General features: G+C 41.8%; 6 protein-coding genes and 1 long non-coding RNA gene across 17 annotated transcripts; 3 read left to right on the top strand and 4 right to left on the bottom strand.

The window, feature by feature from the left end:
- Positions 1-1,188: 1,188 nt before the first annotated feature.
- LOC147252288 (uncharacterized) lies at positions 1,189-5,607 on the bottom strand. The gene is made up of 3 exons (XR_015118745.1): positions 5,004-5,607; positions 4,401-4,618; positions 1,189-2,984 (listed from the first exon to the last, which is right to left on the bottom strand). It is a non-coding gene; the product is annotated as an uncharacterized LOC147252288 (long non-coding RNA).
- On the top strand, positions 4,853-20,636 carry glra2 (glycine receptor, alpha 2). 2 transcript variants are annotated; one of them, XM_086220550.1, is made up of 9 exons: positions 4,853-5,560; positions 6,070-6,191; positions 7,834-7,901; positions 10,294-10,517; positions 11,879-11,961; positions 12,053-12,190; positions 13,739-13,953; positions 17,872-18,021; positions 19,035-20,636. In XM_086220550.1, the coding sequence occupies exons 1-9, from the start codon at positions 5,439-5,441 to the stop codon at positions 19,305-19,307; spliced, it is 1,395 nt and encodes a 464-aa protein (XP_086076676.1). In that variant the 5' UTR covers positions 4,853-5,438; the 3' UTR covers positions 19,308-20,636. The 2 variants fall into 2 exon arrangements, with proteins under 2 accessions (XP_086076676.1, XP_086076677.1); XM_086220551.1 differs by lacking the exon at positions 7,834-7,901 and adding an exon at positions 7,702-7,769.
- Positions 18,630-33,646, bottom strand: fancb (FA complementation group B). 7 transcript variants are annotated; one of them, XM_086220542.1, is made up of 10 exons: positions 32,419-33,646; positions 31,598-31,749; positions 31,409-31,498; positions 30,572-30,700; positions 29,117-29,295; positions 27,310-27,731; positions 26,991-27,231; positions 25,686-26,148; positions 25,394-25,537; positions 18,630-19,267 (listed from the first exon to the last, which is right to left on the bottom strand). In XM_086220542.1, the coding sequence occupies exons 1-8, from the start codon at positions 33,293-33,295 to the stop codon at positions 25,737-25,739; spliced, it is 2,502 nt and encodes an 833-aa protein (XP_086076668.1). In that variant the 5' UTR covers positions 33,296-33,646; the 3' UTR covers positions 18,630-19,267; positions 25,394-25,537; positions 25,686-25,736. The 7 variants fall into 7 exon arrangements, with proteins under 7 accessions (XP_086076668.1, XP_086076665.1, XP_086076669.1 ...); XM_086220541.1 differs by lacking the exon at positions 18,630-19,267 and adding exons at positions 19,895-21,367; positions 23,410-23,516 and having other exon boundaries at positions 25,394-26,148; XM_086220539.1 differs by having other exon boundaries at positions 25,394-26,148.
- Positions 33,498-52,003, top strand: mospd2 (motile sperm domain containing 2). 2 transcript variants are annotated; one of them, XM_086220548.1, is made up of 16 exons: positions 33,498-33,863; positions 33,948-34,005; positions 34,330-34,488; positions 35,693-35,779; positions 35,911-36,065; positions 37,313-37,373; positions 37,574-37,612; positions 37,726-37,850; positions 38,632-38,805; positions 42,527-42,645; positions 47,820-47,913; positions 48,264-48,360; positions 48,767-48,884; positions 49,002-49,104; positions 49,565-49,606; positions 51,440-52,003. In XM_086220548.1, exons 1-16 carry the CDS (start codon positions 33,831-33,833, stop codon positions 51,590-51,592), a joined length of 1,617 nt encoding a protein of 538 aa, XP_086076674.1. In that variant the 5' UTR covers positions 33,498-33,830; the 3' UTR covers positions 51,593-52,003. The 2 variants fall into 2 exon arrangements, with proteins under 2 accessions (XP_086076674.1, XP_086076675.1); XM_086220549.1 differs by lacking the exon at positions 49,565-49,606 and having other exon boundaries at positions 33,500-33,863.
- A 3,671-nt stretch (positions 52,004-55,674) lies between these two features.
- On the bottom strand, positions 55,675-59,686 carry LOC147252284 (ankyrin repeat and SOCS box protein 9-like). The gene is made up of 7 exons (XM_086221279.1): positions 59,406-59,686; positions 59,243-59,322; positions 58,971-59,078; positions 57,992-58,142; positions 57,630-57,764; positions 56,739-56,930; positions 55,675-56,645 (listed from the first exon to the last, which is right to left on the bottom strand). The coding sequence occupies exons 1-7, from the start codon at positions 59,485-59,487 to the stop codon at positions 56,494-56,496; spliced, it is 900 nt and encodes a 299-aa protein (XP_086077405.1). The 5' UTR covers positions 59,488-59,686; the 3' UTR covers positions 55,675-56,493.
- A 3,828-nt stretch (positions 59,687-63,514) lies between these two features.
- Positions 63,515-73,788, top strand: gpr143 (G protein-coupled receptor 143). The gene is made up of 9 exons (XM_086221278.1): positions 63,515-64,442; positions 65,578-65,687; positions 65,881-65,975; positions 66,879-66,971; positions 67,180-67,289; positions 67,369-67,477; positions 71,091-71,208; positions 71,286-71,541; positions 73,095-73,788. Exons 1-9 carry the CDS (start codon positions 64,187-64,189, stop codon positions 73,196-73,198), a joined length of 1,251 nt encoding a protein of 416 aa, XP_086077404.1. The 5' UTR covers positions 63,515-64,186; the 3' UTR covers positions 73,199-73,788.
- A 1,284-nt stretch (positions 73,789-75,072) lies between these two features.
- tbl1x (transducin beta like 1 X-linked) lies at positions 75,073-102,772 on the bottom strand. Of its 3 annotated transcripts, none has more exons than XR_015118744.1 (16): positions 102,006-102,772; positions 84,812-84,917; positions 84,042-84,187; positions 82,800-83,019; positions 81,012-81,144; positions 80,693-80,834; positions 80,551-80,614; positions 80,333-80,430; positions 80,103-80,163; positions 79,868-79,989; positions 79,709-79,783; positions 78,989-79,116; positions 77,643-77,808; positions 77,440-77,541; positions 76,935-77,314; positions 75,073-76,222 (listed from the first exon to the last, which is right to left on the bottom strand). XR_015118744.1 is itself a non-coding variant. In XM_086220530.1 (16 exons), exons 3-16 carry the CDS (start codon positions 84,867-84,869, stop codon positions 77,288-77,290), a joined length of 1,542 nt encoding a protein of 513 aa, XP_086076656.1. In that variant the 5' UTR covers positions 84,870-84,917; positions 102,006-102,347; positions 102,658-102,760; the 3' UTR covers positions 75,078-77,287. The 3 variants fall into 3 exon arrangements, 2 of the variants coding, with proteins under 2 accessions (XP_086076656.1, XP_086076655.1); XM_086220530.1 differs by having other exon boundaries at positions 75,078-77,314; positions 102,006-102,347; positions 102,658-102,760; XM_086220529.1 differs by having other exon boundaries at positions 75,078-77,314.
- Between the last annotated feature and the right edge of the window lie 4,838 nt (positions 102,773-107,610).

Genomic DNA, 107,610 nt, shown 5'->3' with positions numbered 1-107,610 from the left:
CCACACACATACAGGATCATTGATAGACATTAATTTGATTGATCTATTTTCATACAGGAAAAAAAATCAATGCAAAATGCTTCTCAGCAGCACCATGTGACCTCTGATTCAATGAGGCGTTCAATATAGTCATTTTTAAACGCTCTCTGTTCATTTTTAACACACTTCAATGGAGTATCTATCATTTTAATTGTCCAGAGGACCATGCTGTAGCCCGTTGAGGAATACAAACCAGACCAGCTGCAACAGCTGCTACGATAGCATAACATATTGGTGTATTTCAGGCCTTGGTTTTGAGGTTTGTGTGTTTATATGTAAACAAGTCCATGAATGTGTGTGTTTGTGTGGGGGGGGGGGGGTGTAAAGACAGGGTTAGGATAAATTTTTATGTCCCTATAAAACAAAATCAGTTTGCTGTCCTGCCCTGTGATGGACTGGCGACCCGTCCAGGGTGAACCCCACCTCTCGCCTGAAAGCCACTGGGATAGGCTCCAGCCCCCCCTGCGACCCATAACAGGATAAGCGGAAGAAAATGGATGGATGGATGGATGGAGATTACCGTTCTTTGAAAGTCTAAAACCATAAAAGAATATACAGTATATTTAAATCAAAAATATAAAGTACTGTCTTGTTGGGACAGTGACTTTGAGATTAGTACTGTCGCCTCACATCAAGATTTTGGAGATCCTGTCTGTGAACTTCCATGTTCTTTCTGTGTCTATGTGGTGCTCTGCCACCACATGGGGTCAGGTAAAGACAGAAGTGAGAATAGCTCAAGTGGTATCTTGGAAACTAATCTTATTCATTATTTCTGAACAGCATCAGGAGCACGAACTAGTCGGTCAATGAATTCCAGAGAGCAAGCATCTCTCGTCTGGTTCTGATAGCATCCTGCCGTGTCAGACTCAAACCCCAGCACAACATTACCTCTGACAAGAGGGTAATGTTTTCACTCTCAGCAGGATCAGGTAAAAACTGTTGGGCTGATGTTCCCCAAACATGGTGGAGGGATGAGAACGACCCATTACATTTGGGGAACATTAGTCACGGCGCCACCTGGTGGCAACAGGAAATAAGACTCAGACTTTGCTGTGAGTCATCCAGGTCTGTCTAAAATACGGCCAGAAACACTCCAATGTTAAATCGTTACATCTTATATCAAACCAGCGATAATGTTTGACAGTTTAAACTACAGGAAACATGATGAGAAGGAGAAAAGGTAAAAAAAGACATTGATGCTTGATAAGAAAGAAGAGTGTTTCTCTGGGCTGCCAGTGAGTCTTGGCGCTTCAAGTACAACACACAGACACATGCTAAAAATATAGTTATTTCCTTGGAGGTGGTTTCCAGATTTAAATATTGTAAGAAAACCCTTAAAACCCCCTCAGCGTAGTAAACCTCTCCCTTCTATAGACCTGCTTTCATGTGCATGTGACAGTCAGTCAGTGTAACATGTTCTTCCATTTGACAGGCTGCATGATAATCACTTTTATGAAGCCATGTTTGTGCCAGCACATCATATTCTCTTCTTACAGTGAGCCCTGAAGTTCCCTGTTTCTTCTGACAGACTTGGCAAGACATTCCAACCAGCTTCATTAGACCATATTCCCCACTTAAATGAATTTCCAACCAAAACTGTCACACTGGGTTGGAATACCAACATTAATATTCTACTCAAGCCCTCTGTATATAAGAGATTAATTTCCCCATAAATATCTAAAAAAGCCTGGGAATAAGCTTCGCCGCTGCCAGTCTAATTGCTCTCTTAACGTACTTCTGAGCACCACTGAAAGGAAAAACTGATGTAAACTAGTTAGGAGACTGAAATTGCATTCGATCTTTAATCTATTCTTGTACCATTTTGACAGCTGCAGAACTCCAGTGACAACGCTCGCCGAGACAAGCCTGCGAGCTAGAAACAGATAAATTGTGAGCCAATGTCAACATGGAGCAGACACTGGCTGGCTGGCTGGCTGGCGAGGGAAAACTGTGCTTTAGATTTGGACCACTGCACAGAAACTGAAACTCAAGGGGGGAGCATGATGACATGCAGATCTGAGTGAAAACATGTCCGGCTGCAACCACTATACCTTGCTTGAAGCGTGATTGCTTAACAAACACAGTCATTAGCATTCGATATGATGCGGCAGCCTTGTTACTCAGCTGCTGGGAGAGAGAGAGAGAGAGAGAGAGAGAGAGAGAGAGAGAGAGAGAGAGAGAGAGAGAGAGAGAGAGAGAGAGAGGTAATAGAGTGACTGTGGAGCATGCATGAGGGTCTAGACTGGGGATCAGCAGGGTTTCAGTGCTCACTGATGGAGAAAGGCTCTGTGGCTGTCAGGTTCCTCCCACTGATGAAGGAGAGCTGTGATTGACAGATGAGTTTTAGAGGAGCCCACCCCTGCTCTGAGGTTGGGCCTGAGGGATGACAGGAGGAGCAGCATCCCGGTGCCTGATCATTCAACCATGGCTCGCTCCATAGCTCCTAACTAAGAGAGAAATATTTTAAACATTTCTGTCTGCATGTGCCTGTAATTTTTTTCTGCACCACATATGAGCCTCAAAATAGCTTGCTTCTGCAATGACAGAGAGATTATGATAATTGTGTTGTGGCACAAGAGAATTTACAAATCCTCCCCTCTCTTCAAGAATCTACTCATTAAATCCTGCTTCCTCCGGCATGTTAGAAGCGTTTCGATGCCTCATCGTAACAGCTCCCATCGCAAGTTCCTTCTCCGTATCCTTACAAAGCCCGGGGATCAGCTCCATGGGTTGAATTATGGAGTGAAAAAGTCATTAGGTGGAATAAAGATACAAGGAATCGATGGAGCAATGGATTCGTTGCAGCTCCCAATTGTCTCCAGTCCAGTGAACGTGAGCATCGGAGTGGTGCATGTTGTTTCCAGGTGAGCTCTCCAGCTGCTCCATAACGCCTCAGCAACTGAAGGGGATCGATGACAACGGCGGATGCTTTCAAGCACATTTTCCTGACCAAAAAAAAGAGGGAAAAGTTGCATCAGTGTACACAAACACTGGGGTTATGAATGTTGAATGATGGCGGAAGGCTGAGATGAGAATGTAGACTATTGATTTGAAATGTCTTAAAGTTATAAATTGCGCTGAAAATCCTTTTAGACGACAATAAACCCTAATTCCCTACAGACTAGCAGACTAGAGACCAATCTTGGTTTCGTGTGGGCAGCTTTCAAATAGTCCAGAGCCTGCAATTTTAATGGCTGTGCAGAAAGAGTTGGATAAATGAGACAGACAGTTCTTGTCCAAAGGATTGTTCTGTTTTATTCTCTCCTCTCACAGACAAAGAGAGAAACGCTCTCTCTCTCTCTCTCTCTCTCTCTCTCTCTCTCTCTCTCTCTCTCTCTCTCTCCTTAATGACATGCAGATTTAACTTTTTCTCCTTTAATTATATGACCCACCTGGCCCAACGCTTCCCCTTATGGAAACTAATGGCCATTTTTGCCATTTTAATGGCAAATGAAGCTCCGGTCGGTTGTCATTACGCAGACAAGCCAACCGCAGCTGTGCAGGAGATGGGGAAAAAATGACAGGGTAAAATCTGGCCCTTACAACACATTCATTAAAGCGTCTGTAAATGTTACATTACAGTCACCTATAAATCTGGAGGATGCGATGCTCATCGTGACACATACATAATGCAAGACACATTCGTTTGTTTCCTTTCGCTGATCAAAAAGCAAAATGAACATACAGTAGATGGTGAATATTTCATCCAGGACATTCAGAATTCATCAACACAGAACAGGCCAAGACCTCCGATGACACACAAATGTTGAGTCCCCAGACCAGAGCAAGCCGCACATCCCTAACCGTGAGATACAATGTGACACTTGTAATTTGGAGCTCAGCATTAAAAGAGGAGAAGAACACAATGCCTCATCCTCAGGCTGTGAAAGGCCAAGATGATGCGGAAACTGGTCAGTAACCAAGTGTCAGGCTAAAGAGTAATGGCCCCGAGCGTGTCACAGCATTGAGGCGTGTGATACGCTGGGAGTAAACTTACAACACCATGCGTGTAGTTGGCTTGATGTGAATGAAATACTTTTTTTTAATTTAAGTTTGAATAGCTGTTTCCTCCACAGCACATGCCAGTGAACTCATGTGGAATGAGTCATTCCTGCCTGTGGTCCATGAGGCCTCGCAGCCCACTCACAACCACAACCTCATACTGTCAGGTTCACATGCAGCCACACTATCTATACCAGCATCTCTCTCTCTCTCTCTCTCTCTCTCTCTCTCTCTCTCTCGCTCTCTCTCTCTCTCTCTCTCTCTCTCTCTCTCTCTCACACACACACACACACACACACACATATTGAATAATAATAACTGGATATTTGCTGTGCCATGATAAGCCTCTGTTCTCCCACCCCTGGGCTGTATCCAGCTGATAGTACACTTCCTGCCGTCTCCGTCTGTGTCTGTCAGTCAGCTCTCCTCCGTCTCGCTCAGGGAGGCCAACCTTTCAGCATTTCCAATGATGTGCCTCGGAAATCTGTTTCCAGGGTAACGGGGCACCACATATTTTCCCACCGGCTTCTCGCTGGTGCATCCTTTGTTTACATTTGTCATATGTGCGTGGAGGTTGCTGCTCCAAATATACAAGGATGTGGTAAAAAAAAAAAAAAAAAAAAGGGAGAGAGAGAGAGAGAGAGAGAAGGGATGATGCGTAAATGTTAGCGAAACCCCCGGAAATGTAATATTCTCTTCATCTACATTATGACTCTCTTCTGACTTCGGGAGAAATGCGTCCATGAATTTTCATCAGAGGTTGTAGATTTATATGAGAGCTTCACAATTTTATGCACATAGCCGAAACACTCCGGTGGAAACCACATAGAAGCCGGTTGATGCGCAGCTGCGCGCAAAGGAAGTCTCCCAATCAAGCTGCTCGTAGTATTTAAAACGGAAACATTTCGTTATGTAACACACATTGATAGCCGTATTTCATTTAGTTTCCATTGATTGCCTACCTCATTTGTTCGACTTATTGAAAACCAACGCACGTCCACCACTTTTAAGCTGTGCGCTTGCGCGCAAAGGAAATGAGAGCTGTCCAAGTGCTGAAATGAGAAAAGGCGTTCCTCTAACACTCCTCAACAGAGGAAGGTCCTCCACCTGCGAAAGATTTCACTTCACCAGTAAAAGCACGGACTGTCGGGTTTTGTGTCCAGGGGAAGCTTGGAAAATTGAACCCGAGCGAGGAGGACGCTTCCAGGGGATGCGAGTTTCCCCTCCTTCGTCTCATGGTTCTTCACACCTCCTCTTCCACAGATCTGTTTCTAGGAGTTTCGTGAAACTCAACTATGGTCTGCGGCCGCGTTAAGGAATGTCTCCTCTGTGTTGGTGTGACGCGAGACTCGGTCGGAAGGAAAGCGGCATCTCTATTTGGATTATGTGTTTGACTAATGTCAACATATGGGAGAAATCAAAAAAGTGAGCACATGAGAACACCGCCCGGAATGAATCGCTCCTTCGTTCAGGTTTTGGGAGCTTTACTGACATATTTCATGGAGGCAAACAACTTCAGGTAGGTCGATTTACTTCCCGTCATCGCATTTCTTAAATTGAAAAAAAAAAAAAAAAAAAACACCATTCCGCCCCTCCACCTTCATATCCGTGAATAAATTCGTGTAACTGATTAAACGGACTTTCGGTGCACAGACCAAGTTAGTCAATACCTGAGTGGTGCTTTCATGGTGTTGACTGCAGTTACGCAGATGTAACACTTTTATATTCCTAAATATTCCTTGAAATTCATACGAGGATTTTTGGCTTGTGAGCTTTTTTTTTTTTTTTTTTCCCCAGTGGCATCCAAATGTTTTCTCCTGCTGTCACGTCTGTGCAGAAACATCCCGTGATGTGACACGCAGTTACAGAAAACCACAATCCAAAATATCACGCAAGAATTGGCACGTTTGAGCCTGTTTTCTCTGCTCCTCCGCGCACCTGCATCGCTCTCACCTGCAAGGCGTCAAACAGGCTTAAACTCCCGTGTTTTGTTTTTTTTAACCTTCTCTTTGACTTGTGTGTTTTCAGAGTTGCGGATGCCAAGGAGCACGATTCCAGATCTTCCTCCAGCATGTCTCCATCAGACTTTTTGGATTCCCTCATGGGTCGAACGTCAGGGTATGATGCTCGAATAAGACCGAATTTTAAAGGTTTGTGTGTCAATAGATATTTGTCTTTTCCTCACTCATCACTGCACTCTCGCACATCCACACAGATATTTGTAATGTAATGCACATAATCCAGTATCCTCACTTGTAAAAAATAGTGTAAACACACCACTTTGACATTATCTGGAGATCCAGTGCTGCCAATATACTGAACTGATGTCCTTTGATAAGAAAGATCACTTCAGTTGAGTGCAAATAAATCATGAACTAACCTCTGCACGCTTGTTTTAAGATGATGTCAGATAATCCGTGTCACAATGACATAATAAACTATAAAATATCTGAGACAATCCTGAAGTCTAATCAGAGCTCGGAGCAGACCGGGGATGCCACCATGACAGGTCCAAATGATGGATAGTACCCCTGTGGCGAGGATGCATGCTACCGACTTCCTGTAATGTTGTTGTGTTGTGATGGCGTGGACACACAGACACACAGAGACACACAGACACACACACACACACACACACACACACACACACACACACACACACACACACACACACACACACACAGCATCTGTCACTGGGATGGAGCTGCATAAGGAGAGGCCGGCCTGCTGGGGCTCAGGTCCACTCCAAGCTGGGTCAGGTAGGGAGGGATGTGTTAGAGGTTCCAGTTGTTGAGGGTAGCAGCAGGTCCAGAAACACATGGCACCAATCTTCTCTCTTACCATCTGGGACAGTTGTTGACAAGAAGTGAACTTAATCAGAACATTTTTATAGGCCAGAAAGACAGATTAGAATGTTTGTCCTCTATTTTATTTCAGGTCGCATACAGAGTTGCCTTTAAATTATACAACACCATCTACTTGTCACTTTCAATCCAGCACCTTATGCTACAAAAAATAAACTCTTTTGCATGAACCTGCTGCACTAACAGATCATTTCGCTCGTGAACCTGCGAGTCGTACTTTGAAGAGTGCTGAATTTCTGAAGGATGACCTAGATTTCCTTGCTGAGTTTATTTTTCTGCTTCTGCTGTTAAATGTAGCTACCTGGCGACAAACTGAGGCAAATAATAATACCAGCTCCGATGCAATATTGATGAGGAAAAGCTCAGGGAAAGGGTACTGGGAAGGACTTACCACATAGAAGAGAGGAGAGGGAAAAATTGCAATGATTTTAAACCTGCCAAAGAGATTTTACTCATTAGAGGATCACTGTGATGGCCAGAAAATGCTCTGATTTGAACTAGCAATAGCTGGTGTTTGCACGAGTGTGTTCTTGTGTGCATGTATCCTCTGTTTACCCTTCAAAATTAAGGGGGGGTGGGCAAAGTTAACCCAAAAAGACACCAGTGCACAAGACATTATTACATAAGAGCTATAACATCCGTTTAGTTTACATGGGTCCCTGCATGCATGTGATCCTTGAGTCTAACAACGCACGTGGACACAAAACACTGAGTCTTCACGCCACCGTAAAGCAGCTGATTCGACGGTTTACGGCTTTTTTTCCCCCTCTCATGTCATTGTCATTCCATTTCACAGGTCCGCCTGTAAACGTAACATGCAATATTTTTATCAACAGTTTCGGCTCTGTCACAGAGACAACCATGGTGAGTCCTCAGGCACCTCTGTTTGATTTCTCGACAATGTGTTATCTGTCCCCTCAACCTGCAGGTCCACCAGTAAATGTTAGCTGCAACATATTTATCAACAGCTTTGGTTCTATAGCAGAGACGACGATGGTGAGTTGAGCTTTCGTGCTCCACCCCACCCATCCCTCTCCATCCCACTTTGACCCTCCCCTGCTCTGGAGTTAAGATCGAATCATCCCATCTTCTTACTTTGCCATGCTTATTGATGTATTCATTAAAAAGGCTTTGTTTTTTGCCATCAAGGAGGCGATTGGCGGATCCAAGCGGTGCACAAAGTAGAGCAGGGTATCAATAGTTCTATGGCTCTAGAGGAACTGTTTCAGTAGAGTACCAAAAGATGTTTGGTCATTCAGTACCTGGGAAGTAAACCTCGAAAAAGTTCAGCCCTGCTTATATGACAGGTTTTCAACACGATCTGGTGACACAAACAGCCGCACAATAGTGTTACACCCTGTTACTTGCTCCCTCCACCTCTGTATTCGGATTTCACTCAGCTGTTAATGACCTCATATTTTACTGTGGTCATAACAACTACAGCCATCGGACCGCTCGTTCTTTTAGGGATGACAAGCAGATTTGAGTAGAAAAAAAAAAACAGTTTGCTGAAACATGAATCTGAAGATCAACTAATGCAATTTAAAGGTATCTTTTAATGTGCCGCAAAGTTTAAGGGCTGCTGTCTGTGAGTGTGTCCCATTTTCACTTGTGTTTACTGTGTTATGAAGGCTCTTAGCGGCATTAGCAGTGGCTAAAAATGCTGTGACGCAGCCATTGTTAAATTACTGGGCAATTTTCCAACGATTTTGCATTTATCCCTATCAAATTAACTTCAAATAGAATGAAATGAAATCGGGAAAAAAAAAAAAGAAAAAAAAGAAAGTGAAACTTTTAGTAAATGTGTTCATATGTTCATGTCATAAAACAGTTTTGAGTTTGGGGAACTGTCAGAGAGCTGAAAACTAAAACCAAACATTGGAAACCTAATTTGAAACTCCGTTTTCATCTTGATAAAAAGGATCTTTAAGTGTGGGATCAAAGTCAAACAAAGGTAGCGCTGATTGATTCTCAGGCTCGTTAGTAAGATGCTCTCTGGCTACCCAAACAATTACTCTCTGCTCTCATGACGTCCAACCTGATCATGCACACGACAAACACAGAGTAGTAAATCATCTCAAGCGAAGCCAGTAACTGTGTGTGTGGGGGGGGGGGGGGGTTGGGGGTTGGGGGGGGGAGGCGGTTGGAGCTTTCAAAGAAGCCGATTCTCAAAATGTGACAACATCCAACTGCCAGCAGAATAAAAATATGAAACCTGCGAGGCTGCGCAGAAACTCATCATCAAAGGATTCATAATGAGTGATAATAACTACTTAGATCATGAATGGAGGGTGTTAATTTGTGCAGGAGCTGGAGTTCATGAGATTGCCAGAGAATTATACGGCTTTAGACACAGAAAGGAAAATATTTGGAACCGCCAATACGCTGATGAAATGTCAAACAACATGAGGGCTTGTCATCATCGTGACATGTCGGTTGCTCTGAGCAACTGAGCTTTGTGACTCTTAGTTTCCTCATAACTGCATCTTTATCTTTAATAATTCAGCTCCTATTATGTCCCTCGTGTTAGGATTGATGAGACAGCTTTTGCAGGTTCAGGAGATGGAACTGATGTAAGCAATGTGTTGCTGGATGATACTGGTCAGACATTCTTCCCAGAAGCCAAAGATGAGGCATTTCCAGATATATGATTTTTATTATACAAAGAATAACCATATGTGAATCTTGGCGAAATGGAAATGCAAAGAAATTAATAACCTGTATACATTGGGTCAATGTTTAAAGCAAAAAAAAATGTAAGAATTCACATACAAAGAGTGAACTGTTAAACTTATATCCCAGCTGATTGACCCTGTATATAAAAGATTATTCTGTAGAATTTCATAATATACAATATGTCAATCAGATACATTTAGTTGTGAATATATATCGTAATTTTAAAATGTAACTAATGATAACTTGCTTACTTATTATAAATAAAAGCCTCGGTGTGCAGTACTTCAACATACCACCAGGGGGCTGCAGCCCCCTCTTTGGGGAACACTTGAATTGATTTTTGTCGGATTAAAACTCATATTCACTCTTCATCCATGTTCACATTTGTCAAGTGCTCTTGTGTAAATATATGTACTTCTTAAGTTTACATTGATTTTGACATCATTTTTGCGATGAGTTGAATATTTTTGGGCAAAAAGAACAAAAGTCTGATTTGATGGCTTGATGCTTGGTTGCTTTATTTCTCCTTCTATATCATTGGAATTATATTACCATAATACATGCACCAATGCAATTTTTCAAAAGGCGTCATTAAAAAAAAAGTAGCTCTCTTCCAAACTGATGCAAATGTCTGATCTTCTGTCACCAGAATGCTGTCTCATAACCTCAGATCACTTGAAAAAATATGCAAAGCCGCTTGTCTTCTCTGCAGGATTACAGAGTGAACATCTTCCTGCGGCAGAAGTGGAATGACCCGAGGCTGGCATACAGCAAGTACCCAGATTCCTCCCTTGACCTGGACCCCTCCATGTTGGACTCCATATGGAAGCCAGATCTCTTCTTTGCCAATGAAAAGGGAGCCAACTTCCATGATGTCACCACAGACAACAAGCTGCTGCGCATCTTCAAGGATGGCAACGTCCTCTACAGTATCAGGTGAAGTGTTACACAAAAGCAACACTGATCAAAATTAACAAATAATTGCAGTTGCATAAGGTAGAGCTGGGAGATATGGAGGGAAAACTAGAAGAACTAGATATTCAGGAGCCCCCCCCCCCAATTGATGTATATCCCAATATCTCCCGGTCTTTCACAAAACTTTTCTTAAAAAATGATAAACAAGAAGAGCCCATTTTTACATTCATGAATAATCCTGAATATTTCGAGGCCTAAATAAAATCCAATGTGTTCCACCTGTGAGTCATGACTGAGTCTTTGGGAATAAATCTGCTTAGATTTGTACATCTAAATCGATGACCAACGTGATATCCCCATTCTTGAAGTAGGAAAATATCATTGAAGGTAATCACTGGTATTCCTTCCTTCCTAAGTTAACGTGGACTGGGTGAAAATGTGCAAGTAAAGTATTTCCTGCCAGTAATCTAAAATCCAGTGTAAAAATGCCATTGGTTTTTGGTTAAGGGGACTCATACGATGCTAACTTCCTGTTTGGCCTACAAAAATCCTCCCTGCAGCAGTCTGACGTTGAATCGAGAGTAACTGGACTTGTCTGATCCGGTTATAGCTGAGGAATCTATAGTCAGTGAAAAATTTGACTGCAGAATATCACCACAGGACATGTTCTCTTATTGCTTCTCTTATATTTCCTCTGGAACATCAAAGTCTGTCAATCCAAAGCAGGGAGTGTTAAATGGATTTTATCTCATTATGATCACTCCTTTGAAATGGCAGGATTCACAGAACTGCAGTACATCCCCATTTACCATGAGGATGTTTAATAAAGGCATTGGAGGAGATCAAGGTACATCTCAGCAGCATTGTTAAGATATCAGTGATTAAAAATGATCTGACTGTACACATTTTTTTTTGGGACTCTTTAAAACTGGCGTTATGAAACACTTCAAAACACGGACACCGGTCAGTCCCTAAATTGTACAAAACTCAGAATGAGGTATGAGAATATGTTTCATATCATTTCAATACAAAAGAGAGTTCCATTCTCCCCGCAGTGATGCGAGAAAAAAGCAGAGAACGTTTCAGTCCATTAAGGAAGCAGCTCAGGGCTTGAGTGGTGCTCAGGTGTGGAGGCAGACCAGGTCAACGGAGCCATGAAAGGTGGTTAGCTGCTCGCCGCATTCATGGGAAAAACGACAGAGGGAGTCGACCGCCGACCACGAGGCATCACAGAGACAATAAGTCGCAGTAATGAAAGTGTGATGGGAACCTGCTGAAGGGAATCGTGTCACACAAAACCAGCACTGACTGCAAATATACTGCAATTTAAAAGTATATTTTCTCTGAATCAAATGTATATTCATTGGTGTCCCACATTGTAGGTTGACCCTCATTCTGTCCTGCCCGATGGATCTGAAGAACTTCCCCATGGATGTCCAAACTTGCATCATGCAGCTGGAAAGTTGTATGTGTTGACTTTGCTGACGGTTTGCCTCATTTCTTTTTTGTTTGTGGTGCATTTATCTGAGTTGGATGCGTTCATGCTTTATTTCCAGTTGGCTACACCATGAACGACCTGATCTTTGAGTGGATGAAGAACGATGCGGTGCAGGTGTCTGAAGGGCTCACGCTGCCTCAGTTCATCATGCGGGAGGAGAAGGAGCTGGGCTACTGTACCAAACACTATAACACCGGTCGGTGGGCACAAACAACGTACCGACGCTGCTTGCAAACATATTCTTTGCTTTAATTAAAGTACAGACAGTTGCGCAATAAATGACACAGGTAAATGTAGAAGTATGGATTCTTCACCGTAGTAGAGTAAAAACAATCCAGTCTTGCGGCCTTTTGTGATGGATAGATTAATTAACAATATGACGCCATCATAAATATGACCTGATTTACGTGATATGTTCAAGACTAGCCCCAACCCCAACCCCAACCCCAACCCCAACCCCAACCCCAACCCTAACCTTTAATGGAACTGACCGAATGTGTTGCAACAAAAGCCTACAAACATAAAAAGGGACTATATAAAAAAAATAAAACAGTTATGTGATATATTGACCAACTTTACAGCGAGTCGTGATCTCATCACGTAAATCAGGTCATATTTGTGACGGCATCACGTTGTTAATTAATCTATCAGATCCTGATGCCATCACGAAAGGCCGTGAGACTCTGTGAAGTAAAAGAGTACAGGCTCTGAAATCCACTCAGAGTCTAAGCATCGATACCTCATGTCATTACCTCTGCGATTAGAAAGACCAGTTTTCAATGTCAGCAACAGTATTTTCTGTTCAACAAAAGAACACACTTCAGATCTAATGAAACTCAACTCAACTAAATGTGAAATAACTGGGCTGCTCTGAAAATGTGTGGAGTAAAAAGTAAAGATATTTGGGTTAAAAGGGAGTAGGGAGCTGTTAGAAAAATGCCACTAAAGTACCTGGATGCTGCTCTTAAAACCAGCATTCTTTTCCCATCCTCAGAGCCTGACAAGAAGAGAAATACCCTTTTCTCCTCTGTATGTGCATGACAGTGCTGGGGCCGTGGAGACCAGCTAGTTAGCTTAGTGTAATGAATGTTAGCGGATGGCAAATGTTAGCGTACCTCCATTAAAAGTCATCAAATACACATTACTCCAAAAAAAAAAGAAAAAGTGTTTGCCTGTATGAATCTAACCAGGGTTGTGGATGACATCAGCAATGAGATCATTTAAAATTGTGAGAAATCGTAATTACAGTACAGACTAATAGACCGAACTACTTTTTCTGACTGAGCGCAGTGATTTCATACAGCTCATCAGCAACAACAACAACAACAACAATAACATCAACAATGACAACAACGACTACCAAACAAAACATCTGTTAGACGAGAAGAGCGACTGTTGCTACTGATCACGACTGAGTTTGTAAGAGAAGAGGAGGATGATAACCTCTGGACAAACCAAGATCCCAACTAAGATCTTCTTCACTGCGTTTGACTTAAGAATGCTAACGCCTCCCATCCACTACCATTCGCTGTGTTCAGCCAACCAGCAGTCAGCTTGTCTCTGTGGGTCTCAGCTTCCCTCACACAAAGGCGAGAAGGGTACCCATCATCTTGTCTGATTCTGGGGAGAATGAAAAATGAGTGAATTTCACAAAAAGTTGCCATGTTCCTTCAAGTACAGTAAGAAAGAATTAAGCATTTGTCACATTTCCACAACTGTGTTTATTTTTCTCTTTGACACACAGGTAAATTCACCTGCATTGAGGTTAAATTCCACCTGGAACGCCAAATGGGTTACTACCTTATCCAGATGTACATTCCCTCCCTCCTCATCGTCATCCTCTCGTGGGTGTCGTTTTGGATCAATATGGACGCCGCTCCTGCCAGAGTGGCCCTGGGTATCACCACTGTGCTCACCATGACCACCCAGAGCTCTGGCTCCAGAGCTTCTCTTCCAAAGGTAAACAAGCTCAGAGCTTTGACACAGAATTGACCAGACTGAGGACCAAGTGCACTTTGATCATTTCAAATCCAAGCACATTTCAACCCCCAGCAGTTGAACAGCCTGCAAAAAGACATGCGCCAAGAATTGGATGCGTTTGTGAAGAATTATTTAGAATTCGATAAGGTTGGAGCTTAAAAATTACAATGGATAACATTTACACCTCCGGGTCAGTAGGTGTTGCTCTCACTTTTGCTGCACTAATCTCTTTTACTGGTTACCAGGTTGACATCACTAACCACTTAGGGTCAAAGCTGAAATTGTGGGAATGAGATAGACAGCGTATCAGGCGCACATTCTTTCGTGACGTTGTTACACGCTAAGAGTAACAGCATGAACCTGTCGTGATAGCAATGTGTTTATGCTTTTGGCTCAGAGATATTTCACAGTATGAATGTCTGAAATGTTCACAGTGATGAAGGAAATGAATCCTGTCAAAACTCTGCAGAAACCAAAGGATGAGTGGAATTGAAATACGCTGAAATCATGGCTGATTGGTCTTTATTTGGTGTTTGGTCAAGAGTCGGTGTCCAGGAACATGAACACTGACTTCTTTGTTGTCTTTATTTCATTACGCTGTAAAGTTGAATGACTCGATCCATGTCGGGCCGGATCACGCTGAGAAATGAAGTTGAACAGAATTTCTTTTATTTTCAGCTAGAGGAGCACTCAGTAGAGTGAATGCATCTGATAGCTTTGTTCAAATTTGGCCGCCAGGACGCAAGGATGAAAATTTATTGGTGGTCAAAGGTCAAGATCACTTTAACAGGAACACTTTCTCGGGCCATGTACCTGTAATGCGGTATTCTTAGTTTGCTTGCCCTAAAATAAGGCTTTTCAACCGTGATTCGGCTATTTTTAGTTGAGGCTTGTGTAGCTGAGCATTAGAATATGTAACGTTTCCACTCACCAAACACAAAGGAAGTTTTAGAATTGTGAAGGTGAGGAGAAAGTCAGCCCGCAGTGAGAGAGCACTTGAAGGTGGTTTAACCTGTAAGTAGAAGGATAAATCTCAAATACAAAAACTCAGTTTGTGTCTGATGTTCATCTCGTGAGAGAGGAGGCTCCTGGATTCCTATTATGAGCATGCAGAGGAAAATCTGTGCAGCCCAGGCCAGATATGACCTGGAGGAAGTACACAGTGGTCACATGACACACAGATGACATCTCCCAAAAAGTTGCAATGCTAATACTATGAAATATTTTAGTAAAAGCTCAGCTCAACATTGAAAGGTGAAAGTCTGGGGAGTCTAATATGCTTCAGCACAGGCTGGTGGTGTCATGATTTTGGGTTCCACGGCCGTCCCTTTCTCATTAAAGTGTTATCTTGGGAATAATTTGACTGAACTTCTTCAGATTTGGTCCAAAAAGGGACTCGAGGATGACCTGAAAATTTTTTTGACGGTCAAAGGTCAAGGTCACCGTGACAAGACATAGAACTGCGACGTGCTTTTTTAGTGTATGAATACTTCAGAGCAAAATCCTTTGTTTTTTTTTTATTATCTACTATATAAATCTTTTTTTTCTTTTTTCAATAGCTTCCACGTCATGAGACTCAGGGACTCTGACTCAGTAGCAGCCATTAATGTTATACTGTAAATATATCTTTTTATTGCGTGTTATTGCCTCTAATATTTTATATAATTTTTTTAGTGCAAATTCATTGTGTCCCCTTTTGCTACAAGGTTCGGTGTTTTGTCACTTTTCAGTAGTTTTCATTTCAAGGGACCTGGTGATTTGATATGAATATCAACTTTAAGTCCAGTCAGAAAATATAGGACACGCCTCTTTTTATTGCAATTTAGTTATTATTGGTATGTTTTATATCAATAATTTTACTTTTTTTCATATACTGTATGTCTCATTCACTTTCTCAGAATAAAAAGAGATGATGACTTTGACCATTCAATAGATCTGAATGGATTCTTTGTTATACAATCTCACATTGTTACAATGTGACTCTCTGAAATGAAAAAGGAATTACCTCATGATCACATCAATTTTGTTTTCAAACCCCAGTCAGTCCCAGGCCCAGGCCAAGGCCCAGGCCCAGGCCCAGGCCCAGGCCCAGTCTGAGCATAATTTCAAGCTATAAATTAACAAGCATCACTTTTTTTTAATAATACCTAAATTTGGCTTGTTTTGCTGAACTTTGACTAAGATCTGTAAATGTTCTTAACAATATTCAGTTAATATAAAGCAGAAGACCCAAAGACAAAACAATCTATCTACAACTTTTATCCGTTATCTCTAATGACAGCCTTTAAGAGTCTAATATGGGCTTTGTCAGCAGGATTCTGCAAAAGTACCAGTCTTATTTTCATAAAACTGTGTAGAGGGGTTGCTCAGGGGCCAGAGGAAGACGCCTTTAGAGTTTGAAGCAAATCCTGACATTTTTATGTAGGCGGTAGTGCCACTCCAGTGAAATAGGATTAAAAAATGTAAAGTGAATCTGGCTAAAGAGTAAACGTATACACCACTCCCCCACAGTGCCTCCAGTTGGATCTCCATCATGTCATAATGGATGGAAACTTCAGCAGAGACCTTAAACGCTGCTGCTACGTTTGCTCGATGAAGTCAGAGAACCATGTGACTTCTCTCAGTTTTTAATTATGTTATATTAGGTTTTTTTATATATATATATTTCATATGATTTTAAACCTAAAAATTGATGCACGAGACAAAGAACAAACACTCGAACACACACAAACCACTCAGAGGTGACTAGTCGACTGAAATAGGGGTTAATTAGCTTTTTTAGTGGGTTTACCAGATTTAATATAAGCCCCATGTACGTGCAGTTGGAAAGAGTTTAACAACTATTTAGAAATAGCTGAAGTGGGTTTATGCGGTGCTGCATTATTACATTACAAAGACGAAGGACCCATCAATAGTCCGTGTAAATATACTGTGCAGACAGAGGAAGAGTCTTATGGGATACAAAAGAGGAAAAATCATCTTTTATCTGACAGCTTTAAGTGCCCAGCAGTCATGTTCACGTATTTGTTTTGTCAAAGTTATTATTTCACTGGAAAAACCTGACTTTGGAGATGATTAAGCACACGTGTGCAAGGCCTGTTACCCTGAGGGATGCACACATTACCCATAGAAGCGTTGGCAGTAGCTTCTACTGAATGATAATAGATCGGCATTCGCATGTTGTGAAGGCTTTGTCGATGCACAGGGAGTTGGTTGTTCTTGATCAATCGCTATAGGGTCTCTAACCGTGTCTGAGCTTCTAACATGAAAGACACATATGGCGATAAATATTTAAAGAGAGGCTTTTGAGAGCCCACCTATTCAAGAATACACTAACTCAATATGCTTTAAGTGCCCTCAGAAAGCTGAGCTGTTGTGTTCCACATGCTAATCAGCTGTCACAGAGAGACGAGGTCACGCTGACGATGAGCGGTGAAAAGCTTTCATCTTCATCCTCACTTTTTCAAAAGAAAAAAAGATCAAGTGCGAACTAATATCTGTCGCTAATATAAGTTCTTCTTTCATTTGTTATTAAAGCAGTCATTATTCCCCAAACATCCCCTCTGTAATTGCGAGTGTCCAGTAGTTAAAGTTTACAGAAATAATGAGCTGAATAAAAGGAAAAAGTAGATCAGTCCAACCGTGTAGGAAGTTTTCAAACCAGCCCATTTATATTCTTAAGTGTGTGTGTGTGTGTGTGTGTATACACATATACATGGACATACATACATACACATTTACACACACAAACATATATACACACATATATACACGCACTATATATGTATGTGTGTGTATATATACACACACATACATATAATATATATTCACATAATACATATATTTATATGCATGATTGGAAGATCTAACAGAGCAAATATTTTCTCCTTTTTACAGGTCTCCTATGTGAAAGCCATTGATATCTGGATGGCTGTGTGTCTGCTCTTCGTATTTGCTGCATTGCTAGAATATGCTGGGGTTAATTTTGTTTCCCGGCAACAGAAAGATTTCCTTCGCTTAAGACGAAGACAAAGGAGGAATCACAAGGTAAAGTTGATCTCTAGAAAGCCAAATTATTTAGTCGCATCAGTAGCGGTGACATCTGGGACGGCACCATTATCATTAGATCCTACAATTCTACAGTTCTACAATTTCATTTTGCAGACCCTTTTGTCCAGAGCGACGTACAACACAAGCAAGAATTTAAGACTGTAAGGAAAGCTTTAGTAAGAACGACAGTGCATCGTTTGATTGGCTGCAGGTGCTGCCTAGCACCCCCCCCCCCCCCCCCCCCCCAACTGGTGACCATGTCCAAGTATCCTTGAGCAAGATACTGGACCCCTAATTGCTCCTGATGGCCCTGAGACAGACTGGTGACCTGTCCAAGCTGAACCCCGCCTCTCACCCAGTGTCAGCTGGGATAGGCTCCAGCCCCTGGGACCCTTACCAGATAAGCGGCATAGAAAATGGATGGATGGATGGATGGATAGATGGATGGATGGATGGATGGAAGTTGGAACTGATATTCCATTCTATCATTATACCAACAAAAACCTCCATAGTGTATGAAACCAATAGAACCCAACCCTAATCTCACACCTAATAAATTAATTATTTTTTATGTTTTGGGAAATCCTGATATACTGTGTGGATATCAATACCAGTGCTAAATATGATATATTAGCTAATAGCCGATACCAATGGATTTGTTTATGTTGTTTTGTTGATCTTTATTCCTCTTTTGTTCCAGGAAACAAATCATCGTAAAAATGTTTCGACAATTTTATAGCGTTTAAGTTATTTCTCACTGTAGGTTTAATTCTTCACATTTCTCAAAGATGAATACAATCTTTCATTTTGACACATGTATTATGAATTCCATATGTGCAGATCGACGTATGTTGTCAACGCTATTAGATGATATGGCACGCGAAAAAATCGATGCATCTGAATAAATCACGTGATGATGTCAAGTCAAGCAGATGTGCAGCTTTAGAGAGAGAGAGAGAGAGAGAGAAAAAAAAAACAAGTCCGTTCATTTTGCCACGTGTTGTTTTCAGGATGATGAAGGCCGTTTTAATTTTGCTGGCTACAATATGAGTCAGTGTCTGCCAACGAAGGATGGCTCAGCTGTGAAGAACGCCGCTCCAGCTCCGAACCTCCAACCGTCAGTCCCAAAAGACATAGACACCCCCAGGAAGAAGTTTGTGGACAGAGCCAAGAGGATAGACACCATCTCCAGGGCCGCCTTCCCCCTGGCCTTCCTTATCTTCAACGTCTTCTACTGGGTCACCTATAAGATCATCAGGCATGAGGACATCCATAAAAAGTAGAGGCTTTGACCCTCCCCGTGTAACATTATACTTCTCATTTCTCAGATTGAGAAATGCACTGAGAGGTGCAGGGTTGGTGGTGTTCTTTCAGGGATCAATGGGTACAATGTCCATGCATCATACAGTAACGCTCATGTTCTGATCTAGTGAACTACGCTTGAGACACAGATGCTTTTTTTTTTGGTGTTCAGCTGCATAATATTTTCTGACTAACAAAAAAAAAAGAAAAAAAGGTTTTAACTCAAGGCTCAGTAACATTCTGGAGAAGACGGACCAAATGTTTTCGAAATTTGCCTTGTCGTCTGTACAACCAGGAACAAAGAAGCATTCCACGGATTTGTAATTGTATGGTAGCTTAGTAAGACTTTTTTGGTCATTGCAAAAAAAAAAAAAAAAAAAAAAAAAAAAGTATTTCTATCAAGGATGTTTTGTATTGTAAGATCGTCATGTCACTCTGTTTCACACAAAACAAAGCAGCTAGCATCAAAAATACACAAAGCAGAAATGTCACAGATGCATCCTTCAAACATTAGGCAGCAGCACGCTCTGGATTGGATTCCGCATTTTTATGAAATAACTGAGGCCTTAAAGATTACGATGAGACGAAGTGCTACGCTTCTATTATTTCAAGGATCTCCTCATTATTTAGCGGTCTGTCAGCGGTTTGAGATTTTCTACCTGCTTCCAAAGGTACTTCATGTTGATTCCTTTAATTGTATTATAAATTGACTTCACGAGGTCACGTAAATCAGCGTGATGTGATACGGACTAAATTTCTTTAGTAAATCATCAAATAAACTGCCATGCGTTTTACAGGCTTGATTCATTATTCTGACGGGTGTACAGGCGAGCCTTCAAACTGTGAACATGCACGGCATTACTGTGTTGTCATATCCACACAAATTAATTTATATTCCAGCTAAATACTCTTAGCTATGGTTTTAGACTTTGAGACTATGTTTTTGTAGCTTTAGTCTGATGAACTATTTACTGTAATGGAGGAAAGCTTCTGTTTCTAAAAACAAGTATATCTTTCTGTAAATTCCTTCCACCTCTGTTGTGGACTGTGACCGTTCACTTGCTGTGTTGTTGCTGGATGGAGACATGAGTCTATCAGCGGCTTCAAGGACTGCAGGACATTCGTGGTGAAGAGCAGCTAGCAGTTCTTGCACTAATGTGGTGAAGAGCTTCTTTGTAGAATGCTGTTCCTGACAAAGGTTGTTTACTGGCCTGTACATCAATAAAATTGACTGGGTACCATATTGACTTCATTTCCACTTCTCCTGTTTTGTGTGACTTCCACTTTACCTAGAATCAAAGTGGCCATAGAGAGAGACATTTTGTTTTCAAAGAAGTTGTTCCCATGCTTTGATGAACTAGTGCCCACCAAATAAAACTCATTCCCACGTTTTGATTAAATTGGGTCCCGAGACAATAAGCAGTGCTTTATTTAATTTGTGGCCATAGTATGTAAGTCATTAGCCCGATTTATTAGCGACAACAAGATAACTTGTTCCCACACTTTAATCAATTTGTCGTCCCAACATAGAGATGATTCTCTCTATTTGAGTAATTTGAATTTAATGAATTCAACTTGTTCCTATGCTTTTATTGTTTGTGGTCACAAGATGTAACTAATTCTCTTATTCCCTTAATTCCTCATGAGATAGAATTTGTTGCCACGATGTGATGAGTTAGAAGCCATAAGATATTAAATTGTTCTTATGTTTTGATTTATTTGTGGCCTCTTATCAAAGTGTGGAAACAACTTATGGACAAAAAATAATGTTTTTTTGTTTTTTTTTTATTACTTCTCACAACCCTTAAAAACTGAAAATAGGGCACAGACGCACACAAATGCATTTTGTGCCCAAAGTAGCCCACAGACCAGATCAACAGAAACATAAAACAGTCTCCTCAACTCGTAAATCAGGGTGATGACCAGCCGGGTGGCTGGGGGTGATCCAGATATGATCTGACATTGGGCTTCCATGAATGCATGAAAATGTTCTTCAACACGGGTGTGTGTGGTGATTCCATGAGTTGGGGCTCACCTAAACCTAACAATTCAAGAGAAAGGTGTGTTAGATATATGTGCAGGCTAATAATCAGGTTAGTATTGGATAACTAATATCCACTAAGAGCCTGGAATGACCACAGCTCTTCCTGTACAGACTGATATGTGATGATTATATTATCCTGGTAACAATGTTATTCATTAACACACCGTGACCAGTAAACTGTATTTGAGATAAACGCGTCGCCTGCGGTAGGTTTACTGAAGCTGCATGAGTCATCCAACTATCTTTTATGCCCAAAACACAGGGATTATAAACTAATCAATAATACTAATCCTCACATAGGAATTTCATCAATTTCACCCACACAGCCACACATCACCATCTACTGTTATTGTTGTTTCAATATGCAATCAAATTCTAGCACGATGGTGTATGAAGGAAAATGATGTGCAGCTTATAATTGCGTTTCAGACTGAAACAACTTTCTGTCGTTAATTAAGGTTTAGGGAGGGCTGCGCTGTGAGGTCTGAGAGAGGCATGAGATGAGGGTTGCCATGGCAACTGCACAGCAATCAAGAAGGCTACTATGAGAGAAAAGTGGGGAAATGTGATAGTTTTTAACAGTGTTACATTATTATTGCCTGCACGCCTGAACATGTACACTGCAATAAATCAAAAAACCTATTTCTAAATTGTTTTTTTTTTGATGGGGTTTAAAGTGATACCCTACGACTGCACTGTCATCCTTCGGTTCCTTTTTTGTTAAAGCTATTGTGTGTAACATGCATCACAAATGAGCTGCATTAAAACTGTGGTTAAATTGTTCTGGGAAACACACAACACTGTTTCGTTATCAAAATTTGACCTTTTTGATCGAAAAACACTTGGAAAGTCCAGAGGATCCACATGATTCAGCAGAGCTTTAAGAAACCCTTTGCTTATCATGGCAGATGATCCAGTCTCTATGAATTGTCAGATACACACTCAAGACTGTTTACTCGATGAGGTTTTAAGGGAGAAGGAGGTATGATGTTACTGAATGCTTCAGAACCCAAGATGGAAGGTGGTTTGATGAGCGTTAGACAGCCTACACCTTTACTGTTCACGCTCTTGATTCAAGTTATCAAACTGGCACATCATAGATGAATCATGGTCATGTGTCAACCGTATCTGAGTAGTATTCCCCGCAGGGCTTTCGTATTCTTGTGTACTTAGTTATATAATAAGCTAAAGGTGCAACCTAGAACTCATGACTTACATTTGGCGCCTCCAACAAAATTGAAACAAAAGACTTTTTAATGTAAATATTAAAATCGAATGTGTCCAACTTCTTCGTGTTGGATGTGTTTAGTGATCCGGTGTAATAGTGTAAGTGGCAGCGAGCTGCAACACCGTATATATAACCAATGACCTCCCCGCTTGTTTGACCTTCTGAGTTCCAGAGTCCGGTGACAGTGACAGCCTGTGACCCCATCTGATCAATAAATTGAGTGCAAGCAAAGATCAGGCAGTGCGCTCATCAAACAGCATCAATATTAATGGTTGTCTCAACTCGATTTTATCATTGGACCAAACTGAGCTTTAAATGTACAAAAATGAGTAAAACCGCCAAAGTTAAAGCTACATTTTATAGATTTTTGAGCATCAGTGGCCTCTGCTGTATACTGTTGCATTCAAATTCAAAAATAAGTGGACTACTGCACGATTGTAACAAATTACGAAATGAAAAAGCGGATTTTGAGTGTCCAAGATTATAAAAAAATAAGCCCAAAGCGCATGTATTAAGTGACTGTTACCCTGACTGAAAGCTGAAATGCACGGCGTCCATCCTACCTGTGCAAGTCAACATAAAATCATTCTAATCAGTTGGAACTGCAACATTGGCCCAATTAGTTTTCCTCATTCTGCAATGATACAGATTCGTTTTTTGCTGTGGGGCGGACAGGACTACTTAAATCTAACTTCAATTCCGCCTGTTGACATTGTGCATCCCATGTATATCAGACATAATAAGGGTTTCATTTATCTCCTCTCAGCTTCCTCCATATTTATGCCCTGTACAGTTCTATAAAGAGAATTACCAGCTAGTTGTCAGTGCCTGAGAGCAGCAGAGTGCACCTAGCAGGAGGTCAGTGCCTGGTCACCCTGCTTCGTGCTGGAGGAGGCGTCACAAAGATGTACAGTTTTCCTAATTCACAAATCAGTATACCGTCAAATTGATGTTGAAATGACATTGTTGATGTTTAAGCTAAAAAAAGCTGAGGCATGACACTTACTCTCTAACAAATTATTAAGAGAATGAATTAAATTTACAGATTCATAAACAAACCTAAAGGACGGAATTAATATTTTGTGAAAAAACTTATTGCTGATACGTGGATGAAAACATCATCTCTAAAACAATATCTATTTGGTTCATGTGAAGCTAAAACTAGTAGCCAGGTAGCTTAGCTTCGCAAAAACACAGAGACAAGGGGAAACTGCGAGCCTGGCTGTGTTTGACACTATAACACACAATCTCTCATTTCTATCGCCTTGAAGAATGTTTGTAAAACGGGAGCTTATGTACCATGTACTATTTCTTCACTGTCCCCCATGCTCAGTTTTTATGCTAAGCTAACTGGCTACAAGACAGCAAGTTAGTGTGCCAAATGATTCTTTTGATTGCAAGTTCTTTTCAGCAGTAATATTTGCAAACATAGAAATCTGCTATATTGGATTCTGATCAGATAACACAGCTTTAAAAAAAAAAAATGCTGTGTATTTATTTTCACCTCCAGGTTTACAATGTTTCCTATCAGCAGCAATATTTACACACCTCCTCGTGCCCCGTTCAGACGGAGGGATTTCAGCACAGCCTCGGTCCACCACTCAGACTTAACAGAAGAGGCGAAACCGGGATGACTAACCAATATATTCAACTCTGGGTGACAGTCTGAGATTTAGAAGAACACCGATACCACAGAATTTTCCTTTTGTCATGGTGATCTACCTCCCTCTGACCACTTAACTGCCGTTACTTAATGTACTTCACAATTCAGCTGCGTCACCAGAAGAGACAGAGGTGTTTGTCTCACAGCCAAGAAGGTGGGATGGTGCGAGAGGGATTAAAGGGAAGTGTTGATGTGCGATGGACTTGAATGGTGACAGAAATCAGGGTTCAGACAGTGTGTGTCTGGCAGCCTGTTGGGCCAAAGCTTGTGAAGTTTTCCAAATATATTTCTTAAGACAAATGTGAATCTTTTGCCACACAATCACTTAAGTAAATATTAATTTGGACCAATTATTCGCAAGCTACATATCTTGAACAATCTGACATTCATGTATTTTTTTAACACCTCAGCAACAGATGCGACTCCTCAGAAGTGTTACCGGTACTCTGGTTTACTGCAGTGCTGCTGAGGCCATTTTCAAACTAGAAAACAGACACTTGAAGGGAATGTCGTGCGAAGGTTATGAAACGGATGAAAACCTTTTCATGCATCCTAAAAATTGGCACAAAACTTTCAAATAAGCCCACAGCCACTTAGGAGTCAAGAATTGTATACGATGTCACACCAGTTGTGTGCTTGTCATGCAGGATCTTAGAAAAGATGTTACTGCATGTCACTGGAAAAAGACGACGGAACTACAATTGGGGGAAATTTGATTTTCATGGGAGTGGCTGCTGAGGCAGAACGTCCCGTTGAAGCTGTGGCTGACCTTTAGGAAGATACATTAAAGGTGCGAAACAGTGGGAGTTCATCTCTCCTCAAAAGCTGTGACCCTCCAAAAAAAACAAAAAAAATAAATAAAAAAACAAAATGAAATGCACGTCCGCAATTTCTCATTCCCCACTGGGCTGAAAAAAAAAAAAAACACCTCCCCAAACATTTTCACCGCTGGTCAAGCTGCTACAGCCCTCGTGTGTCCAGCAAAGACTTGGTGGTATTAAGTAGCGTTTGATGTTCTCTGCGCAAGACTGACATTTTAGCGAACACCGCTGACAGCATGTGCAGTATAATAGGGGAAGCAGCACCCGAGGACTTTTCACAGGAAAGTAACTGAACCATGAGGGAGACGTACCACTAAAAGCTTTCAGTCAACTACAGCAGCTGTAGAACTCCTCACTCTCCCATCAACTGTTGTCTTTATTCATAACGGCGTCAAGATGAGAGAAGCACCTCCTGCTGCATAGCAAACAGCAGCTGCAGACTTGAAGGGGAGATTCTGGAGACAGAGCGAAACGGGACATGAACAGAAGACTAAGTAGTGCTAGATGAAACCTGTGGAACCAGACAGTCTGCAAAGAACAGGTGGAGCGTGTGCTGTCAAACTAGGGGCAGCAAAAACACTCATTACATTCATTTCTACGTACTTTGTTCATCCAGGTAACAGATTTTGCAACCGAGTAAACACGTGCAGCATTTCAGCTGAGCAAAGACCTCTGCGTCTCTACAAGAGCTGCCAAGTCCCCATCGAGCTGGACTTCGCTCAGCCTTTGGATCAGTTTGCGATATCTCCCTGCATCCAAAAGTGGTCTTAAACTCCTTCTACTCCGCTCCACGTCCCGCTGCCACACTTCTCTACACCTCTGGAGCCCCTCCAGAGAACCTGGCTGCAGGGTTTCCTCAGGGCCTGGGCTCAAACTCCCCTTATCTTCCTGCTCTCCACATAGCAGTGATGTCACAAGCTCTTGGAGGGAAACCACCTCTTTTTCCAAAGCCAGAGAAAATGTTTGAAGTTCTCCCCGTTCGCTTGGACCTTTTACAGGCTTGATGGAGCAGGAAACGGGTAGGTAGTCCAACAGGGAGTCCAGCAGCTGGAGCATCTGTAACTGGCTGCAAAGGAACAGTCAGCATTTGAGTATAATTACATGCTGTAAAATGATTCTAATGTTTTCTTTCTTGTTGGTCATTTGCAGGTGTTTAAGTGGGCCTGCTTGCCAGATTATCTTTCCTTTGATATAAAGTGGAATCAGTGTTTCTGTGAACAGTGGAAAAGGTCAATGGAAATGGAAATCCCTCAATTATGCAAAAAAAAAAAAAAAAAAGTTTTTAAGCTCTCTTGAGAAGGGTTTTGCCATTTCTGATGGAAAGCCCCTCTGGAATTTCTGATCTTTAGGATGCAGCGTACCCTGAACTCACATGACTGGTCAGCTTTTTCTATTGCCACAGTCTTCATGGATATTCCCAAACTTTGTCTGACTCTCCGAACAGCGTGACACATAGCAAAGGCAAGCTGGAACAAAAAATGTTAACATGCCAAACTGAAAGTAATTCATCTTGGCTGGAGATGGCTTAGATTAGATGACTCTTCCTTTACTCTCTGTTAAACCAAGGGTGAAGTTGTGGATACTGCCATCTTCTGATGAAAATACACACCGCCTAGTCAACGATTCACTCCAAACCCAGTTGATTGAAACAGACCTAATCAGCATTTTTTGTAAACATTTTGAGGCTTTGCTTAAAAATTCATGCATGACACTGGGCCAACTTTGAATTGAAAACCGAGCCCTTTTTGACCTCTCTTTGTTCTTTTGAATTAAATTCTTCGACACTGTCTTGTAGTTTGAATACATCTATGACGCAGCAACATCTTTTCTTTTGTAACTACCACTGTGGTCATTTTCTTTAGGATCTGGTACCATGAGAGACAGAGATCAGTAATACAGCCATCTTACCTGGAGTGGACAGACAGTTCCCCCTGGAACGGGGTTATCTGATGCCAGTGCAGCAGCATGACAGCAGATGGTCCTGAAGAATTTAACAGCAGATACTGAGGGCTGACTTCTATCCTCATGCAACCTTCTCTTTTATGAATCCAACCATTTATATCACCCAGGCTGTGATCAGGAGAGTCTATGTGGAAGACCCATTGATCCAGCATGGCAAACAGGCTCAGCAAGTCCTCCTCAACCTCATCTGAGCACAAAAAAAGACGATAATTAAAAATCAATCAAAATCAACGTCTTGAGTTCTGAGAACGTTGACCCACTCTACCTGTTTTCAGCTCAGGGTTTTTCAACAGTTGGGCAGTGAAATCTCCACAGATATCTAAAGTGACTTCACCACAGCACCGGACAACCGGTGTTGGGTTGCTCACGAGGGCAAAAGCATCTTTTCTCTGGACATAATGGAGCATGACACGGCACTTGACACAGCCAGAGTTCAACAGAGGTGTCAGCCTGGTCACAGCAGTCACAGCCAGTCTACATGTGTTGAGATCATGTGGTCTACCGGCGATGCGCTGCTTGCTTCTTTTGGCTGCCGGCTCTGAGAATGGGGAGGCTGAGGAGGACGATGATGATGAGGAAGGGCTGGGCGCAGGGAGCCAGAACACTTGGCTCTGGGTCTGGATGACTGCAGGCGTTGAGCTCTGGCCCGTCTCTGTCAGGATGGATAAGCTCACACTGGCCGATGGTCTGGAACAAAAATAACACATCACTAACAATCAGGTATCACACGTTCAGTAGGTAATCAGGCTGGATCTCAAATACCAAACACCAGATCGTGCATGTGTGTGTGTGTGTGTGTGTGTGTGTGTGTGTGTGTACTGATTAACAGCACTATCTTCAGGTGGGGAAATGACATCAGCTCTCAAAAGTGCACCAATCACAAGAGCAACATGCAGGCGCTTGTTTCAATCATACTCTAAATTGAGCATTTAAAAAAAAAAAAAAAAAAAACACAGTACAGATGGATGGAGAAAGCAGATAGTTTCTTGTTACCACAGAAGGATGGTCATCGCAACGTTGTTGCCATGGCGACCAGCTGGACAACCTGAATCTGGCTCAGTAAAGTTCACATGGAGATAAAAGCCATCAAAAAAGGGACATTAAACTTACTAAACTATAAAGGAATCTATGAAAATCGTATTAATATTACCTGCCGGCTAGAGAGGAGTGCTTCTGACTTGTCAAACTTACTAATGCCTGTAATAGTAAATTCATTTAGCTCTGATGCAATATTTGGACAGTTCTCTCTTTGGGACTCCTTTTTTTTTCAACCCTAATAATATATATTTTCTCTTTCCCCCTCTATTATTATCATTGGTGGGTTTGGGGAGATATGGATTTTTTTGAGAAGTTTAATTAAAAGAAAAGCAACGTTTGCATTCTTCTCCCTATAAGACCTGATACGACATTCACATCATCTGTTGGATTTTAAAAGACATTAAATGAACAGCAGGGAAAAGCCCATTCTTTTTTTTTTAACAAAGAAGTCTATGTTCAAAGTTTTTTAAGCCTTTGCAGCGGCGACAGACGCAGGCTGGTGATGGCGTGTTTACGGGTCGTTTGTCCATCCGTCCCTATATGGTTGCTGCAAACATCCACAGGGACTCAAGATTGAAATGACAGGATTTAGGCAGTCAAAGGTCTCTGTAGCTCCTTCCACAGAGACTCCACGTTAGTGCCCCAGCACCAGTCCCAGTCCCAGCTACATGTTTACTCCACAGTGACAGGGTTCTGAATAAGTTACTCGGCTGTCCCCTTCACGCAACTGTTGCAATGGCGCTGCTGCTACACTGGCTGGTGGATCAGAGGCGCAACAATCTGTTCCTCTATTCTGTCTTCTACACAGACGGCGAGGAGTAACGGCTCCTAATATTCCTTTTAGTTGACAAAGAGGCCATATTTTTTTCTAACTATTTTTTTGGTTCAAGTGGATAAAACGTGCTGGATCTTCACACATTCCCCTCATCGCTGATAAGACACTTTAAGCATGTGTTTATATGATGTCAATGTTATATATATGCTTCACTAAGAAGCTATACAACTCACTTCAATGAAAATAAAATTGTGTTTACACTGAGCTGTCAGTTGTTAGTATCACTCCCACAACCATTCGGTCCCCAGCGATACGATGCCACAGCTTGTCAGCTTGAGGTTTTGAAGACACTGCTGGCACATCTCGGGTCTCGTCATCGCAGGCTTCATCCTTTGACTCATCATCATCATCACAGTCCCAGAGAGCAACAAGGCCTTCCTGGACAGAATGAACAAGGACTGTAATCAGCAATGACAAGTGTGTGACAGCATTAGCAGCAGCAGCAGGTTGTGTTAGACCTTGAATTTCAACAAAGGCGTAGAAGTGGTGGTCTATGATCAGGAAATTATAATACAAGTGTTGAAGTGACTTTTCATTCTGTAAAAATGCTTTTTGCCTGTCAAAAAAAAAAAAGGCTGATTAGTACCACAGACAGTTTTAAGAGCGCGATTCTAGCAGGTGCAGCAGGTTTGGTCGTAGCTGTTGCGGTAAACGGAGCACAAGAGGCATTTAAAAAATGTAAGAGCACCAGTTGAAGACGAGGGGGGAAAATTGCTGGTGTTTGTTTTTACTGCCTACATTTTATCTTGCTTCCTTAATGCCTGTGGCAGCTTTATAAACACTGGCTGTCACAGCTTCATGTCAGATGTCATTTCAGATATGACAGCGTGGCAGCATGAGTGACGAGTGCCGCAGCACATCGAACTAACTGGGGGAGGAGCGGGCGACTTGGAATAATACACCCACTGCCTTTAAGTTAATAAGTTGTATACAGAAACATACTGCCACCTGAGGAAGCACAACAAAAACCCTCTGAATTTAAATACATTTTAATTCAGAGGGTTTTTGTTGTGCTTCCTCAGGTGGCAGTATGTTTCTGTATACAACTTATTAACTTAAAGGCAGTGGGTGTATTATTCCAAGTTAATAAGTTGTAAACAGAAACATACTGCCACCTGAGGAAGAACAACAAAACCCTCTGAATTTTAATACATTTGAATGAAAAAAGGGCCCTTTTTCAGAAATATAAGATAATTGTGTTATCAATTTGGAAAAAAAACTAAAAATTCCTGCTCTGTCAGTTTGTTGAGAACGTCTTCGTCGATGAATGAAAAGTTCGTCATTATTTCAGATGAGCTGGGCCAGAATTCAATTTCTTTTCCCCTGAATAAAAACATCTCATGAATTCAAATTATTTTTTTATTCTCATTTGAATGTAATACACAGGCCTAGTTGTATAGCTTTAAATTCAAATTAAGAAGTTTTATCCAGTTATACATATACACACACACACATATATACATACATATATATATATACACATATATACATATACATATACATATATATACACATATATATATACACATATATATGTGTGTATGTATAACTGGATAAAACTTCGTAATTTGAATTTAAAGATTATATATATATATATATATATATATATATATATATATATATATATTTTTAACGTGATTGTATACCGCCGTACCTGCTCATGCTGGGTCATAACTGGCTCTCGCTCCGAGACCACATCCGTCAGGACTCCTATTGACTGCTGCAGAACTCTTTCCTTCACCCTCACTTCTTGTTGAAGCCCTTGAAGCACGGTCAATCCACTCTAAACGAAAGAGCAATCAACTAAGAGTATAAATAATAAATTGAACCTATGCTGACAGCAAACTTGGCTCCCTTTCCAGAAGTCAATCCACAGAAGGTCCGTCATCATTGCAGATCATTGATTATGCTGGTATTATAGCATTATTGCTGCTTTTTTTTCTTCTGCTGATCTCAATAGGTTTTATTGATTTTCATTACAAAGGTAGGCAGTGTCTTCTTGTTGTAACTCTTAAAATATCTAAAACAAAAATCTCAACGGTAAACTTTTTGAAAAAACAATTTTGAAACAGCAATACCGCTTCAAAACATACCAAAAAAAAAAATACAATTATAAAAAAAACAAACTTTTTCCTTGATTACGACTAGAGAACAATTATTAGTTTTATACGCCTAAATGCTCTGAAGTGGTCGCTCCTGGAAATATACAGAACTACTAACATTAATGTAGTTATTCAAGTAAGGAAATCACACATCACTTGGAATGAAAATGTCTAGAATTTACTTAAAGTACCCCAAATAGTAGAAAATGATATTTCTGTGTAAACAAAATAAATTATTTTGAGTAATGTCATGAGAATAGCAGTTCATGAAAACACAAATCGGATGTGCAAGTATTCGGTGAATTATTTGACATGAGCTGGATAAAGTCGGCATGGAAGCTTTCATAAAAGTACTGCAACTGCAGGGATGCAATGCGACCAACGTTCACCTGTAATCTGGATTCCAGAGCTCGAATGGTGAGGAGGTAGTTGTCCGGAGGTGGAGGAGACGTCTTTGGTGCTCCCTCCTGCTGGCCCTGCTAAAATGTAGTTTAAAACAATTTTAGTTATCTAGAGAAATACACGCACTTGTAAAGGGGAAAACATTTACACGTTGAGACGGAGGAAGTTTCGTTTACAGAAAATGAAATGCCACAGAGGTCGGTGAGGATGAAATTCTCCAGTGGTTGTCCTGTTACACCTTCATCCTGAAAAATCAGCAGCATCTGGTCTGTTCCGCACCCCAGGAAGTTGTCCACGTGGACGGAGCTGACACCGGACCACTGGGAGGCTACCTGGACGTGACAACAGCAAATTCTGTCATAATTATATTAGATTTTAAAAAGAGCAATTGTTCCATAGTAGGGTTGCACCGCTATGTTGTTTCCAAGCTTCTCAAAACAAACGCTTCTCCAATGCCATGATTCTCAACTTTTTTGACCTGCGACACTCCAGAATAACCAGGTTGGCTTTCGCAATCCCTGGTCCTCTGATGGTAATGTTTTTTGCCCACACTCAGAAGGACAATTTCCATTCTGGCTTTAATGATTTTAAATTATGTAAAATACTGCACCATCACATGCAATGTTTGTACTTCAGGCCCAAGGGATCAATTATGGCAAGAAATAAATCAATATCATCACTCAATGAAATCTATGCCAAGACAACTGGTACAGATGGTAGAGAAAAGTCTAAAAATGGGACCCCCATGGAGGTCCCAGCCTCTCGGTTGAGAACCATTGATTTATTCCATCTCCTTTCCTTGTTTGTTTTTAAACAAGAAAGGTTCTATTGTTTGTTCAACTAAAAAGTCCCTGTGTTTACACTCCTTTAACGGATGACAAGCATGAATTAAAAAAAAAAAAGTAATACCATATACTTTGATATTATCAGACAATTACACAACCATGAAACTCTCATACCGTTTCAACCCCAGCAAATTGATCGTTTGAAATTTTACATGCCTGAAATGTGTCCTTCCACACGGCACAAACATTCCCCTGCTGAAAAGTTACGACAAAGAGGACTCCATTTCGTCCGGTGTGGACAAGCTGGACATCTTCAGGCAGCTCAAACGGAAGCCGACACACGTCTTTAACAACGCCATTCTCAAAATAAACAAGTTGTTGACTGGATGTTACTGCAACCACAGCAGACGTCAGCTCACCCTCCACGTATTCAGCAGAGAGTACCAGGATGTGCTTAGTGATGGAAATGTAGGGGCGAGGTAAAATCAGAGCTCCATCAAATGTTTGTCCATTCCCAATAAAATAGCCCAGGGTGTTGTTATTGGAGTTCTGCTCTGACATGCTTTGCAGTCCAATTACAAATACTTGTCTTTTGCAGAGAGGAAGTTCTCCAACAATACAGTGGGACAACTGGAAGGGTACTTGTCTGACCTCTGCAGCCTGCAATGATGTGAAGAACACACTCCCAGCATGATCCCACAGCACCGAGGGGCCCCGGAGGATGGACACATTTCCTCCAAGGTGATAAGGCAGATTCCACTCGAAACAGTGCTCCAGTCGGTTTGAGCTATCCAGTGTCAGGAGACTGTAGTGGAAACCTTTCTCATCCTTATTTGACACTAAAACACAGGCTACGTCAGACCTCTCGCGAGCGTGTACGGCACATTGACATTTTTCAACCTCCACGCGCGCTGCTCTCCTCCTGCTGATGACAGCTGCCCCGTCAGCTGCCTGCAGGAATTTGTTACGCTGCGGTTTAAACGAAAAGCTACGAAATGTCAGCTCAATCCTCTCGTCGTTTCTGGAAGACGAGGCGTTAAACAAGTTTAAATTCCCAGAGAATGACAGTTTCGAGCCCAATCTCTCCATGATGCTGGATTTCCTCCCCTTGTCATCAACACAGACGATGTCAGGACTTGTGAGCCGTCACTTCCACGACAACAGCGTACCGGTTACTCAAATATACCCGTGATTAGCAGCTACTCACACGTGCCCTGATAACTTTTACATGGTTTCACGGCAACTTTACTCGAAGCAGCGCGCCAAACGCTTCCTGTCAGCCGAAGTGCATTGTGGGAGTTGAGTTTGTAAACAGCGCCGAGTTGAGAAGGGTGAGCTAATGCGTGTAGCTCACAAGACCTCCTTAACCCTAACCGGCCGTGGGATTGATTACACGGGCCTCTAATGTTATTCCGTTTACAGTCCAACCCAATTCTCCCTCTTGCCATTCCAAACAAACAACAAAGGGAAGAGGTGTGGCCACGACTTGAGCCAAAATGGCAACAGCCGGATGTCAGTTTCGCAGTCGGCACTGATTCATCCAGCTCAACGGAGGCTAGCCTAACGAGCTAGCTCAAGTAGGAACTGCTAGTGAGGAAGAAAGGCAACCCGAGGACAGTTGAATATGGCTGAACTTGAACAACACGAAGGAGCCCAGGTAACGTTAACAACTCCTACGTGACACTGCGCTCGTTTGTCTCGCAAATATGCGTCATTTGACACAGTGACTCTGTTGTGACAGGATATCGAGAAAAAAATTGAAGAGACGAGACTGAGATTCAAGAATGAATTCCTCCAAGGTAACACTTGTCGCGGTTCAGCTGACGTTTACTTGCAGCTTGACTCGTCTGTAATTTAACTTTTAGGTAAATTAAATGTTGAATGCTGAAATATTATAGTCTAACTGTCCAATTATAGTCTCTTTTGTGATGGTAATAACACCGTGACCTACCGCCTAGATAAGCTCCAGCAGATAACCAGCTAATGTTAGCTATTGCTAGTACATGCAGTAACTTTACAGGAAGGCATCCTGTTGATATCTGATATTCAGAAAAATTCTATTATCGGTGTCCTTACTAATATTTGTTTATCCTAAAATTGTGGTCTGTGCGTCTTGCTTACAGATTCACCAGAAAATAAATATGACTCCAGAGATTTGGAGAGACTTCAGACTGATGATGCCCTGGTGGAGGGCTACCTGATGTGGAGAATTTATGTTATTGATGACGCCTTGAAAATGATAGATGAGAGTTTTCAGTGGAGGAAAGAATACTGCGTGAATGGTAAGAAAAAATAAGGGCAACTTCCAGGGTCACTTAAGTCAGGAACTGTCATTGAATTTAAAAAAAAAAATTCCAGCCTGGAAAAGTTTGTGAAAAATGCATCAAGCCAATAAAATCTGGGGAAAATCCTGGAAATTATTTCAGTAATATCTTTATTTTCAAATCGTAGTCGCTCGGTTAAGATTGACCAAGAAAAATGTCTTGGTTGATACTACTTTACTTTTATACACAATTTTGAATCAAACCATGTATCTTATCACTTATTTTAGTTAAATAGTACTTCCTAAATCTTAATGATTTGACTATACTATTAATTATTAAACAAGACTTTTTTGAAACCTTTTGTTTAACTAAATAGTATGAGCAAAAAATGAATAACCAACTCTAACTATAAATAACTAAAATCAAACAATCAACTTTAAATGTCCCTGTGATGGACTGGCGACCTGTCCAGGTTGAACCCTGCCTCTCACCCAATGTCAGCTGGGATGGGCTCCAGGCCCCCTTTTCCACCTCCTGCGACCCTTAACGAATAAGAGGTATAGAAAATGGATGGATGGATGGAACTTTAAATGTTAGATAACAGTATTCTTCAGTTTTAAATCAGCAGGCATAATTTGATATAATAAAGAGCTGAAGTTCAGTACAGCCGTTCACATCCTCTTATGATCCTGCCCATCAGTGGTTCTTTTCCAGACAGACAGAGGGTCATTGTGTGTTAAACACCATCGCCCGATGAATAGGCAGCCCAAGAACAATCGCCACTGTCTCTGTATTCACGGGAATTTTATCAAATTGCTTGTTGTAGGTCTGTAAACAGGAAAATTCAATTTATCAGTTGTTGTTTTTAGGAAATGTGATTTAATCGAGATAAAAATCTCTAAGGATCCCAGGCTATGTCGCCTAATCACCTAGATCATATCAACTACTTGTTTCTAACTCCTTCTGATCATGCTTGTGGAAATGCTACTTTCTGTAAAAACAAGCAGGCTGAGGGTCACCTGTAATTCACCGAATATCTGTTGCTGTAAACCAGTTGTGATATTTTGGGCTTTTGATGATTCATCTTCAGCAACTGAGTCATCTGGTTTTGCCAAATGAAATGATGATGATGATATATTTTCAAATGGTGCTCATGCATGTAGTTAGAGTCGAATAAAAATCTCTGTAATCTAATAATGTCTGTCTGCTTTTATTTGTTCAGATCTCACCGAGAACTCCATTCCCAGGTGGATGTTTGAGACGGGTGCGGTCTTCCTCCACGGCTACGACAAGGAGGGCAACAAGCTCTGTATGTACATGATAACACTAATCTTCACTACTCATGTTTTTTTTGTTGTTGTTTTAGATCTTCAGGGTGTGAACTTCACCAAGAATCTACACAAACACGTACCCTAAATCCCGTCTGTCCATTGTGTTTAGTCTGGTTCAAAGTGAAGCTGCATGTGAAGGATGCAAAAACAACCATGGACAAGAAGAAGTATGTTGCTTTCTGGCTGGAACGTTACGCAAAGAAAGAGCCTGGGATGCCACTGACCGTCTTGTTTGACATGACTGAGTCTGGCCTCGGAAATATAGTAAGTCCATGGTGTTTTTTTAAATTTTTTTATGATGTCTTGTCATTCACTTTCTGTTAAATATGTGCATTATTATAGAGAAGGAGACGCGTCGTTACTGAGTCCTTGAAATACTGTCCTCCTATTTTTTGCTGTGGTCTTGCAGGGGCTGACACTCTTCAATGGTTTTTCTCTTTGGAGATTAAAGTAACCTTTAAATCCCATTGGTCAACTCGAGTGGAGTGTCTAATCCGTAGACTCAGTGTGTCACAGGCATGAGCTTCTTGATGGAGCACTCTGTCAGCAAGTCTGTTCCACCAGCTCGGCTGTTACCTGAAGAAATGAATCAGATACAAACAAACTAACACAGGCAGGGGGACAGAAAGGAACAACAGCTACGACAAGAAGAGTATCAAATGAGTAAATTAGGGGACTAGAAAACAGCCTGATTGGGGCTTGTTGAACCACAGCACGAGCAGGAGCAGGGCTGGTCAGTATGATCTCATTAAGGCTCCAGAGTGAGTCTCCTGCATAGCAATGAGGTTTCCAGCCAATTATGGAGCCTAGCCAAGATAGACGGGCTGGATCTATGCATAAATCCCCTGTTTGCCTTTTGATTGTCACTGACATAGAGCACCAAGATCAACATCTATCATCGACTCCTTCTGAAAAGGTTGTTAAAGTGTTGTTTACCTTCTCATGGAACCCCAGAGTGGCCATAGGGAAAGACAATTATATAAGATATAACTTTTGCCCACGATTGAGTAATTTTGAGAATTAAAAAATTATGTGTTGCCAGAATTGATCGAATAGCTTTGATAAAATTAATCTACAGCTTGCGAACTGGAAATAGATTATATCTCTCTATAGCCATATTTTTTTCTCGGTATGGCCACTAAGTAGTTATATCTTCTATATGAGAGCTATGATTTGATTTGAAAGTACCTAAATCAGTGTTTTCATGTTGATAAAATGCAAGTTAAATCACTTTTGTCATTTCGCAACACCCGAAGGACAGTGAGGTCTCATCTTTTGTCAGATGGTAGATAATGTGTCATTGTTTAAAAGAATGTAATGTGTGAAGTGGAGGAGAATTGTTGGGATCATCCAGAGGAGCTTGTAATGTGTTCTCTGTGTTAAGTCGGTCCCTGCAGGTTTAGGGGCGGTTGAACGTGAACAGTCTTCCTTTTAAAAACATTTCAAGTGCTTTTTGTTGTTTAAGCTGCCTGACACTTGTCATTCATTGTATTTTTCTATTTCTTTTATAGGACATGGACTTTGTGAAGTACATCATTAATTGCTTCAAAATATATTATCCAAAGTTTTTATGTAAGTAACACGCAGGCAGGCAGGCAGAAGAGTGTATTTGCAAAAAACTTTAAAGAGTCTTAAAATTGATATCATATCATCGTTATCATTATTATTTTATTACTCTTCTAATGTCGAGCTGGATTAGCACATGTTACAGCCACTCATTCATTTCCATCCACACTCATGTCAAACAACCTTCTCCTTTCATACCATTGCAGCCAAAATGATCATCGTGGATATGCCTTGGATCATGAATGGTGAGTCTCAGTCCATCACAGTCCTCGACATGTTTACTCCCGCCAGTAACACCACAGTGATGATCTCATCCTGACATCCTCAGCATAAAACATATCTTGTCTCTTCCCTCCAGCGGCGTGGAAGATCGTGAAGTCATGGTTGGGTCCGGAGGCCATCAGCAAGCTCAAGTTTGCATCCAGATCTGATGTCCAGAATTACATCGGCCTGGAGTACTTGCCATCTCACATGGGTGGGACGGTATGTTGTCTGTTTGTAGATGTAAAACTCCAAATTAGCAAAGCAGCTTTACATTTTGAACTAATTTATTGCTGTCAGATGGAAACGATGCAGGATCCAGGATTCAGTTGCATTCATCTTTCAGGGGGATCTTGATCTTGAATTCTGTTGCTGGATCATATTAAATCTTCTTTAAAAAGTAACTTCTATTTAGGAAAGACTGCTAGTCTAAGTTTTGGTGTAGCACAATAACATCTCATATTTTAAGTTCTTGATTTTTTTATCAAATGAAGTACAGATATCAACCTTGGGCGTAGTGAGATAGTAAATATGGTGCATAGTTCTTGGTTGACTCTCCATACTAATAAGTGCAGACCATAACGACCATCAGTTCATTATATTTATTTATTTAAAATGCATATAAGACTAGCAGTTGAGGTGCTCTTACACTGTGAAACATCACGATTAGCTTCATTATAGAGAAACAAGCAATGCCAATGTTCTGCCACCAAGCATATGAATGTCTATAGCATTGTGGTGTTCTGCAATAGAGGCATGACATTTGAACACAACAGCGTGTGTGTCGAGAGTGAGGTGTTCTTCCCTGCTGGCTGTCTCTTTCCACAGACGGTAACTCAGTGCTGTGTCTACTTCTGCTGCCGGCTCAGTGATGGAACATTCTGTCCCCTTATTCCAAAGTGAAATCTCCCTTCTTCAACAGGCCGTGTAAAAGCAGCTGTGGACTACCTGGACTTAAATGTATGTACACGTTTTAAAAACCATACTTTCTTTGATATTCCAGGACCAGTTCAAGTACAGCTATCCTCCTCTTCCTGATGATGACTTCCAAACTCCCATCTGTGACAACGGACCCATTGTCAGTGAGGATGAGACGGAGAGTAAAGAGGGTGAATCTGAGGGCAAAGATGCCCTTGAGTCCAGCTTCAACTCTGAAGTTGCTGTAAAGCCCAAAAAGGTACATTTTATCTTTCAGAACAGATACACACTTAAAAAAGAAAAGAAAAGGCATCGTACACAGGTTTGCGTCTTGTGTCCTGTGTAAATACCTTCTTATTATAGATTTGTAAGTGAAAAATGAGTGTAGAATTGGTAAATTAGTGTGATTTGAGAATTGTAGGTATAGGAACAAATAGTCGGACCAGTATTATTAGCTTCTCATGTTTGATGTCCAGTCTCAGCTAATTCTGGATCATTTCAGCGAGGGGTGTCCATCTCCTCTGGGTGTGACGCTCTGCTCTGACTCAAATTGGTCAGACATTGCTCTTGTTTCTACTCTAACGCACTCACTTGCTCCAAGTTGAGCCCAGGATAACAGCATGTAATCAGACTGCTCTGTGCAGACAACTGTGAATTATGGAGCAAGTAATGCCCTGATTTGGTCGGCGTTAAGCTCTCGCTCATTGTCTCTGTGAAGGTGACTTCGAATGTCTTTGGGTGCAATTAAATCTTTCCGACAAAACTCATGCATCAAAGCTCGCGCTCTGCTTCCTCATCATCTTGGAGACCCTTTTTGTCTACAGAAGATTCCCACTCTTTAACTTGTCTTCAACTTCCATCAGCCTGCTCCTTCTGGCAGCTCCAAAGGCACCCAGGTAACAGACTGGACTGCAGTGTCTGACCTCACCTCCAGAATTGATTTATCTTCTTCTCTAGCTAGCTGTACCCAAAGAAAGCCTACGTTTACATCTTTTAGGTGCCTGTTCATTTACTTGGGTGGGTTTTTTTTGTTTTTGTTTTTTTAAGACTTCCTGTTAACAGATCTTTTATGATGTGTCAACCTACATCCAATTCAGGGACACAACTGCCTCTTCAGGACTGTCATTCGAGATCTGGGTAGCTCGCTGCCTATAGAACACTGAAATTGTATCTTGAAAGATACAGTGGTGCTTCTGCATCACCCAAACTATATCCTGCTAAGCTTCAACAAACAAACAGTCCTCCCATTGTTGCTCAACACAGCGTTGGTCACGCACAGTAGATTTAGATTTACAGAGCGGAGATATGCAAATCAGCGGTTGGCCTCAATAATCATTTCCAGAAGCAAGTGTTGATAGTCTAACTGGAGGAGATAAAGTGGAATCAGCTCTTTCTGACATATTTTAGTATGCCTTTGCATCGCCGGGTGCTCATTATTTGTGTAGTAGAAACCAGAAATGCTGAACGATCATAGCTAGCCAAGGCACAAAAGCCCAGTAAGATCGGACTAGATACAGAAATGCTCGGGTCAACGATGTGGGAAAGAGGGAGTTACATTTTTCAGGAAATGTGAAAAATAGAGTCGCACCGAGATATAAGAAAAGACTGATCAAATATTTCAGCGATTGTCTGGTGTTCGGTAAAATTTCACTCAGCTAATGTGTGATACTTTTAGGGGAGTATTGCATATGGAGTCAAAATTTAAAACAGAAATATCAGTTAGTTACTTAACAGGCTATGTAACAATTACAACACGGACCTGGACATTTAACAAGTCTCAATCTTTGCTCCGGAGGGTGTTTTCCTGTATAAGGTTCAGTGTCGTCAGGTAGATGAGACCAGCAGCAGGTTCATGGTGAAGATACTCTTGATTTCCATCCAATCATTCAAAAATTAGAGCACAGCATTTACAGGCTCTTAGTTGGATAAAATGAAAGTATTGAAGAGAGGTTAAATATGAGAGATTAAGAGAAAGTTGTAAATCTTAAAAAATGTTAATTAGAGCAATCAATTGCTAGGAGCGAGCCCTTCATTCCAGGTCTCTCTGCCGCGGCTGTGGCTAAATCTGCAGCTCTGTGTTAATATATGAGCCTGTGTGCCCTTAAAGCCTGTCTGAACGCCGCTGAGCTCCCTGCTCCACCGCCCCCACCACCACCACCACCACCACCACCGCCCCCACCACCACTGCTCCCGACAGTGAATTCTTCTTGGTTCCAGCAGGCGCTTTGCTGATAACTTGATGGCTTCAGGAAGCTAATTGCCTTTCTCTCTGTTTTGAAACAAGGGCTGGCGGTGGTAAGGCAGTGTAGGATCTCACCCCACACAAGGAGTCCGGAAGATTTCTCCAGGCTGGAAAGGCAGGTGTACTCATGTGAATCGATTACTGTGAGTGCACCTTCCTGACAGCCCACTGATGTCGTCACCACCCTTTTGACCCGTCTTGGACCTCGCAATTCAATTTTACACCTAAATAATTTTGCGCTATTCAAAACAAAAACCTCCAATATTTCAGACGTTGCTATCAAGCGGTGGAGGCTGCGTGACCTTCAGCCTACCTTTGCACAATCACATGCAAACACTCGAGCCCATTAACCATTTCATATCATTTGTGCCTGATTACAGAGTACTGTTAAATCACAGTAGACTAGACTCGTACAACTGTAGCACTAAAACATTAAACCTGCCTACTTCTGAAGTAAACTAACTAAATCCTTCAGTGCCTTCTAACACTATGTAGAACCAGATCTGACTCTGGTGAGTGCTAATCACCTTGAGAACCTTGTGCCTCATTTCATATGTACTGTAGAATCAACAAGACACTCCGCATAATGAGCATGTCACTCCTCTGTCATGTAAAAACAACCATTTCTTTGTCTCTGCATTTTCTATCTTCATAGATCTGTTTTAAATTTCTTTTTATGGTCGATTTTATTTCGATGTACATTTTCTTAAATGTTAAATTATTGCATTTGATTCTTTTTTTTTTTTTTAATCTGCATTCAAATTTTGTATGATCATTACAAATGTAGCAGTGCCTAAGATCATTTCACCCCTAAGTTGTACTTCATAATATATGTACCAATCAAGCCCCAATTTTAATGTTTAATTAAAATTTGGCCTTGTTTTAATGTTTTTCTACCATTTTTTTTTTGTCTTGTGTGCACTTCAGAATGATGAATAAATGGAAATATTTTCTTGCAGCTCATCATCTCTTGATGTCTTCATTTTGAACGTTGCATAACAGCAATTTTATCACGTTTTATTGTTTGTCCCAGCAAATATCACACTTGACTCTGAGTCACAAACGTTCCCATCACATGCAGAGCTTCTCACCTTTGCTCCAGCACCACCCCCCCACCCCCAGCTCTGCCCCATTCGCTAACTTACACAATATGTTTTCCTGCAATCCTCAATAAGCCCCATGATTCAAGCATCAATGTCCCCAGCTCTCTCCTCTTTACAAATCCTGTGCCATCGTGGACAACATTTCACAATTTCTTTCCTGTCAGCTGTTGTCTTGTGATTTCAACCCTTGAGATTTTGAATTAAGGTCAAAGTTTGAGGGGGAGGGTGGTGTGCTGAAGTGAAAGGATCCATGTTGCATTATCATGGTGTCTGACCTGGAGTAACTTCTTTAAATTTGTTTTGTTTTCTCTTAAAGTCATGAGTTTGTGGATTATTTTTAGTTCTTCCTTCTCAAACATGCCTCTTGTTTTCCGGACCTCCTTCCAGAGAACCAAGACGAATCATGACTGTTTCTCAGTAAAAGCATGTGTCGCAAAAGATGATATTTTGATAGCGTCAACTTTCACCTTATTTATTAATCTTTGCAGTTGACCTCATTAACTGATAACCTGCCCCTCTTAAAGGGCAGAAGTCACACGTTTGCCTTCTCAAACGGGGAGCCAGCTTAAGCTTGTCTGATTTGTTATCACCACTCAAGACTGTCTTTTCTAATTTAGTGGTCTTTGTCATTCTAGGTGAATTTCCTGGAAGACAGTTTGAAGGCAGAGGACAACGATAAAGGAGAGACATGCGCCAGAGCTAAAGGAGCCAGGAAACCACTGACCACATTCAAAGGCCCTCTGCTTGATGTTAGGTACCCATCATGCCTTCTGTCATCAACGTGTATGCTCATACTCATTTACTGACCACTATCGTGTCACTGCAACAAGAATGATATGTGTTCAAGTTCGGTGCAGGTTGGTGGATTGTAAATAGTTCAGATACTTATTAGTTGAGTTAATACGGTATTATAAAACAACCTTGCAACAAACCCTCCCATTTAGGAAGCTGTAATGTTGAACTGTACAGAGAGGTGTTCTTGATATTTTTTCTACTCCAATCGAGAGGCGTAGGGATCCAAATAACCTCAAAATAAATTGGCATTAGGAATCGTCTGATTTCCCCTTTCTGACAAACTCATTTTCCAATCTTGTTTAAGTTAAATTACTGAAATGAGGTCTGAGGATCGTACTCGCTCAAGATATGTTAATGTTTTACGTGTAAGTTCTGGTTGAATGAGAGCAGAGGGTTTTTTGCCAATATTAAACGCCATCAAGCTGAAAATGGAAGAAGAGCGAGCAAGTTTTGGGGACGTCGAAGTCGTGCATCCGTGGTGTTAATGTCTTGTAGCTTTTGACCTCTGATCGCATTTACACTTCAAAAAAAAAATCATGAAAGTGTTGTTCATAAGTGAAGGTTATCTTGCTGAAAGAAATGTGATTACCACAGAGCTCATTTTCTGCAATAGTTCAAAATCCGATCCAAAAGTCCTGTTAGCTTTTGGTTGAGTTGCTGGTGCTAACTTTCCGGTTGGCCGACAAAAACGGGAATCACTCATCTATCACTGAGAATGGTGGTTGGTTTTTGGAAAGTGGTGATAGACATGAATAATTTCTATGTGGTTGCATCAGACTGATGCGCTGTCAGACACACTTCGAAGGTATCTCATGTCGTAAACGTGGCTACTCGCTTGGTAACCACTTGGTACGTTTTGTACCGAATTACACCAATTTTGCCTCGAACAAGTTGTAAAGAAGGTTGTAATGCACCAAATTAATCCCAAGTTGACCTGAATCAGTCAAACACAACTGAAACCAATCGGACTGGCTACTTAGTTGCGTTTGTTTGGTTCAGGTCCAAATTTTCACAATCAATATGTTGTTACAAATATAGCAGTGGCTGCCCTCCAGTGGTCAAAACCCAGCTATTGCAAACCAGTTTTCCTATTGGTTGATATGGTGCCAGGTGACCACCAACTGACCCCCTCCTCTCCTGCTGCCATAAACCAAAATCCACTTTGCAGATTCTTATTGGCTCCTCAGTGGGCGGCCTTGTCCAATCAGAGGCAAGTGAGCTCTGATTTTTACATCTGCTCTGAGACACACCGGTCACACAAGTTTATGCTATTTTGTTATCTTTGAATGTTGACTTAGGTAACAAATAGAGACAATTCTTGACTTACACTGCCAAATCATGTCGCTGAAAACACACACACACACACACACACACACACACCCTCCCCTCCCACCCTGAAACTGCAGGCTTAGTTTCTCTTTACCAACCCCCTGCAATCTTCCTCATTAGCAGAAACTGAGATATAACATAGCAGACTTGTGTGTGTGTGTGTGTGTCTGTCTGTCTGTCTGTCTGTCTGTCTGTCTGTCTGTTAAATGGCACCATGGTTATGTTTTCAGGTGATTTAATGGCAGTAAACAGTAACCTATCATGCATGATATCACCTCACTCAGAAAATCAGCGGCTACACATTTCCCAACAAGTCTGTCCTGTTGCCTTCAGGTGCTTCAGGAATTTAATGAACTGAAGAAGTGTTTCATTTAATTGTAATTCTTAAAATACAGCGGGACATGACGTCAGTGGAGCAGGTCTTTGTACCTGCCATACCGTCTCTGTGTGCTGTGTGCCAGAAAGGATTTTGGAGGAGAATTTAATAGTCAGTGTCCTGTTGCTTATTCCATCACCAGTATTTTTCCACAGTTTGCATTTTGAGAATTTTACTGACAGAACACATTGATTTCTTTCTTTTTTTTTTATCACATATTAGATGTTGTTGTTTTTTCAACAGTTCCATGTGGTTTCTATCTTTTTCATATGCCTAGAGGACAGTGTAGTCACAAGTAGAGGAAAATAAAGCCATCACAAAAATAGAGGTCTGTACTTGGTTTGTGCTGGATGTATCAGAAATGAATAGCTAGCGAGAAAAAGGGCTGCTTCGCTTGTGGTCAGAAATGTTCAAAATAAAGCTAAGCTAAAAATGATCATTAGCTCTGACAAAATCATTATAAGTGCCTTTATTTTGTAGCCAAGATCACTACAGAAGAGATCTTTTTTTTTTTATAGGTTCCTTATCCAGGATCAAGGTTGACAAGATGTTGAACATTCGCTGGTTCTAGATTCTTGGAAGGGGGAAAAAAAAAAAGACGTACAACTTTTCGTCATTTCTAACACAAAATGAAGATACTTTGGGTTTTTATACTGTTAGATGGAAAGAAGATGCAATTTGTCACTTCTGCCTGTTGGAAATTGGGATTCACATTCTCAGACTTGCTCGCCATTTTATGGACTAAGTAATAGCTCGATTAATCATGAAAATAATCAATCGTTACAGCCTGAGCTCGATACAGACCCGACAAGTGTTTCATTGTAATAGCTAATTAAAGTTTGATCTCCTAAAAGTGTTCAAGTGCTGCGCCGTGACTGACTTTCCCCCTAAGTTCATGCATCGTGAGTAAACCTTTGCAATGTACGTATTGACAAAAATGTTCTCCTTACATATTGGCTGAAAGCCTAAAGTCATTATTGATGCGTTTGTACCTTAATAACTCAATTGATTTAGTCACATGTGGGCAGGAATCAAGGTTGCTACCGATCAATTGCTCATTGAGTAGAAATGAGTTAGCGTGGTTAATCATTAACAGCTACAGTAATCGGTGAGAGGCGGCAGCCGACCATCGATCACTCTTTAAAATCCTCCTCCGCTCAGAAATTAGTTTGGTTGTTGTTCAGCGTCAGACGTGCAGAGATTTGATACCTGAGGGCTGGTTCCAGATGCATCAGCTGAACTGGGCATTTTTTTACTGCGATGACCTTAAAACTGAGTTAAAGGCCAAGTAATTGAACTTGTTTGTGGAACGAGCAAATAGTATTCCGATGAGTATTTGTGTGCCATTAAACATGTGTGGAGGGGGTCGGACGCACGTCCTCTCAAAGATCTTACATGTTTCCAGTTAGCTCTTCCTTTGAATCACAAATGACAACTGCAATCACGCTGATTTTATTGGCTTTGGGAGAATATTTGTCAGCTCGTGCTGTATAATATCACTCCTCAATTTCATAAACAATGTCTGTTGAGATCTTTGTGGGTTTTTTCTTTTTTTTTCCAAGAGTAACAGCTTTGATGTGAGGTTTCTGACAGCTCTGGGCTATGAATCACGCTGATAAACAGATTTAAATGAGGCTTAAATGCAGTTCTGTTTAGGAGCAGAGTTAGTCTTAAGTGGAGGCTGGAGGCTGTTGAAGGGAGTCGGGGGGCTTTGATCTTGTGTTTGCCAAAGGTTTTCTCCACTGGCTCGCTATAGCGCCGGGGCGAACAGCTGTTTCACTGGTGAACAGGACATGAAAAAGAAGAAAACTATATCTTTGGTCTTAGCAGTTCTCGCCCATGAAACATCAATGAGCAGCCTTATACTTTAAAGGCACATTATAATCCATTTACTAGTTTCTTCTTGGCAGTTCAGTGAGTGTGCAGTGTTCACTGAGGCTGAACCCATCAACTCAGAGGCTATTTTATGGTTCTTTAAAAGTTCTATTTTTAAGTTTGGCTGTTATCAACATGAGAGCGCTGAGTGCACAACACCCGAGCATGAAGGAGTGAAGCAGAATACATCACAGTTAGATGTCAGTCCACAGCTTTGATGTGTGATCTGAGTGCTTTCCTGTCTAAACCTGATCATAATTCAGCGTAAATCCTCGCGCTTCCTGTAGAGGCGCCCAGATGTGTCTGTCTGAGCCAACAAAAAAAAAAAAGGCCCAGTAGAGATCCAGATGAGTGAGGAATAATAACAGCACAGGTTGTGAGAAAGATTTCAAGACATGTTGGCAGGGGATGTTGAATCTTGAATTAGGAAGAGAATTAACATGAAACAACAATCTCTTAAAATGATGTAAACAAGTGCAGGTGCCAAGTCTTGATGACCAAAGATGTTCATGCTCTCATATTCTGCCCGTTCATCGGCTTGTAAACATGTGTGGCAACATTCTGATGAAGGGGAATGATACAGATGGACCCCGGCTCTTCCTGGCGTGACTGACTCGTTAAAATATTTTCTTAGATCAATTTGTGTAACAAGAAAGATCCAAAATCAGGGACTTCAGCGATTTAAAGCCACAGTGAATTATGAAGCTTATTGCCACCAAGCGTGTCTGAATGTGTTTTACTGGATGCATCTTGCGTTATGCAGCCTCTTGATCAGACACTGATGCTAATCCAGCAGGCTACTTCCTGTTAGCCTGTCTTAACTTGAATGGGTATGAATAGTAATACTGTGATTTTCTATATTTTCCAAATGTTTTCAAACCAAATGGATCAAATTCTGGTAGTGAAACGAGTTAATTCACTGAGGTTGTGTGACGCTCAACGTTACTAACCACCATTTTTCAGCCAAAATGGTACCAGAGTAGTAGCAGGCTACGATGGAGTCTGTGATGGAGGCATTTTTCAACAGGCGTTTGTAAGAAATCTTACTACCAGGAGATGGTGAGAGATGTTTTGCATTTTGACTTTAATCTACTGTATTCATAACTTGCGCTTTTATTGACTCATTTATTAATTACCTTGATACAAACGTGAACCTACCTCACTAAAGTTCAGTGTTTCCAAGTCTTTTTTGCCCTTTTTTTGGGTGTTGCAAAACAGTGCTTAATTCATGAGGTGCAGAGTACACATGACCTCTTCTTTGATCCGTCACCTTTTTGGTTCATGTACTTGTCATCCGATTCTTTGTGTCCAACTCTGCAGAAGTACTTTTCCTATTTTTCAAGATTAACGCAGGAAACAAAGTGGGTGCTGCATTAATGAAGGTCAGTTTTTGGGAAATCATTTCATATAGACAGAGTGGCACTAATGTAGTTGATGTATCTGTCCTCAATCACCAAAAGAGGCACATAATAGCACAAAAGGCAGCTCTCTGATGTAGTTATAGCTGTTACATGCAGTATTACTGTAGTATTTTGTATTTTCTCTCCCTCCAGCCCTGCAGAGGAGCTCAGTTTTGGTTCCGGAGAGACAGAGAAGAAAAGCCTCATTATCCTTTGCAACGTTACCAAAAATCCACTGGCCTTCAAGGTGAGTGTGTGTGTGTGTGTGTGTGTGTGTGTGTGTGTGTGTGTGTGTGTGTGTGTGCGCGCGCGTGTGTGTGTGTGTGTGTGTGTGCGCGCGCGCGTGTGTGTGTTTGCCTCTACACATCAAAACCATCTAAATAATAAGATGATTTGATAAGATTGATCTGATTGGTAGTTAAAGCGATTCATTTGTTGCAGTTTTCTTTGATGTGGAGATGCAAATTTTCTCTTAATCTTTTGTTTGGAGGCTGTTGGAGAAACAATCATTTTAGTGTTGCTACGTTCTGCATTCTTCGACCAAAGAACAGATGAATTAGTCAACAAAGGGGCTGACTAATCAAAGTGTCTCCAAAGGTTCGAACCACAGCACCAGAGAAGTACCGAGTGAAGCCCAGCAGCAGCTTCTGTGAGGTCGGAGCCTCATTGGATATCGTGGTGTCCTTACACGGAGGTACTACTTTTTTGCTCTGCACTCCACTCACTCTAGATGTTTGCTCATGCTCCAGTCTATTAACCTTCCAAAGTGCCGGCAGCTACTTCTTTTTGCCTGACATGCATATTTCAGGAGTGCTAAAAGAATCATCTCCCCCAAAAAAACACACCAGCTTCGTTTTAATCTAGCTCAGGTACTGCAGTTTTTTCAAGTACCACCACTTCTAACGCCTCTTGATTTCTGTTTCTCAACTGAGTCGTTCGGCTGTCTTGGTTGTTGATTCAACCATTTAATTTTGTCTTCTGAAAAATCTAACTTTTGTTGTTCTTATGTCAGGCTTTTAATTTTTTTTTCCATTCTGTTTTGGGGATTTTAGCCCCACAAACCTATACCTTAGACGCAAAGACTGGTTTTCTTTGTGCAGGTTCTCAGGCCTCCCCCCAGGACCGATTTTTGATTATGGCTGCTGAGATGGAAAATTCTGGACAGGAACTCACTCAGTTCTGGAAAGAAGTACCAAAAGCTAAGGTTATGGAACACAGGTACGCATGTGTGCTCCTTAACTAGCCAGGAAACAAAATAGACCACTCTCTTGATCTGCTGTCACAGTTGACACTTGAAAGCTGTATATTACCTACACGGCTGTGACTTTCCGACAGACTTCGCTGTCACGTCCTGGAGGGCGTCAAGCCCGCAGTGAGCCCCCTCAGGGACAGCCCCACCGAGGCAGGAAGCAGCGGGCAGCAGGAGTTCAACACAGCGGTGAGCTCTTCCTTTAGTACCCTCCTATCTCTACAGCTGTATGAGATCGTTTCTACAGTTAAATATTCACCTTTGCTTGCTATTCGTTTATGACGATTTTTTTTTGTGACTTTTACACCGACAAGGAATCTTGTGTTGACGACAGAAGTGAGGCGTTTACCGAAATTCTAAAATGATCAATTTACAGAGCTTCCTGGAGTCTCGTGTCATGAAAATGATCCTTGTTTTGAAGGTTTCGTTGTCGACTTATACAAAGTAATCGTTGTGTGTTTGACTACAAAAGTTACCTCATGCAGCTTCATATCGATCCAGTCCGTCATCATCACGCGGATTAATACACATTTTACTCTGCAGCTGCTGCATTGATGCATCAGATGTAGCTGATCATTACAATAATCACGCACTCAGAATTGAAATTCACCCCCCAAAAATTGTTGTATTGTCATTGCATGTTCCAAAGATATGCACCCTGGCACCAGATGATAACTTGATTTTCAAGACAGTAAGTATTGAGTGTGTCAGTTGCCTGTAGCTTCACCAGATCGTTTGTCTCTGTGAATGTCTTGTACAGTTCTATGTTGTAACCTTCATTCATCCAGTGACCGCACGTGCGTGCGTGCGCACGCACACACACACATACACACACACACACACACACAGTTACAGCAGGAAGCTGCCAGGTGTTAATACACTCTGAGTTGTTGAGGTCTTTGCTGGAGGGCACCTCAGAGGCACGCTAGTTTTCGCCGACCCAGATTGTTCTGCTCGTCCAAGAATCAAACTGGTCGTCTTCCCCTCAGCCACGTGCAGACGTGGTTCCTCATGGAAGACCTTCATGTAAAGTGTCGAGCCTGGAGACGTTTAAACTGGTTTAGCAGCAAACTGGAAGCAGCTGGGTCATAAACTCTACAGAAAATGCAACAAAGCTGGTCTAAAGAGCACTATGAGGCTGATCCTGGTGGTATCTCACAGACAGCATTCAGGGCAAATTGAGCCCACCAAGATGACTTAAGACCCTTGTTTTTCCCCTCATGCGGCACAAACATGCATTATAAACATTTTGACAGGAAAAAGACCCATAAGAATCAGAATTCTCTGCTCTGTTTCAGGGTTCAGTCTCTCAGAAATCAACCAGATAGTAATTGTTTACTGTACGCCACTGGGACGTCTTCTGAACAGACACGTCAGATGTTCCCTGTCATCCTGAGCGTGTTAATGGTGGTACTTTGACAGCCATAATACCTTAGTGAGCTCTTAATTACCCTCATCTACACATGCGGGTTGTTTGAAGTAACGAGAGAGTGTAAAAGCTGGTGTCACCTGGGGGTCACTAGTAAACAGACACTGCAAAAAAAAAAAAAATCCAAAAAAGGGTCAAATTAAAACGTCGTATAGGCCAATATCACAAAAAAAGGGCCGCACGTAAAAAAGTAATAGTGACATTTAGAGAGATAAAGATAATCCGAATTGATAAAAGTGAAATAACGTGGATGAAAAAGTTTGACATTAAATGCCTGAGATTCGATTTAGATAGAAACCGCAATAACTGGCTTTTACTTTATGAACTTCAGCATGGAGTCGAGCACACAGTGACTGTATGCATCCTGGACTACCAGGCTTTTGACAACAGGTTGAAGTGCTGCCTGCAGACGCTGGGAGCTTAAAAGCGGTTCCAAACAGGTTAAGTTAGTTTTTCTCGACTGAGCGGGCCTCACGGATGTGGGTGGGAAGGTGATCCCAGAGGAGAAAGAGAAGACCCCCTACCCGCTGATGCTTTAGTGATTTCTAGGATTGAGACTAGTGTTTAGGGAAGCTAGCGCCCTGGTGGGTATATGCACAGGTTGGTGGAGGAGATGAATAAGATGGTGTGAGTCCCTGCAATATTTCAGTTAAATTTGTGCTTTTACAGGAAAGTTACATGCTACAAATATTTATTGAAATACAAACCGTGTATACAGCATCTCTCCTGCCTGGGAACCTCCCAGTTATTAGAGGAGAGAAACAGTCGGTACTCTGCTGTTGGTCATTCAAAGTCAGGCTGTTTCTCCTGCTTCCAGTCATTATACTGCACTAATTGCTCTTCCTCCAGTTGTATGGACAACAGTAGAGAGGCTTTGATTTTCTCCTCTGAAAGATTCATTAGTTTCTGTTGGCCCTCCTCTCTTTCTAGAGTTGGCAACAGCTGCACCAACTTTTATTTCCTTCCCAGCAAGTAGATTTCCCTCCAGCTGCAGGAACACAATTCCCTGAAGCACCCGAGTAGCCCTCTACATCCATGTTTGTCTGACTAGAACCTCCAGAACGTTCAGGTTTGACCCAGTTTTTATGTCACCAGCTCATGCGGTTGATGGCGGCCAACTCCCGGATGGAGCAGAAGCTGAGCACTTGTCTGTGGGTGCAGAAGGTCCTCGTCGGGTTGGTGCTGGTTCTGATGGTGCTCAACCTGCTGTGCATCTACCTGCTGGGTACAGGCAAGCGGCCATCTTGAGTCTGTCTGCATCCGTCGACCACAGACACCGACGCTGCCAGCGGGGCCACAGTAACCACCTAAGGGGGGGGGGGGGGGGGGGGGTCGACCTGAGCTCACAGCAGCAGCCTGTCACCCCCCCACCCTGACATCTCTTCAGGCTGACGCCATGGCGAGGACATGTCAGTCATCTGAAGGTACTATAATTAGAGATCGTCTCTTTTCCGGCACTTGAAGATTAACAGAGACTCTTTTAATGATGTCCCAGCAAATGATTAATGTATTTTTTAAAACCGATAAAGGAAAGAGAAAAAAAAGTGTATTTATTGCAATAGTCAAAATATGTAGGAAAGATTTATTTTTTGATCATCCTGTACAATTTTTATACTATATCATTCTGCAGCATATATAAAATAAACATTTTTTTGTCTACAGAGCTCATTCTTTCCCCTCATGCACGTGCTTTTCATGTGGACTCAAACCTCACACCTGTAAACTCGTGTCACTTTTCTACAGAATTCACCATTTTGAATTAAATGACCTCATGAAAGTGTAGAACTGAAAGGATTTAGACGGCTGTTGTCAAGTGGCGATTTTCTTCTGGACACGTCCAGAGTCTTTTGACCAATCAGAGTCAAGACAACACCAACAGTCGTCTTCCTGTAGATTCTATGGATGTATGGTTTTGTAGTAAGTCTCATAATGTGGTCTTTATCACGGTACACTTTTGTAACTAGATGTTCGAGTAACTTGACAAATTAATACTTGACAATTATTGAAGTGGATTTTTTTTTGTATATTTTTTCAAGTGTTAGCTAGTGATGCTGCACATCTAAACTCAGGGTCCAAGTGAAGATGGAGCCTGAGTCTGGCTCAAGTTTGAGACCAAAATTGGGGCGAAGGTAGTTTTGGCTAACTGTGTAGCTCTAGAGTTCTCACACACTCACACACACACACACACACACACACACACACACACACACCTTATTTTACATGTTTTAGCCGCTCTGCTGCAGAAGCGTTTTCGCAACTTCTTTACTAACCCTTTATGATGCGTCTAATTGAAAAGAGTGCCGTATATGAGCTGACAAAACCTCTCCCCGCTAAGACCGAGGAGCCACCCAAGATCTCTGTCTCCACTATCTCCTCTGTTTATTTTAATTACCCCGACACTGGCAGCCTAAATATACCAAAGCAATTACTGCCGAGGCCAAGGACACGGTGCAACCCACTTGTAGCAGAATGCGAAGCGCAGATATCTATAACAAGATCCAGCTCAAAGTAATCAGTCGTCACACCAGGAACCCTCGCAGTTTGGAGTTATTAGAAGTCTGTAGTGTGGGCGGGGGGGGGGGGGGGGGGGGGGGCCTCCGTCTCGCCTTCGTCTCGCCTTCCACTGATGATTGGAATGATTCAAGCAATAATGAGCATACTAATCTTATGTTGATTATCTGTTTTGGGAACCACAAAATGTTTATTCTCGTGAGAGCGTTGTTCTGTAACTCATTTTGTTGGGCCAGTTGGATCCATCTACATCAGAACCGGCCCGCTTTTCGTATGAAAAGAAAATGTCTAAAATATAATATATTTATATAATAGGTAAAAAAAAAAAAAAAAAAAAAAACGAAGCCGTAAAGTACGTTAAACATTTTTTGATAATGGGAGGTAAAAATGCTCTTCATGTATATAGGATCCCTACTTGGATCTTATTTGTTCCAGAGCTACCTGCTCTCGTGAAACTGACTGGTAGTGTAAATAAAATACTCTGTCACTTAAATGACTTAAGTCTAATTCATAATCATGTTTTTTTTTTTTCCAAAGAGGAGTGTAATCTTTTTTTTCCCCCATCTGACCACAGTTAGGTTTCGGTTCTGACCCTGGAAGGTACAAACTGCGACTCCGCTGGATGGAGTGAGAGTGCCAGGCTGACATCACGTGTTTGTGTACATTTTGTGCGGTTGAAGTACGTGTGCAGTCAAAGGGCGAGGAGTTAATGGCGCGCCGGCCCCTAGAGAATAGAAGACTAAAGTCCCCCACACACCTGAGTGACCCCGGAAGCTTTCTAAGCTGATCAGCTGCACAGAAACGGCAAGAGAGCGAAAATGTATTTCCAGGGTCATGTGACAGCAACAGGCTACCTGGGTTGTCCCGTCACTTATCACATCTTTGGACACTGTTGGTCTTTCCTGGCAGCTGTAAAAGCTCCGAGCGCCTCTCAAAGATTGATTTAACATTAAATAGCGGTACAATCAAAGCCCTCGTTCGATGATGAGCTTGACCGCCGGCGTTCACGCCACCTGTGAAGGGACAGTGATGTAGAGCAGGTGGGGAATCGTGACAGAGGATCGATAGGAAATGAATGAGCGCTGCATTTAACTGGAAGAGCGCGGTTGGGTTTGACAGTGAGGACGTTGATGTGCTGAGGTGGAGGAATGTGAAAATACTTCATTACAAGCAGTACTGCATCCAGGAGCCTAAAAATACACGGGTATACTACCAGAAGAACTAAAAACATGCTGTTATAAAAGCACATGTGGCATTTGTAGACACTTTACTGAGTTGAGCAGCTCCCAAGTGTCCAGAATGAGATGATACACAGACAAAATCACTCAAGTAATTTCTTGTATTTTATCCAAAAGTCATGTATATTTATTTGCAATCAAGTCGCTGCTAGAATATAAAGGTACCCAAATATTAGGCCTTATGAATTATTCAGAGCTCTTGAATTTGGATTTGTCAGCTCTTACTGCCATAAAAGTTTGATCTAATTTCATTTATTTATCCTGGAGTTTCAAGACAAGACGAGCCGCATTTCTGATGTCTCTCTTAATCGATACTGTCACCAACTCACCGCAGCAATGACGCTCCTACGTAGCACCACTGCGTGGCACCACGTACAGTCTCTTTACAGACGGATTTGTCCTAAAATCAGCCTTGAACTACCTGCAGTATGAAGCAGTTTGACATGTAAACCTAATCTTTGCATTTCCATTCATTCTGCTCCTGTTTTCTGCTTCCTGCTGCGCTGTTGTTGTTGTTGATAACCAAACAAACCCAGGGAGGCCAGACACCACTTAAAACCTAGAAATATTTTCTCATGACATGAGGTTGGGGACATTGGTGCAAATGATAATATTCAGTAGACGTGTTTACTGTAGGCGAAATAAAATCAGCCGGCACATAAATACAAAGCCGTGGGCGACGAGGAGCCCTAAAGCAGACCTTGAATTCTTTAGTTTGACTCACAGATTCAGTTCCTTATTTGCGTCCTTACAGGACTGTAAATCGTCTTTTCTTTTCACAGATAAACTTTATATTTAATTTCGTTGAACCTGCCTCACTTTATTGCAGAGAGTCACTTAAATGATGCTACACGGTGCTGGTCGATGAACTGAATCACAATTTCAGCAACTATACGTCTGCACAGGAGAAAACAACTCAGTTATTATTGTAGATAGCACTGCACAAGTGATTCAGAGATGCTTTTATTTTGGTAAAAGACTTTGTTAGCGCTATTAATCTGGTAAAAAAAGACAGAACTATTTTTGAAACCATACAAATAGCTTTTATATTTTTTTATACTAATTTAAGTTGTATGATTTAAGAAATTCAAAATCCTGAAAAAAAGATCTGTCTTTTGTGTGCTCGATATTGTTCAGTATCCCGCAGTTGCACCGACATACACAATGATGCCAGTAGGAATTTTTCACCACATCGTACTACAAACATGGCTACCACTGACTTTCTTCCCATCGCTGATATAGAACAGCTGGATCCACACAGGCTCCAGACTGGATGGACTGTGTGAGTCTGAGGGGTTTCAGTGCCACCGGAACACTGGAAGCTTAAACGTCTGATTCTCGACTTGGGCGTCTAATAACAGCGGCTCTCAGGCAGCCACTTGAGGGGCTGCAGTTATTACCTCCATGCTTGAGTGTATCCTCGCTGAACTTCCAGACTGAGCGGACACGGCGGAGTAGACGGAGAGATAAAAGCAAGTTCATTCAGGACTTGAAGTGGGGGGGGGGGGGGGTCATGCAGTAAATTGTCACTTCTTTTTGTTTTTGTTTTTTTGCGTTTTATTAAAAAAAAAAGGTCCCGTTTTCTGCTTTTTTCTATACATCTTTATGTGCTTGAAAATACTCTTTAAGAACGGCTCTGCAGTTAAAAAGAAGACAGTTTTTTGTGCGAAAAAACATACCTGTCACTTTAAATACAACATATGGGAAATGTATTGACAAAATATGCTTGAGCGATACAATTTACATTCCAATTAGCTTTGAATAACTTTTAGCACACACACGTTTAAAAAAAAAAAAAAAAAAAAAGGAAAAAATCTACCATTCGACTCCCAAACTTTGAATCCTAGCTGCTTCTTGTCTAAGCCGGTGACTGTAACTTTGTGTAACTCACAACTTTTATAGCACTAAAACTTGGCAGATGAATGTGGGGGAAAAAACAACTCCCGCACTTTGAAACTCATCAAGTTAAAATAAGCAGCAAAAAAAAAGAAGTCTGAGTAGATGAAATTAAAAGATACAAGTTTATTGCATTTTTTTTTTTCGGAGGCTCAGATCATCTCCAGACATGAATCTAATATCCTGGAACTCCAAAGAGAAAATATTGAATTCGCCTTTTTTCTCTATAAATAAACAGCAGTGTTTTCGGTGAAGATGATATTAAAGAGTTGTTTCAGCATAAAACATTTGATTGGACCTCAGGACCCCCAAATATTCTCATGCTTGTGTTTTTATTGCAAATTAAATGTCATTTCATTTCAAAGTCAGCATTGATTAGCGTCGCTAAGGAGAAGTGCAGTATTATTAGCAACCCTGAGCTGTTATGTCGCCCTCTCTCTGTAAGATTGTGCAAGTACACCCCCTGTTGACCTGGGAGTGAAGTGCACTAAAGAGGAGGTGGCATCAGTGCATGAGCGCTCCCCTCACATCTGGTTGGTAGAGGAGATAGTGTTTCAGTTCAGTGGGGAGGTGAAGACCATGAATCCCACCCAGCCTCTGCTTGCCCAAAACTTTCCTGATGTACAGCCGGCACAACTGCAGCAGAGGAGGCACTTCTGGGGAGGGACAGCAGGAGCCATGACACAGATGTTTGGGTTATTAGCTGGTAGCAGAGGCACCAGGCCACTTGCTGAGTTTGGAAGGAGTACCTCCGGTCTGTCTCAGCACTCTCTCTACCAGGCTGTTGGGAGGAGCCAGATCAAGGGGCCGTTTGCCTTCCTGGTTCCTGAAGGAGCGATCGGCCCCGTGGTGGAGTAGGACGGACACCATCTCTGGGCTGGACAGACGAGCAGCGACGTGCAGGGGCGAGTCACCTGACACGCAGGTGTTGGCACTGGCACCTGAAGGGTGGATGAGCTGAGTGAGCTGTGGTGTCCTCACTGTGAAACACCGGTGAAAAACTCAACAGCTCATTTACCGAGAAATATTCCGATCAATAATTCAAGAGATTCCGTGCAGGAAGGAAGGAGTGGAGACAAAACCTTTCTGTCTGATGCTCCTTTGTTCTCCTACAGAAATCCTCAGATTTTTTTTACATTTGATCTTTTTCATGCAAAACCTATGATAACACAGCTCTGCTTCGACCAACTGCTCGGTAAAAGTGCTGCTGACGTGACAGCGTCCACGAAAAAGTCACAAATCATTTCATTCATACATTTTCTTCCTTACTGCTAAAGAAAGATCCTCTGAATCACCTTAACACATAGTCCTTGATGTAAATACGCGGCCCCGACAAACGTCATCAAAACATGCTCTAAATTGTCACACGAGCGGTTGTTTTATGGAAAATGATCGTCCTGTGATGCAGACGAGGAGCCAGGTGATTTCCAGAAGCTTAAACCTTCGTTCAGCCGTTTCTTTTAGCGAGCACTTGAACGGTTTGTTGGAACTTCATCTATGGCGCATCCAGAAAAATACCACGAACCGTGAAATCCCCGCCTACAAGAGTCTTGAGGATTCAGCATCTACAATCTGACCTGTCTCCAAATCACCTTTTCCTTAGACACGTAGGTCAAAGGTGAAGTGAGGAGCTTCATTACCAAGTTGCAGCAGTTTCTTGACGGTACTCAGGTGCTTATTGGAGCAGGCGACGTGGAGCGGAGTTCCTGATTGGTCGATGTTCTGATCCACGTCTGCGCCGTGCTGAGCGAGATGCTCGATGCACTCCGGGTGACCTACGGAGATCCAGCGATCAGAGGTGTGGTATCTGAACACTGAGCTCTGAAACCTGCTGATGGGTGACACCTCCAGGAAGTGGCCCTGGAACTAACACACCGCCAATCAACATTTCAGCTTGTTTTTTCTGACATTCTGGCACCCTCGGTATATTTGGTGTGTTTGGTGGTGACTGACTTAACGGCTTCAGTAGGGATTATCCAAGCTGAGGAGTGTGGCCTCTAACCTCCGGCTGCAGCCACGTGGATGGGGGAGCTGGACGGGCTGGTCCCCAGGGCGGTTGCGCCATGTTGGAGGAGCAAGGCTGCGCAGGTCACATGGCCCCGCCTACAAGCCTCTGATAGCGGTGTTTTTCCATCCACTGTTGAACTGTTCACCTAAAAAGTTGAATTAAGTTTTCTATTACAGAGAGTGTAATAAGCGTTAATTAACAGGTAATGAGCTTTATTATATGCTTATTGTACGGTGATAAGGCTACAAATGTTGATAAACCATCTTAAACGCATCCCTGTTTATTTTATCAAGCATTTACAACAGTTAAAGCAACAACAAATATTACATGCAACTTGTTATAGTGGCAGAAAGCCTTCATGATAGAAAAAGAATCGTTTTTCATGGATTTTATTTACAGCATATACCTACTGGGGCTGTGCGATAAAGGAATATATTGCAGTATTTTATTTCAAAGTACTGCATTGATATACCAGACCCTAGTATTGGTATCAGATTGCAGTATATCATGATAAAATCCCACATATATGATTTGACATTTCAGTGTTACTGTTCAGTTCAGTTCTGTACGTTGTTACAGCAATCACATGCGGTGAGTTCAATAAAAGTTTACAAATATGATTCTAATAAATTTGAAGGGAAATTTGAATTGGACTCCCTTTCTCCATTGAGTTTTTTTTTTTTAAGAACGTTGATATTTTTAGGCATTCCCATCTGTATTTTTGGACTCTTTTATGTTGCAATTGTCAGTCAATTCTGTGGCGTACTCTCAGAGCTACCATCAAACATAAAGTGCATTGTGAGTATTTCACATTGTTTTTCTCTCAGTTTATGTGCGTTAATGTGTTACTGTGCGTCCAAGGATGTCTCCGTGGACGTGTTCAGTTAATACCTTACGCCCTCTAACTAGACTGGAGCAACATTCAGGGAAGACTGTCTGCATGTTTATGAACGAGTCATCACGTCTTACTGACATTTGCTCCATTTTCCACCAGGAGCTCGACGCAGGCTGCATGGCCTTGTACACACGCTCCATGGAGGGGAGAAACCTGGTCCAGCGTGCTCAGATTCACACACGCACCCTGCGGATGATAAACATTAGATTCGCTGCCGTGTAGACGTTCATCGGGGGTTTAGTTCCCTTTGATCGGTTCGAGATGTTGGTTGTTATGCCTGTGGTTTTCACCTTCCGTGAAGAATGAAGTCATGCAGAACTGAATAAACCAAACTTCAGTTCTCCCCTTACCTGAGCGACGAGTCTCTTCAGGGCGAGGACACGTCCATTAAAGGCAGCATCATGAATCGGAGCCCAATCTGATTCAGGATCTGTGTGTGGACGTGACAGATGTCCTCATGATGGTACATTGTGTGAAGCAGTGAAGAGAGTCTGGGTCGAACAGCCAACTCACCACTCATCAGAGGACTGGAGAAAAACACAGCAGTTGGACATGTCCTGTCTCGCTGCGTCTCCTCCTTGCGTCCAGATGACATACTTCGCCTTGTTGTTTTATGGTCTGCTTGTTTTTCTTCTTAGATTTCGGTCGTGGAGGCTGAAGTGGTGAGTCCTCATCTGTTTTCACTGTATTTGCAGCCACTCTAAATGCTGTGATGTCATTTCCTCTCAAACAGTATTTGCCTTCCAGGAAGCCGACTGGTTGAATGTAGCTGTTGTGTCTCAGCCATTGAAGGTGCAGTGAAAGGGGTGGGGGTGTGGGGGAGGGGGGGGGGTAGTGGAGGGGCTGTTGAGCAGGTCTATATTTCGGGTGTAATCTGATACTGTAGGTTCACACCCATCCTCACCAGAGAAAGAGGTGGGCGGTGCTGGGGAAGGGCGTTGGCTAGCTTGGGTGGCATGAACACAGTAGTGTTTCCCATCTGAGAGGGGCAGTTTATATTCCCTCACATTGGGCCAGAGGATTTTTTTTGGTTTGGTCGTGTTGATTTTATTTTCTTAACTCTGTAGTTCATCATATTTTTATTTTCACACAGTTCTTATTAAACTCATCGCTGCCAAGTAAACCTCTGTGTTTCACAGCAGTTTGTGGGTGGTGCGTACTGAGCATGCTGGGTGGGGGGAGCGCTGAGACGACAACATCATCATCATGTGGCTCTTCTTGACTTTCCAAACTTTAGCAGACCAAATCGGTCAAATTCAGAGTCGCTTCTCTTCCAGAACAACTTCATCTTACAGACGCAAATGTACCAGTGGACATGAGCTTGTTGGCTGTTGTTTGTCACAACTGTGACAGACACAAGATGGAGACAAATGTTTCCACCTACAGCTTTAAATAATGCAATAGATATAGGACCTTGATTTAGATTTGCATGGTCATTCTTTCCTTGTCATTCAATTTTAAACTTCAATTTTGTTTATTTTTACAGAATTCAGTCACGTTAAACACAGAACAAATCATAATCCATCCATCCATTTTCTTCTGCTTATTCCTGTTAAGGGTCGTGGGGGGGCTGGAGCCTATCCCAGCGGCTTTCAGGCGAGAGGCAGGGTTCACCCTGGACAGGTCACCAGTCCATCTCAGCACCAACACATAGAGACAGACAACCATTCACACTCACAGTCACACCTACAGTCAATTTAGAGTATCAATCAGCCTCGTCCCCTCTTGATGTCTTTGGACTGTGGGAGGAAGCCGGAGTACCAGAGAGAACCCACACAGGAACAGGGAGAACATGGAGACTCACACAGAAAGATCCTGTGCTGGAGCCGGGACTCGAACCTGGAACCTTCTTGCTGTGAGGCAACAGTGCTGACCACTGCGCCACCGTGCCGCCCAAAATCCAAATATGTCCATGAAATTAATAATTTTGAAACTGATGAACCCAAAAGTTAAACAGAAACACTCCTGTGCTGCAGGCTGCAGTGTTTAATGGTCAGAATATTTTTTTAAAATCAAGATGCAAAGCCACTTTTCAGAATAAACAGATCAACTGTAGAGTTTCGGACTACTTATCAAAGTGATCCCGTTGATATTGAAAACCCAGATTCATGCACTTTTTCTTATAAGAATGTGCTCATTATTTACACTCCTGAGATGATCTCTTTCCTCAGTAAATGTCATTGTAAAGATATAAAACTCACATAGACTGGGAGGTGTTAGACTGCTGCATTAGTCTAGTGTTGATGCACAATTTTTTTTTTACAGTAAATATAATAAAATATGTTATGTAATGTCAAAGATCTTCCCAATTTTACACTCCAATCTTGTGCAGACCTGCAATTCCAGTCTGGACCAGCAGAGGGCAGCAACAGAGTAAAGCAACGCTACAGTCAATCCTCCGAGGGTTTGTTAATCCCTGGCAGCAGACTGCAAGTTTGTCATACAACTGACTTTGTGCCATGTCAGGGAAGGAGTGCTGGGATTAGAATTCCATTGTATAAACTCAATGAATGCCCTTTCTGTTGTGGTGAAGAATGAAAGTCCTTGATGCTTTGTTTTCTCAAATAAATCTGCTTCAGTGTCTGCTGGATTTCTCAGATCTCAGTCCAAGATCTGAGACCCCCCCCCCCCCACCCAGCTCTCCTCTATAGGGATGAGGTATGCTGCATTTTGAAGGGAAAGTATTTAAGTGACAAGTGTGTAACTATGTATGTCTCTCTCACGCTTCCACTTGCAAACCCCCCCCCCCCAAAAAACCATTTATTCGTTGCAGCACAGTTGTCAAATTTTTCATTTTGTCTTCCAGAATCGCTGAAGTCACATGAAGCCAGTTGTGTAAACTCCTGATGGGAGAAGTTGGGCCTTACATTTGTTGAGTAGTTGTTCCGTTTCAGTGCCACATCAAGGCCCCTGTATTCCATAATGTTGAATCCTGCATTGACTTCAAACAGCGGCGGCCAAAACTGAACTACTTTTTTTGGAGTTGGAGCTTATTGATTTTTGTAACGTCAGATCACTGTAATCCAACTATATTTATATACACGAAATCACTGCTTGTCTTTAGAGGCTGATGTGTGGGACGTTCTAGGGAGGTGCAGCCATTCATTCATTCGTTCGTTCGTTCATTCGTTCATTCATTCATCGCCGTGCGGGACTGCGTGCACAACAATGCTTGTGTTTAAATGTGCAAGTTTGTTCTACCTGCAACACCAGTAATCGCACTCAGGTGAAGCTTTGCCGCCAGACGCGGTGGGGTATTTGCTCATGCTTCCTTGTGTAAACCTGGTGTTGAAGCTCGTTTTAATGTGGACCCGTGTGTCATCCACACACCCAGAGCGGTGGCTCAGCGAGTGACGTCCCACTCAACGAGGTTCTGCTTTGTAATTCTTCAGCATTTGCACCCTCCCTTGTTCTGAAATAGAAGGGGGACTTTGCAAACTTGCTCGGGGCTGAGGTTGGAGTTGAGGTTGGATCTAATCCAGCGGTCGCTTCCCCTCCCTCCCCAGTTGGGACACATGAGTCCAGGTTCCACCCTTTCGAGCGAAATGCTTGACTGAGTTGTGAATACTGAGCTGATGTCGATGGAGGGCAATGATAGAGCTCCCAGTTAAAGGGTCTGTCTGTCTGTTTATTTAGCTGTTGTGAGCAGCGGGATGGTTCTATCGACGCAGATGATGCTGTATGTAGCATGAACATGAGCAAGAGGGCCAAGTCCTCCCCAACGCGTGCCTACAAGCAAAGGTTATATTGACAGGGAGGACAGACGGTTTGACAGACCGAGGAATCCAATTTAAGGAATGGTCACCCAAGGAGGGAGGAAGTCTGCAGCATCACTTCCTGTTGTCCTATCATCCCTTCACCTCAGGTGACGGCAACAACCGGAGGCACGACAGCCACCAATGAACTTGGTGGTAACCACACGGAGGTGCGTCACACTCCCCTCCAGGCCCTCAGAGATGAAGAGGACCCTTGGAGGAAGTTATACAATCAGTCCAGTTGCCCCGATTCAGCGTCCCAAGATGAGTTCATACCTGATTGAAATGATTAAGTGATAGAGCGAGAGAGTGAGAGTGAGAGTGAGAGTGAGAGTGAGAGTGAGAGATATGGGCCTTTTGTGTTCCTCACATAGTGGAGGAGTTAAAGTTGATGAAGCAATCATTTGTTGTTGCACAAACACATCATAACAGACGCAATATTAAAGGTATTAATGTTTCAACACACAACCCCTCCTCAGAGGGTCAGTCAGTATCAGCTGGAGGGCCCAGCGTCAAAGACCCCGACCTGACAACGACACCAAACCACATATCCACCGCTTTGCAACCAGAAAAATGTCTTTTTGGGTCAGAGTGCGTCGCGTGACGTCCGTGCTGGACGCACTCTGATTCACGATTATCTGATTCACATCACGATTGTTGTAATTCTGTGGTTTGGCCACAATGTGAAATTGCCTTTTGTGCTCTACGCCATTCCTGAGGGGCTCAGTCGGAAACCCTCTGACCTGCACCCCCCCCCCACCCCCCCGCCGTGTAATGAAGATAGTGACCCATTGACTTTGAGTGTTGTGTGAAATTGACTTGATGATCCGTGAATTTACTATCTGATCAATCATTTCCTGTTCTTTTTTTTTTTTCCAAGTAAAAATATGAATCATTTCTTAGTTTCCTGACTTCAATGTCAGGTTTGACTGCTTTTTTTTGATCATTTATGATGGCAAGTTATTTAGGTTGTGGGATACCAAACAACAAGAGAAGCAACGTGAACACGCCTCCTTGGTGTTGGGCAAACAGTGAGGAGCATTTTATAGACTGAAGATTCATCTTTTAGTAGTAAACTAATCTGCATGTGAATGGACGATGAAAAGCTTCGTTCCCCTGATTTATGCTTGAATGCATCATCACCAAGCTGCACTGCCAAACTTTATCTATTTATTTATTTGTTTATTCATTTCATCGTTGTTGTTTTTTTTGTTCTTCTTCTTTTTTCTTTCTTTTTTGTTCTCCAGCCTTTATAACCAGGACAAAAGCACCTGGGAGTCTAAAGTAGAACCAGAACAGTGGATTGTTGTGCTGCTGCACAGTTAAGCTACAACTGCAGGGATTAAATGGAAGCACATGATGACTCAGCCCCGTGATTTCTCCGAGAAATGAACTGAGAACGCAGTCATTTCCTGCCCTTTTCCTTCTCGTCTGTCTCCTGACACCCTAGCCTACTTCCCTCTCTCTATCCCTCTCTCTCTCTCTCTCTCTCTCTGCCTCTCTCCCTCTCTCTCCCTCTTTCTCTTCCCCCAGTCCGTGATGGCCTCCCCTCGGCTGGAGACTTTCTGCTGTCCGAACCGGGACGCGGCGACAGAGTTCGTGGTCACCTTCCAGCCGGTCTTGTTCGGAGCTTTAACCGTCGGTAGCGCGTCTTTAAGCCTTGTATTCGCTATTATACAAATCCTGCCCAAACGCAAAGGGTACAGAAGACTTGGACAGTACCCCCTACCGCGACCCCCGTCCTCCTCACGGATACTGTTGATCATCAGTGTGTGTGACATACTGGGATGTTCAGGTAATCACTGGGAAAGTTGGGCGAGAACGTGCTGCGGCTGCTGCTGCTGGAGCCAATTACGCACGCAAATACTTAGTCGTTAACCCTTATGTTGCACTACAGGTCCAATGTGGTCTTTTTAAATTGAGATGCTGAGATCATATATTCGTGGAAAAACTTGGGAAAAGTCACGTAATTTGATCGTTCCAGGCCTGGGGAAGAGAAATAAATACAAGAATGACCTGAAAAGGTCGTTCAAATGACCTGAAATATCTGAATATATTTGGTTATGCGTGGACAGAATTAGGGAAAACGTTGTTTTGGTTCATAATCTAGTTTCACATTCATGCAAATTAATCGAGCATCAAACCACATAAATTGTCAGTTATTTAGGACAAATATTCAATGACACGTTTTGACATGGATTTCTTAGTTGTTGTTTTTTTCATGTGTTGGCCTAAACAGACCTGAGTGAATAAGAAAGAACAATTGGAAAAATCTGCTAAAAACCAACGACGTATTCTTTTACGTTTATTTTCCTGACGTTGTTGTTGTTGTAGCATAGAATGCACTTGTCAGTCGTATGGGAACTTTTAAGAAGGAAAGTACAAATTTGGGTCGAAGTTCCTGTAGAAAAAAAATCTGAAGAGTTGGACGCAGCTTCCGTGTTACTACAGAAACAAAATGACTCATGGATGCTCTGATGTGGAATGATTGAGCTTGTGTGTCCCTGTAATGGCACACACGAGGCTGTCAATCACGCTATCTTTGTCTCATTAACTGTGACATTCATTTATCATTTGGCTTCAGTGGAACGTCAGACGATATGTATTTACTCAGTGCACCGCCGGGATTCATTCAGCGGCCAACAGCCTCGAGTGCACCCGTGACACAGTTTGAACGCGGCACGGCGGGGAGTCAGCATCGCATAAAGATTCTGGGAGAACTCCCAATTTTCCAGAGCATCCCACAGAAAGAGGAAGCACCCTTGTAAAAAGAAAACACACCTGGAGGCACTTTCCATGATGCAAAGCCGCAATTAAAAGGACTCCATGAACAGCAGTTTTAGATGTTGGTCTTTGGGGTTTTCTGTTTATTCCCCCTCTTTCTCCTCCTGGTTACAATTAGAGAATTAGGATGTTTTTCCCTCTTCCAGGTATCATTGTGAGGTCGTCTCTGTGGCTGGGTCTGCCCACCACGGTCGCCCGCATCTCAGAGGCCAACAGCACTGACATGTGGCCGGAGGTCTTCTGTGTTGGCAGTGCAGTACGTATGAATCCTCACCTTCACTTGAGCGGGAAACGCAATACATCACGACTGACTTCAGAGAGAATAAGCATGGTCTTGTTTACTCTAAATGAGGCTTGATCATACACAGATTGACTGATAGATTGACTCACATCAAAAATATACATTTGTAGAGATGTCACGGAGATGGATTCTTTTGTGTTTGTTGCAGATGTGGATCCAGCTGTTTTTCAGCGCTTCTTTCTGGTGGACATTTTGTTATGCTGTTGATGTCTTCCTAGTGGTGAAAACATCTGCAGGAATCAGGTACTCCCGACCTCACCGTCCAATCATTTACATGTAGAGTTAAAGCGAATGTATATTTTGCCTTTCACTCACAAATGATCTTTTATTTAAATTTCTGCGTTACTTCTTTGTGGTTCCAGAATACAGAAAGAGACGGTTACGTATATTTGGCTCGACGCTCCAGGGTCACAAAATACAAACAAATGCTAAACTGTCCCAAAAACAAAACTCTCAAGTGCATCATCTGGTTTAATCCAGGCCTTCTGGATCCAGCCGTATGCTCTGTGATCCACGGACACTAAAAATGAACTACTTGTAGTTTGTGACTTGTTTATGGTGGTGCCAAGCATAACCAGCTGGGGCACTCAGTTGAACCAACTCACTCACCTACAGTCCTGATAGCTCTGATCCAGAATTGTTATCCGTAGTTTTAGGCTCAAATCATAGTATTTGTTGATCATTAAGAACACGGATCGAAAGGAACGGTGTAAATAAAACCACGCGATGTGCTTGAGACTTCATGAACGGGTGATGTTTGGACGGTTTTGCTAATATTGGCTAATACTTATCGCCGGTGGCTGTGGGGTGCTGTTAGCTCTCTGCATTCTGGAGTCACAAAGGAGTGATGGCGTGGTGAAAAACCATCTTTGTGAGCTCGGCACACTTCCTTGTGAGTACTTGAAAGGCTAAATGCACTGTTGTGGAGAATTATTGCTTCAGAGCTACATTTATTGGAAAAAAAAAATCCACTGAATGTGTATGGAGTCCAAGTTCTTATTTTGTCTTTCAAATGACCAAAGATACATTCCCCTCCCCAGTCTGTGTTGTATTGTTTGGCTGCACATAAAACAAATTGGCCAGAAGATAGAGAGCTGCAGCATGTGTTCTGAGCTCAGTCTCATGACTTCGTTCTTTCTCCACTAGCACCATTATCCTCTACCACATGATCACATGGGGTCTGGCCTTGCTGCTATGTGTGGAAGGGGTGGCCATGCTCTACTACCCATCCATCTCAGAGTAAGACCCAACTTTCATACACACTCGTTTGCTTCAGGAGAGTATCGCTAACCCCCGGCGTCACTGGCTCTCCTCCTGCCTGAGGTTATCACTCAGGGCAGCAGAGCTCTGATTAAAGCAGGCCTCAACAATTCAGCCTGTGTGGAAAAGAGTGAGAGTGAGCATGTGCACTTGTGATATCCGATATGGGTGCCGTATGTTTGTGCAGTTGTGAACAAGGCTTCCAGCACGCCATACCTCACTACGTCACCACGTACGCGCCGATGCTGCTGGTCCTGGTGGCCAACCCCGTCTTCTTTCACCGGACGATATCTGCAGGTCGGTCCCTCATACTCAGATGAGTCTTTCAGAAAAATCTTGAGACAGATTTTCTAATAACCCACTTTATTCTCCATAGTGACATCTTTGCTGAAAGGACGGCAGGGAATCTACACGGAGAACGAGAGACGGCTGGCCAGTGGCATCAAATTACGCTTCTTCAAAATAATGCTGGTTTTCTTTATTTGGTATGTTATTAATATCAATTCAAACAACTACACGCCAGACTGTCCTTCCATCTCTAGAGCATTTGGATACAGACAGAACAGTTTGGACTGTAAGTCTTATCCAGTCTGCTGCTTGTCCTCCATGTGATGAACAAATTAGTGAGTAAAAGTAAAATTTGATTTGTTTATGTAATCCATGGTGTTGAACGTCAAGTCTGCAAATGTATCCGTCTTTATCAGTGTGGCGAAGTTGCTGCAAACGGTGGCTGATTTGAAAGACAAGTGGATGTAGAAGGTGGTATTGACTACAGAGTACTGCAGTAATGTAGTAACGACTACTAAGTAATCATGTTATATGAGGTCATTACTACAGAGTACTGCAGTAATGTAGTAACGACTACTAAGTACTCATGTTATATGAGGTCATTACTCCAGAGTACTGCACTCATGTAGTAACGACTACTAAGTACTCATGTTATATGAGGTCATTACTCCAGAGTACTGCAGTAATGTAGTAACGACTACTAAGTACTCATGTTATATGAAGTCATTACTCCAGAGTACTGCACTCATGTAGTAACGACTACTAAGTACTCATGTTATATGAGGTCATTACTACAGAGTACTGCAGTAATGTAGTAACGACTACTAAGTACTCATGTTATATGAGGTCATTACTCCAGAGTACTGCACTCATGTAGTAACGACTACTAAGTACTCATGTTATATGAGGTCATTACTCCAGAGTACTGCACTCATGTAGTAACGACTACTAAGTACTCATGTTATATGAGGTAATTACTCCAGAGTACTGCACTCATGTAGTAACGACTACTAAGTACTCATGTTATATGAGGTAATTACTACAGAGTACTGCAGTAATGTAGTAACGACTACTAAGTACTCATGTTATATGAGGTCATTACTCCAGAGTACTGCAGTACTGTAGTAACAACTACCAAGTACTCATGTTATATGAGGTAATTACTACAGAGTACTGCACTAATGTACTAACGATTACTAAGTACTCATGTTAGATGAGGAAATTACTACAGAGTCCTACACTAATGTAGTAATGACAACTAATGACTTAAGAGTCATGTAATAATTCAGTTATGACCACAAATGACTCAAGTACTACGTATTCATTACTACTGTCATATAATGCATTGACAAGTACTGAGTTCTCATGTAGTAAAGGATTACAACTAAATGTAATATTGTATATTTACTAACACTAAAATAGTAAAGACTACTAATACTTGCAAAATACAGCAACTACTACAGTCATACAGCAGTGTGGTAGTGACTAATGCATACTCATCTAATAATGAATACTGAGTACTCATGTATGAAAGTAGCAATGAGTACAGAGTTCTCATATACTACTAAGTAGTAACGTAGTGATTACTACTAATTCATAAGTAATGGCTAGTAAGTCATGTAAGATGAAAAATGAGCAACGAGTGCTCAGGTAGTAATACTGAGTAGTACTCATAGAGCCGTGTAGTATTCTACTGCTGAGTTCTCAGGTAGTAATACTGAGTAGTACTCTTAGAGCTCTGTAGTACTCTACTACTGAGTTCTCAGGTAGTAATACTGAGTCGTACTCTTAGAGCTGTGTAGTACTCAGTTCTGAGTTTTCAGGTAGCAATACTGAGTCGTACTCTTAGAGCCGTGTAGTACTCTACTACTGAGTTCTCAGGTAGTAATACTGAATCGTACTCTTAGAGCCGTGTAGTACTCTACTACTGAGTTCTCAGGTAGTAATGCTGAGTAGTACTCTGAGAGCTGTGTAGTACTCTTAGAACTGTGTAGTACTCAGTCCTGAGTTCTCAGGTAGTAATACTGAGTAGTACTCATAGAGCCGTGCATTACTCTACTACTGAGTTCTCAGGTAGTAACACTGAGTAGTACTCTTAGAGCTGTGTAGTACTCTACTACTGAGTTCTCAGGTAGTAACACTGAGTAGTACTCTTAGAGCTGTGTAGTACTCTACTACTGAGTTCTCAGGTAGTAATACTGAGTCGTACTCTTAGAGCTGTGTAGTACTCAGTTCTGAGTTTTCAGGTAGCAATACTGAGTCGTACTCTTAGAGCCGTGTAGTACTCTACTACTGAGTTCTCAGGTAGTAATACTGAATCGTACTCTTAGAGCCGTGTAGTACTCTACTACTGAGTTCTCAGGTAGTAATGCTGAGTAGTACTCTGAGAGCTGTGTAGTACTCAGTTCTGAGTTTTCAGGTAGCAATACTGAGTCGTACTCTTAGAGCCGTGTAGTACTCTACTACTGAGTTCTCAGGTAGTAATACTGAGTAGTACTCGAAGAGCTGTGTAGTATTCTACTGCTGAGTTCTCAGGCAGTAATACTGAGTAGTACTCTTAGAGCTCTGTAGTACTCAGTACTGAGTTCTCAGGTAGTAATGCTGAGTAGTACTCTGAGAGCTCTGTAGTACTCTTAGAGCTGTGTAGTACTCAGTCCTGAGTTCTCAGGTCGTGATACTGAGTAGTACTCTTAGAGCTGTGTAGTACTCAGTCCTGAGTTCTCAGGTCGTGATACTGAGTAGTACTGTTAGAGCTGTGTAGTACTCAGTCCTGAGTTCTCAGGTAGTAATACTGAGTAGTACTCTTAGAGCTGTGTAGTACTCAGTCCTGAGTTCTCAGGTTGGGATACTGAGTAGTACTCTTAGAGCTGTGTAGTACACAGTCCTGAGTTCTCAGGTCGTGATACTGAGTAGTACTCTTAGAGCTGTGTAGTACACAGTCCTGAGTTCTCAGGTCGTGATACTGAGTAGTACTCATAGAGCTGTGTAGTACTCAGTCCTGAGTTCTCAGGTCGTGATACTGAGTAGTACTCATAGAGCTGTGTAGTACTCGGTCCTGAGTTCTCAGGTCGTGATACTGAGTGGTACTCATAGAGCTGTGTAGTACTCGGTCCTGAGTTCTCAGGTTGTGATACTGAGTGGTACTCATAGAGCTGTGTAGTACTCAGTCCTGAGTTCTCAGGTAGTGATACTGAGTAGTACTCTTAGAGCTATGTAGTACTCAGTCCTGAGTTCTCAGGTCGTGATACTGAGTAGTACTCATAGAGCTGTGTAGTACTCAGTCCTGAGTTCTCAGGTAGTGATACTGAGTAGTACTCTTAGAGCTATGTAGTACTCAGTCCTGAGTTCTCAGGTCGTGATACTGAGTAGTACTCATAGAGCTGTGTAGTACTCAGTCCTGAGTTCTCAGGTCGTGATACTGAGTGGTGATGTAGGAATGACAACTGTTGTATGTCAAGGACCTTCGAGGTGCCAGTCAGAGGCAGCGCCTGAAGAATGGCAGAAACAGGCTCCCATTAATTCTCGTTCTCACCTCTGGTGTCCCTCTTGCAGGCTCATGCGTGAATGTGCTGTGTTGTTGTTAAGTTTTATCTGTCATGGAAAGATGACATGAATAATAATAGATTATTTCTAATCATATCGTCTAATTAGCCATTGTTTTTTTCCACGGATAGAAATCACCTGCTTATAAAATGTGAAATGTATGAATATGAATATGGAAGCGTTCGTGAGCTGTGTAGCCACATTTGTTTGTTCTCGTGATAAAAGCGTAGCATTCCGTCCTGAGACGTGTGGCCTCTGATGTTTCAGCTGGATTCCCAACATCATCAACGAGAGCCTCCTCTTCTTCCTGGAGATGCAGAGTGACATCAACGACAACAGTTACAGGAATATTAAGAACGCCGCTCTCATCACGTGGTTCATCATGGTGGGCAGCTCGCCATCAACACGCCGGGCCTCACCTCCTCTCGGTATGCTGAGTGAACCCTGTGCTTCCTCTTCCAGGGCATCTTGAACCCCATGCAAGCCTTCCTCAACACGCTGGCCTTTCACGGCTGGACTGGATTCGATATCGACTTCAGCCTGCAGCGGAGGAGGGAGCTGGCCTGGGACTCGGTCTCCACCTCGGTGCCGAACACGGGGGGCCACAACACCATGGTGGGAACTGCTCTGCTCTACCAGAGTCACGTCCAGGCAGCCAAGAAAAATATGATGGGCAATGGCCAGCAGCAGTCTGATGCCATCAGTGTCCTCTCAGAAGGTAATTGGGCTCTCAGTGACACGAACAGCTCACCAGTGTATCAGGGCTGGTGAGACTGTGTGGTGCTCCCTGACGCTCTGGCTGGACTCTTGAAGTACACTGTCTATTTTCTTATGGGTGACAGAATTATGGAGGAATCTGCTCAAAGTGTCTGAAGACAAGATACATTTTGTGCTCTTCTTCCTGATATATTTGAAACAAAGACAAAGTTAAAGCTCTATGTGATTAATTTGTAATTCTTTTTTTTTTTTTCGCTGTAGTGGATTTTTGCTGGATGTGAAAATAAAGTGTGTAACATAATGTAACACCCTGCAGAATTGTTTATTTTTGATCCACGGTGTACTACATCAAATAGTACTCTGCATGCGTCTGAAGCTGCCTTGACGAGACAACATCATCAAAAATAACCAGGGTGCAGATTTTCTGTCAAGTTAACACATAGAGCTTTAAGTGGCTGGCACTGGTCGAAACGGCTTCATAATCACGTAAAAGGGTTAACACACGGTCGCGTCCAAAATCAGCACAATCAGCACAACACAGAGCGTTTGAGGCGCACTTTTGCATGTTTGCACAAATTCAAACATGACAGCGAGAGAGGCCAAACCTGATCGGTGTCTGGACTAATCCTGCAGCCTAGCCAACACCTGTGTTTGCAGCGCCTCTTTGATTCAGAAACGCTGTTGGGACATGGATCGGCTCAGTGCTCTCATTTCATTCAACAAAAGCTCTGCTGCTTGATGATTTTTACTTTGACGTTTAATTAGCTATTTATTTTTGACTCGCGCTATGGTACGGTGTAACCGGGCCCTATCCTTGCTGTAGGAATCGTTACCAGGACTTATATTATGGTACAAAACTGCCAAAACAAAAACAAAAAACAAAAATGGAAACTGAAAAAAAAAGAGCAGAATCCCATAAAATGGGAATGATTTGGTACAAAAGCCACAAAATTCAGCGTAAACTTTCTGCAGACAAAGAACCGTAATGCATATCCTGATGTTGACGGGGAATTATATGACACTAAAGTTAAAGTTTTTTGAACTGGTTTAAACTAGAAGTCAGAAAAGCAATTTCTCCCTAGTTTTTGGTGATGTCACCTCCTCACACTGATGGTGTTCCCCAAAGCTCGGGTTGTCTTGGAGACTCTTGTGCCACGCACAATTGTTTCTGATTTTCAATTTCTTGACGTAAATGAGGCAGACCAACTCTGAAACACTTTTTGAAATTTTGAAATTAAAGCAGCTGACTTTGATCGTTTTAGTTTAACGCCGGCCCATTTCACCGGACAGGCACGTGTAAACACAGGGAAACCTCACCTCTTCATTCACTGGTGAGGTCCTCGATCAGTTTTTTCACAAGTCAAACACAAGTACAGGTGAAAGCCACACCGCCTCACCGCAATGACTTTTAAAGTGTGCTCATTAAAAACTGCATGATTTGTAATATTTCAAAATACATGTGTGATGGAGGGTTATGTGAGAAGAGCATCAGTTTCCTAAACTGTCATGTGCAGCAACAGCAACTGACTTCACGCACTTGTTTTGTCTTGCTAGGTTCAGATTCTAGTACAGTTGAAATCCACATTTCCAGCGAGCTACAAGACTATGAGGATGTAGACGCTGACGGAGAATCCTTGGGGACCTCTGTGAGGCACTAGCTGAGGTCATCAACACCCCGCCTTGCCCTACTTCGCTGTGTGACTTTGTTTTAGAAGCTGAGGGGAGATTTTCCCAGATATTAACCGATGATGGCAATTCATGAAGTTGTTTCTCTACCCCGAGTCTTTTACATCTCCCTTAACTGTCTCCACTACGTTGTACACTGCAGTAACAAAGCTAATAGACTCTCCCGTAGCAGTCATCAACACTACAGACATGTTATTAGAAAAGGACTGGCTGACTTATACGAGTGCATTGCTCCTGACCAATCCTGAGTCGGTTCATCTTTAGGATTGCCGTGTAGTCCCCAGTGTAGACGGAAGACAAGAAGCTTGTGTTTTCAAGCAAAGATACTGTATTTCTTATTGTTCATCCTGTACTTTCGCACACATTTCTTTCATTCTTTATTAAATGTCAGACATTTCTTAAGGTTTTGTTGCTCATATTTTTTTCGGCGGCTGCAGAGGAGTGAGCCCTTCTTTAGTTTCTAGGGTTCCTGATTTTGAAGACCACCTTGAATAAAGTTTATGTGCCATTTCACAGCCACATTACCAAAGAGGAATTGTTGGGGGAACTGATTGTTTTCATCATCGTGTTGAATTTGCAGCCCACACTTTTATTCATGCAATAATGTAAAAATGAATGATGGGTCATGTGATAATGTTGTGGTAAAAATCATGTAACAATGTAGTCATGAAAAGTAAATCATTTATCGTAGTAATGAATGCTAGGCCATGTGATATAGTAATGAATACGAGGTCACGTAGTAATGTAGCAATGGTCACGTAATAATGTAGTACTAAATATTAGATCATGTAATATCATAGTAATGAATACTAGGTCATGTAATATAGTAATGAATATGAAGTCACATAGTAATGTAGCAATGACTACTAGGTCATGTAATAATGTAGTCCTAAATATTAGATTATGTAATATCATAGTAATGAATACTAGGTCATGTAATATAGTAATGAATATGAAGTCACATAGTAATGTAGCAATGACTACTAGGTCATGTAATAATGTAGTCCTAAATATTAGATCATGTAATATCATAGTAATGAATACTAGCTCATGTCATGTTATAATGGAGTATGAATACTAGGTCATGTCATGTTATAATGGAATATGAATACTAGGTCATGTAATATTAGCTCATGTTATAATGGAGTATGAATGCTAGGTCATGTAATAATGTAGTCCTACATATCAGATCATGTAATATCACAGTAATGAATACTAGGTCATGTAATAATGTAGTCCTAAATATTAGATCATGTCATATCATAGTAATGAGTACTAGGTCATGTAATAATGTAGTCCTAAATATTAGATCATGTCATATCATAGTAATGAGTACTAGGTCATGTAATAATGTAGTCCTAAATATTAGATCATGTCATATCATAGTAATGAGTACTAGGTCATGTAATAATGTAGTCCTAAATATTAGATCATGTAATATCATAGTAATGAATACTAGGTCATGTAATAATGTAGTCCTAAATATTAGATCATGTAATATCATAGTAATGAATACTAGGTCATGTAATAATGTAGTCCTTAATATTAGATCATGTAATATCATAGTAATGAATCCTAGGTCATGTAATAATGTAGTCCTTAATATTAGATCATGTAATATCATAGTAATGAATACTAGGTCATGTAATACTGTATCAGTCAGTAAGTCATGAAATGTAACTACAGTTCTGTTATGTAGTAACAACCTGAGCTCCATTTTAACAATACAGTAACAAATTCTGAGCTCTCATGTCATCAGGTAGTATTACTACAACTACTACTAGTACTAACTACAACCAAGTCTTGTAGCAATGACTAGTTAATCCTGTAGTAATGACCATATCACGCTGACAGTTTTTAACCATAGTGCTTTCTTTGCAGCCCCAGACATTTCCCTCAGGCATGATTGTGATACAGTGGAAGTGTCAAATAGGAGTCACACTTTACATAGAAATAAATAACTTCAGAGTCCTACAAATGAGTCAATCAGGGACTTCTCAAAGTCATATTTAAGACTGAGAGACACCTTGTAGATGAAACTTTAGGGCCTAAATTTCAGGTGATCAAATCTAAGACTTTATACCATGAGGGAACCTTCTTCATCACTCCCACAGAACAAAAACCACGATTGCCAACGTGTTTTCTGATATCAAAATAGAGTGATTTATTTGAGACACTGAATGACTTGGATGTTTTGTCTTGGAAACAGGTGACCACACCCTGGATCAGGGTGCGAGAGAGATAGTAGCTGTCACAGCACTTAAATCCACATTGGCCACCAACCCACAGCCCAATTCTCAGTCTGACACAGACAATAATGACTCTGAAAAAGTCAGAAAACAATGTACCACACATTAACATCCAATTGTGACATGTTTAAAAAAAAAAAAAAAAAAAAAAAAAAGCGCGAGGGAGGAAGGAAAAAAAAAGGATAAAAATTAAAACGTCGGTCTTTCACTTTCAGCAAAATCTTAACATATGCTGAACCCACTATGACAAAAAAGTGCACTTCACATTGCTTTAGCAGAAATTGGCTGAAAGGGAAAGAACCAGGAAGAAGAGGGCAAATTCAACGTGGTGACATGTTGAAGGTCTGAAAATACTGTCTTTTACTTGAGATCCCTGTGAGCAGAGGGACGCGCGCTGTCCATGCACATCTGATCGGCTGGTAGCATTAGAAAGGATCCACATTTTCAGTAGATTGATCGGCGGGAAAGTGCCAAACGAAAAAAACAGAAAACAAAACCCAAACAAAACCAAAACTAATACCAGGGTAATGCTAATCATGTTGTAGTTGTTTTCCTGCCGCTCGGATCCGCGGCGAGATCGTTTTCAGGGATAAGGATTTATTCATCCCCTTCAACAAACAAGATGAGCAGCAGCCCAAGCAGGTGACCGATGACCGTTCCCTCTCGTGAAAGCAGGTTCATGATCTGCACTTTCATGCTTCTCAGTGATCAGCTTGACACATCCATCTCAATGCCATTTGTGCCTTACTGGAAACAAACATTAAAAAAAAAAAAAAAAACGATTTAAAAAGAGGTCTCATCATGGATTCTGGGTAAAGACGTGACAGCTCTAGCCATTAATGAGCCTCTACATGACATCAATAAGGTATACTGTATATAAACATATACACAGTATATAAGTCTGTGTATTAATCTAATTTACATATCTTTACATTCTTTAAATTTACATCCAAAAAAAGGGAGAAAATTCTCTTTGTAAACCACACTTCTTCACATTTTGTCCATGTTTTTCTAATCTTTGAGTGGATTGAGCAGGCCAGTTTAGGAGTATCTCTTGGCAGGATTTCCATTTGTTGTTACCTAAGAATAACTTTGTCGCACATCTTTCAAGAGTCCTTCTGTGGAAAACAGACACACACGCGCGCACACACACGCACACACACACACGCACAAAAAAATGCAAGAAGTACTCTTGAAACTATTCTCCACTGAGGAGAGGTGAAGCACCCTGTCAACGCCAGTGCTCCGTGTTCTGATGTTACTTTTAGCATGTCTCCAGTTAGTTCATTTGGACATTCAGTAACATTTACTCAGAGGAATTCTAAAAACCCTTCTTTCATAATTTGTCACCCTTTCTCATGTGTCTCAATAACACTCCCCCCCCCCCCCCAAAAAAAAACAACAACTAAACAAACAAAAAAACAAAACAAAACAGAAAAAACATTTCATCCATCCTTACAAAGCGATAACAGCTGGACCGACGGCCCGGAGGGGATCACAGCACTTCCTCATTAGAAACCTTGTAAAAGATGGATGCACCGAAGGAGTTGGATTGAGTCCAGTTTTGGGGGATGTCTTCACTGGCTTCCATTAAGTCTCAAACAGGCATATCATAAACACACATCTGCAGACTTGTAGGACGCACTGATTTCAGTTTGGTGTTTGCTCCTCAGTAGCTGCTGCAGTCATCTGGTTTAGCTCCAGTGAGGGCTTCGTTCCACCTTACAACCCTTCTTGAGCAATGAGAGTGTGTTTGCGGATGTTAGAAGAAGGCAATCTGCTGCACATTCCAGTATTCGCCACTGAAGACAGCTATTTTCGGAGATCGAGAACGCATACCTGGAGAGTGAAGGATTGGCTAGGGTTACTGACATGTTTGAGCCAACACGCTCATGAGATCTTTCACACATTTTAATAGGAAAGTTCACACACACTTCAGCTGCACATGTAGAACAACCACTCACCGAGCCGTCTGACGCACTGGCACCAACTTTATCCCCGGTGCTGTTCCAGCACACTTCAAAAATACCGCCGGTGCCCCTGTAGCTGTGCACCAACGCTCCAGTCTGAAACCACAGCACAAGCCAAAGGAACCGCAGAGTCAGTCTACTTCAGGCAACCACAGCAGCCCTTAGTCTTCTGCTGTATAGCCAAAAGAGATACGTACCGTTGTGTTCCAGATATGGACACATTTATCGAAGGAGCCGCTAGCAAGGTGCTTGCCGTCTGGGCTGAAGGCCACACTGTAGACAGGTTCCTGGTGCTTTGTCAGTGTGTGAATGCAAACGCCTCGCTCCACATCCCACAGTCGCACTGTCGAGTCAAAAGATGCGCTGTTGGGAAGGGAAAAAATGCAACATGGTCATGAAAGCACAACTGCAGGTTTCTATTCAGTTCTTCAGCAATCCTTCTTATAAGAAAGTCCTAAAAATCAGGAAGATACAGCAATGGTTCCACATGTTCCAACTGTGGTGGGGAACTCCTGTTTCCTTGCTGTGTATCACAAAGATACACAGATTGTTTTACCAAACAATCAATTTTCCATGTGTGAAAATCTTGTTTTTTGAATTAATTGGTGCCATGTTAATATGATCAATGTGTGATTGTTGGTTCTGTCAAACGGTAACAAGGCTTCACCAGTAAAATATCAGCTTTGGTTTAGATTAGACACCAAAACTCTTTCTGTAGGGTTAGAAGAATGAAAAACCACCTCCATGCAAAACAGACAACTTAGAGACTTGTTTTTTTTGTTGTTGTTGTTACAGGGTGTTGCTACAGTGAACCAAAATAATTTAGGCATCTTGTCTCTACAATGTGCAAATACAATGCATATTAGACGGGTACGTCACACCTGAATCATCATTTGCTCACTCATCATCAGCTAAGATTAAATTAACTAGCAGCGGCTTGTGAGAACCCTTGTTGTCGACTCTAGTGTGCGTCCTTTTTGAAACGGGCTCTAAAGGTTATCTCTGTGGACAGCCTGAGTGTCGTAACCGGTCAGGTGAGTGCAGGTATTATACTGGCTGGGCATCACCACTAATCTCCTCTGGGTTCCCTTGGCAACAGAAAGCAAGCTCATTCGGATACTGAGGAAGGAGCAAAGCTGAAGGAAATTAAAGTTGCACACGCACAGCTCAACAGTGGCATTTACTTAAGATTATGAAGGTCCTTGGAAGCAGTGCTGAAAAAGACAGTTTTACTTGCAATGTGAATTACAGGCACACGTACTGGGCTATCAGTAATGGCTGTAAATTCCTGTGGTATTTGAACTAGAACATTTACACATGTATGCACATCTGGGTCAGGGTGTGAGGCTCTGGGCCACTGACAATTACTAGCTCTGGGATTTTGCCTAAAATACTGTTTCCTCTCAATGTCAGGCAATGACAAGTGTCCCCTTCTCATTCACTGCAGTAACAAGTACACATAAAACTTCACATTTTCTCATTAAACTGATCAGTGTGGGTGGCTGTGGTCCTGAATGCTAGCTGCGTGTGAGCGACGTCCCACCTGGCGAGCATAATGTTGGAGTTGGGGTTGCTGGTGCCCGGACCTGTGGGGCTCCACTTGATGGTATAGATCTCTTTACTATGAGCCTGGAGGTCATGGACACAGGTTTCCTGCTTCATACTCCATATCTGTAGCAAGGTAACAGAAGTAAATACAGACACCACTGGCTGTGTTAGCTTTAACATCCCACTAGACACCCAAAGGCCTACTCAAGCTGGGAGATCTGTGTCATCCACAAGCGCTTTTTTTGTCCCCAAAGCCAAGTTTGTTTGACTGGCTCGTGCATTCGTCAACGGTTCAGTTGACATAACTTAGCAGCTTAGTGGCGATCCCGATAAAACTCCCTTTATTCGACTTATGACAATAATCGGCCATACTTGGATTCCCAACGTACAGTGAGTGACTGAACTCCATGACAAAATCATGCAGGTATACAAGTAATGTTGATCATAATTGCTGCTAGTTTTTGCCCTGTAAGTCACTCACTCACTGTTTGTTAAAACAGATTATTGTTTTTGGGGCCAAATTTGTATTGGTTGGTTTTGCTTTCATTATGAAAGGGACGTTACAAAATGAAAGATGGAGGGATGGATGGATCACATGACACATCCACATCTATACACTAGGATAATCGCATCAGACTAGTTTAGGTACAGCTCAGCAAGCTAAGACCAGGTCAGACCCTGAGTGAGGAAATGTGAGCCTGAATGTGCGTCTTACCTTTAAGGTCATGTCATCTGAGCAGGAGGCCAGCAGCATACCCGACGGATCCCACTTAATGGCATTAACTTCATTCTACAAAACACAATATGTGTTAATAAGGAGAGAGTTAATAAGAGGAGCAGGTCAGAGGAGCAAAACGCGAACGAGCAGTTTTACCGTGTGTCCCTGGAAGGTCTTGAGGGGCCGGTCACTGCCGAGGCGACATACGTGGATGCACATGTCTGTGCTGCAGGAGGCAAAGGTGGTGTTGTTCTGCCAGTCGACGTCCAGTGCTGGAGCTGTGGGGGATTTGAAACGACAACCACAAATGAACAGGAAACCCTTTGTGTTCTTGGTATTTAGCCCAGTGATCAGACTCTTATGCTCTTAAGATACAGAGAACATGTTTTACCAGAATGGAAAGGGAACTGCTGCTTGGCCTCTCCTGTGTGCGCATCCCAAATGATTGTCGTCTGGAAAATTGAGGTTATATGGAACATCAGATATAACTTCCATGTGCATCGTCAAACATTTATTGGGTACACGTGCACTGCTCCAGTCAGACCATTTAACTGGAAGCTGTCCCAGTATACACGAAATGGAGGAGAGGAGATTTATTGATGGAAGTATGTCACTAAATACCTTATCTACACCAGCACTGAGAATAGAGTTCCCCTTCTTGTTCCACTTGAGTGCAAATATGGGCCCTTTGTGCTGCCCCAAGGTGCTTGCCAGATTTCCTGATAGGTAAGAGCAACGTGCAGTTCTCTTAGAGAAGATCCTTGCATCACTCATTACAACAATAGGGTGAAACTAAAAAGAGCCGAAACAGCACAGAGCCCCACTAATAGAGGACGTACCATCCTTTGTCCATATCCTGGCGAAACCATCATATGAGCCTGTTGCCAGCAGCGTCCCGTCGCTCTGTTGGATGAGAAGATGGAATAGTTACTCAAGTGTCCTCAGCTGCACAGTCTGTTTGCCACATGATCTGGAACCTACATTCCAGTCTAGTGAGGTGACGTCTTTGTTGCTGGGGACATCCTGGCCACCTTCTCTGATACAGTGGCGCAGCACCAGCTGGGTGGAGTTGGAGTTATTATTCTCATTGAGGTTCCAGATCCTGGCGGTGGAGTCCCCCGAGCTGAAGAGAATACCAACAAAGCAGGAAAGTGGGAGGGGGGTAAGAAGATTGTTGGGATATAAAATATCAGCTGTAATTCTTCTTGTGAAATCATATATTTTACAAATTAAAAGCCAAAGCCGGCATATAATACGGTATGAGTCATCCTGGATGAAACTGGATCTGTTTCAGACTCACCCTGAGGCCAGCAGATCACTGACGGGGTTCCAGGCACAGATGAACACTTCAGACTCGTGGCCTCGCAGAACTGTGGCTTTACTGGCTGGTATCTCCACATCCACATCCATCTCCATGGGCTCGCAATGGTTATCTGAGAAGAGTGGGAGCACACACACACACACACACACAAAAACATGCATCAAACCACATTTCACAAAGCTATGCCCACACTTAAGAGTAGCTTTGGAGTATCATACATACACTGGTGGTGGATCGGCTTTGGATTAATGCTGCCAAACGTAAAGGGAACTAAGGAAATCAATGTTTTTTGTTGCACTATTCAACTGCTATTTTTACCCAGCTCAGTCCTAAAATACTGACCCACTTGAGCAGACATCACTTAATAATGAGACCAAAGTCATGGTAAAGGATTTAGCCTTAAAAGCATGGGAAAGCTTCATGTGCATTCAGGGCTTTGCTACAATTTAACATCATTCCTGTGTCATCAGCCCCTTTTTCCTTTTTCACAGCGGGAATATATTCCACCTCACCATCGGTATAAAATACAAAGGCTAGGAGGTATAGAGCCAGCAGTGGAGATAGTCACAGCTGTATGTTAAGTCACGTGTGTTATTGTGTTGTACACGACAACGCTAACTGCAGGGCCCACACATCACCTACTGAGATGGCATCACTATCTTGGTTCGATCTTCTGTTATTGTTACAACAGTGTTGCTGAAGCTCTGTAAAACTGTCTGGAGAGAACTCAGTCACACCCAGCCCATCCCGCTGCTACTGACACCTGAAATTAAACTCCAACAGGAAACGATGACACAAACGTTCACTCTTATTAGCTTTTTCTTGTGATCCGCCGGAGCTGCTAATGATAGTGCGTGACACTTAGCATGGCTGCCATTTCTGGGTGTATAATTATCATCAATCTGAGTCATCTCAAGGAAAAAAAATGGTTGGTAAAAATTGGTAGATGTAGTGCAGCCTAATTCCCTTTCCAGATTCTATGAAGGTCAACTTTGACAGCACTAAAAGTCTTTAGTGTCCCTCGGTGCACAGCTGCACTTGTGTCTCTGCTGAAAGTTGTTGATCTTATTTCACACCTCGCCACTGCACCGCCTCTCTCAAACTGACCAATCAAAACCAAAAAGAGGTGTGACTTCCAGTATTAAAACAATGGTGGAGGAGACGCTAGTGGTGAATGACAACCCACTTATTTACTGTTTAACAAAGACGGATTTCCATGACCACAACATTTGGAACGAGGAGCATGGAGAGAAGTCGACACATCTGTCCTGATGTCAGGTGTCTCGGGGCGAAGTCACATTTCTAATCTGTTAGAATTGACACAATGAAGGAAAGTGAAAGGGCTTGCAGGCAGATTCTGTAACCCCAGCAGCAATAGATGAGTTAGCGCTTTGAAATTGAGGTCATGGGGTTTTCAGACCTAAAAATCATCTTGAGGACACAGACCCTGTAGCAGCACAAAGCCAAACCAGAAGAGAAAGCGCCTCTCCGCTCATCCACACAGATCTGACTCTTGGCGGTAAAATTAAATGAAATGAAATGTTCGTGGGAGATATTTTAACACATTAAAGCAGAAAGCTAGAGTCAAGGCTTCCAAGGATAATTGAAGGGATTGGGTCATCTGTAATGTTTGCACCTGTGTTATATTTAACAAGTCAGAATGCCTGCTGGGAAAATGGGTTATTGAGAGAAAAATGCAAGTGATACTGTGCTTTATGCATCAATGTTACCAGCTGAAGCTGTTAGACAACCAGAACATTAACTTACTCATGTTGTGAGTGCCATTCTCCTCCCCGTTGACAGTAGCTTCACCGTTCTTTGGTGCAGTGGACTGGTTTCCAGAGGTCGAAGCTGCCATGGCGCAGGCGGCCTGCTGCTGGGCTAACTTGTCGCGGAAGGCCTGCTGCCGCGTCTGCACTACATCTGGCATTACTGCGTCAATTAGTGACAGCGACTCAATCGGCCGACCATCGAAGACTGTACCATCCTGTCAGGGTAACAGTAACACATCACGAACGAAAGTTTTTTAGAGTGCCTCCTAGAAACCACAGCTTTTTTTTCTTTTGTATTATTATTATTGTTCACATTATGTATCATGAGGCTGTAAAAAAACAAAACAAAACACAGCCCTTGTTGTTAAAGAGCTAACAGAGAACCGATCAGCAGTTTCATGGTTCAGCGCAATCTTTGGAATACAATCTGGATTGGTTCTTCATTCCAATATCCATTCTGTGTATTATTTCAGCCAATATGTGGATAAATTCAGTATCAACCCCAATTCCTGATCTGATATCTCTGGTACTTTCACTTCTACCTGTAGTTGGGTTTAGTCAAGCTGTGGTTCGGTTTCCTCGTTTGGGCAGATGTGAATGCAGAAACTGAACTTACCAAACAAATGGACCGAGATCCTTGAGTGAAGGTGGTCTCGGCCCGGTTGTTTTGGACATAAACAAGCTCAGGTACTCTTGTTTCAGGTGTGAACCAACTTCAGTCTGACCTAACTCCTGCATGGCTTCTGGAACTATGTGTGAATTTTTTAAAAAAAATAGACCTATACTGTAGTAGTTTTTATTGGAGAAAACAGTAGTTTTAAGTGAAAAAAAGACTCAATACGTCTTAGTCTAAAACATCAACAGAATCTTCTTCCTGTTGGTAAGTTCAATAATACAAGAGAACATTATCATGCTGTTTGTTGTGATGAATTTTGGTTCACTTGGATGTTCGTCCATACGAAAACAAACCAAACCCAGCAGCAAATGCTCAAAGTTTACCAACTCATCAAGTGATTTGGATCACAGCAAATAAACTATGGGTTTGAAAACATGTCTGGAGTCATCTGACACTAATGAGCAATAGTGAGCATAAGACGGGTTTTCTTAATTTCTCTAGTATAAGGATGACTGAACTTGTGAAGAGCATCTGCAGGGAACCTGGTTTGTTGTCATAGAGACCCACGAGTGAGGCGTCATCAACAGTCTGTGTGTCGGGGGGGGGGGGGGGGGGTCTCACCTCGTTGATGCTGATTTCTGCCTCGACATACTGAAGCCCTTTCTGCAGGATGGAGATGAGGGCTGCAGGGGGCACTAGTGTTCCATTGATGTTAGACTGGCTGATGTGGCTCTCGATGCCAAAGGTGAATGCTGAGTGAGAAAAACCTGAAATACAACGCACATTCATTAAGGGGGAGCGCCAAGCACAAGATGCACACACACACACACACACACACATCTAGAAGAGGATCCTGGCTGATTCACACAACGCTTACAGTTACTGAAAAAAACAACGACTGAACAAGGATGACATTTAAGGGTATAATCAGAACGTGAATGTCTGAGAGCTTACAAAAGAATGTATTTATCTTCTAAAGAGGTCTGAATAAAGACTAATAAACAACAGAGGCTAGAATTTCATAATGAATCCACATCCTATGGGAAGAGAAATTTTATACTGACATCTAAAAATAAAGGCGAAAGATGGATGAACGCCCTGCTTATTTTCATCCACCATAGACTGAGGAAGAACCGTCTCACTATAAGTGAGCATGAAATGTTTGTCCATGAATTACTCAAAAATGGCACCATATGCACTGAGGCTGGAGAGGGGGGTTTATGCATGACAATTGCATTTTCTAGATACAATCAAAAAGGATGTGGATAGTTAGCAAAAACAAAGTGTGATACTGTAACTGCTCCCAAAGTATCAGCAAATCAAGTATTCATCCCAAGTAGAGTGATCTATTTTTAGAATGAGGGTGTTGAGCCAATCTTTGTGAGTCAAACCTGATTCTTGGAGGTATCTGTAGACCAAGAAGTTCACTTCGTCACTGGTAATACTCATTTTAGCCCAAAGAAATGTAGGAGGTCTGTTGGAAGGCTGGGCTCACTCCTGCAGATAGACACAAACATGGAGAGTGAGGTTAATATTTAGAACTGTGGTCTCAACATATGGCATTCTAACAAATTATAACTTTGCAAAAATAGATACAAATCCCTCTCATCTCTGCCAAGTGAAGCCGTCATGTGCCAACATATTTTAATCAAAGGCAGCACAGCCCTGTCTTACAGCCTCGGTTAGTACGTGTTCACTCTCGTCTTTGCTGCATGATTCATTCCTATGACTACATCAGTGACGGGGTCATTTCACCTATGAATGCATGTCTAGTACTCAAGCTAAGTATTTCCACTCTCTTCTCTGCCCTAATGGGAGTGTCTACATACATTTGGCTTCCACAAAGAAGTGACTGGTGCTACCCATTTCTGACCCGACTAACCGCATCGATGGAAACAGCCCTGATGAGGATGTAAAAAGAATAAATGCCAGTATGCGGCCCACCTAGTAAATTACAAAAGAGAGCAAGAGGCCAATTAGTCATAGCAGCAAACATCACCTTCACCCTCTGAGTTCTTTTCAAAAATAGAGGTGTTGTGTTAACATTTCAACTGAGATTGCCTCAGGTTTGAATAGAACTGCAGGGAAAACAGGCAATTTAGTTTTTGTCCTCATGGACGCAGCAATAATGTTGCACTTATGGGAAAACATTGCTTATTGACTCGTTAAGAACACACACAATGTAAAAATACCCCAATATCAGAAAGAGAATGGTGATAAAAATTGGGTAGGAAAATCAAGAGGAAAAGAGTGTTAAACAAAAGAAACCTACTGCAACCTGAGACGCAGTTATGCCATTGTGTATAACTACGTCCTTTTCACTCCCACTGGGAAATAAAAAGACAGATACAAGAGAAAATAAAGATTGGAGAAAGTATGAAGGCTGTATGGTCATCCAACTTTCATTCCAAACACTGTCCAGGCCCACTCAAGTTCCCTTTTGGTAACATAGCAACAAGAGAGATCGAGCAAAATACACAGAGAATAGTGTTGTCCCAATTACCAGTGGGCATACAGCCCGAGGGGTTGAACATGTTACTCAAGATGAATTATTCACTCTGTCCACTTGGTATATTCTTTCAGATGGAGTCTACCTTTATTGTACCTATAAATGGTGCAGTCAGTGTGAAGTTTTCTTTGCTATTAAGTCAGTAACTGGAGTAAAAGTGTCCTGCAAAAAGCAGAAGAGTGTCTCACAGAAATATGATTAGACCTTGGGAAGTTGCACAAGTATTGTTACATATGCTGGTTTCACTTCAGTATCTCATCAATTCCTTTTATTTACATGAACAAACAGATCACATTCATAGAGTCTCTCTGCTCTCTTCTGCTTGAGAACAGAACACCAGGCTCTAATACCTCGGCCACTGTGCCCTGAATTGACCACTGCCACGCTTCTCTTTAGCTAATTAGCTTACATGAGTCTTGGAGCGACTTGCCACATCAAAGAAAGGGGGCCACTGTTCCCATGACTGCTACAACTACATACCAAACAAATGAAAACATAATTCACAGGAAGCCTGGGGGGGGGGGGGGGGGGGGGGGGAGTCCCACGAGAGTAGGGCAGAAGCTATCAGATGGGCTCATGATACCAACATTCATTATAACACCCCCCAGCCTCTTCTGACACAACCATGCACCTTCCAGAAGACCAGCCTACAAGCCTACATGCTCTGGAAGGGTTCTCTGTGGTTTCTCCACTCTGAGGTGAGGAGTGGCGCTACCAGGAGGAGCTGATCAGTAACGTCAGAGGCGGTCGGACCAGACATTAAGTGGACTGAAACATACAGACAGCCAAGGCCCACATGTGAACAAAGCAGGTCATTGTCTGAATAAGCAGAGTGAATGGGTGTGTTCATGACGTTTCTTTTATTTGTCTGGAGCAAATACAAACTTCCCAGGATGAAGAACAAGGGTCATTTACAATCAAAGTGTGGGACTGGATTTGGGAACTTTTACAACATTAGAATTCAGACACATTCAAGAAAGTGCAATGCCACCTCCTCACTGGTCTGACATGGACAGTCTCCTGTTGTGGGGTACATGTCTGAAGTCACCCTCAGCTCAGAATATCCTCTCTGCATGCGCATTCCAAACACAGTTTCTATTAGAACATCGGATAAGTGCTAGCTGCAGGGAAAAAGTTGTTTTCAGCTCTGTTAAGCTCATTAATTTATGTGAAAAAAGACAAAATAATACCCCTCTCCAACTGCACGTAGCCACGTAATCATGGGTTTTGTAAACTCAGGTAAACTGGCTTCACGTCCTTATGAAGGTGGAGGAAAAATACTGTCTTCACTCAGGATTTGTGGTCATATTACTGCTAATTGGAGCCGAAGCATTACTACTACAGGCTTACTTGAGCCAGGAATGAATGTTGATTGAACTTGTTCCCACTGCAGACAATGTGGCGTTAGCAGGTTTTTGGCCACTAGGAAAGGGGCTTTGGACAATGCGTGCCAAATTTAGGATGCTTTTTCAAATCCTGCCCTTTCCACCATGTGATACTTCATAATGTTCATTAAAATTCACTAAGAGAAATACAGCTAACATGTAAAGAAATGTTCATGGTGTGAGCTCTGAGTAAAGTTAGCTAACCTAAACTAGAGAATACAGAAGTTGTAATTGTTTTTAATTCATAACAAATTAATCCACATTGGGATGTTTTTCCAACCTTCCTTTTCTAGAGTTTCCATTTCCAGCTGTCCTCACAGTCACACCTTGCTTCTAATACGGGTGTTTTAAGAATTCACATTACTTTGAACTGATCAACTGTGATAATTATCCCTAAATATCTGATGTGAGGCAAAGCATTACGTATCACCTTGCTAGTGTTAATTTACATGTTTGGCTTCTCACATACAAAAGCAAAATTTTGGTAGTCAAATGTGAACGATATACATTATATCCCCCTCACTCATAGAGGTCACTGAAGTCCCGGTTATGCACCACTATTGTTATTCAGTCTGTTACACGAGAGCACGGAACCCTGTGGGTGATGGTCTGAGGCGCATGTGTGGAGCGTGTCCTCCGAAAGAGTAGAATCATTAAGAAAACTCATATCTTTGGTTCTATAGGTACACACAACTATGTCGGTCCAACAATTGATATAAAGATGCTTTTTCGGGGGATTTCTGTCCCCAAACAGAACAATAACAGATATACTAGTCCGTAACAAAAAAAATGTAAAAAAACATGGCGTTTTAGAAGTTTTACTAACCTCCCTTTTGAAGGAAGGAGTATTAAACGATTGTTATGCATCATCATCTGTATAAAGGCACATCAAAAAGAAATGGGGGAAACAGAAGTTTCTACCTCTGAGCTAGCAGCGGACCAAGTAACAGCGCTGAATCAACATTGGTGTAAAAGGAAAAGCTGAAATGGAACAGCTTATGCAAAAAACACAGACATGGGTGTGTTTACACATCTGGAACCACACAACCTCCGAAATTCTGTATAAACTCACACCCTACAGCAGTATTACGCCAGTGTTTGCGTCTCCAACAAAATACCATAATGACGGGTTCTTTTTTACAGGGATATTACGTGACTAAAGAAAAAGTGGCAACTATTTCCAGTGAAAATGCGTTTGCGCAGTGAGAATGAAGCTGTACACTTCACGTGCGCTGTAAATGCTCATTTTCTTAGGCTCGGAACAGAAAATGGACTCCAATCGCAGTTGATGGATGCGGGCACAAACATGTCCAAAACAATATCTACATTCCACTGGATTGTATGAAGACAAAGATCATGTGAATCAAAATGATTTGACTAGAACAATAACATGCACTACTATCAAAACATTATTTGATGTATTTCAGCTACACGCCAACACCAGTATCTCCTTAAAGAATACTCTTAATTAGTCATGCTGTGTAAAATCACTGAAATAAAATAAAATGCTTTTCCAACTGAAAACATCTGAATGCAAAAATAACGGAGAAATGAGAAGGAAACAACCAGCTCTCTCCAGCACATGCAGGCTTTAGAAAAGAATGCTGCTGAAAACCAGCATACCAGGGACCCCATTTTCTCCTGAACAGTCACCTCCTGACAGATGTGCAAACAAGACCTGGAAACAGCAGCCATTTTCTCTTGAACTGCTCTGCTGAGTAAAACCCGCCTTTGAAGCTTCTGGTTGGGCTGCAGTCTTGAGGGGGGAGGGGAGTGAGTGAGAGAGTGAGAAAGAGAGAGAGTGGGGGAGGGGAAGGAAAGAGAAGGATGGGATCTGGGTGATAAATAATGATCCTCACACAGGTAATCACAACAACCATTTGCACATTATAGACCCTTTTCAGAGCAGACATTTTGACTTATGGCAGGAAAAACACAGGTGGAACATTGAGGAAGAGAGCTCAGTTCCATTCAAATGTCCAAAGAAGCCACACTGGTTTACCACCATGCACGATACCAGGATCATGAATTTGGAAAAATCAGACTGGATACAGGCACCATTCTTTAGTTTTGTCTATGCTTTTCCTGCTTTGACATGACAAACTTCTGCCTGCCTCTCTCAATGAGTCACTTAGCGACAGCCAATGTAGGTCAGCAAACTACCCACTGATTAACACTCCTCTAAGCAGTGAGGAATAACAAAATTACCTGCTGAGATGATCAGCTGGAAACCTACAGATTATTGATTCTCTATAGCACATGCCTGGCCACCCCTGGAACCAGTAGCCGTAATCTACTGGCCTTTTCAGTAGTTTAACAATGAACTAGATACTCAAGGTGACACATTTGTGGAGAATTTAGTGGTGCTACAACACAAACACTACAATTCTTGCAAACATGATCCAAACCTTTGACATTCTCCTTGATAAATCTGCGGCAATGTTGAGTCTTAGTTGTGCATTTTCCCCTCTGATAAATAACTGCACATTCACATGCACCGCCAGCAAGCATGGGCTTATTGTTGTCCCTGGGGAATAAATGGGGGATGGTGACAGACAACAAGGATCACTGAAGGGATTCATCATGAAAGCTTACTACTTGGGAGCATCAAGACCCGAGATCTATCCACATGCAGAACCGATTAGCATCAAATAAAAGTGACAACTCCCGCTTGCCTATCGGTGTCATTTGATATTCACTGTAGAAACCGAACAGCATCAGCAATCTTACATTGCTCACAGAGGAGAACTCCTGGGGTGTTTCCTCTTTTTTTCCTTTTTTTTTTTTTTTTACATTGGACAATGTAAACACATGTTTTTCTCTCCACTTCAGTGCTCTCTCCAGACTAAAATATTTTCCCTCGCCAACAGCAGAGCCTTTCCGAAACAGCTTCCAGAGTGCTGGCTTGGTGTTTCAGCAGCCCCTTTTTAAACAGTCTGCTCAAGATGGAAATATTGCGTTGTTATTGTGCCTCATTCTGCATAAAATGCAGGGTGATGGAATGGGGGGACAGAATGTTCTGCCGTAAGCTGGCAGTGGAGGTAGTCACAGAGACGAACACACATCTGTGTAAAGGGGACCGCCCGAACGTCAGGAGCGCTTTTAACTCCCCCTACACTGTTTTCTATTGACTCTGTATTGTGTGAGGGTTGATCATGGTCAATTCTGTCACACAGATAATACCCAAAAGCTGCTTGCAGTGTGTTGCGCCTCAAAAAGGGTAAGTAACCCAGCTGAACGTTTTTACAGGCTGAGCAATAAAAAATGAGCCTAAATTAGACATACATTACGGTGGCTATAGGTATTAATGTGAGGCATTAGGAGTTTAGGAGCCCAGCATGTTGCATCTGTGGTGTATGTCTATGTTTTGTCACACATCATGCTTGTTTTACATTTTATAAGCCAACTTCCCCACACCAATTACATTAATTAGGTTTTTTTTCAAGCCAATTTTGTTCTGGGCATATGGCGAACATGCTGGCTACAACATACTTATGATAAGGGTGTAACAATTCACCGTGACTGATGTATGAAGATCTGCAAGCAAACAGCCAGCATTTACTGTATGGACACCTCCCGATATGACACACATATGTTTGGTTGTTCTCCCTCTCGGCGCCGCTCTCTGTGCTCCATGACCGCCTACTCACTCGCTTAAACTAAACAGGTGCTCAACACACACCCCTGTCCTTCTTCTTCATTTCCTCAAAGATGTGATTGTGGATTACATTTTTAAAATTTCATAATCAAAATGCAAGACACTGTTGTACTCCGCATACCTCACAGTGCATCCCTACACAAGGGCGACATGACATCAGAAATGGATCAATGACTACGGTGACATGGATGGCAATATTTCAACAGAAACCCTATCAAAACAACACTCCGAGCTTAGGTACACAATTAAAGAGTGATGTACACACCGTAATCACGCTATGGAGTTCTACTGACTTTTCTACTGAGGAGCATTTTGTGACACATACGGCAGCCAAACTGCTTGACAACACAAAACCTCAGTTTGAAGCACGTATATTTTGCATTGTAGCAAAAAAAACAAAAACACTTATACCATAACATACCAGAGTCATCGTGATGATATAGTTTCAATATCAACTTTGTAAGGAAATTGCAATATAAAACACACGATGAAAAGTGGGCGAGGCATCTACGGATATCAACGTGCAGCACGTAAAAAGGAATATCAATGCAATGTTCTGTAAGAAACGGATGTAAGCACCTTAATCAAAATATCTCCTTATTTAGAATATAATCAATAGTCGGATTAATGGAGTCCATGTAAATAGCTGAACAGTTTTCTGTCATAATGGTATTTGTTGCAGAAATAATCTACTTTTTGTGCAGTCATGCTTTAAAGTATTGGTACTGTAGGAATCACAGTGTAACTCATTATACAACACTATCACAATCGTTGGCCCACGGTAACTACAGTATGAGAGAGAGAGCACAGATATGGCCATTCTGCAATAGTCAATATCGTGCAAGACATTTCCTGTAAGATACATCAGATTATCTGAGTAACTAAAAGTGCAAAATAATTGAAAAACAACTGGAAAAGGCAAAAAAGTATTAACCTGTGGTGTCAGTTTCACAGAATCTGACAACAGAAAAAGCAAATTTTTACAACAAAGTGAATATTCTTAGCTCGATGTCTCTTCAATACACACACAATGAACAACATGTCAAAATGGGGGAATCTGTTTATAACAGAAGTTTTAATACAAATACCTTTATTTGATGCTAGTGTATAGATATCACGTCAGGACATATTGTCCCAACCCTACTTAATTATTTGTCACTGAGTAAGGACTAAATCTCATTACTGGCCAGCTACATCTGGAGTAAGCAGGTTATTACAGGGCATGTCAACCCATTGTCTGATTCCCTGTCTTACTCTTGTTTCTTCAAATAACCTGATACCATTGTCTGCATGTACGCACACAAAGAACCATTTCTGTAGGGCCTGTATGTGTATATGACTGTATGGGGGTGGGTGGCAAGAATATACTTTGTGCAGAGGAGATTGCGGGACACAAAGCTCCTCTGATGCTCAGCGCTGCACGCATAAATACAGCACATCTCTTTCCCCCTCATGCTTGTCAGGAAAATGAAGCATGCAAACCAGGCTCGGACATTTTAAATGCCATTTGCTACTACGACTTAAGACAATACACAATGTCTTAGTCAGCACTCCAACCTTGTACCCATATCACTGTATTAAAATATACCAGACAGTTAACTGCTTCATTTTAACCCTTAATTATTAATAGTAATTCAGGTTTCTAATGTCAGACAGGCTCAAAGATTGGCCACTGTAGCATAATATCATGGGCTTTGCAAACTGCAAGTTGCATGACGTACGTATTACCGAATCTGTAAGAGAACACAAATAATCTACCTTTCATCAAAAGCAGCACCGATGAAAATATTGCTCAATTTACTGGCAGTGTTGATATGACCACAAGCAGGAAGTGGAAACCCTTTCATCTTTATAGAAACTCATGGTTTGTCCTACAAGGTTTGTTGTAGACATGATTTCTCTGAGCAAGGGAAAAAAAAATAAACATTTAATAATTGCAGACATGGATAAAATAAATATACGTTTCCACATTCAACAAAAAGGACGAAGTAAAGTGTCCTTGAGATGGCAATTGTCATCATAAAAGCCTCTGCCAAGGGATTCTTTTTTCAGCAACATGCGGATTGCACAAATAAGCTAAACAGAGTGACACACCAGTGTGGGCAATACAAGTGTTGCTATGGTGACCAGAAGATCTTGGTTCTCTGTCAACAGCTGCTCATGCCACCCTAAACAACCCCCACACTCCTCAAGCTTTCCTTCAATCTGACTTCAGGGTCAAACAGCCAAGGCAAACAAGTGAGCTGAAATACTGATCTTCATTTTGAGCCAACCCTCCACTGTTTCTTTACCTGGTGTTTATATTGTTCCATGCTAACACAGCATCCAAAAGATGTCTCTTTATAGTCTGACAGTACATGTGGAGTAAACGTTTCTCATTTTTCCTTGTAACACATAGGGAGTGTACAGACCCTGCTACAATTTAGAATTTCAAATATTATCCTGACAAATATAAAACACGGGGCACTGCTAAAGACAGAACATAGAGCGTATGACGACTACGTTTAGCTGGCCGTTTCTGTAATTATACACAATCGAACAGACAGGCTGTTATATTGCACCTTGATACGATGCATATATCACCCCCCCCCCCCCCACAAAGCACTTGATACAGTGCATTAATTGTTTAGCCACGCCTTGCACTGCCCTCACCTTCCAACAAAAGACACTTTTACATAGATATTCGGCAAAAGAAAATGAGTCCACCGTCATCCCACTCAGTTAGTTTACACAGAACCAAACAAGGCCGACGAAATGGCAACACAGCAAGTGAATTTATGTTGCATCCCGATGTTTCACAACAGATGTGTGATGTGTCACCTCCACGGCATCAGTATGCTGGATGGGTTGTTCCATCATTCTGGTGGTCCTTTTTAAAAATATATCGATGTGCAACGATCTGTTCCCCCATTCAAGCTCAGAGTGCTTTTTTTTTTTTTTACAGAAGCACTGTGTAAAAGCGGCTCCATGTTAGCAGTCTTGATAGCACAAAGAAGGGTATCTGCAAATGGAAAACCCTCCCCCCCAAAAAACAACATTTTGTGCACAAATGTGGCCCCCTGCAAAGAAAATTAAGCAGGTGGATAAACTGAAAGAGCAATTCTAAGTTGCTGATGAGATCATAACAGATCACCTCAAAAATTTTCCCCCTCATGATGCAACGGAGGTAAATGATGCAAAACAAAACAAAAAGAAAATCTTGTGCACAACCACAATAAGAAACAGACAAACAATAGCTGCCAATATTCTGGCTACATGGATGAATAAATGAGAATTCAATAAAAAGATTCTGAAAACCGAATGTGAGATAATTGGAATTAAAGGAGGGTCTTTAATTTGCACACATACAACAGGCAGTCTAATAAGTGCTTAGTGACAAAATTCATGTGACATGGAATTTACTTAATGGGGCTAAACAAAATCAGAATTTTATTAAGATCATATTATATCGAAATGGCGGGAGATGCTATATTTACTAAAGGCCAAATTTGCGTCTAAATATAATTCTAAATGAAGTATTGTGGCGCTGCCTGCAAATGCTATTCTGCAGATTGAAAACATCTTTGTTAGGTATCCCTGCAAAAATCCATTTCATTCAAATGTGAATGATGATTCCTCCTAAAATTGTGAATCATACTGCAATTGCAATAATAGTCAAAATAATCGCAATTTGAGAAACCCTTGCTCTGAAGACGGTCACTGATGAAGGTTTCAGAATAAAAATAATGGTATTTTATGCCTTTTAATATAAGAACAGAAGTGACAAGCAATGAGGTGAGAGAAAAGGAGTGCATACAACAACTGGCAGCTAGGGAAATGGAACCTCTCTGCAATAATTTGTCATATATCTTAACCAGGGGGCCATCAAGGCATGCCTGCAGTATAACTTTTTAAATTGATTAGTTATACAGCCTGAGTGAACAAAAACGCCTTTATTCTCCTAATCAACACCTTTGACTTACCACCGATATCTCTCTGCTCCCTCTTGGGCACCAGGTGTCAAATACTGCACAAGCATTAATTGTTTGGGATCAGTAGAGCCAAACTCTTTGCAGGGTTTTAGACTAAGAGGCTGATTTCACATTCCTGCACTCAGAGTCCTGACACACCAACCCAACGATCTGATGTCAACCTGTGCTGGGCTGTGACGGTCGTTTTTTTCTGGCGCGTAACATTCAACGTCACAGTCACTAGGCCAGAGAGAAGTGACGGAATGTAGTATCTTGGGACTGTTTACAATCTTCGGTACTTGTAGTAAAAGCAGCCTGGTGAATAATGACGCTGTTTCTGTTTTATTTTTTACTCCAGGCTATTTTTCATCTCAACGCTGACTGAACGATGTTAGAGCGTAGCAGCTTGAATACCGACAAGTTGAATTTGTGTCAGAAATGATCAAATGTAGCAGTAAAGCTGATAGTGGAGTACCGACCATTTCCCATTTGTGGGTCAGAGATTACAAGCATCCAAAGTTGGCAACAAATGACCAACCAACAGTGCTGATCAGAGCCGGAACCCATAAATATCTGTGCGTACTGCAGGGTCGTTTACCTAGGAAATGTCGCGATAATCCGTGTTTTTTTTTTAACCTATTAACTGATAAAATAAATACATTTGAAGATTCAGTGCTTTGCCTCTGCTGTAACCACATCTGTCTGAAGCACCATTCTCTCACCAGTCTCAAGCAATGTCCCGCCCACAGCACCATCCAACTGGTTACACATCATATCGTCACCTTCTTGAAATAGTTGTTTTTTTTACAATTTTATTTTGTTGCCTAAATCACCTCCTTATGATTTTTTGTCTCCAGTTTTTTGTGTTTTCTGAAAAACTTGAAAAAATGACTTTGGTGAATATTTTAAGAAGGCGACGATACACATTAACCTCTAATAGAGGGCTACAATGCAACAGACAATTAACATCACAATCCTCTCTACTGATGTTCAAAGTTCTGTTAAAAATAAAGATATGCTTAAAAGGTTATCGACTAAATTCTGTTTCGGACCTTGTGCCAATGTGAAATTTTCACAGCAACTGTGTTTTTCTTCCAGTGTCCAAATAGCAGACATCAGTCTCCTTGATTTCTAAAAATCTGTATCAACCCTGAAAAAAATGCTATCCCTTGTCTCTTACTTTATATCCTCATATTCAAATATTACACATCGAGTCACCTTGAGCTCAGAGTAAAATCTCTGCTTGTCCTTCTTCAGAGTGCAATTCTTTTTTATATCACTGAGTAGGTGCACACAAGACAGCTGTCCATTCATTAAAATGCTTCCATGAAAATGTTTATTGCATACATGTCATTTCAGTTTAGATTTAAAATCATGGGCGTGAAGATTTAGTCACACTGGATCGATGAATAAATGATCTCTATTCCTCATGATGTGACTGGTCGCACTGACAGAACATCATTTCTATAATAAAGGAGACAATTTGTTATTATTTAAGTGTTATTATCTAAGAGTATGCAGGGTCATGTTACAGCATAGGGTTGGGTACCAGGTCACATCAGTTCTACAGAGTACCGATTCATGTAGATCTGACAGTATCAAATTTAGAATGCATCACGGTGGCTGTGAGACTGAGTGAGACTTTCTGATTTGTCTTTAATGCAACACACCGTGAAAGCGTGATCACGTCACACCCTGCAGCTGTTTCAAGAGACAGCAGATATGGCGAATCAAAAGCGGCCAAAACCTAACTCGTTGAAGCTTTTGGAAAGCTAGCCTCAAAGCTATGTCTCCATGAGCAACATTAGCTCGTAGTGCTAGCAGCGGTCCTGCAATCAGCCCTGAGGATGACTATGACATGCCGTGAACTTCATGCTAAGCTAATTAATTAGCTTAATGTTTAATTTGTTTTTGGATACGAGTGTGTTGTGGCCTTGGCTGCTGTTAACGGCATTTTGTATCCACCACTATTAGTGTTATCATCATCAGCTTGTCATGAATCCAATCATATTGTTTACAATCCTTGCTTTGATTGACAGGTCAGCCAGGCCCACTGTTGACTCGACCAGGAGTCGAACAGTCGCTGCCTTCAGCCCGGCTCGGAAGGCTGCTTCATCACGCCAGAGTAGATGAGTGTAACAGATGAGTAGGGATTGCTTTTATTTTGTGTTGTGCTATACACAAATAATCATGGTTGAAACTAATAAAACACGTGTACCACTCAGAAGTTTGGACGTTTTAGTTGCATTTGTGATCCTAGGAAATGAATTACAGGGGAAAAAAAAGGTGCCTTACCAGTTAAACTGTGCAAGGTATCCAAACCAAGTGCAGTAACACAATGTAGTTTCAGTATGAAAGAAACCATCAGAAAAACATGCCAGCATAATAGAGAGGAAATGATAAGCTCTGAGGCACACAATGTTGATTCTCTGAGTCAATGTTACTGATTCTCGGGTTCACAACTGCCATCCCTTTCCTCCACGATGATTTCAAATCATCTCTGTATCCTCAAGTCCCACAATGCCTTAGATTACTGATGTCAGAATCCTGTTCTCTATAGCAACATGTCAACTTGCTCTGGGGTTAGTCAGGTGCACAGGCTCTTGCCCTAGAGACCTGAGGTGGAGATTGCCTGCTGAGATGGCAGCCGTGTCCTCAGTGTAACTCCAGAACTGTTCTAGTCTTGCCTAAGCTTGATCTTGAACATATTTTGCAGTTATTTCTAACTTCCTGTGGCAGCCATATTAGATCATTGATTTTTACTAAAACTTAATATCTTTTACATGCCTTGATGGATGTTGAGTGTTATGGCATTTTATTGTTTCAAGAGTGTCAAGTGGGAAAGGGTGGTTGAATAAAGGTATACAGATGCACACACTAAATTTGCTGGTTACCCCTTCCAGGTAAATAACCTCATCTAGACAAAAGCAGTCATTGAAAGGGTTTATGTCTATTGACTGAGCTTAACTAACACAGGCAGTTTAAATGCTCCTGGGAGTCACATCTGCAAACACTTTGGTTTGCTAAGTCTTTGGGCCAAATTTTCTCATTATACAAGATGATTCCTCTGCATCAGATTTTAAGCCACTTTCAAAATACGTCAATAACTGCTATGCCAAAGATACAAAGATCCTGAACCTGAATCAGCTGTCCTCCCTCCATGATTGCTGAGCCGCCCCTTAAGACAACTTAATTAACCTTGAATAGTCTTTTGACTGGAGTGTTACCCAGTTTGTCCAGCCGCTTTTCATAAGCTGAAAAAAAAATTAGCAAAAATCGGATGATTTTTCTTCTTCCGGTTTCAAACTACATTTCACACCTTTGCCCCCCCCCCCCCTCTAAATTCCTCTACATGTGCCTCAGTGCAACTGCTCTAAATCGTTTCCAGTCGATTCAAAATGAAGCTGCCACACTACTACTAAATCTTGCCGTAGGTCCCACATTACCCCTGCCCTTGAATCCCTCCTTTGACTTCCTGTATGATTCAGAATAAACTACAAGATCCTGTCGGTTACATTTAAGGCACTCTATGACAGTGCCCTTGGTTACATTCTCCTTGTTCCTCATTCCACTTCTAAATCATGCTGATCCTCCAATCTTGGCCTTTTACCAAGTCCCATCTCCAACTGCTAAATAAAAGGTGACTGGCCGCACCTTTGCAGTTTTGGCCCACACCCTCTGGAACCTTCTCCTCCAGTCTATCCAATAAGTAAAGTCTTTGAGCTGGTTGAGGCTGCATCTAAAATTCAATCCATCAGCAAACATTTTATAGATATTTCTCTATGTCTTATTTTATTTTTTTGTGGTTGTGTGTTTTAAACAAGTGCTGAATATTATGAGCTGTAGCTTCATTTACTAACTAAAAGTAACCACAGATCATTGACAGCATGTCTGAAGTTTCGAATGTCAATGGAGGGGAAACAGTTGATAAAGCACAATGATGTAACCACAATCTCCATTGCTCTACTTTTTATTTGAATACACACAAGGACAGAGTCCAGGCACAACAGACAGGTTCACAATAGAACAAACAGAGACACCCTAAATCCAGAGTCAGTCCAAATAAATAATTACAGCCTTGAACCAGCAAGTACTTGTATGGACATTATATCAGAGTAACCACTGGTCTGCCAGTTGGCTGGTAGCCCATGCACACTGCAGGTCTCTTTCTGAGGGAGAGGATGGCCACCTCCCCCCACGGTCTATAATAAATAAATACTGCTACAGAAATATTTGGACAGCTCGATACTGAGCGTCACAGCAGCAGAAGGCAGTCATGGGCTTTCTCAGGGACTTCCTTGCCCTACTTATTAGCACAGGATCCATTTCTGTTTTTCACACACAGTCCTTTAGAATAAATCAGGAATTTGCTGCTGTCACATTCGTCTTTGTTCTTGAGGCAGAAGTTCACACTAGTTTCACTTGAATGACTTATCAGAAATCTTTTTTAGAGCTAAATCAGGACTAGCTAAAGGCTATTGGATGGGGGCATTATGATTCCATGCGTATCATAGGCCATCAGCTTATTCCAGAACGAAGAACCCAAAGACAATCAAGGTTTCATCTCAGATCCTAACAGTGAGCAGTAACTGGAGAGACAAGAATCTCTGGGACAACATTATCCGTTAATGCCCTCTGATGAATTAGTACAAAGGTTACTGTGTCCATCTAATGAAACCCCAAAGTAAAAGCCAAAAATGGGAATAACTGAAATCCATGATGTAAAGCCAAGCATTGAAGAACTCTACCTATATTCACTAGTAAATGGTAGACCATCTTGTAGATCAATGAGAGGCAGCAATGACACTAAAATATTTAGACATCATGAATTGGAAAGGTAAAATGGTCTTAAACATGCTAATAGGTCATCATAAAATGTCATTGTTATTTTAACAGGCGGTACTAAACCTGTTTTATAAAGACTGCAATTAGGGTTCTCTGCACATACTCCACTGAGGTCACAAAACTGGTCAACAAGTGAACTGTTGGGCAGTGGCTGGTTAGAAAATCCTAACATGGAAGTCGCCCAACCTGGACACCTGGGCCACACCATCTACCTGAGTTGTTGTTATGTTCAACTTTTAGCAGAATGTAGCCAGCAAAACAGGGGCTACGTGGTTGTTACGCCATGTTGTTTTTATCAAAGTAAACCAAAGCAAAATGACATGACAGATTGTTGTGCCTCTAATCTGCCAATGGAGGTAGTAACAGCATTGGATTGCTGAATTATATGTTGCCAGTCTGTTGCAAGGTACTCTGTTGCTGTATAAATTACGCCAGGGTTGTTTGGCTATGTGTAAACAAGCAAGTTGTCATAACAGCGGACTCACTGTAAGGCACTATTGCAGAATATCTGTGTAAAAATCACTTTTCGCAACCTCCAGCCTTATTTTCTTTACCCAAAATACAATAGTTGCAGGCCCACTTGCTCAAACGTATTCACATTTAATAAACTGGATTGGTGATGGCCCCATTTGAATTTGAGCAAGGCATTTTACACAGGACCACCTTGACAACTACATGGCACATAAAATGGGCTTCGTCTCCCTCTCCCTTACATCAGTGTACCGATGGGGCCTCACCTAAACATTATGTTATGACACACTGTGGATACACCCACTTTTCAGCGTTCCAATGAAATTCCTCCCTACAATATTTCCCAACTTTCCATCCTGATTCACAATGCAACAATACAGTAGTTACACACTTACGAAATGACGTTAAACCTGGACTTTAAACTTTGAGAGTGTCATTGTCTTGAGTTCACAACTGTGGGGTTGCTTCATCTGATAAGAGTATTACCTTGACTAATGGCTGGTTTGTCCTCATGTTCATCTAGAATTAGAAGTCACTCATCAATTCAAGCTAGAACCAGTATGAAAACAAGCTTAGAAAATCCTGACTAGTTATTAAAAGTGACACCTCTATTGGGTAATGTCATTAAATTATGGCTTCAGGGACCATATTGAAAAAAAAAAATCTTCGCCCAAACATGCTGGTATGCTTCATAAATGACCACAATGTGTAGCCTATGATTAATATCTTCTGCCTGACAAAAAAAAAACAAAGCCAAATTGTCAAGAGTTCAGTCAGTACTTTCTCTCCAAGATCCTCATCAATGCATCCTTTTGACTAAAGCACCAAAAACACTGACTATAATTATGAAGATGAAATAACAGGAGGTCAACAAGAAAATGAGGACATCCCTTGGCATTAAATATTTAGTCTACTGAATTAGGATCAGGCTAACACAGCATCCAGGACATCTATGCTGTTACTTATATTGGAATCCCTCTCATCACAATGGAGATAATAAATTATTATGGTCTTCAGAGGCCAATCTGAACTGTGTCTGTACATGCCTCATCACTCAAAAGAACAACAGAAATATAAAATAACGACTTTATGAGTCAAACAGTATGTCTATTTAAAGAGCTGTGCTGCTTCACAATGCTCTGAACATGTGGAACCCTGGCTACAGGGTTTATTTTGATAAACTGGCACCTCTGATGTATTTCAATATAGTATCAGGACACTAAGAAACTCTATACTGTGGTTAAATAGAAAAATGAGGAGCTCCTTGATAACTGATAGCAATGTAAAGTACAGTTGAATGTCTCTCCCCTCCCCCACTCATGTGCTTCCTAAGTCTGCATGGCAATATAAATATGTATCATTCATGTTTCCTCTTCAACAACTAAGTCCAGTATTTGTTAAAGGTAAGGTTTAGCATTGTGTTATTTATTTATCAAACAAAGTCAACAAAATAAGGAAACCTCTACAACTTGTTTTTATTCAGTGAATTAGTCCAGCTAACATGAGTGGAAATAACTGACCACAACTAATCACTATGTAAAGCTGTTGAGACAACTCAACACAACAAAATGAGGTAATTAAAAGACAAACAAGCTGGAAATTCAACACACGTGTGGTGTCAGTGGGGGACTAAGATATGCCGGCTACCTCCCGATCAACGCCATAGCTACTCATTTTTGTAAGTCGATATGCTATCCGATAAAATCCACACATAAACACAGGAGCCATCTCATTGCAAACCACGCCGCTCGACTTTTACTGGCTTACCTTTTATTGGGAGAGTGAACTCGTGGTGTCCGCCGCCGCCGCCTCTTCCTCTTCTACAAGGAGAATCTCCAACTTCAGCAAGCTAGCAACGACTTTCCTCCCATTTTACTTACAGTCATATCTCAAGTCCCGACCGCTGGTTATGGCTCGCTGTCGGCTAATCTGGCGTGCTAACAAAGCGAAGTCACCCAGACATACATAAAGCGGGTAAAGTTGATTCAGACCCGAGTTTCTGTGGTGGTGGCTGCGGGCTACTCGGGAGTTTCACCTCACTGAGGATGTGAAAGAGACAGCAGCAGCAGCAGCAGCAGCAGCAGGGGCTGAGCGGCAGCGGGAGAGAGACTTCAGAGAATAGGGGAGAGAGAGAGAGAGAGAAGGAGAGAGAGGGGTGGGGGTGGGGGTGATGCTAACTGACCTTAAACCTGAAAATTGAAAACACAATCGAGCATATACGTTAATTAATAATTAGGTTAACCGTTTATGGCCGTGAGCGTCTTTGAATGCCGTCGCCCTCGCTGTTTCTCAGCCGTTGAAGCAGCTACTGTATATAGCCAAAATGGAGCTGGCGCGGCTCAAATATGAACACATTCGGTTGCACTAATAGTACCATTAAAGGCACACTCTCGTAAAACACGCTAAAGTGTATTATTACCTTGATGTTTTATTTTAGTGTAAGCAGTAAACTGGGTATCACAGGCTATACAGTCGAGCATGTTGCCTATCCGGCCTCAGGGCCAGTTCCCCTCCCCCACACTCTACTATTTTTCGCCTGCCTGGTCAGACGGTGGTTGATTAATTCTCCTTTCGCCTTGCCCAGTCATTCAGATTTGGAAAGTAAATAACAAGTTGACATCATTACGGCTCTACACTGGTGTGACACATTCCTTTGGTTACCGTATACATGGCAGTATGTGCGCACCACATAGCCTGTGCTAGATTGCCTCTGCTCTACTGGATGTATATTTTTAGTTGCATAGTCTACAATTATAGGAATGTGAGCCTTTGCTGTTATATTCTGGAATTTGTGTTTGGTTTAAAAATCAGCATCATAGCCAATTTTGAATAAGGCCACTGCCCTGCTATCATTCCTCCTTTCTAACTTCTTTTTTGATTGGATTAAACAACAGGGTTTTTTTGTTTTGTTTTTTTACAGAAGCCATTCACTCATATTAATTATTAGAAGGCCAGGGGAGCCCCAGTACTTGTAATTCATTTGATCGCTTATACCTGTATTAACTGGATCTGGCTTGCTTTGGAGCAACTCATTATTGCTCTATAATTGAACTGTATCTCTATTTCTTTAATGCAAAAATCATGAATTTATTTGGTCAATATTTCAATCATAATTTTATAACACAATAACTCGTCAACATTATATTTGCTGGTTTGTTGTTTTTCCCTGTCAGACTCACTGAAACTACGAGTAGCCCCATATTTTTGTTTGTTTGTTTTTTTGTTTTCACGGCTCATACCCATGCTCATGACTAGTAATTGAGGAGATTGATAGCCACTATCCAGAACAAATTCACATTTTTTGGAAAAGAAAATAATAAATTTTATGTCAAAATTCAGAAAAAAAAACGCTCTGCAAATGTGTTCCTCTGTGTCTTTCTGCAGTGAGGCTCCTCCTTGTGACATGTAGGCTAACCAATCAGATTGCAATGATGTCGGGACCCCAGCGTGGTGACTACAGATAGAAACCATTTTCACAAAGAGCCCCCAAGAGCGGTGTAAAATGGACTCAGCTGTTACTTTTTGCTCTTTCATGAAGAGACACACACACAAATACAGATTCAGATGATTGTAAAAGTGTGATTCTGAAAGTCAGTCAACCCCTACTTTCAAACCAAAATGTTTCCAAACATCTGAACTGTTTTATCTTTCTTGTCTGCCAAAAGCCTCTCTCTATCTGCCATTCCTTCTCAAAACAGCAACAATGTAAACCAGAATGTAGAAATAAAAATCTCTTGTCTTTTTTTTCCCCTTCAATTTCCACTGGAAGCAAAATCTGAAAATACCTGATTAATTGCCTACCCCTACTAAGCAAATAAAGGTTCCTTGCTTAAATAGAACAAGGTGTGGTTCCTATTTTATAGGTTTATTCTAGTATTTAAACACTGCTACTTCTTCCAGGCCAGCAAAAACAAAGTAATAAACCATTCAGTAACCCATAATTTCAGCAGTGTGGAGGCTTTGAAACAGTAACCCCTCTGTTGGAAAAGAAGATTTATAGAATTGGGGGTCTTAGACACATGAACCACAGTACTCTAAACACTAAAAATAGACTTAAAAAGATATTGTGAATGATGTGAATGTATGGCTTAAAAACTTGGGCTGTTTGATATTGTAAAAATATAAAAGGCAGTTAATATCACAGCTGATATGGGAAAAAAATCTCTATTTTACAGTATCACAAAAGGAGATAGACAGCAGGAAGAGTTACCAGTCTATTCTCTGTATTTCCCAATGTAGAGTCTATGGTGGCTGTCATTTGGCCATCATAACATCACAACCCTGCCTTGAGAGCAGAGCCAACCTTCCTAATCAATTTGTCAAATTGTTTTCTGGCTTCACTCGAAATGCCACCGTCCCACAAGACCACTGTGGAGGACATGTCTGATGCCTCTCTGGAGCCCAATCTTCTCAATGGGATGAGATGTCTGGGCTGCTTGTACAGGGATTGCCATTTTAGTCCAGCATGTTGTTTAGGAAAACTATCTGATGTCAACTTGATTGTTGTTTGTATTGAGCCAGAGGCAGTTCTGGCATCAGCACAGAATATGAGCTGGCAACCATGGGGACAACATCAGCTATGCCCACGATCAAGACCTAGAGTGACACTGCTTAGTATTCATAGAACACTTATTTGTGTCCCACAACTTAAAGCACAATGCCTCAGTTATTTCTCTATCTATTCAATGAATAAACAACAACGATGTATTGTCCGTCTCCCAGTGCTTTCTGACGTCCCCTGTCTTAGGCACCCAGGCCCGAGCCCATTAAGTCCTTCTCAAGATTTAAATGTGACTTCAGCTCTCGAGTCAAAATACTATTTCTGCATCCAATGAGAGAGGGAGACCATCTGTTTTGACAGGAAATTGTTCGACTGCAGTGGGGAAAAAAGGGTTTCCCACTTCTCTGAAATATTAGAAATGATACTGATCTTCATGCACACGTCTAAGACATTAAAATGGCACGTTTTTTAAAACATGCTGGCATTGCGTCGAATGCTGCATCTCACTAAATTAAACTGATCATTTGATGGGGATTATTTCAAACTTTGTAATCACGTCACACTTGGCTCAAAAGGTGAAGTGTTTTACTTATGACTTCTTTTAAGGAGATTATGGGATCCATAAGAATCCGCTGGACTGGACTAGGACTATGTTTCTTACGAGTTTAAGATGAGGTGTGTACATCAGGAGTGGTGGAAGTGTTGGGGGGGAAATCATATCTCACTCAGAAAACTCTGACTGGTTCTTGCGACGGATTATGATAATGTAATGCTGCTTCTGCATCCAGGACATTTTTTTTTGTGTGCTAATTTGGATTCTTACTGAATTGTATTTACCTTAAAAGTGTGAATGTTAGACATGGCTTTAATGATAATAAAGTGTAACACTGACTGTCAGGAGTTTTACTGTGGCTCTTTGTGAAACCTGTCACCACTCTGTCCCTGGTTTAGAGTTTTCTGAATCTTTCATTGTTTCAGTCAATGCTCCAAGCTCCAGAGAGGAAGGGAAACAACGACTGAGAGCTACAGCAAGAGTTTTGCCTCGAAGCTTAGCTGTCTTCACAGCTCTTGTGTAATTTTACCATCAGTCACAAATAAGTAAGATGCATTTCCTCAGCTACTCAATGAAAAGTAGTGATTCATCCATTTTCTGTGAAAAAAAAAACTTCCCTTTGGATTGGACTGCAAAGTGTCTGATACAGTCAGACGAGAACAGAATTATAACATCCTCTTCAGTTTGTGGGGAGGCCCTAAAATTCTGACAGCCATGCTGTGCTATGCTGTAAATTCTTTCTGTTTACAATTTCTTTTTATTTATTCAAGTAAGCAATAATGGAAGCACTACCTTTTCACAATTTCTCTCAATTTATTGTAGTCATTGAAACCAGAAAGTACTTTGGCCAAGGTGGAGGTTTGGCAATTTCATGCTTGGGAGCAAATGAAAACCCTGGTACCCCCGGTCACATCACAGTGCGTGTCTGTTCCATAGAATGAGAGGGAGGTGAAACCCTGTCATATTCAGATTTCGCATGACGGAGCAGACCAATAACTGACAAATCACTAGGTGGCATTATGACAGCAGAATTCAGCTCGTGGAAACTTTAAATCAATCTCATTAATTGTTATTGTAATTGAAGGTACTCTCTTTGTGAAGTTTGAAAAAGATCTGACCAGATGGAGCTCAATGACAACAGTTTGCAGTTCAGGGCAAAAATATCAAAATTGGCCTCCTCGCCATGGTAACACAGTTTAACAAAAGCCTTCACAATAACCCATCACCACATTCTGCATTTTTAACCAAATATGAGATACAGTAGATCTGGTCTTGGAGAAGAATGTCAAATTGTTGCAAAAAAAAAAGACATTTCCTGTAACCACCGGGTGGCGCTATGACTGATCTGCACCAAAATTAAATGGAAACATTCTTGGCCCATGCTTTACCTTTCTACAAATTTAGGTGAAAATCAGCCTCATAGTTTTTGTATAATCCTGCTGAGAGTCAAACACACACACACACACACACACGCACACACACACGAACACCACTGAACACATTGCTTCCTCGGCAGAGGCAATAACTGCTTGAATTGTGTTGGCTGTCACAGGAACTGTCGCTGCCTCATCCCACATAAACAACAGTGCTTCTGTCATGTATACACATTTGTTTTACTGCCATCAGTGTTCAGTTTTCAAAACTTCCCCTGCTGCATTTCTCAACCAAGCCTACGCACTGTGCTTTTTTATTATGCTTCCTCTCTGCTCCATAAATGCTCAAAAAAGACGATCAAGATGCATCTTAATCTCCCAACTGCCTTCTGCACCTCTATTACATGGTGTATGGTAGGAGCACTTCCTGCCATAGAGTTGGGGCTGACCTCCTAACAAAGAACAGGTTCAATGTGCCTCCCCTCCCCCAACCGGGAAGCTGATGAAGGTCACATGACCTCTCTAGACAGAACTGAGGAGCAATGGTAATATGTGAGGGTGGGGGAGGGGTGATTCAAGTCACACGACTGTTGTGTAGATATTAGGCCAGGAAAGAGAGGGGAGAGCTCCATTTGTAGCAGGAAAATATCCAGTTGTGTATCTATTCCTCGCTGTGCACTGGTGTCCATTGACATATTGGATTTAGCTCCCTAAGCCCCGCTGCTTTATTTAAACTGTAATGAGAATAGGAGCACGGGGACCTGGGTGGTAAAGCCCATCTAGAAGACAAGGCTTCGGTATTTGCGTGTGTGTGTGTGTGCGTGTGTGTGTGTGTCTGTGTGTGTATGCACGCACATTTGAGCTCACGGCATTAGAGAGGAAGAGCGAGCTTTGTGTACTCACTGTACCATGTCTCCCCTCCCCCACCGCAACAATCTACACTGG

Source organism: Aulostomus chinensis, chromosome 12 (assembly GCF_037954235.1).
Source record: "Aulostomus chinensis isolate RoL2024-O1b breed Wild chromosome 12, RoL_Achi_v1.0, whole genome shotgun sequence".
Classification (NCBI taxonomy): Eukaryota; Metazoa; Chordata; class Actinopteri; order Syngnathiformes; family Aulostomidae; genus Aulostomus; species Aulostomus chinensis.
This window is presented reverse-complemented; position numbering and strand designations above follow the sequence as displayed.

What these genes read in the sequence shown, in the direction of transcription:
- glra2 (XM_086220550.1), top strand. Translation starts at nt 5,439, where the DNA reads ATGTCAACATATGGGAGAAATCAAAAAAGTGAGCACATGAGAACACCG. An exon ending in AACGTCCTCTACAGTATCAG is followed by an intron (nt 10,518 to 11,878) that starts GTGAAGTGTTAC and finishes CCCACATTGTAG; the next exon opens with GTTGACCCTCATTCTGTCCT. An exon ending in CCAGAGCTTCTCTTCCAAAG is followed by an intron (nt 13,954 to 17,871) that starts GTAAACAAGCTC and finishes TCCTTTTTACAG; the next exon opens with GTCTCCTATGTGAAAGCCAT.
- LOC147252284 (XM_086221279.1), bottom strand. Translation starts at nt 59,487, where the DNA reads ATGTCATCTGGACGCAAGGAGGAGACGCAGCGAGACAGGACATGTCCA. An exon ending in CCACGTGGCTGCAGCCGGAG is followed by an intron (nt 57,765 to 57,991) that starts GTTAGAGGCCAC and finishes GGATCTCCGTAG; the next exon opens with GTCACCCGGAGTGCATCGAG. An exon ending in CAAGAAACTGCTGCAACTTG is followed by an intron (nt 56,931 to 57,629) that starts GTAATGAAGCTC and finishes TCCACCCTTCAG; the next exon opens with GTGCCAGTGCCAACACCTGC.
- tbl1x (XM_086220529.1), bottom strand. Translation starts at nt 84,869, where the DNA reads ATGAGTATTACCAGTGACGAAGTGAACTTCTTGGTCTACAGATACCTC. An exon ending in CAGAAATCAGCATCAACGAG is followed by an intron (nt 83,020 to 84,041) that starts GTGAGACCCCCC and finishes TTACCCTGACAG; the next exon opens with GATGGTACAGTCTTCGATGG. An exon ending in CAGATGACATGACCTTAAAG is followed by an intron (nt 79,117 to 79,708) that starts GTAAGACGCACA and finishes ACCTTGCTACAG; the next exon opens with ATATGGAGTATGAAGCAGGA.
- mospd2 (XM_086220548.1), top strand. Translation starts at nt 33,831, where the DNA reads ATGGCTGAACTTGAACAACACGAAGGAGCCCAG. An exon ending in CAAGAATGAATTCCTCCAAG is followed by an intron (nt 34,006 to 34,329) that starts GTAACACTTGTC and finishes TCTTGCTTACAG; the next exon opens with ATTCACCAGAAAATAAATAT. An exon ending in AGTCTGGCCTCGGAAATATA is followed by an intron (nt 36,066 to 37,312) that starts GTAAGTCCATGG and finishes TTTCTTTTATAG; the next exon opens with GACATGGACTTTGTGAAGTA.
- gpr143 (XM_086221278.1), top strand. Translation starts at nt 64,187, where the DNA reads ATGGCCTCCCCTCGGCTGGAGACTTTCTGCTGTCCGAACCGGGACGCG. An exon ending in TCTTCTGTGTTGGCAGTGCA is followed by an intron (nt 65,688 to 65,880) that starts GTACGTATGAAT and finishes TGTTTGTTGCAG; the next exon opens with ATGTGGATCCAGCTGTTTTT. An exon ending in CATCAGTGTCCTCTCAGAAG is followed by an intron (nt 71,542 to 73,094) that starts GTAATTGGGCTC and finishes TTGTCTTGCTAG; the next exon opens with GTTCAGATTCTAGTACAGTT.
- fancb (XM_086220539.1), bottom strand. Translation starts at nt 33,295, where the DNA reads ATGGAGAGATTGGGCTCGAAACTGTCATTCTCTGGGAATTTAAACTTG. An exon ending in TCTGTGGCATTTCATTTTCT is followed by an intron (nt 31,499 to 31,597) that starts GTAAACGAAACT and finishes ACTACATTTTAG; the next exon opens with CAGGGCCAGCAGGAGGGAGC. An exon ending in CTCTGGAATCCAGATTACAG is followed by an intron (nt 30,701 to 31,408) that starts GTGAACGTTGGT and finishes TCTTTCGTTTAG; the next exon opens with AGTGGATTGACCGTGCTTCA.